Below are 134,565 nucleotides of genomic sequence, written 5' to 3'. Positions count from 1 at the left end.
CCACCCAGGTTTGTCAGGAAGAGGCCCTTGTCCCCATCAACATGGGGACAAGGTGCTTTAGGGTGGGGGGCGTAGAGTCCCCGCTGCCCCCAAAGCACCCACCCCCCCATGTTGAGGGCACGTGGCCTGGTATGGTCTAGGGGGTGTATGGGGTTCCCCCTCAAGATCCATACCAGACTCAAAGAACCTGGTATGGAGATCTGTGGGTGGACCCCATGTTGTTTTTTTTTCAATTTTGGTGTGGGGTCCCCCCTCAAGATCCACAAGTCGCATGCCAAAAGTCGGATCAGTTAAGATGATGATCCTGAGTTCCATTCAAATCAGTGCGCTGAAATGGTGCCCAAGTCGGACCGAGGTAGTGCAGGAAGCATTTTCGTACATCCGCCGTAAAGTCCGGGTAAAAGGACACCCTGGCTCCGTTGTATCTGATATCTGCCTTTTCACGGGCAAGACGTAGCACCTTCTCCCTGTCCCGGTAATGTAAAATCTTGGCGAGCATGGGCCTGGGAGCATTACCAGGCAGCGCCCTTTTAGGAACACGGTGTGCACGTTCCACCGCGTATAAAGGAGAAAAGGACTCACGCCCGGAAATCTCACATAGCCAGTGTTCAACAAAGTCCGTGGGGTCTCTGCCCTCCACCTTCTCAGTTAGCCCCACGATTCGAACATTATTTCTACGCAGGCGGTTCTCGATGTCATCCGTCTTATTCCTGTTAGCCTGAGCCTGCCTGGCTGTTTCTCTGGATTCTGTTATTAAAGTGGGCATCTGGTCCTCCAAGTCACAGATGCGACTTTCTGCAGCTGTGGTGCGTTCCCGCATTTTTTGTAAGTCCTGGCGCAAAAGGGCTACCTCCTCCGTGAGACCCCCCAGTCTGTCCTTGACAGTGTTCACTGATGCCGTGCATTGCTGTACAGCCTGAAGAATGCGACTCAAGGTGGGCTGAGTCCCCGTCAACACGTCTCCCTCCAGCCCATCACTGAACTCAGACTGCTCAGGCACCTCCAAATCCCCTGTGCCCTGCTGAACGTCCCCGAGTACCTGAGCTCCAGCCGAGGGTGCAGACCCCACATCACTAGGTCCCGGGAGGTCGCAAAGTTTCTTAGCGTACAGCAGGATGTCGCCAGCACTGTCCTTTCCCCCTGTGCGCACTGTTTTGGGTTTTGTGCCCGTGTCCTTCTGCTTTTCAGGGCCTCGAGATGATTGCTGCGGAGTTCCTATGCCGGCTCCATCCTGACCGGCCGAGCCAGGGACAGGGCCATCCTTTTGCTTGCTCCCTTGGGTCATTGCTGCGCCCGATCGGGACATGCAGAGTCCGTGTGGGTCAAGGGCAAGGGACAGGTCAGGGCAAGCAGCAGGTCAAAGGGGGTAGGTACAGCTGCTCACCGAAGTCACTTTGGTCGCCCGCCGTAGGAAAGGCCGCGGCTTCTGCTGTGAACTAGGCCGCAGTTCGGCCTAGGGATCGGGCCACAGGGATGAGTGAGAGTCCCCCCTAGACGAGCTGGAGCCCGATGATGGGCAATAGAGGCAGGATGGCAGCCGATGGTACTCCGGCGGAGCCGAGCTCTCCCCACGAACCCGGACCTCAGGCTATCCGGCTCCCATCCGGGATCAAAAGGCAGCGACAGACTCAGGGCGCTTCCCTGAGAAGGATCAGACCACAATTGCAGGTATTCCGGCCGGGAAAGGATGCATTTGCAGGGGTAATTGCGGGAGCTCCGTGAGCTAGGTCTGCTCACATGCCTGATCCGGCCACGCCCCCCCAGGAAGCATTTTCAAAGTCGTACCAACTCAAGTTGGACCAGTTAAAGAGATTTTAAAGGCGGAAGGTTTTTTTTATCAATGCATTCTATGCATTAAGATAAAAAAAACCTTGTGTGCAGCAGCCCCCCTAATAGTCACCTGAGCCTGTATTTATCCAACAATGTTGCAGGGGTGTCAGAGAGAGAGATTGGGCGGATCATGGCTTAATGTCTGAAGGGACACAGGGAGCTGTGACTCAGTTTGGGTGCCTCCATTGCAAGCTGCTTGCTGTAGGGGCACTCAATGGGAGGGAGGGGCCAGGAGAGCCCAAGAGGGACCAGAGAAGAGGAGGATCCAGGCTTCAAAACCAACTGCATAGAGCAGATAAGTATAACATGTCTGTTATTAATAAAAAAAAAAAGACGTAATAATCACTTTAAGAAGGCTCATAGGGAACCATTGATTTTGACATTTCCTGCAACCTGTGCTTTGAAAGTCGGCACGCGTTAGATCAGCGTGAACCAGTTCTTAAAGTGAAGTGTTTTTATCTTTCTAGTATGTGCTTGTTGTTTACAACGAACATTAAATGAAATGTCAAGTTAAAACGGACGCACTGTGAAGCTAAGCATCGAGGTCACAGCAATGTGTACTCACCCAAGCAGCTGCTATGTTCCTCTAAAGGTAGTTGGTCAGGGGGTGGTTCAGTTTAGTCAGACTCTTTTAGGCTACTCCCATTATTAGACGCAATCTAGGTATGCTCTCCGTGGCATGCATAGTAGAACCTATTTTTCAACTGTATCCCAGATTGGCTATTTTGTCATGCTGTTATGACTTTTTAGGTGTAAACCAGGCAAAGTACTTGTTATGGTTGTCAGTGTTTTCATATTGTCTATACACTGTTTCAATATTGATGTTCTTAGTTTGTAATAGGAGATCTGTCATTTTTCAGGTTGTCAGTAAAAATGTGCTGTCAGTAAATTTTCCATGTTTTGTCAGTAAAAAAAAGACTCCGTTAGCAACCCTGCTTCGGGACTGTGTAGAACCCACTGCACATGTGCAATGTAGTGTCCCCAGGAAGCCAATGTCCTGATGATGCCACAAGGAAGATGGTGGCGAAGGACCTCAGGTGTGGTGGCTTTTACGTGGATGACAGCAGGACCACGTCGGATTTCGGGGGTGGGCGAGTATGTAATTTCAACTCAACCCAGCATTCCAGGTAAGGATACAGACAAGATGCTTCAAGTCTCCTAGGCTACATTCATACTCTGTGAATTGGGCGACAGTGTGGACACATGCAAGAATCTCAGCAGGGACTGTCTGCACCTGCAGGCAGTCACTCACAGGTAATCGCCGCATAGCAATTACATGCGCGTGGCCACTATTAGCTATGAAAGCCGGCACCCTCTCATCGATTTTTTTAAGCTAATCACCAGAACCACCGCCCCCCATGGGGGTTCTTGCATGTACACGCCGTCGAGCCGAATTACAAGTGTGAATGTGGCCTTATATGTTTACCGGCTGATCGTGTGTATTCAGAAGAGTGGTCTTACAGTTCTCGTTGCATAAGCACAGGCAGCTGTGACATACAAAGTCTTGCAGGTACTTGTCTTTATCCAGTCTTAACGCAATAAAAAAAAAATGTGCGTAAAAGGCTGGTTTTGTAGTCATCCACTATCTGTGTTTTAGATTAAAGCGTCACTCCACTTTTGTGGAGAAAAAAAAAAACATTCCCCTCTGGGTGATCTATGTACTTTGCAAGGATTATAACAACCTTTGTTGCAAATTCTCACCAAAAACTGGATTCATGACTTACCGTAAAATCCTTTTCTCTGACGTTCTTTGACAGAAGCAGCTCCATATTCTTCTTAACCATTGGGTTATGCTGCCCCCTACAGGAGTAGGACACTAGGCAGATGAAATCTTTTCCACGCCTATGGGGCAGTCCCGGGGGGTATACACCCACTCACTCTGCTATAGGCATTCAGTTTTATTGCAAGCAGTGTCAGAAGAAAATAACCCAAACCCAACTCATATATAGAGGAGGGGCAGGTGCTGCCTCTGTCAATGAACTTCAGAGAAAAGGATTTTACGGTAAATAAAAAATCCAGTTTTCTCCATCGTTGATTGACAGATGCAGCTCCATATTCTTCTTAACCATTGGGGCGTCCCAAAGTAGTATTAACATGAGGGGTGGGAAAACAACGCAGAAAAGAACGTAATTCCCAAAGACTAAACTTAGCCAACCAGATAACATGGAGCTCAACCAGGAACAACTGGATTTCACCTAGAAACAACATATACCCTCAAAGAGAATAAATTATGTTTTAAACAGCAGCCTGCAAAACCTTGTGGCCAAAATCTACTTTGTAGAATTTTGTGAATGTGTGCACAGACGACCAAGTTACCGTCTTGCAAACTTGTATCACTGACACCTGATGGCGAAAAGCTCAAGAGGCACTCAGTGCCTAGTAGAATGTGCCTTCACAGGAAAAGGTGGAACCTGACCCTTAATTGAATAAGCCTGTACCACCGTCTGCCTGATCCATCTGGATATGGTCACAGCAGATGCAGCCAATCCTTTCCGAGGTCCGTCCGTGAGCACAAAAGCGAGTCTGATTTTCCGAAGGGACTCAGTAGCCGCCAGGTAAACCCTGATTACCCTAACTACATCCAAGGAATGCAAGGAAAATTCTTTAGGATGCTTGGGCTTAGGACATAATAAATGCAGCACAATGTCTTCATTTAAATGGAAATCCAAGACCACCTTAGGAAGAAACTACTGATTAGGCCGAAGTACCACCTTGTCTCTTTGGACCACCAGATAAGGTGAGCGGCAGCATAGCGCCGCCAATTCTGACACACTGTGTGCAGAGGTAATAGCCACTAAAAAGGCTACCTTCTGTGACAGTGTAAGCAGATAAATCTCCCTAATGTTTTCAAAAGGAGGTTTCTGAACAACTGACAGTACCAGGTTAGGATCCCATGGAGGTAATGGGGACCGTATCGAGGGAGCCATGTGGCGAACACCCTGAATAAAAGTGTGAATCAAAGAATACGTGGCTAAAGAGCTTTGAAAAAACACCACTAGAGCGGACACCTGGCCTTTGATAGTACCCAGGGCCAACCGCTGCTCAACCCCACTTTGGAGGAAAGTCCATATCCGAGCAACTGAAAATAAGCGCGGATGCACCTTAATGGATTTACCCCATGCAATGTACAATTTCCTTGTATTATGATAAATCTTCAGAGAGGTAGATTTTCTGGCTTTCAACAGTGTAGGAATCACAGAGTCAGAAAGATCCCTATCCTTCAATACCTGGCTTTCAACAGCCATGCCGTTAAGGCCAGCGACTGTAAAGCAGGATGAAAGATCGGCCCTTGAGACAGCAGATCTTCCCTGGGAGGATTTCTCCAAGGAGCATCAGCGACCAATCTCACCAGATCGGTGTACCAAGTCCAGCGAGGCCAGTCTATAACCACCAGAATTACTGGAGTCCCTTCCATCTCTATTCTGCACAGAAGCCTTGGCAGAAGCTTTAGTGGGGGAAACACATAGATCAGCCGATACTGTCCCCAAGGAGCCACTAGTGCGTCTGTGGCGTCAGCCAGATGATCCCGAGAATGGGCTACAAACCTCTGTACTGTCCTGTTGAGCCGAGAGGCCAACAGATCCACATCAGGAATCCCCCACCGGACACACAGCAGGTGAAACACCTCCAGGTGAAGGTACCATTCATCCTGATCCAACACCTGACGACTCAGGTAATCCGCCTGCCAACTCTCCACTCTGGGGATGTGCATGGCAGATAGGGCTGGAACAAGGTTTTTTGCCCATATTAGGATCTCGGCCACCTCTCGAGCCGCCAGGACACTCTTGGTGCCCCCTTGATGATTGACGCAAGTAATTGCAGTGGCATTGTATGATTGAATCCGAACCGGACACCCTGGAAGGGGATTTGTCCAGTGAATCAAGCAAAGCTTTATTGGTCTGAGATCCAGAATATTAATCCATAGTCTTGACTCCTTTAGAGTCCAGGTCCCCTGGACATACATCTTTCCAAGTACTCCCCCCCCCCCCCCCACCAGACAGGCTGGCATCCGTGGTAACCACAGTCCAATACAGGGGAAGGAATGACTTGCCCTGACGTAGAGCCAGGGAACGGAGCCACCACAGCAGAACACTTCTCGTGTTTTTAGCTCAGCAGGATCAGATTGTCCAAAGAGTTTGGATCCTTGTTCCACTTGACAAGAATTTCTCTTTGCAAAGGTCTCGCGTGGAACTGTGCGAACTGAACCGCCTCGAAGGTAGACACCAACAGTCCCACCCCTCGCATGCAAATCCGTAGAAAGGACAGTTTGCTGGATAACAGCAGGCGAATTGCCCTCTGCAATTTTTGCAGTTTGTCCAGAGGAAGAAACACTGAAGCTGAGTTCAAAGTCAGTCCCAGATAACCCAGTTTGGAGAATGGGACTAGAGCAGATTTCTGGAAATTGATGTTCCAACTGAACTCAGACTGCAGAGTCCGTACAGCGATCGTTAAGTCAGCCAGCAGGGCCGAATTGGAGTCTGCTCATATGAGGAGATTGTCCAGGTAACCCAGTACCGCAATCCCCCGCTGTCGCAGTAATGTCAATACCGAAGCCAACACTTTTGGTGAAGACCCTAGGAGCAGGCGAGACCAAAGGGTAATGCCACAAATTGATAATGCTCCTCGCCCACATCGAAGTGAAGGAAACGCTGGTGTCCAGCATAAGGTAGGCATCCTTGATATCGATAGAGGCCAAAAGGTCTCCTTGGTGTAGGGACGCCACTACTGTGCAAATTGACTCCATTCAAAACTTCTGTACCCGCACAAAGCGGTTCAGAGCCTTGAGGCCCAAGATAGGACGCACTTCCTGTCTTTCCTGGGCACAGTGAACAGGTTTGAGTAAAACCCTTGAAAGCGTTCCAGAGAGGGAAGCGGCCCAATCACCCCCTGCAACAGTAAACCTTGTACCGCTTCTCGTAGATCCCTTAACCAGTCTGGAGATAGGCGTAGATTGGGTGTGAAGAATCTGTCCGACGGTCGAGACCTGAATCAGTTCATGGACCCATTCATCTTAAAGCAAGAAGGTCCATGGTCCTGGAAAGAAACAAAGACACCCCCCCACCCCTGTTATGGGATAGGGCGCCCCTTCATGCAGAATAGGGCTTAACTGCAGAACTGGAGGGGCCTGCTCTTGGCTTACCCGACCACGTCTTCTAGGAACCCCCGGATGATCTAAAAGTCTTAGATCCTTCTCCTGCGTGCCGGAGGCCTAAAAGGGCCGCTTGTATGCTGAAAAAGATGACCCCGTCGTGATGAGGAGCCTTGCCCTGAGCAGATTAATGAAGAAGAGTACTCTTCTCACCAGTAAGACCCTTGATAACTTCATCCAAAGAATAACCAATTAAGCGATCCTCTGTAAAGGGCAGTCTCACAGAGCCTTTTTGTTAGCCTAGTCCGCAGACCAGCTTTTTTGCCACACCATGCGTCTCATGGTAACCCATACCATGGATATTCTAGCCGCAAGGGGGGTTGCATCTAAAGACGCATCACATATATATTTTAAACCTTGACCATTTTGTCCTCCAGTTCAGCAAAGTCAGGGGGAAGCTATCTCGCTTCTAAATCACTCTTCAAGTGCTTTGCCCATTCTATAATGGTCTAGGACACCAGAGCGATCGTGAAGACTGGTGTAAGTATTGAGCCCACTATCACATGTAAGTGGCGGGACAGAGTCTCATTCTTCTATCAACAGGGTCTTTAAAGACCGGAGACTCCTCCACCGGAATCACAGTGGATTTGTTCAGTCTGGAGACTAGGTGGTCCACCTTCGGTGGAACGTTCCATTTTGTGATCACAGCGTCCGCAAAGGCATAGCGTATCGTGAAACGCTTCGGCACCACTAACATGTGTTTAAGGCACCCCCACTGTTCATTGACAATTTTATCAAAAAGTTCCAGACAAGGGAAAACCATGACAGACTCAGGGTTTTGCTGGTGCCAAAAGACACCTGCGTCCCCGACGCTGTGGAATCATCTGCTACTTTTAGAGTTTCCCGCACTGACAATATAAGTGCCTCCACCAGCGCTTTTTCCTGGCCAGCTGAAAATAAGGATATATCATCCTCGCCATCCGAATCAGAGTGCCATGACGTAGACCCCTCAGGGTAATTCAAGTCCGTGGCGGCCATATCAACCTCAGAATCTGAGGATATAGATGAGGCAAGTGAGGGCATTGGGCGCTTTTTACTAATCCTCTTTTTTTGGACCATAACATTTGACACCAGTGTTTCAAAAACCGCCATTAAGGGAGACAAGGGTTGCGACCCGAAGGTCTCCGCAACACCAAAGGGGGGATCTGTAGGTGATACTTGCTCCTGGGACTCCTAGTTAACCCGGGGAAAGCGCAGTGTCACTTTAAGAATACTGCAAAAAACAGTGTCACACCGCTGCACCAGCAGACTACAAGTCCCAGCACACTAAGCTGCAATATAGCAGTGAGTGAGGGAGCGACCTACAGGGATCCTAATAGACTCACCACCACCTGATATTAGGGAAAGCAGAGCCGGTCTGAACTGATCAGAAAACAATCCTCACAGGAAGAGGAAGTACCTGAATCAGCATCAGAGGGAAAGCCTTGCCACTCACTGCTGAACAGCATTCCCCAGCTCTGAGAAAATGGCCGCCCAATGCATTTCAATGGGGAGACCACAACAAAATGGCCGCCCAATGCATTTCAATGGGAAACTACTAAAAAAAATGGCTGCCGAGCCTTGTACAGCTGAGATCTACAAGAAAATGGTGGCGTCCTTGGCACCCCATGCAGTCTACAGGATCCCCTGAGGGGCCCAGGGATCAAACAGGCATAAGATGGCCCTGGCAGGGATCCCCACCAGGATTAACCCCCCCACTCGGAGAATCATGCGATCAGCGTCATCAGGGCGCCCCCCCGAGGGGCCCCATCGCCTGCTACAGTCCCTGCACCATACCTGACTAAGCTAGGTACACCCCATGAAAGTGGGGAGGATGGCCAGCGGGGGGAGCCTTGGCTGGTTGATGAGAGATGGTCCCTGGGGACCTCACAAACAAGGGGGGGCATGGGGATTGGGGGTAACCCGAAGGTCCAACCGTCCCAGGGAGAGGCCCACGTCCACCCCGAGAGCGCAAGAGATATGGGGGGGGGGGACATTACTCACCATACCAACAATATTCAGGTGAGTGCCACTCTGGACAGACCACCTATCCACCCTGGGTGGGGGTGCTGATGGCCAAGGGATACGCTGTGACTCAAGCCAAACCAGGTCGTGTGCACCCTGGCGAGGTGTTCCACTCGCGGGCCAGCCCCCGTCCAGTGGGGCTATCTCGTGGCGAGGCCTAGCACGGAGCTGCACATGCTCGCTGGCCAGACTGGGAGACCATAAGGATCTAGAATGCCCAGTGTGGCTGTTGATTGTAGTTCTCTCGGGGAACATAACTTGCTAAAAAAAAAAATTAGACAAAAGGTTCCCTTTTTACATAAAAAAACATGCTAGGACCGAAATCCCAGCATGGAACTAGATCCTTACTCCTGACTAGGCAGATAAATATACTAGGGTATTCTAGGGACTAGGTGTATACTAGGGATAGACCGATTATCAGCAAGGCAAGGCCGATATATCGGTGGGCGAAATGCACTTTGCCCGATATATCGGTATCGGCCCTGGAACTTGCTGATATTGCAGATATTTTTGGGACGTCATTCTGCCTTCTTAGGCCGCCTCCCTCACCTTGGATAGGCTTGTCTGGAGTCGGGACTAGTCTCGCGGGAGTGTATCACAGCCATACACCCACCCACAGCAGCCTAGTGCCAGCCAGCCACCCACACCTACAGGCCCTGTATCAGCCAGCCACAGGCACTGTACCAGCAAGCCAGCCACCCACAGGCCCTGTACCAACCAGCCACGCACAGCCCCTGTGCAAGCCAGCCACCCACCACAGGGTGCCAGACAGCCACCCACCACAGGGTGCCAGACAGCCAGCCACCCACATGCCCTGTACCACCTAGCCACCCACAGGCCCTATACCAGCCAGCCATCTACAGCCCCTGTGCCAGCCACCCACCTACCACAGGGTGCCAGCCAGCCAACCACCCACCACAGGGTGCCAGCAAGCCAGCCACCCACCGCAGGGTGCCAGCCATCCAGCCAGCCACCCACCGCAGGGTGCCAGTAAGGCAGCCATTAAGCATTAAACAAAAATTAACATGTTCAGTACCAGATTTGTGTCAAAAATTGTCTTTATTTTTCAAAACTTTAAATGTACAAAATATCAGCCAATACCGATACGTTTTGACCACTGACTGTTCAGTAAACATTCCGTGTACAGAATAACTCCAGGTAGCCATATTGCATTGCATTTTTAGAAAATAAAAGTGGCTGCAGATTGAAAAGGAAAGGTCATTTTTAATAACAATATGATTTGTGTCGCAATTGTATACGCTATAATATTTTTAAAATAATGCAACCAGGTTTGAGTCCCGGTTCACACTAGGGCGACCTGTGAGGCGACCTGGTCGCCTCACAGGTCGCCTCCCATAGGGAAGCTGCGGACCCGTTCTAATAGGAGCGACACAAGTCGCTCCGACCTAGAAAAAGGGTCTGGAGCTTCTTTGGGGCGACCAGGAGGCGACCGCCATAGACTTCAATGTTATGAAGTCCGTGGCGGCCGCTCCGAGGTCGCGGCACGCTGCTCGCACCGCGACCTCGGAGGTCGCGGTGCGAAGTAGCGTCGCCCCTATGTGAACGGGGCCTTAGAGAATAAACATGAAGCTGCACACTCACTTTCACCATTAATTGTTTTTAAATGAATCAGCTGGCATTCCTCTATTTAATAAACACTTGCTGTCCAAGCCAATTCTGACACTTCTCACATACTTGTAACAATCTGCATTTTTTTATTGAAAAATACCTCAAGCATTATGTATTTTCTGAAATCAAAGGCTCTGGAGAAAAATAAAAATGGCAGAAGAGTGATTGAACGATGTATAGTATTAGTCACAATCACTTTTATATTAAAGAGCATCACTGGCTCTAAAAAAATGATACCGGGATCATAGCTGCAGCCGTGATCCTGGTAGAACTAAAATAATGTATCTCTATTTCATTGCCTGGATGCTAAAATTTGAATATTATTTTAATCGCTTGCCTTCCTGCCCAGGCCAATTTTTAGCTCTTAGCGCTGTCACACTTGGAATGACACTTGCGCAGTCATACAACACTGTAACCGTATGAAATTTTTATCATTTTTTGAGACAGAGCTTTCCTTTGGAGGTATTTATTCACCACGTTTTTTTTTTTTGCTTAACAAACGTAAAAAAAAAAGACCTAAAATTTTGAAAAAAATAAAAAAAAAATTTCATTTCTTTTTATAAAATTTTGCAAATAAGTAATTTTTCTTCTTCATTGTTGTGCGCTGATGAAGCTGCACTGATGGACACTGATGTCACCTGTCACAGAAAATACTGTTATTGGTTTTCCTTTCCTCTCACAGTGACAGCGTTGAAGAAATGGAAATGCTAATAACCGGCATTCATTTACATGGGATCAGCTGTAATAGGGCACAGCACATTTTTTTTTCCTAAATAAGTATGTGCATTTATTTGTTCTTAAAAGGTGAGTTTATCCTTTAAATTGTGTTCTCCTGTTCAGTCATCCACTTACCTTGAAAGGCATCAAAACATAAAATAACGAGGATCAGATGTCCCTTTATTCTCTCAGAATGAAGACACAATATGTTCTTATAGCATCAATAGTTTACTTTGCTGTTGGTGGATGAAAAAACATTCCATTTATCCAAGAATCAAATCCTACTATCCTTTACAGCCATAGTAGCTGGCATCTATCCTTTAAAGCGGTAGTATCCCGCTTTTTTCACTTTTACCTACAGGTAAGCCTATAATAAGGCTTACCTGTAGGTACAAATAATATCTCCTAAACCGGCACGGTTTAGGAGATATTTACAGTGCATGCAGCCGCTCGCACGAGCGGCGCATGCGCTCTGAAGGTCCGGGGGGACCTTCAATTAACTTGCTGGGAGCTTGCCGGAAAAATCACTCCCGCGCGCATGCGCGGGAGTGACGTCATCGCGGCTCCGGCCAATCAGCGCGCCGGAGCCGTCTCTTCCGGCCAATCAGCGCGCCGGAGCCGCCGAACCCGGAAGAGACGACGAGGGATCATGGCAGCGCCCGCATCCGGGGGTCCGTGTCGGGGCTTCGTTTTAAGGTAAGTTACACATAATGGGCTAGTATGCGATGCATACTAGCTCATTATGCCTTTGTCTTGCAGGTTTTTTTTTTTTATTTTATTTTTTATAGGGTTTACAACCGCTTTAATTGGCAGTAGACATGGTGCTGCCCTTGTTAGGACACCAACCACCTGATGGCTTAATTCATAGCATGCCTTGAATGTAACCGTTTTTGGAAACCATTAAATCAATGGGTTTAGTTATGTCAGAACTATTGGGGCTAAAAGGAATCATATGAGGCCCATACATATTTTACACATTGTTATATGGGCATCCTGGCAGCCATCTTTGTCATAGGGTGAATGCAAGTTCATTATCCTTGGGTAAAGATTCTTACAGAAAATTTTAGAGTCTTAGCAAATCCCTTTTCAGGCAAATAAATTAAAGGGGCCCAGACAACAAGCCATGATAAGAACTAGCCATGGTGCCAGGCTGGGTTATAATGAGATTGATGTCCTTTGTGTCTCAATTTCAGCAATGGACAAGGGATCAGAATGTTTAATTTTTTTTTTTTTTTTTTTAAAGGCTCATTTAGAAATTGCTTGATGAAACATTATTATTCATTGTAGTGATTGTATTAGCAATAATGTTATTGTATTGTTATATTATATGAAGCATATACAGTGGGTACGAAAAGTATTCAGACCCTCTTTAATTTTTCACTCTTTGTTATATTGCAACCATTTGCTAAAATCATTTAGGTTCATTCTTCTTCCTCATGAATGTACACATAGCACCCCATACTGACTGAAAAACACAGAATTGTTGACATTGTTGCAGATTTATTAAAAAAGAAAAACTGAAATATCACATGGTCCTAAGTATTCAGACCCTTTGCTGTGACACTCATATATTTAACTCAGGTGCTTTCCATTTCTTCTGATCATCCTTGAGATGGTTCTACACCTTCATTTGAGTCCAGCTGTGTTTGATTATACTGATTGGACTTGATTAGGAAAGCCACACACCTGTCTATATAAGACCTTCCAGATCACAATGCATGTCAGAGCAAATGAGAATCATGAGGTCAAAGGAACTGCCTGAAGAGCTCAGAGACAGCATTGTGGCAAGGCACAGATCTGGCCAAGGTTACAAAAAGATTTCTGCTGCACTTAAGGTTCCCAAGAGCACAGTGGCCTCCATAATCCTCAAATGGAAGACGTTTGGGACGACCAGAACCCTTCCTAGAGCTGGCCGTCCGGCCAAACTGAGCTATCGGGGGAGAAGAGCCTTGGTGAGAGAGGTAAAGAAGAACCCAAAGATCACTGTGGCTGAGCTCCAGAGATGCAGTCAGGAGAAAGTTGTAGAAAGTCAACCATCACTGCAGCCCTCCACCAGTCGGGGCTTTATGGCAGAGTGGCCCGACGGAAGCCTCTCCTCAGTGTAAGACACATGAAAGCCCGCATGGAGTTTGCTAAAAAAAAAAAAAAAACACCTGAAGGACTCCAAGATGGTGAGAAATAAGATTCTCTGGTCTGATGAGACCAAAATAGAACTTTTTGGCCTTAATTCTAAGCGGTATGTGTGGAGAAAACCAGGCACTGCTCATCACCTGTCCAATACAGTCCCAACAGTGAAGCATGGTGGTGGCAGCATCATGCTGTGGGGGTGTTCTTCAGCTGCAGGGACAGGACGACTGGTTGCAATCGAGGGAAAGATGAATGCGGCCAAGTACAGGGATATCCTGGACAAAAACCTTCTCCAGAGTGCTCTGGACCTCAGACTGGGCCGAAAGTTTACATTCCAACAAGACAATGACCCTAAGCACACAGCTAAAATAACGAAGGAGTGGCTTCACAACAACTCCGTGACTGTTCTTGAATGGCCCAGCCAGAGCCCTGACTTAAACCCAATTGAGCATCTCTGGAGAGACCTAAAAATGGCTGTCCACCAACGTTTACCATCCAACCTGACGGAACTGGAGAGGATCTGCAAGGAGGAATGGCAGAGGATCCCCAAATCCAGGTGTGAAAGACTTGTTGCATCTTTCCCAAAAAGACTCCTGGCTGTATTAGATCAAAAGGGGGCTTCTACTAAATACTGAGCAAAGGGTCTGAATACTTAGGACCATGTAATATTTCAGTTTTTCTTTTTTAATAAATCTGCAACATTCTGTGTTTTTCTGTCAGTATGGGGTGCTATGTGGGTTTGCGGGTTTATACCGGGATGATGCCTCTAGTTAGAGGCATCATCCCGGTACCGTGGTTTGAAGCCGACGGTCGGCTTTCCGTCGGTAACGACCGATGCGGCTTGGGAGCCGCTCGATCGTTACCCGGGGGGGCGGGAGGGGACGTCCCCCCCCCCTCCCGCCGCCTTCCGTGGCTTTGCCCGGGGCTCCCGTCCCACCGGGAGCCCCGAGCACCCAGCCGGCACGTCCGCCGGCTGGATGGAGTCCCGATGAATGCCGAAAACTGCATCGATCGGGGCTCCGATGACGTAACCCGGAGGCGGCGTCCATGACGTCACTTCCGGGTTACTGTGCTGCAAAAGGCGGCAAATTTAAAAAATGGCTGTATGCAAAAATGCCGTTTTCGGCGTTTTGCATACAGGGAAGTGTAGTGGAGGGGTTTGGGGTCTTTTAGACCCTCGATCCCTCCATAAAGTGTACCTGTCACACATATTGCTGTCACAAGGGATGTTTACATTGCTTGTGACAGCAATAAAAGTGATCAGATTTTTTTTTTTTAAAAAAACCTGTAATAAAGTTAAAAAAAATAAAAATAGGAAAAAAAAAAAAATTTAGCCGCCCCCGTCACCGTTCGCTTGCGCACAAAAAAAACGTATACGCAAGTCGAGCCGCGAATGAAATCGCTGTTCAAACCCCACATGTGAGGTATCGCCGCGATCGCCAGAGCGTGCGCAATAATTAAAAAAAAGAGCTACACTCTACCTCTAAACTGGTAACCGTTAAATAAATTTAAAGCGTCGCAGATTGAGAGCTCTATTGACCGTAGTTTGTCGCCATCCCACGGGGGGGCGCAATTTTAAACCGTAACATGTTGGGTATCTATTTACTCGGCGTGACATCATCTTTCACAATATACAAAAAAAAAAATGGGCTAACTTTACTGTTTAGTAATTTTTAAATGCAGTGAAATGCGATTTTTCAATTTTTTTCCAAAAAAATGGCGTTTTAAAGACCGCTGCGCAAATACCGCTTGACAAAGTTTTGCAATGACCGACATTTTATTCTCCAGAGTCTTTGCTAAAAAAATATACATAATGTTTGGGGGTTCTAAATAGTTTTCTAGGAAAAAATACTGCTTTTAACTTGTAAACAAAAAGTGTCCGAAATAGGGCTGGGGCTTAAGTGGTTAAATACATAGAATTGGGTAAATATGTATACCATATTTTTTTTTAATGCATGCAGAACTAATTGGTATCTTGAACCAAGTTACTTCACTTTCAAGGGATTTGGAGAAGGAATGTTAATTGCTGTGGTTTCATACTTTATTCAAGCAATATATAACTTTATTCAAGCAATATATATCTTAATATAATCTGACAGTAGCCGGCATGCGAGAACGCATCCTAAGAGATTTAGGGTTTTTCCAAGGCTTAGGTCAGAAGGTTATCTTTGAGAAAATAGTTGAATTGAATTTCCCAAACTTATACAGACAAACAGTGCCTCCCTGTTGATAATGGCGAGGTAGAGGTACATAGTAAATGTGGCCCCATCTGACATGTTTTCACGCGTAAAACAAAATCCATGCCCACTTTCACTGAGGATAAAAGTTTGATGAAAGTTAAGAGAGGGGGGATTGGAAAGATCAAGAAGAGAGGAAGTAGTGAGAGTAATCTAAGGGAGATTCTTACAGACTGATGGTAGACATTTGAAGCTGATGGCAGGCTATTCAAGGGAACTAAGGCACCAAGGGGACTTCTCAGACAACAGACATTGAAGTTTTGGTAAAGTATACATTTCTATAGGCAATTTGCTAGCCATATACATCTGACTGAACCGTTCGATTTTTTTTTTTTTTTTTTTATAGCATCAAGATTTGAATTTAGATCATTGTAACTGCAGTATGACCGGTCTATTTTCCAATCTTGGGAGATTATACACATATGTATAAATCTTCGAGGCTGATTTCATTTTCTAGTAAATGGTGCCGTTGTGATGTATACTCAAAATAAATTAACTTAGTAGAAGTTTATCTTCACCCCAAATACATTCTTGGCTTATAGCCAGTTGGTGCATGGTTTAACCATTTTTGTCCATGCATTTTAAATATTGAGCTGTGAACATCTGTTGTCTGAGAGAGGTCACGTGTCAAATCTGTACAATTTTGTCTCCATATTTTGGGAGTTGATAAGAAGCTATTGATTACATTGCAGAAGTTATGGGTTTTGGTTACATTGATGTACTGTAATAATATCCTTTGATTTTATTTTTTACATTACCTGTGTGATGTATATTTTTGAAATTTTGTTCTAAATTGTGTTAATTGCCATTTTTTTTTACATTATTCTGCACTGATTTTTAGTTTAGTATATATATATATATATATATATATATATATATATATATATATATATATATATATATATATATATATATATATTTTTTTTTTTTTTTGCCCAAAATTGTATTCATCTTGTCTTCAAGTTAGTGCCAATAAACGAGCTGGCGTTTGTGTTGATTTGTGGAAATAAGTTGAGAATCTCCCTAATTATAGATTCTTGCTTGTTTGCATAGACACTGTTTATCATCTGACAGTTACACTTTAGGGAGAAGATATCAGAGGTTTCCATGCGTGCATTTAAGTGTTTAAGGGGCAGAAGCTACATACAGGGCTTAGAGACAGGGCAGCACTTAGCGAAGGAAATAGCACACTTGGTCCAGCTTGGTCCAAAGAACTATTTAAACCGACAGGAAACATGGAAATCAGCTTTAATGTGGACAAATCACCAGCGCCACATGGCTTACACCGAGAGTCCTCAAAGAACTCAGCCCAGGTATAGCCAGACCATTGTTTCTAATTTTTAGGGACAGCCTACTGACTGGAATGGTACCAGCAGACAGGTGAAAACCAAATGTGGTGCCAATATCCAAAAAAGGGCCGAGACACAGTACTGTGCAAAAGTCTTAGGCAGGTGTGAAAAGATGGGATTTTTGTCTTACCGTAAAATCTATTTCTCTGATGTTCATTGATGGACACAGATCTTCTTAACCATTGGGTTATATTGCCCCCTACAGGAGTAGGACACTAGGCAGAAAAAAAAGCTTAACTAAGCTATGGGCAGTCCCAGGGGGTATACTCCTACTCTCAGCTATAGGCACTTAGTTTTGTTACAAGCAGTGTCATTAGAAATCCAACTCCACAGAGACATGGGTGTTGTGTCCATCAATGAACATCAGAGAAATGGATTTTACGGTAAGACAAAAAATCAAATTTTCTCGTTTATTGACGGACACAGCTCCTTGATCTTCATAACCATTGGGACGTCCCAAAGCAGTGTTAAACATGAGGGGTGGGAACAGCAGAAAAAAAAAATTCCCAAGGCTTACTCATAGTTAACTAGGTAACATGGAGCTCAAACAAGAACAACTGGCGCTCACCTGAAAAAAATAATTCACCCTTAAAAGAGAAAAAGGTCCTCTTAAACAGCAGCCTTGCAGCCAAAGGAAGCATCCGCAGATGCCAACACATCCACTTTATAAAATTTTGTAAAGGTGTGCACAGATGACCAGGTAGCCACCTTGCAAACCTGCATTACTGATGCCTGATAGTGGAAGGCCCAGGAGGCACTAAGTGCCCTAGTAGAGTGTGCCGTAACAGGGAAAGGAGGAACCTGACACTGGTGACCAACACATATTGGAATGTGAACTGAACCGTCCTTGATTTTGCCAGAAGATCCCCGATAGAGGGATGCCACTACCGTGCAAATGGGCTCCATTTGGAAATTCTGCACCCGCACAATGCAGTTTAGCTCCTTGAGGTCCAGAATTGGACGCACCTTGCCCTCTTTCCTGGGGACTGTAAACAGGTTTAAATAAAGCCCCTGAAAATATTCTGAAGTTGGAACTGGGACAATCACCCCTTGGCTCAGCAAGTCTTACACTGCCCCAAAGAGACTCCGTAAGCGGTCTGGGGACAGGCGCAAGTTGGAGGGAAAAAAACCTTTCAGGAGGATAGGAATGAAACTCCATTTTGTAGCCGGACCGTTTGACTTTGCGGACCCACTTGTCCTGTACCATGGAGGTCCACGGGTCCAGAAACCAGCGAAGATGCCCCCCCCCCCCCCACATACTGGTGAGGGCGCCCCTAATGCTGAGAGGGAGCCTTTTCGGCAGGTCTGGAGAAGTCCTCTCTCAGCCCTGAAGGGTTTCGATCCCTTGTCTTGAGACCCTGGGGGACAAAAAAAAAAAAAAAACTTAAAACACGAGAAGGATGCACCACGTCTACAATGGGACTCCCTGCCCTTACTAGCAAGCAGAAGAAAGGTACTCTTCCCCCGTGAGACCCTTAATTATATCATCCAGGGAAGCTCCAAACAGGCGATACCCTAGGAAGGGGAGATCAGATAAGGCCTTCTTAGAAGTCTGGTCCGCAGACCAGCATTTAACCCAAAAAACAGGCCTAAGGACCAATGCTGAAACACACCGCTTCGCAATCAGCGGAGCCGCATCCAAAGAGGCATCACAGACAAACTGAAGCTCCTAGACCAACTGGTCAGCCAGCTCTGCACATGCAGGGGGAAGCTGCTCCCCCTCCAGGTCCCGCCGTAAAAGCTTGGCCCATTCGGTCAAAGTTTTCGACACCAGGGCAAAAGTAAAAAAAAAACCTGCCTAAGTGCCAAACCAGCCACAGTGTACATATGGCGGGCCACAGCCTCCGCTTTTCTGTCAGCCGAGTCCTTAAAGGCTGGGGACTCTTCAGCTGGAATCATGGTTGCTTTGTTTAACCTAGAAACCAGAGAGTCCACCACAGGTGGGACAGTCCACTTTTTAAGCAGGGAGCCCTTATAAGGGCAAAACGCTTAGGGACCACAAGGGGGCGTGTTGGACAACCCCACTGTTTAGCAACAGTTTTGTCAAAGTAAAGGCCCGTACACACACGCAGATCGTCGTCATACAAACGTCGGCGGACGAAAGATCTGCCGATTGTATGCGTGTTAGTATGGTGCCTCCGACAGATGTCTGCACACAATCTGCGGACAAGAGTCTTTCTTGCAAACATGAAAATTTTTGTCTGCAGACACCAGAACGGACAATTGTTTGCCTGTCAGTACAGAAATCAGCCGACAGACCGCAGATTTGCAAGACTGGGCATGCTCAGAAAATAAAAAACACAGGGAAAGTTAACCATTACATGACATCACTTCTGCAGTCAGCTGAAGTCTGCGGACAAAATTCTTGTGCTGTCCTTGTGCTGTCTTTGCACTTTTCAACAGACACCGACATCCCGGGGAGAAAAGACGAACATTTGTATGACGACGATCTGCGTGTGTGTATGGGGCTTTAGGGGGAAAGGGGAACACCCTTGCTGCTCTGGAGGACTTGTGGGTGCCAAAAGAAACTGACAGCTCAGATGCGGCATTAGCCGCAGCCTCCATTTTTAAAGTCTCACGCACAGATATAATCAGTGCATCCACCAGCGCCTTTTCATGCGCTGGTGGAGCAGAGGAATCATCCTCACTATCTGAGAAACCAGGGTGTGTGGAGTGTGGACACAGACCCAACAGGGTGACTCGCGTTCGCGGAGGCCAAATCAGATTCAGGATCTGATGAGACAGATGAGGCAGGTGTGGCAAAAAAAGGGATCAGGCACCCAGGTAATCTATAATCATTGAACACAAACGAGGAAGTCTAAAAAGAACTGCTGCAAATTAGCTGCAGGTGATCCCACATCAAAAATAGGAGCAAAATATATTAGCGCAAGTTTGTATTCCCCTCAATAAGTGAATATTATCTATTCATCTAAATTGTTAATGCATCACAGTGCCTCATAAGTCTTTTACAACACTCATATCTACATAAACAGTGCAAAACAAAAAATGGCTATTTCAAAAAAAGCTAGTGCAACAAAAGCTGTGCAGTGCAATAAAAAAATGACTATAGATATATTTTTTGCTAGCCTGTTTCCCCAGGACCAAATCCATCTTGGACACCAAGGACTGCCGTCAGTGCAGTAAGGGAACGTTGGGACCCGGAGGGCTCAGCAGCCTCCGAGAGGTGATCAGGTGGGGAAATGTGCTCCAGGGACTCCATGAGTGAAGGGGGACCCACAAAAAAAAAAAAAAAGGTGAAAAAACACTGCTACGGACACCCCCACCGTGCTGTTAGCAACACAGGTCGCCAGGCACAGAGCCCCAACCGGTCCTATAGCAGAGAGGGAGGGAACCCCACCAGATTTACCACCCACCGATCAGGCACCGCAGCACCAGGCTATCCGCACACACATGCGGCGATCAGGAAGAGAAAAATCCAGGAGTCAGCAGCAGGGGATAAGGAGGGGCTCCCACCGCCCATATATGCTACAGTCATGGCCGCCGCTATTAGCAATGAGAAATCACCAGAAAATGGCTGCTAAAGGCTACACAAACATGGCCGCTGAATCTACAGCACACAGGCTACAAGCAAATGGCGGCACCAAGTGGCTCCCGGGGGCCCAGGAGGGGTCCCAAGAGCCCCAAAAACTACACCAGCAGGTAGGGGGGCCCTGGCAGGAGCCCCCACCTTGTACAGCCCCCTCCCAAAAGCCGATCGTTCAGTTACCAGCGGCGAGCCCCACCCCCATCGCCACCTCAGCACCCCAGACCGGCCTGAAAAGGTGGTATGGCCACCCTATGGGGAAGGGGGGGGGTAGGCAGATGATGGGTGAAGTGTCCGTAGGGACCACAGAGAGGGGAGGGTGGTATGGCCACCCTATGGGGAAGGGGGGTAGGCAGATGAGGGGGAGGAAGTATCCTTAGGGACCACTGCATAGGGAGGAGAACCCGGGGGTCTGACCGACCCAGGGAGGGGCCCACGTCCACCCCAAAACCCTCTAGGGGGAGAGGGGGGGACAGCTACTTACCAAACGAGGAACAGGGTGGGCACCGCTCCAGACAGGACCTCCTCTCCATCGAAATGGGGGGGTGTCGGCCAGAAGGAACAATGCGACTCGGGCCGAGACCTGGACGTGTGCAATCTTGCGAGACGTTTAACTCGCAGGCCAGCCCCTGTGCGCTGAGCTATGTCACGGCCGACCTAGCGCGGAGCTGGCCAGACTGGGGTGACTGCTGGATTTTAAAAATTGTCCAGCCTGTCGCTCAGTCAAGCAGTTGATTGTAGATTCTCACAGGAAAAATCCATTAGAAAGGAAAAAATTACCAGGACCGAAGATCCGTGCAAGGAACTAGGTCCTGACTAGGCAGGAAAAAAAAACAAAAACGGTTGAGCTCCATGTTACCTGGTTGGCTATAGTTTAGCCTTGGGGATTTTTTTTCTGCTGTTCCCACCCCACATGTTTAACACTGCTTTGGGACGTCCCAATGGTTAATATCAGGAGCTGTGTGTCAAACGATAGAGAAAATGGGATTTCTGTCTTACTGTAAAATCCATGTCTCTGATGTTCATTGAGGGACACAGCACCCACCCCTCTGTGGCGTTGGATATCTTCTGACACTTGCTTGTAACAAAAGTGAGTGCCTATAGCGGAGAGAGTGGGAGTATACCCCCTGGAACTGCTCATAGGCGTAGTCCAGCTGTTTTTCTGCCTAGTGTCCTGCTGTGGACAGTATAACCCAATGGTTAAGAAGATCAGGAGCTGTGTCCATCAAAGAACGATCGAGAAACTGTCTTTTTCCTGAAGTAGTTAAAAGTAGCGCTTGTTGTCACACGTTTGTTTCGAAGCCATACACACTAAATTTACATACATGAAAATGTGGGTGTTTACTAGCGCTGCTGACATCACTCAGGATCACATTTTCTGAAAACCTTAGATATGCAAACCAAGTACAAACAAATTTTAAGCAGCATAGGCTGCTCATGGAAATGTGAAAAACCTACTGACTCCCATGTGCTCTGATACAAGGTAAACTTTGTTTAATATTGCAGGCCAAAAGCACAACAGGACATCCTAAAAGTGTCAGTTTTGGGAAGACACATCAGCAGAGCACTTTCTTTAGAATGGAGTGAAGTTCAGAGGTTGGAGAGAGCAGTAGAGCCATGTATTACCTTTATTCTGTAACAGGCATAACTTTGTTCAGGAATTTAGTGTAAAGTGACATGGCAAACTGCAGTTTCGGAAAGTATCAACTATTATTGTGAAAACACTGCTTTAGAGTTTTTTTACTATAGTGACCAATTAGAGTGAATGGTAAATTCACCATTTGTGAATATATTGTACAGCCTTTACTACACTGTAGTAGATTACTATAAGGATAAAAATGTATGAAATAAAAAATCTGAAAAAGAGATTTATAAAAACAAAGCACATTTTTTTATTAAACAATTCACAGTGAGCTAGTTTTCTTTTACTTCATACAGTATAACTTTCCAGATACAATCAAAACAATTACAAAGCAAGTCAGAGAAATATGGTGAAGTCAGGACTGACAGTCTCTCACACTGTTGTAGAAAATAGCATTTCTTTACTTTATACATAACATTTATACTAATTAGGTTGTAGTGTTGAAAGGATCATCTGCAGGTGTTAACTTTGTTAAGGCATATTTAAACCCCCTTTGCATAAGAGGTATACAAATAGGCCTCTATAACATCTATGCACCCTCTTAACACAAATCAGGGTAATAAGGTCACGACATGACACAGACTTTATAAAATGAGGCACACTGCTGTGGAATTAAAGACCTTTCTGCATCCCTTTGTCTGATTATATGCATGCTAGTAAGAAATTACCCTGCAATCGTTTATGTTCTCACTACTTAGCAATACATAAACAGACAGAACTATTAGCTTTTTAAATACCCCAACCTTAACCAAATCTACATCCCACCCATTCTTAAAGCACTGTTATACCCCCATAGGATCAATTTCCCAATCTGCATCATACACACAAAACACACTCACCCCCTCATCCATCCCCCCCAGAACAGGTGTCCCAAATGCACACCAATGGACCACACACTCACTTCAACTCAACTACCTACCCAGTCTATGTTCTACAACCAATCGCTCAATTCCTAAGGCATTAGCCTCTTACTTGCCAACTCACAAACCACTGTGGTTCCCCTACATGTATTCTGTAATTATTATACTTCCAGAACACTCCATAATTAAACCTACACTTAGAAATACATTGAGATTACCACTATGACCTCCTCCTGAAAAATACAAATTGCCTGTGTCTGGCTTCTTTGAGTCACTGACCTGGCACAAGTATGCAGATAAGAAGAAGGTTAGAATTCCTAACTTGCACCATTTCGGTTAGTGGCTCATGAAGTATTAAAGCCAAAGGACAAGCATGATAGCCAGAGAAATATTATTTTCAGAAGGAGGTTCCTCTAGTTTATTTTCCCCTCTTTTTTTTTTTTTTTTTTTTTAATGAAAAGTGAGATTGTTGAATGAGGGAAAGGGTTATAATAGGAAAACTCATGTTTGATATAACTGATGGAAATGTAACCACTCAAAACTCACAGGCCCACAGTCCCAACACAAACACACACTACCATCCTTTCAACATTAACCATTATCAAAAAGTTAATATCTGTATATGCAGACCACACAATCTATTCCAACATCCACACACAAAAACGGAGAAAACAACTGACAAGCTTTCGGTCCTACACAACAAAAGGTTCTTCCTAATTCTCCAACACACTCACACACTTTCCAAATCACCCATTATGAAAGGAGAAAAAAAAAATAAAAAAATCACAAAAAACTAAAAGCAAAATGTAACCAGAGACTTAATAAAACTAGCTCAAATGTAATAAAAAGTAAACCAGAATACAAATACTGTATTGAAAAGACTACCAACCAGTAGGACTAGGCCTAGTGCAATAACGCGGCAACTGTAAAATTCATACAGACTGGAGGATATATGCCAAAAAAAAATATTTTTTGGATATTCTATGGGCAACTGTCCCAGTTTATATACATGAGACCCATCATTTCAAATCTTTTTCACAAAATTGATTTTTTTGAATGTATACAAAAATAGTTAAAATAAGCCCAAATGACCAGCTGAAAAATCTGAATTTGCAGATGCTAGAATGCCAGCATATTCTTGCACTGTACCTAGTGCCACTGGACAAGTGGATAGAAGTGTGTGTGTATATATATATATATATATATATATATATATATATATATATATATATACACACACACACACAAACACATACCGCACTATATCGAACAAAAAATATCCATACACACGTTTAGATATGTCAATCAAAAAAGTGTATTTCGGCTTGCTTCACACTTATGCGTTGCAGTAACGGATGGTAAAATGCCGTTTACCACAATGAACAATACAATGTGTTTAGAACAGCAACCCAACGCACAAGTAGAGCAGCCTGCAACGCACCCCTGCTGCAGAACACATAAGCCTTGCATTATGATGGGCTGCATTAAAAAATGCTGCAGGAATGTTTTTCCTTCCGTTGCCATGTGGTTGGCACATCAAAGCGAGTGCAGTAACTCACTGCAAAGGAATGTACAAGTTTAATGCAGCCCATATATTCTTTTTTTTTTTCTTCGTTCAACCAGTGGTTGCACGAAAAAAAAAAAAAAAAAAAAAGGACTTAATTACACCTTCACACATTTCAAGTGAATAGGGAATCCCGCTATGCCTTTGTATTCTGACAGCAGGGAGACTTCCCCACCATTGGTAGATCGACTTCTGTACAACCACCCTGCCTATACATAGATTGAAATTCGGCCAGTCCCTGCTGAACCGCCCAAACTGCGATCTATATATAGCCAGCTTGAAAGAACCCCTTCACAAGGTTGATTCCCACAGCCTATTTTGCCTTTTACAAATTATGGCAAAAGAAAAAAAAAACAAACAAAAATAAAAAAGTGGGTAAAGCTGCAGGAATTCATTTTGTTGACGCTTTGCTATTTGGCATGACCCATAAAAATACTTTTTATGTTTCAATGGAGATACATTTATGTACACTGAAATCCAAAAAAAAAAAATATATATATATATATTATACAGTTTTATACACACAAGTTCAAGGTGAAATGCATGGCTACAACAAACTTTTACTGTCATTTTTCTGCCTCCTTTCTTCCGATGCCTAGCTGTCCTAAAATCCTGGTGGCAGATATTTTTGCTAACTTGTGGAATTCCAATTTCAATAGATAGAAAAAAATAGAAGGAAAAAAAAAAATAAAAAAATAGAAGGAAAAAAATAAAAAAGGATAATGGGTGTAAAGCTTCTGCCAAAATGGAGTAAATAATTATGAAACCTTGTCAGAGACTAGTGTAATTGATGATCAAGAGCCAGAATTGTAAACCTTATTTAGAAACAATGCAAATAAATAACAGAATGCACAAATGATGACAGAACATTCAGGTATACAGTACGTATGCGAGTATGTATTTATACACACATACCTATATACACACACACATAAAACCACAAGCAGACTATTCAGTAGTGGGAAGCATTCTGTATTAAAAATGGAATAGTGAATAACTCAGTGCAGAGGGAATTGAACAGGTCCTTATATCCACAAATTTCAGTCTGTAGCCGATATGCTCCTTATGGAGTCAGCCCACTTGATAAGTGTATGATGGCAAAATCACTTGATGAAGGCAAAATCACTTGATAAAGGCGATATCTGGAATCTTTCCCTCAGCCTGTAAAACATCAAAATGAGAGTTAACACAGTTATATTGTCTGAGCCGGTTACAAATATCTATACAAGTTTTTACCTTTAGCCTCATAAAAATCTGTACAGCCTGTTCCCAGTCCCATCCATTGTCCTGGAGACACCTGGAAAAAGAAATATGGGTAAGAGGACTTGTACTCTAAAAAAACAAGTTTTTGATGTCTATAAATGATATCTGTTACAGTTTCCTTAGAGTAAGGAATGACCCTGTCTGCATTTTTTCGCCATCTGCATCCCATTGGGGAACTCCAAGAAACGGATTTTACAGTATGTACAAAAATCAAATTTTCTCTCATTCATTAAAGGAAATCGGATTCTGAGACAATTGGGATGCCCCCAAAAGCAGTCCAACTAAAGGGCGAGCAACAGTAACAAAATGCTAACAGGCCCACATAATACAAGTTATTTGGGGGGGCCACCTACAGCTCAAAGAGCTGTCTGAAGGACCTTGTGCCCAAAGCTAGCATCAGATTAGGTCTAAACATGGTATAACATTCGAACAGAAAACAGGCGCCTGATGCAGAAAAGCCTAGGGAGGTGTACAGATCTAGTAGAGGGATCTTTATTTGAAAACTATAAAACTACATCCTTAAGACTATATGCATGAACAACAATCTGTCTGAGCCACCAAGAAATGGTTGCCCTTTACAGGGACCATCAAGGATAACAAAAAATGTCTGTCTTTTAAATGGAAGTAGTGCCTGCAAAATTATCCACTACAGCACGAGCTACATCCATACAGTGAAAGGAAATTTTCCAATGTATTGGATCAGAATAGAGAGGCAGAAGGACAATGTCCTGAATGAGATGAAAGGCCGTAGCTACCTTTGGGGGAAGGAAGACTCCCGACCCTATTTACAAGAGAACGCTGCCAGTTCAGACATGTCACAGAGGTGATGGCAACAGGAAAAATACTTTGTCTCTTCCTTGAACACTCAGGGTGCAGAAGGCAGACCAAATGGTAGAGCCACAAAAACTTAGTGCTAAAAGGACCAACAACAAAATGAATGTAGTGTGCTGAAAAGTCTCCCTGGTGGAGGGAGGTTGACAGACCTGGGGGTTTCAATGTAAAATTCTTGGACCCAAATGAGGACATTACATTTTTCAGATCCAAGATGGGACAAATACCCCCTTTTTTGGTTTAACCACTTAAGGACCCAGCCCTTTTCTGACATTCGTTGTTTACAAGTAAAAATCAGCATTTTTTGCTAGAAAATTACTTCGAAATCCCAAACACTATTATATATATATATATATATATATATATATATATATATATAAATAAAATGGCAGTTGTTACAGTTTACTTTTTTGTCACATGCTTTTTGCGCGGTTTTTCAAACGCAATTTTTTAGGAAAAAATACACTTTAATTATTAAAAAAAAAAAAAAACAACAATATGCACCCCAATTTTTATTGTATAATATTAAAGATATTAGGTCACGTAAACAGATACCGAACATATACTTTATTTGCGTGCACTTGTGGAATGGTACTTAAAAATCTCCATACGCGACACTTTAAAACTTCTACTGGTTACCAGTTTAGAGCTACACAGGGGGTCTAGGCACTAGAATTATTGCTCTCACATGTTCGCGGAAATACCTCACGGGTGGCGCAAACACCGTTTACATACAAGAGCGTGACCTACATATGCGTTCACTACTGCGCGCAAGCACGTGGGCGCTTTACTTTTTTTTTTTCTTTTTTCAATTTTAACACTGTCCCTTAAAAAAAAAAAAAAAAAAAAATGTTGTTTTGATCACTTTTATTGCTATTGCAAGGAATATAAACATCCACATGACAGGTCCCCTTTATGGAACGATCTCAGGTCTAAAAAGATCCCAAATCTCTCCTCAACCCTTAAAAGCAAAAAAAAAAAAAAAAAAAAAAAGAAGAAACCCGTATATCTTTTGTTTAAGGAAATAAAAAAAAAAATGGGATTTCTGACTTACCGTAAAATCCATTTCTATGATGTTCCATTGATTGATACAGCTCCTGATTCTTCTTAACCATTGGGTTATACTGCCCCTACAGGAGTAGGACACTGGGCAGGAAAAAGCTCGACTACGCCTATAGGCTGTCCCAGGGGGTATACACCCACTCTCAGCTATAGGCATAAGCAGTGTCAGAAGAAATCCAACTGCAAAAAAATTGCCAAGACCAGTGATCCCAGCAAGAAACTAGGTCAACACTGAAAGCCTATAGCTGAGAGTGGGTGTATATCCCCTTGGACTGCCCATAGGCGTAGTCAAGCTTTTTCCTGCCTAGTGTCCTACTCCTGTAGGGGGCAGTGTAACCCACTGGTAAAGAAGAATCAGAAGGCTGTGTCCGTCAAACGAAAGAGAAATGTTTACATGGCCCGATAACTGGAAATTATGTCACTCCGGGCCTCCCAAGGGCATAGAGATGAGCAGTGGCCATCTTGCCATCGCTCAACTCGATAGCAAGCCACCGCCGGATGGGTCCTGGGCTCAGCTATTAGTAATGTAATCCCAGGAAGCGGAGGGGCACATCTCTCGCCACTTCTAAAAGTGATCCCGCAAATCTGCCAAAGAGACCACTTTTATCTGAAAGCCAGCCGCCTAAGGGAAAAGAAAATACTGGGGAAATGGCATTTTGATGCAGCCATAAACCCAGTATTTAACGTCAGAGTAGTGGCGTAAATTCCTAATTAGGCGGTTGGTAAGTGGTGAAGAACTGTGAAAAGGCACAGCTGGAGCCACCCACAAGGTGATAAAAAAAAAAAAAAAAGGCATGTAGTGCCGCTTGACTAGGAAGAAGAAAAAAAAAGGCTCCGCTACAGGCAGAGCAAGTGGCAACACAGCAGCCAGAGGATTTTCTATTATATTGCCACTACCGACAAGAGGTTGAAAGCCACGCGGCCACTCAATGAAATTGGAGGAATAGCGGTTCAACCTTACTCTGAACTTCCTTCCACAACTAGTGGTGTTAGGAGGAAGTGTCGATAACTTAAAAAATAATCTTATATGGGCATCTTCGCAAATGCAATATGCAGGGATATGGGAAATGGTATGGACTTAAAACACACACACCTACACAGGTTGAACTAGACGGACTGGTATCTTTATTCAATCTTACCACCTATGAAATATCAGGGTCAATCAGGCATTTACCAAAAATGAATTAAAGGGTCGAACGGTTTAAAGCATAGGTAGAGGTGACGATTGGAAATAAATGAGCACATAAAAAATGTCTGAATTTAATGACTCTTTGTTTTTTCAGCTGGGAAATGCGAGTACTTTTCCCCCCCAGTGGCATCCTTTAAGAGGTTGTCCAAATTAGCTCTAAAGAGTTGTTTACCCTCAAAAAAAGCAAATAAATTTCCTCACATTGCTGTTTCACAGTCCAACAATTTAAATAGTTCCCTGCATATTCATGGATAGGAGGCTCATTTGGGAAAAAAATTATAGGATATCAACCAGTCTGTCTACACCATAGTGAAGGGCTGTCAGCATGAACTATAAGACCTCATGTACACTGCTGCTGATAAACGGACGTTTAGGAGCAGTTAGGCGTTTTTTTCAGCAGCCCCTGAACCCTCCTCTATGTTATCTTATCTGTCCATGTACACTGAGTCGTTTACAGTCATTTAGAGGCAGTTGAGTTCAGTGTCATTTTTTGGAAAGCAATTATTTGCGTTCAGGATGTTCAGAACGTGTGTTTACTGGCGTTTCAACGCCAAACGCGGTCACCCGCATTTAGCGCTTGCGTTTTTACTGTTTAAAAAGGGGAATGATTTTTTGACCTCTAAAAAAGGGATCTGAGCGCAAACGCCCGCTAAACGCCGCTGAACGCGGCATCCAAACGCGACAACGGACGTTTTAAATGTCGTTTAGATAGCTGTTAAATTCCAGTGTTCAAAGGAGTTTTACAAACGTCCCGTGTACATTTAGCCTTAACGTTTCCCTTTAACATGAGATTTGTTCATTCCCCGGTAGATCAAAACTGCGAATATTTGACTTTCTGATAAAGGTTTCCTCAAAGAATTGATCTTGGTTGGCAAAACAGCCTGGGGGGGGGGGGGGGGGGGGTTAGTGAATAATTTACCAGGAGTATTCCAGTCTCTGTACAGTATGGCTTTGAATAAGGTTATGTACAGGAAAGGTTTTAATGGTCTTTAGCCTTCTTGGGGTTCCTAGACAAGTAACCGCACTAGTAGAAGGCACAGGCTGCTCTTCAATTTTTAAGGTGATACACACCATGACAGTAAGAATCAATATGTCTTTTTTTAAGCCTGGGAATTGTCAGCTGCCTGTGACTCCTTAGGGTACAAAACCAGCCAGCATCTGTGAGACTCCCAGATGAGCCTTTGCTACAGGAGGCTCAGAGGTTGCTACAGCTGCAGGCATGGCAGACAAGTATCCTTTAAGGGAAGGCACACTTATGGCCAACTGAGGTCAGTCTGCAATCAAAATTGCAAGTTTGCCCATGAAGCCCTGCATAACTGCAGTGAAATCCTTCCATGTGCAAAGGAGGAGGTGACACCCTATATTGATAAGAAAAAAACTCTTAAAAGAATGTAGGGGCTAAAGTAGGGGAAAACAGTCGTCCAAACTATAGGCATCAGGTCCTTGTGAAAGAATACTGGCCACCCCAGAACTGTTAGCGAACCAAATAGAGAGGGACTGCTCCTCTTGAGCTTAGGATGACATGTTGCACTGCTTAACAGTGACCACCTGAGAACACCTAGAAATTTTTTTGAGTACTCACAAACTGGCAGCTGAAAGTAGGAGAGGTTCAATGGCATAAGGTGATTAGTCACAGAAGGAGGTAGGAAAGAATAACCTAGGTGGAAACCGTGTGTCTCCTGTGACTAGCATAGGCGCAAACAGATTGCAGCGTTTGCATGCACCACTTAACTCCTCAGCATGTTACCCCTTCCATAGAGACCAACGGAAGATGGGTTTAAGTATGGAGACCAACGGTCATAACAGAGTCTGTGCTACGGCTTTGGACCTGGATAGAGCCCTGTAGCCAAATAACATAGTACACAAAAGGTATAGAATGCGTCATAAGCAGAACTCAAGGCCTGAAGGTCATGTTCCAGACAGGCCCCAATATCATCCACTCCAGCTGCAAAAGCTATTGCTAAGGATATGCCCATCAAAATAGTTGGCATAAAGAGACCAATTCATGTAGTGTGTAGATAAGGAGATTAAAGACAATCTTGACAAAAATGGTTAAAAAAGGTTAAACCTTTCTCAGAATAGAAAAGGTTACTCCTCCTAGGACACTAAGAAAGAACTAAGGCATGCCGAGAGCTGGAGGGTTTATTCTGGCTATTCACTGTTTTTGTTGCCAGTGTCCAAATCCACCAGTTGGTGGCAGTATAATCCAAATGTCTCAGAATCCTCTGTCCTTTAATAAAGGAGAAGAAAATATAAACAGGAAAGCATTGTTTACCCTGCAGAGAGAACATGGCGATTGTACAGATTCAGAAAAGCATGCAAAGAAACCGTCAACCCCTGCCTGAATTACTTACTTCTGAGACCACTCAAGGTTCATGCCAGAGTGTTGACTGAATGCCTGCACCATGTCCTGGGGTATAGGGGGTACCACAGGCACAGGGCTACTTGATGGAGTTGGAGCTGGTGTGGCAAAGGCTTTGCGAATCTCATCTGTACTTGCATTCCTTATGAATTGTTGATCATTTACCAAAAGAAGCCTAGAAGAGAAGGGTACATTTTGGTTAAAAATATACTTTACGTACGTAGGTAGTGAAAAGATGCTTGAAAGAGTAATGTCCACATAGACATACTTAAATAAGATTTTCCAGGTGCTTAGTGTGCAATTGGAGATTTCCAAGAAGGCATTAGACAGAAGACCTTGGTTAAGGTCTTCAGTTGTTGAAATTCTGCTGTGTAATACCTTCTTGATAATAAAACCTGTGATTTAGCAAAGAACACCTGAAACCTGTTTTGTGAGTTTCCATATTAGGATCTGGGAAGTCTGGGATACATACGTTTTGCCTCTGCAGTGTTCTTACACCAAAGAGCTAGCAATTTCATGCCATAAAGGCCAGTAACTACTGCCTTTTATCTATCAGCAGGGGTACCTCGCCATCCGTTTGTAGCCCTACAGCAAGCAATGCCAACAGCAGCATATCTCTTCCCTGATCATGTGTCATCCCACACCTCATGATTCTCTTAAACCCCGCTCTGCTATTCGGCATCTGTTTATCTGCACAGGGTGTGGTCAGTGGTTTGGGACTGTCAAAGTGGTGTAGCTGCTGACTTTTAATATTAGGAAACTTACCTGTCCTGGAGTCCAGCGATGTCAGCACCACAGCCGATGTTTCCATTGCTGGTAAGGGAACCCGCCAGTGAAGCCTTGCTGCTTCACGGGCGGGTCCCTACTGCGCATGCGCAATGCGCATGCCTGTTGGCTTGGCAGCGGGGGAAGGAGGAGGGGGCCAAACTTCCAAAGGGACGGCGCTGCAACGCCGTATCCCGGAAGTGGGGAAGGGTACCTGTCAAAAACAGGTAAACCCCCCCCCCCCAAAAGGTGCCAAATGTGGCACCGGAGGGGGGGAGGAAGCAAAAGAGCGGAAGTTACACTTTTGTGTGGAACTCTGCTTTAACACACGTTACAGCTGCCACTCATAGGGCAACCTAAAGAACTGCTCATTGGACTACTGTAGACTGCTTGCAGGCAAGGGGTAATAGGGAGTTGTAGTTTTGCTTATGTATACAGCAATACATGCAGAGTGCCCTGCAGGTCCCTTCCTCAGGCTACCACTGCCACTGACCCAGATACTGCATACTGTTTGCAATAAATCACAGTGTAAATATATTTTGGCCAAGACTGCTCTGACTTCAAATTGTCTGTGGCAGACTTAATTAGGGGGATCTGAATTCACTGCTATCCATTGTCGAGGGGGAGGAGAGTGCCCTCCTAGCAGCTGCAGCAAGCCCCTCACTGACAAAGCAGAAAGAGCTGTGTGTGACGTGCAGAAATCCTGTCACCCTGTTATACAGTACTTCATAACATCCTCTCTCTGGCAGAAATCACAGCCTCGTAAAAGTTGTGTTTCATACTTCAGGTGTTGACTTTTGTGAAAAGAATGCAGATAAGGTTTCCTACATATGATGATTGTTTCAAAACAATTTTATTTGATGCAACAGTAGACTAATTTGGATTAATATCTAGTATGTAACAATAGTAGAGACACTACAAAAAAATTGCCAAATTTAGAAAACTGTACTTTTGCATTAACCACTAGATGACCGCCCGCCGCAGAAGTACTGCGGCAGGCAGCCGTTCCTGGGCGAAACCCCGGACATGTACGGCGCTCGCCCTGGAGAGTGTAGGGGGCGCGCGTGCGCACGTCTCAATCTCTCCCCGCTGACAGAAAAGGACAGAGGGCTGATGTAAACACATCGTAGTTAGCAGACACAATAACTTTTGCGCAAACCAATCAAAATACGCTTATTGCGATTTTTTTTACCAAAAAGATGTAGCAGAAAACAAATTGGCCTAAAATGTTAAAAAAAAAAAATTTTAAATTTTTTTTGGGAATGTTATATAGCAGAATGTGAAAATTCTTTTTTTTTTTTTTTTCAAAATTGTTGCTCTATTTTTTGTTTATAGCACAAAAAATAAAAAAAAATAAAAAAATCGCACAGGTGATCAAATACCACCAAAAGAAAGCTCCATTTGTGGGACAAAAAGGACGTCAATTTTATTTGAGTACAGCGTCGCATGACCGCGCAATTGTCCGTTAAAGTTATGCAGTGTCGAATCGCACAACAGGGCCTAGTCATTAAGCAGGAAAATCTTTAGGTCCAGAAGTGGTTAAAGTGGATGTAAACCCGATTCATGAAATTTGACCTGGGCACATATATCTGTAGTGTTTATTATCTCTCTCCAAAGCACTAAGTTCTTTGATTTTCTGCTGCTCCGTTCTTTCATTATCAGCATGATAACTTCTGACAAGTGCTCTGACATTGGAGAATATAGCAGCTGAAAATTTGTGTCGGGGGTGGGTGCTATAAATAGATTATCAGAAAGCTTGTCTATTCACAGTACAGCTATGCAAGAATCTTCATTCTTCTGCCTATGCGGAAATGGGGGGGGGGGGGGGGGTTGCCTTTCCTCCAATCACCTGTCACACAGTCTATGCCAGGACTCCACTCCCACAGCTGAAACAGGAAGAACAGATTCTAAAACGATGTGAACTTTCTAAAGAATAAAGCAAGTGGAAGACAGCAGATATACATGTAAACCCCATGTAGGGAGATTTGTTTCATCCCTGTGTATCATCTGAGACTGTTCATTGCAGCAACCTTACAAAGAACATTAACTGTGGCAACTGGTTGAGGATACATAAAAAAACCACATGAGAAGCAAGAGCGGTTTTCACCAATGAACTACTGAAGAAAAGGATTTTTACAAATGATATAATACTGTATAGATAAGACAGGCTATTCTGTTTGTATAATGTGTTAGATATGCTGAGTCATACTCACCCCGCCGCTTCATTTCCTGGCACTGCTATGAATACCCGAGTGAAAGCACGTACAGGATCATTGGATTGCCCCTCAACTGAAGGAAAAAAAAAAAAAAGGGGGGGGGCATATTAGCATACCAACTCACTATTAGCAATCATTTTCACAGTGATCTGTATATAGAAATAGCCATTACTCTCTATGTAAATGTATCTTCTCTGCATGTCACAAAACCGTACCGTTAGGTTAAAAGAGACAGTAATAGGCATGAAGCAAGCACCAGATTCTACATAGAACAATGTCTTCATTGTCTTGGGAGAATGGGAGTGAAGAAACATTCACTAGCCGCTACTACATTTGTGTTGACTGGCCACAGGACAGGGTGCACAGGGCTGCACATACTAATCCTCTGGCTTCACCGTCTGGCTAGATAGGCAGCCCAGAATCAGGGGATTCTAATCTGTGTAAAACAACAATGTTGTAATCCAGAAAGACAGTCAGTATGAATATGTACTGTATATGGAATGTGTGGTGGGGAGGCTTGGCCAAAGCTCAGGACAACCTGGCAGTGTCAGCCCAATCCAGCTGGATAGCAGCAGGTGAGGAGATGTCATCACTGGGGTTTACCTCAAGACAGCTCTTGTAAAGCAGCTTTTGAGAGAATGGCATTGGAGAGGCGGGAGGTAAACTGAGGTTAGGCTGGTTTTAGAGACGCTAGAGGCAGTGGAGGGCTGCAGAAAGGCACGGGATGAGGAAATGTACGAGGAACCTGCAAAAGCAGCAGTAGTACGTGAAGATGCCTGGTAGGGTTCCATTTTAGTGGGCATGAACAGAAACCAGATACACAATACAAAGCACTTGTGGCTGTGTTTTTCACTAATTTTTCACTTCAATACCAAATAGATTCTGCATCACATAACACTAAAAATTGCAAATTCTTCCCACAAAAATCAAAGACTTTTGAAAGAGACCGTGAGCCACAGAAACAAAAAAGACAGCATCCTTTAGAAAGTGAGATTGTTTTAGTATGCTGATTGTAGTCATTTATGTATTAACACTCACCTTTAAACACTCCATTAACAACGAAGCAAAGTAAGGTGTTCTGCAAAAAACAATAAAATCTCAGTGAGAATAAAAAGGCAGCAAAATGGAGAACAACAGGAACATTTCACACTTGACTGGGGTTTGAGGTTTAAGTATGTAAAATTAACTGACTATAGTGTGAAAAACTACATAAATTGGCCAATCACACTACATATTTTAGGGTAAATCAAAATGAGATTTTACCAGACAAACGTGCTCAAAGATGCTAAAGAAACCCATCAAGACAAACTGTGGTATTGCTGAGGCTATTGGATGGGCAAAAGTCATGTAAAGTCTGATGGACCTAAAAACACTTGTTTATTGTGGCAACGCACGCTAAACTGTGCATGACCACAAAAAACGGCAATGCACCTGCTCTGCTTGCCAATTGTCATTATGTGGTGCCCTACTCTCCTAGAAAAAGGATCATGTATGTTTTTTCATCGTCGTAACTGTATGCTAGCCATACACACGTTGATTTTAAGTGCTTGTTTGATTTTTTTCAAAATTTTAAAAAAATCCAAATGATTGCTCCAGAATTGACTGACTGTTCCATACAGCATGCCCATGGCTTGATAATTATAAAAATATTTCAACCCAATCAAAACGCATATTCCTACTGAGGCAGCCCGTTGATTGGGCCTGACGTGTAAAAGGCGTGGAGCGGGGTCAGTCAGCGACCATCTTGATGTTGGCAGTGGAGGGGGTGAGACAGAGCTGCCTGTGTTTTATATGCGTTGTACATAGCACCGTGTGTTCATGGACATGAGTCATTTTAAGTATTGAATACAAGTTTTTACAGTAGGGAAAGCACACTATTGTTTCATGAATGAAATAACACTTCTTATGTGAGTGGAGGATCCATGGAACAGTGGGAGCCATCTGTGATGGAGTGAACTTGGAGCCATCCTGTTTGCAGCCCAGGAAGGGGGCAAAAGCGCCCATGACCCTTGACTAGCCATTAGGGTCTAGGCTGGAGGTGAGCATTTATGATTCACGGGAGGGGAATGCATGAGTAGCACTGGTGATCGGTTGTAGTAGACGTTGGTGCATGGTGATATTGGGAGGGGATACATGGTTAATTTGGTAGTACACATGGATAATTTAGCAGAAGACCTCACTACTGTGAACTTTATGTTTTGGACTTTTTTATTAAGTCATAGTGAAGGTTTCTGGGTTGCGCGGCATCTTTCATTGCATTATTTACTGGGGAGTGGAGTGAACTACTTTATGGTGCATGCAGCAACCCTATATTTAATCATCAAATATACAAATTTATATTCTCTTTATATATTTGACGATTTGTGTGGTGTAAGGGGTAATCAGGCAGTGGCTGTGCTGATTGCTAAACAGGTTTTTTAATTAAATTTTTTTTATGTCCCATGACCTAAGCTTATATTTATCAAACACAATTCTGCAAACAATTCACTAAAAGTTGATTTCAAGGAACACAAATAGTAAATTAACCAAGCGTGACCGCTGTGCTGGCTGCTAATCCCCTCCTACTGTAGCCCTTAGACGTAGAAGAGAGCGGCCGGGAGTCATGTAAATCGGCCTGAAGATATCAGAAAGAGGGGATTTACAGGCTTTGTTTCAAACAAACACTTATGCTGTGCATTATGACTGCATAAAAGAGAGGGGCGGGCAGTGACATTTTTTAACGCTTGCTGACCGCCCGCCGGCCGCATATATACTGTGGAAGGCTGGCTCGGCTGCGCAAATCGACGTATGGGTGCTGGGGGCGATCCATGGGGCACAGCTGACTGCTGTTCTCTCTGGAATTATCACAGAGCACCAGTGATCGTTCTATATAGGATCACAGGTCTCTGTGGTCATTTCACAAGTCCCTCTCCCATACAGTTAGAATCAAATCAAATTTTTTTGGGTACAGCGTTGCATGACAGTGCAATTGTCCGTTAAAATAATGCAGTGCCGAATCGCAAAAAATGACCTGGTCATTGAGGGGGCAAATCCTTCCAGTGCAGAAGTGGTTAAAGTTTACAAAACCACTAGTAGCATCAGGAGGAGGGGCGCGCAGACGGGGCGTGCGCACACACTTGTTGACAGAAAGGGGGGGGCAGCTGATGACGGCGGTAGGTAAACTGATCACGGTAATCAGGGTTCAGAAGCCATGATTATCGTGGTCAGCACACAGAGGGGGACACAGGAACTGTCAGGATCAGCCAGGTTTTTTTTACAGCTTACAGAGGAGAGGGGCAGATAAGACATCACACGCACTGTGCTGTTTAATCTGCTTCAAGGAAACAGGAGTCCTCTTTTCTTTTTTTTTTTTTTTACAACTACTTTAACTATGAATGATGGCCCAAGAATTATTGGTCTTACTCTGTGTCCAGCGATACCAAACATGTTTTTAACCACTTCAATACTGGCCACTTCACCCCCTTTCTGCTCAGTCCAATTTCCATCTCTCAGCGCTGTCACACTTTGAATTACAATTGTGTGATCCTGCAACACTGTACCCAAATTAAATTTGTATCTTTTTTTTTTTTAAACCAAGCTTTTTTTTGGTGGTATTTTATCACCTCTGTTTAATTTATTGCTAAACAAAGACGACCGAAAATTGGAAAAAAAACAAAACAAAAAAACAAACACGTTTTCCTTAGTTTGTTATACATTTTTGCAAATAAGTAACTTTACTTCTGCATTCATTTTGCAAATCACTAACTTTTCTTTTGCACTGATGGGCACTGGTGAGGCTGCACTGAATATCAGGGCAATGATGATCAGTGTAAATGTGCCCTGTCAAGATTGCAGGTTATCGGCTCTCCTTTCCTCACAGGGTGCTCAATTCACAAGTTATTTTACTCTTAAAATCTGAGATAAAATAACTCAGATTTTGTCACTCATTTTTTTTGCAATTCCCCCAAAAAAAAAACAACACACAAACACAACTAAAATAAAACAGAGTTATGTCATCAAAATGTGAGGCATTTTACTCATAAAACCGTTCAGTATTTTATCTCATGACATGCTGGGATGGATACAGGTAGGAAGGAATTATAATCCCTGTCATATTTAGTGCTAAAGAACAAAAGAAGAAGTTAAATGGTTTATACTGTAGAAATATGCCAACTCACTAGGTCTGTGCGGTCCCTGCAGCATATGTATTAATACAAAAGAAAAAAAGATGACTAGAATACCAGTCAAAGGGAAGCTGCTTTCACAGGACACACGTAGTGTGTGTGTGTGTGTGTGTGTGTGTGTGTGTGTGTGTGTGTGTGTGTGTGTGTGTGTGTGTGTGTGTGTGTGTGTATATATATATATATATATATATATATATATATATATATATATATATATATATATATATATATATATATATAAAAATTACAAGTTAACTTAAGTAAATACAAATCCTCTTTATAAAAAGGTCAAATATTAAATGAAAATAGTTTTAAAAATCACAAAAATATATTAACAGTTTCCCCCCCCCAATAAAAAAAAAAAAAAAAGGCAGCTTTGTCATTAGGGAGCGCCTTCACTTCTTTCCCAAAGCCAAAACAGTAAGAGGAAATCCCTACAAATTAAAAACTCGGAGAAAAGGATTTTATGGCAAGACAAAAATCCAATTTTCTCTATCGTTCATTGACGGACGCAGTCTCTGATCTTCATATCAGCAGGGATGTCCCAAAGCAGTGCCATAAAAATGAGGGGTGGGAACAGCAGAAAAATAATTCCCCAAGGCTAAACCATAGCCAACCAGGCAACATAGGACTCATCAGAACAAGATGAGAGCCACCTGAAAAAACATTAAACACCATCAAGGGAGACTGAAAACACCCTTAAAAAGGCAGCCTGTAAAACTTTGCCGCCAAAAGAGGCATCAGCAGATGCCAGCACATCCACCTTATAAAACTTTGTAAAAGTATGAACAGATGACCAGGGAGCCGCCTTGCAAACCTGAAGCACAGATGCCTGATGGAGAAAAGCCCAAGAAGCACCAAGCGCCCGAGTAGAATGCGCCTTAACAGGGAAAGGTTGAACCTGAACATTAATTGAATAAGCCTGCACAACTGTCTGTCTGATCCACTTGGAAATAGTCGCAGCAGACACAGGCAGCCCTTTCTTTGGGCCATCCGTGAGTACAAAGAGCGAATCTGACTTTCGAAAAAAGACTCAGTAGTCGCCAAGTACACCCTGAGTGCCCAAACCACATCCAAAGTATGTAATGCAATTTCCTTAGGATGTTTAGGCTTAGGACACAGAGGGTAACACGATGTCCTCATTTAAATGAAAACTGGAAACCACCTTTGGAAGGAAGGATGGATCCTTACGAAGTACCGCTTTATCCCTGTGAACCACCAGATAAGGAGAACGACAGGACAGCGCCGCCAGTTCTGACACCCTGCGCACAGAAGAAATAGCCCCCAAGAAGGCCACCTTCTGGGATAAGGTAAACAGCGGAATCTCCCGAACACAATCGTTTGTCTGTCGCCGGCGGCGCACCCCCCGCCCCCCACCTGCGGCCTGGTGCTCGGTCCGAGCCCACGGGAGTAGTTACAACCATCCCACAGCCCCAGTAGTGAGGGGGGAAGGTAGGTGGGGGGTGCGTGACAAGACAGAGGGGAACCCGGGGTTGTGAGGGTCCGACCGTCCGAAGGAGTGGCCCGCTTCCACCCCAAAATCCTCCAGGCGAAGGGGGGAGAACACATTTACTCATCATACCAGGAACAGGAGGGCGCTATCTGCTGACAGAACCCCTCTCCGCCGAGAAGTGGGGGGGGGGGGGGGGGCTGTCAGCCAATAAGGATATAGGAATGCTGCGACTCGGGCTTAGACTCTGGTGAGACATTTAACTCGAGGAGCCAGTCCCCGTCCAGTGGGACTATGTCGAAACCGACCAAGTGCGGGTCTGCACGCGCTCGCTGGCTGGGGTGACCACTGGATTTATATATCCAGCCCATCGTCCAGATCCGGCTTAGTTGCTTGTGGATCCCACAGAAAAAAAATCTGGAGAAAAAGTTAACTAGAAAAAAATATCTAGTAAAAAAACTTTGCCAGGACCAGACATTCCAGCAAGGAACTAGGTCCTTACTCCTGACTAGGCAGATTAAAAACTGACATCCTATAGCAGGGAGAGAGGTTATACCCCCTGGGGCTGCCCATAGGTGTAGCCAGAACTTATTTCTGCCTACTGTCCTACTCCTGTAGGGGGCAGTATAACCCTACTGATATGAAGATCAGAGACTGCGTCCGTCAATGAACGATAGAGAAAAATAGAGGGGGAGTGGAGCTGACAAGGGTGGAGTGGAGCCCCTGGCATGAAGCGTTCCCTATGTCTTTCTCCTCCCTCCCACTGGCTACGGTTCTACATCGAGCTGTCCAGGGAGCCTGCAGCAGGAACTGGCGGCTCTGGATGGGCACAGCAATGGCCCTGAGCTGGACACCACCTCGCAGGGGATCCCCCTCTGGAGGGGCTCTGAGTGCGAATCCAAGTCAGGTCAGTGGAGCCTCATTATCGCACGTTAATAAAGGAAAAAAAGTTACTTTCAAAATTTTAGAACGGGTTTATTTTATTTTTTGTTCTAAATTTTCGGTCTTTTTTCATGTATTTAGCAAAAAAATAAAAACCCCAGTGGTGTCTAAATACCATCAAAAGAAAGCTCTATTTTTGTGAAAAGAGCGATAAAAATTTGTAATGCATGGCAACACAATGGTCATTCAAAGTGTGACAGCGCTGAAGGCCAAAAATTGGCTTGAGCAGGAAGGGGTGAAAGTACCTGGTAGGCAAAAAGTTAAAAAAAAAAAAAAAAAAAGGCTAACTTTTTTTTTTAGCTCACTTTTAGATTTAAAGCAAATTAGTCAAGCCCTTCTTTTTAGTAAATCAGCCCCAATGATTGCGTTTTTTCATAATTAGGTTTTTATGCATTACGGTTGAGAAACTGGTCTAAAAAAAAAAGGTAGAGACTACTCCAAAGCGGCTATTATATTTTTACATTCCTTAAATACCTCATGCCTGGACCACTACTTAACTCATGCTTTTATTTATTTCCTTAGTGAATTTACTTTTTAGGAGTGATTTACCTCATACTTTTGGTTTGTGAGGTAAAATACTGATAGTGAAATGACGTTTTCAGCATCTCATGAGATAATTGCATAAAATGTGTCACCCGATTCAATTATCTCATGAGATATTCTTCAGTGAATTGAGCCCACAGTGACCACGGAAAAGGAAAAGAATGCTGATAACCGTCAAGATTGTTTAAACAGTTGGGCAAAAAAGTATTTAGTCAGCCACCAATTGTGCAAGTTCTCCCACTTAAAGAGGAGAGGCCTGTCATTTTCACCATAGGTATACTTTAACTATGAGAGACAAAATGAGAAAAAAAAAAAATCCAGAAAAATCACATTGTCTGATTTTTAAAGAATTTGCAAAATTTGGAAAAATAAGTATTTGGTCAATAACAAAAGTCCATCTCAATACTTTGTTATATACCCTTTGTTGGCAATGACAGAGGTCAAACGTTTTCTGTAAGTCTTCACACACTGTTGCTGGTATTTTGGCCCATTCCTCCATGCAGAGAAGTGGGAGAACTTGCACAATTGGTGGCTAACTAAATACTTTTTTGCCCAACTGTATGTGATCAGTTGTGATTGGACACAGCTAAATCACATGGTAAAGGCACTGTGATTGGACTTTTACCTTGATCTGTGATTAGCTGTGTCCAAAAGAGACAGCGGTCACAGAGTGCGCACGAAGGGGTGCGCAGGTTGTGTTCTGGGAGGACGGTCACGGACACCCTTCCAGAACATGAGAGCCAAGCTGTAGCCATCTTTCGGCTATGGCGCGGTATTGAGGCGGTTAAGCATTGTTGCTGTATGTAGGTGCATGTGTTTACGTACATACTGTAAAAATTGGGGTTTTTTATTGTTCATTTTTTTTTTTTCTTTACTTATTATTGATATTGATAGCACAACAATGGCAGGTTTTCTTTACTTATTAGTACCTCATTTGATATTGAGAGCACAACAATGGCATTTTTTCTTTAAAGTGGTTGTAAACCCTTTTTTTTTTTTAAATAACAACATGTCTATACTTACCTGCTCTGTGCAATCGTTTTGCACCGAGTAACCCCTATCTTCTTCTGGGGTGCTCTGCCAGTGCTCCAGGCTCCTCCTCTTCATCTCGTGCCCCCACGAAAAAACGCTTTGCCTGGGGGCACCTGTGTGGGCGCGCTCCCGAGTCCCACTGCTGTGTTCATTGACACAGACAGTGGGACTTGGCCCCGTCCCCTGCTTCCATGTCACTGGATTTGATTGACAGCAGAGGGAGCCAATGGCTCACACTGCTATCAATCTGTCCATCGAGGAGGGAGACAGCGGCTGGAGCCGCTGCGCTCGTGCACATCGCTGAATCGGAATTGGGCTCACGTAAGAAAAAGGGGAGGTCTGGAGGGAACTACAGCACAGAAGGTTTTTCACCGTAGTGCATAGAATGCATTAAGATGATGGGGGGGGGAAGAGGAATACTTCCAACAGGCTTAGATGGGTATGACTACTGGTCTTGCTACCCCCTCAGGACCAAGGGTACCTGAAAACATCTTTTGTTTCATAGAAGGCATTAGTCTGACCAAGGGAGTACAGGCAGGCTGTGCTCCTAAGTAGAATGCAAAGAAGCAAACTAACCACGCTGGGATGGATGTGCTTCCATGCCTAGCGTGGTCGGTTTGAAATAGGAAGGCAGGGGGACCGACAGGATCACCAGTTATTTCTCACAAAGGAAGCAATGCAAAGAGGACAGGATAAATTTTTCATACAAGTACATGGCAACACAGACATATTAGGAAAGTGATATGTTAAAGGTAACAGACTTTATATAAATAAATGCAATACATGCAAAGTACAAAAACACCTTTTGCGAAGATATACAGTACACTTTAGAAATAATGTGACTTGAGGGAATGTGGAAAACCTCAGAGCATTAGATTAGTGGAATCTTTACACTCACAGTCTCTGTAGTGACGTCCACAACAAAGGAGTTCAGATCATGCTGGGTCCGTGGCAGTTCATTCAAGAAGCTAACAACATTGAGACGTTTGTGCTTGAGAAGCTTAAATCGAAGCGCTGAGAAAGAGAAGGCAAATAAATCAGAAATGGAACACCTCATATGTAAAAAGACAAAAGTTTGCTTCCAAGCAAAAAAACACTTACTGATATCACGGGGTTCTCGTAATCTCTTTAAGTTCCTGCTGTTAGCAAAGTAATCTCCCAGACTGCTCCTGTGGCAATACATACATCATATTAAAGTTAATGAAACTTGGTATGTGTGTGTCCATTAGTTCTTCCTAGAGTTTGGAAAGAGTGCTACACACCTGGCAGGGTTCTGGCCGGATACATTTGCAATGCTAAGAGAGCAGCAAGCTTCATCATGATAAACATTTAGCAGGCCTTGGCGATCTTCACTATCATAGATGGCATAATATCTGCAGAAGTAAATAAAAACTTTACTCAAACCATAGTCCGGGGAAAAAAAGATAAATAAATACAACTGCCAATTGGACACATTTATCAATAGGGCTGGAATTATTACACATGCATTTTTGACACAAAAATATGAAGGCTAACAGAGTAGGGTGGGGTTATAGGGGAGGCACACAGAGAGCGCATCCTCCAAAGCTTTGCCAGTGTCTAATCACCTGCAGATACGAGCCTATAACCTAGGGCAGTGATGGCAAACCTTTGCACTCCAGATGTTTTGGAACTACATTTCCCATGATGCTCAACTACACTGCAGAGTGCATGATCATGGGAAATGTAGTTCCACAATAACTGGGGTGCCAAGGTTCACCATCACTGACCTAGGGTCTACAAATATACAGGCTGTGTCCTATACAATCATGATAAATAGTTTGCAATAGATTTACTTACAATTCACAACAAACAAAAAAAGTGGGCCCAGAGGAAAAAATATGGGTCTACAAGAAAACTTGGATACTGTGGATATGTAACACAAGACAAATTATGTAAAATAAGTTAATTTAGTCAAAAGACAAGATCTGTATATATCATGTTACAACATACATCATAAAAATCATTAAAGTTTATAATCCGGAAATAAAAACAAACCCCGCTTCATTGCTTTCCTTACAATAGGGGCCCAGATGATATTCGGCAGAGTCTGACATACTAAACTAAACTTGTGCCAGCGCGCACCTCCTTCCATGAATTAATGCCTATTATGACTGATATTAAAATGCCAGGTGCCTGGCTTTCGCTGGTTACAATACTTTAAATTACGGACCTACAGAAAGCATGTTGTTAGACTTCCAGTACGAAATAGAAATACATTTTTATTATTACAGGTCAAGAATTGTGAACTTTGAGGCCTCAAATGAGCTGGTTACAGATTGAGTCAAAACCCCTTCAGTTTGAAGTACACATTGCTGAAATTGTTTTATTTACATGTACTTTGAGATAAGAAGCTATGTCATCTTCCCCAAAAGGAAATTGTGTGTGATAAACTTTGAATATAATGCTCTGGAAAGGCAGGCAACTAAATTGCTTATCCCAGGTGGAACGGCCTTGGGGGGAGGGGGGGGGGGAAGGTTTACATACAACAGACCTCAAAAAGGATAAAAAGCCATTCTTCCCCTGGTCATGAAAAGAGAGAAACCAGAGGGATCATAAAACATTATGTTCTGGCCATGAGAAGTTTTATCACAAAATGGCCAAAACTCAAATTCAGGATAACACCTGTGTTCACCCATGTACTAGTAGATAAACTATTGTTTCTACCCTGAGAAGCCAAACAAACGGAAAACAGCCTGGACAAAGACTAGAATTTGTAATTCATTTACCTACACACACACACAGACGGGGGTAAAGATTGTGTCATACAGACAATTGTCCATTGAAAACTAAATGGTATCAAAGAAACATTGTCACTTAGACTGATGAGAACTGCATCCTCAAATGAATTTCATATAATCATAAGCTTATACAACATCCTTGTCCCACCATATACAAAATGGGGTTGTGGAACTTATGATGTTATGACAATCTTCTATTGAGAAATACATTATATCTATCATATAGTAGTGTCAAATGGTCAGAAATTCTCCCATATTTGATGTCCAGTCCCAAATCATGAATGTATTGTTGTTAACATAATAATCCCTTAATGGATAATATTTTGATCGGAAATAACCCGTGTAGAAAAGTTTACATATACAAGTTGTTGTGTATCAATATATATATATATATATAACTGTATATGTATCTATATAATTCTTACTGCTACTAAATGTAAAGTATATGGGTAAATCAGTCATTTCCAATCAATCTATATTATATATATATATATATATATATACACACACACCTTGTGAAAGTATTCGGCCCCCTTGAACTTTTCGACCTTTTGCCACATTTCAGGCTTCAAACAATGATACAAAACTGTAATTTTTTGTGAAGAATCAACAACAAGTGGGACACAATCATGAAGTGGAACGAAATGTATTGGATATTTCAAACTTTGTTAACAAATAAAAAACTGAAAAATTGGGCGTGCAAAATTATTCAGCCTCTTTACTTTCAGTGCAGCAAACTCTCTCCAGAAGTTCAGTGAGGATCTCTGAATGATCCAATGTTGACCTAAATGACTAACGATGATAAATAGAATCCACCTGTGTGTAATCAAGTCTCCGTATAAATGCACCTGCGCTGTGATAGTCTCAGAGGTCCGTTTAAAGCGCAGAGAGCATCATGAAGAACAAGGAACACACCAGGCAGGTCCGAGATACTGTTGTGGAGAAGTTTAAAGCCGGATTTGGATACAAAAAGATTTCCCAAGCTTTAAACATCCCAAGGAGCACCGTGCAAGTGATAATATTGAAATGGAAGGAGGAATGGGCAAAAATTTCAGTCTCTCGATGTGCAAAACTGATAGAGACATACCCCAAGCGACTTACAGCTGTTTTCGCAGCACAAGGTGGCGCTACAAAGGGGGGGCTGAATAATTTTGCACGCCCAATTTTTCCGTTTTTTATTGGTCAAAAAAGTTTGAAATATCCAATAAATTTCGTTCCACTTCATGATTGTGTCCCACTTGTTGTTGATTCTTCACAAAAAATATCTTTATGTTTGAAGCCTGAAATGTGGCAAAAGGTCGAAAAGTTCAAGGGGGCCGAATACTTTCGCAAGGCACTGTATTGTATTAGTAAGATTCTTAATTCAATGGTGTTACCAGGTCCAATCTTTACTTAGATTATATTAATATATATTAAATTAATATTAGATGGACATGTATAGAGGATGAGAGTATGGATAAATGTTTTTATGATAGTCTTAAATGGAGAAATTATACAGTTTTAATATCCCATATACTGGTTAGCCAATAGAGGTGTCGCCCAATGACCTCGTCAGTTAATGGTTAAGTTATCCCAACCAATGGGGATAAGGTTACTCCTTCTGGGTTTGACTTATGGTAATTTTACAGCCCTTTTGTTCAACACAATATAAAAAGGAACCCCAGATGTAATAGGACACACATCACGACACATCATTACACCATATACATTACACATACAACACATACGCTACTACAGCCATGCATAGACTCATCTATACAGACTCCATCTTGCTCCATAATGTATCTGAAACTGTGAAGCCAAACTAAACTCCTCCCTAACTGACCACCATCTTGGGAAGACAGCCATCTTAAGGACTCTGGTAACGACCATTCTAAGCTAGCAGCCATTTTAAATATGGTAAATATACATTGCTGTGTTATTTGATATTACTTAATATGGTTTATTTCCTTCCTTACATGTTTTATATTTCATATTTAAAAGGTAACGAGATTAAAGTCCCAGCCGTATTAACCATATGTAGATTTTTCTCTAAGAGCTGATTTTTGCTTTTTATACATTTTTATTAATATCAGATTTAACGCATATTGGCGTATTAGTCTCACGATTTGCATAGCCTATTCTCCCTTCATCTGCAGTGGAGTGACTATCGGCTGCACAATTCGCAGACAATTGTGGTCTGATTATATAGCACACTTAAATATGGTTTATACTACTACATCTGGGAAAACGTAATCTTGCTTTATTTTTACTTTCATCATTAAGCTAAATATCGCACTGCATTTATCGTTTTAAGTTTGTCTTTTATGTAAGGTGATCTCTTTGTGTCACTCAAGTCTGATCATTTATTGTGAAGACATGTCTTGTGAATAAATATTCTTATATATTCCCTACTGTAGACTGTTTCACTAAGATTGGTATATGCTTTTAAAAAGAAATTAATCAAAAAGAACTCGTTATACTCCTTCAGAATAATATTCTCGAACGTGTAAAACGCACAACAATGTAGCCAATAAGAAACCTGATTTAGGGCTCTTTCACACGGGCGGTCCGATCAGATCCGCCTGTCCGTTTTTTAGGCGGATCTGATCGGATCCTCCATGCAGCTCTATGGGGCAGCGGGTGTCAGCGGAGGTCACCTCCGCTGACACCCGCTGCCATCCGCATCCGATACTGTGCTGAAATCTGGATGGATGGATGGAAACCCTATTTTTCCATCCGTTCAGTAATCGGAGCGGATCTGATGAGAGCGGACAAGCGGTCCGCTCTCCTCCGATCCCCCATAGAGGGCAGCGGGTGCTGAGACACCTCCCTCTCCGCTCTGCAAGCGGAGACGGAGCTGTCATCCGCCCGGCTCAGCGGGGATAGCGGATCGATCCCCGCTGAGCAACACGGATCCGCCTGCGGAGGCGGACCGTGTGAAAGAAGCCTTACAATATGTGCTTACATAAGATCATGACAGCCAGGTAAGTAGCATTCTTTAGAAAGAATAGCAATAGCAGTCTGCAATTGTTTTCAGACCAAGTTACCACTAAAGTGCACCTTTAGTAGTAAATATTATAGTGTACATTTTCTTAAACTGTAAAATGTATTTCTGAAGCATTATCTTGGTAATCTATTCTAGTTCATCCATACGGTTTGTCTGCATGCCAAGAATAGCAGGGAGTGTTTGAAGCAACAAGATCAAGAGTTGTTTTACAATCAATCCTACGGTAAGGAAACATCCTAGTGATAGAAACTGATGTCGAAGTGGAACAGCAAAAAAAAAAAAAAAATGTGAACAGGCAGGTTTTTTATATATATATATATATATATATATATATATATATATATATATATATATAATGGAGAAGAGACCTGTGTCTTCTGTATTAATGCTGCCTGCCTGCCTATTTACGCTCAAGCTTAGAGTACGACTTTGGCATCTCCCAGGATGGAGTAAACTCATGTCCATGCGCAGCAGTAACATCTAGGTCTAGTCAATGAGAATGGCTGAAGATCGGTACTTGGAAAAGGCTGTCAGTAGCTGCCTTACCCAACCTAAGCTGCTTATGAATTAGTGGCACGAGTCAGAATAACTGTTCTGTAACAATTTAAAAGACTACTATGAATATATTTTAAAAATAGTTCTGGGATAGCCATATGCAAAAAGGTGATGAAAAATAAAATTCACAAAACATTAAATGCTTACAAAAAAGACTTGAGGTGTCACTAAACCCACATCATAAAAACTATATCAGTAAATGCTGCATTACCAGCTATTCATACTCACTCGGTCACGGAGATTTGTTTTCTTTATTCTGCAAAAAACCTGGTTGATCCTGCTCTATTTCCCCCTTCTGTTAATGTCCCCAATACAGCTAGGCATTTTGCAGCTGTGGTGGCGCAACTCTGCACATGCTCAGTTTTTAGTGAGTTTCTATGCTGAGCATTTCCTCCCTATCACATCGGAGCAGCCCATGTGACTATATAGTCACAAGTGGGTGTATCCACAGTGGTAAACTCCCTCCCCCCTCCATGGAGGCTTTACCGCCCTCTTATTCTAAGACACAGGCTGGAGGGGCGTGACACAGCCTGTGAATAGCAGAAATTTGCCCACACCATGTTATTGCCGAAAAATAATAAAGATTTGATTTCAAATATATATACTAGCATGACAATTTAAAACAGTTTATTAATATTATTTTTACTCTGTATTCCAAAGGCTTTTTAATTTTGAACATGTGACTAGTAGCAAAGGAAAAGAAGCTCCTCCCTGCTTATGTTTCCCTGCAAAAAGGCTAGGAAAGATCTTGGTCATGTGACAGCTGTATATCAATAAGGAAAACGGTACTTAGAGGTTTATTTTCCTTTTTTTTTCCTCCAAATTTAAATAATTACAGTGCCATCTTCCACATAAATAGAAGGAAATATGTAAATTAAACAGTGTTTAGTATCACTAAGTTTTACTTACTGTTGAAGAAATAGCAAAACTATTGCTTTAATGTTATCTGTAGACAGGTAGCTGCCCTAAATGAGTAGAAGAACATGAATAGTTAAAAAAAGAAAAGAAAAAAAAAAAAAAAACTGTCCAATGCTTAGTTAAGTCAACCGATACCTCACCTTGCATGGAGGAAGAGTGGTGGGGGTTTCTACATCAAATGCTATTGGTGGAGGAAGCTCATGTCCATCCTGTGATGATGGCAAAAGTAAAAGACACATGGTTAAATATGCTCAAAATTAAGCCTTGCACACGAAGAATAAACCTCTACGCGCTATACAAGGGTACATTGCTTTACATGCCTCCCTCAGCATAAGTAGCATGTTGCCGCCAGGCCGTGGCATAATGCCAGGGGGGACCTCCCATCCCTCCAGGTGGACATCATATAATGTCTTTCCGGTTCGGCTTGATCTGTCACCGGCTGTGTCAACGGGACACAGCCGACTGATCACTGTACCGGCCCACTGCCGGTACCATGTGACCATTGTAATCAATCACAGCAGGTCACATGACAATTGTAAACAATGGATGTCTTCCTTTCAAGCCATCCATTGTGTACAATGGTGTTGCTAGCTGTGATTGGTCAGTGATCACATGGTACAGACTGGGCCAATCACAGCCCATTTGTGCCATGTCATCAGCTGTGGTCAATCACAGCCAATCACAACAAAAACTGAATGAGATTTTTTTTTTACTTACCATAAAATCCATTTCTCTGTGTTCATTGATGGACACAGCACTCCGTAAATCATAACTAGTGGGTTATATGGCCTCCTTCAGCAGTAAAACTAGGCAGAACAAAAGACACCTGGCTACACCCCATGGGCCATCCTCAGCTGGTATATAACCCCCCTCTTTGCTCTAGGTAATCAGTTTAATAGCAAGCAGTTTTAGAAATATCAGAACTCCACAGAGGGGTGGGTGCTGTGTCCGTCAAACTCAGAGAATTGGATTTTACGGTTAAGTACAAAAAGCCCATTTTCTCTTTCGTTCATTGACGGACACAGCGCCCCATAAATCATAACTAGTTGGATGTCCAAAAGCAGTGTGAAAGGAAAATGACAGGTGGGGAAAATAACCCAAGGCTAAACATAAGAGCCCCAAATGAGGGCACAGGAGCCTTAACCAGGTCACAGCACAGGTCACATGAAAAAACACCCCTCAAGGAGGGAACAGCTCCTCTTAACAGCAGCCTACAAAACTTTGCGGCCAAAAGAAGCATCCACAGATGCTAAAGTATCTACCTTATAGAATTTTGTGATATTGAAGCCTGATGATGGAAGGCCCAAGAAGCACTCAATGCCCGAGTAGAATGCACAAAGGTGGAACCTGACCTTTAATGGAATAGGCCTGAGACACAGTCTGTCTGATCCATCTGGAGATGGTAGCCAAAGAAGCGGCCAGCCCTCTTCTTGGTCCGTCTGTAACCACAAAAAGCGAGTCTGACCTCCAAAAGTAGCTGCCAGATGCACCCAAATTGCTGAATGACATCTAAGGTATGCAAAGCAAAATTTCTTGGGATGAGCCAGCTTGGGACACAAGGAAGGCAACAAAATGTCAAATGGAAGTCAGACAACTTTGGGCAGGAATGATGGACACAGACGAAGAACCACTTTATCCCTATGGACCACTAAATAGGGACTGCGACAGAATAATGCCGCCAATTGTAATACCCTGCGGGCCAAGGTAATAGCCACCAAGAATGTCAACTTCTGGGATAACATAAGCAAGGGATCTCCCGAATATTCTCAAATTGAGGTTTCTAGAGAACCGAAAGTACTAGATTGAAATCCCATGGTGGCAAAAAAGAGACCGTACAGGCAGAGCCACATGTTGAACCCCCTGAACGAAGGTACCAACTAAAAAGAGTGTGGCTAGGGGTCGCTGAAAGAAGATAGCCAGGGCAGACCCCTGGTCTTTGATGGTACTCAAGGCCAACTTCTGATCTACGCCCTGTTGAAGAAAGGTTAAGATCCGAGCCACAGAAAAGGATCGAGGATGAGCGCCATTCAACTCACACCAAGAAATGTACGCTTTCCATGTACGATGGTATATCTTGTTGGAAGACTACTTCCTCGCTTTCTCCATAGTAGGGATCACTGATCCAGACAGCACTCTATCCCTCAGTACCTGGCTTTCAATAGCTAAGCCATTAAAACCAGCGACTGTAAAGCAGGATGGTAGATCAGCCCTTGGGACAACTGGTCTCTGAGAGGAAGCCCGCAAGGCATATTTACAGCCACCAGGATGATTTGAAGATCCTCGCTCTTGAATCCTCGCAGGAACTGCGGAAGCCGCCTTAGCCGAGGATGATACTGGCCTTACCATGGCTCTTGGACTCATCAGAGAACCCGGTGACCTCATCACGAACTTCAGCATCCTTCTGTGGAGCCGAACATGCTAAAGGAGCTGCATGTAAGATTGTGCAAACAGAACTGTCTTGAAGGTGGATACCACCAGACTCAGAATCTGTATGCAAAATAGTAGAGAGAACTATCTGTTTGACAGCAGCCGTGAACCATGGCCTGTGGTCCCTGAAGTTTGTGCAGAGGAAGGACCACCCTGATTAGAAATAGAATCAGACCTAAGTAAATCAATTCCCTGGACAGGGATAGGGAGGCCCCCAGGTAGTTCAGACATCACCTGAACCTTTGCAGGAATTAAATCCGTACAAGGAGACTCAGGACCTAAAAAAACCTGAAAAGGACAAGCTTTGTCCCCCTTTCTGGGTACCCCCAAAATAAACATTTTGCGGATCTCCTTGAAGCTCACCAAAGAAGTCCACAGGGCCAGAAACCAGCGAAGATGTCCCCCCACCCCAATAATGGGTGAGGGCAGACCTTCCTGCTGAAGGAATCTTGTCTGCTGGTTCGGGGAAGCTAGCTCTAGACTTACCCAACCAAGGTTGCTTGGAGCCTCCCGGGGAAGATTTAAAAGATCTATTTCCCTTATTCTCCATCCCAGAAGCACAAAAAATGTTCTATGGGCTGAGAAGGAGGGCCCCCTCTATACCCTTAATTATGTCATCCAGTGTAGCCCCAAGCAAGCGATCGCCTTGAAAGGCCAGATCAATGAGAGATTTCTTAGAGGCTTGGTCTGTGGACCAATTCTTAAGCCACAGCAAGCGCCTAATCACCACCGCTGAAACAGAAAGTTTGGACAGCACAGGAGCTGTATCCAAAGCTGCATCACAAATAAACTGTAGCCCATGTACCAACTGGTCCGCTTAATCAACATATGCAGTGGGGACCTGCTCACCCCCAGGCCCTGGTGCAAAAGCTTGGCCCATTCAGTTGAGGTCTGAGACGCCAGGGCTAAGGCAAAGGCTGGCCGCAATGCCGAACCAGCCATAGTAAACATGCTGCGTGCCACAGCCTCCGCTTTCTCAGCCGGGTTCTTAAAGGACGGGCATTCCTCTACTGGGATCATGGTTTCTTTATTCAACCTGAAAACAGGAAGGTCCACCACTGGTGAACTAGTCCACTTTTTTTTTTTTTTAATAAAGGGACTCGTCAAAAGGGTAATGTACAGCAAAATGTTTGGGGACCACAAAGGGTAATTTTGGTTGTTCTTATTCCTTACAGGAAAACCTGTCAAAATAAGACACATTAGGAAACACCTTTGGAGTACGATGCGACTTGTGCACACCAAATGACACAGCCACGTTCGTGGCTACATCAGCCATATCCTCTATTTTTAAAGTTGCACGCACTGCAGTAATAAGTGCGCCTACCAGCGCTTTTTTCATTCACTGCTGCGACCATGGAGGAATCATCCTCACTATCGGATGGATCAGGGGGTGTGATAACAAATCTCCCTGGACGGGCCGCGTCCATGGCGGCATCAGGCTCAGAATCAGATGAAAGCCTGAGCAGGGGAAGGCGGGGGATGCTTCCTCCTGGGCCTTTGCCCACACGCCACTTCCACCTGCGACACTAAGGACTGCAGTGCAACCATGGGAAGCTGGGGTTCCGAGGGAAAATGGCCCCTGTGACATCATCCTACTACACAAACATGGCTGCCTACCGGAGACCAGCAAGACAAAAGAGAAAATGGCCACCATCAGCTGCAAACACTGAAGCATGTTGCCAGGATCTTTCCTGCATCTTTTGCAAGGGGACCCCTCCCTGAAGGTAGGACACACTTTTAGGGGAGACTCTGCTGTGCACTCTGTACTGAGACCCCCCTGCACTATACCCACACTGCAAACAGCAGGGCATGCACCTAGGGGTCTCCTACACTGGGACCCCTCCAGAATACCAGGGCGAGACACACACTATCCCAGGACCCATATAGAGTGGGGATAGTGGGGGGGGGGGGGGGGGGGGGGAGACCCCAGGGGTCTCTGCTGCATTCTCTGTCCTGGGACCCCCACCAGTCTCTAGGTCCAGACAGGGGGGAATGGGGGAAGCCCAGCTCAGTGAGGTCCTACTATCCCTGGAAGTTACCTGAGTACACCCCAAAGAAAAGCACCAAAAAGGGGAGGGGGGGGGGACTGTACTTACCCTTCCATGGTGCGGGTAAAGCTCCAAACAGAAATCCTTGCCACCGAAGTAGGGGAGCTGTCGGCCAAGGGACCGCTGCGACTCAGACCCAAGCCCGGTCGTATGCAACCCTGCGAGACGGTAACTCGCGGGCCAGCCTCTGTCCGTGGGGCTATGTCGCGGCCGACCTTGTGCATAGCTGCGGTCTGCAAGCCCAGCAGTTGATTACAGATCTCCCGAGGGAAAACAAATTCTGATATATATGGAAGGAGAAAATTGCTAGGACAAGAGATCCCAACCAGGAGCTTAGGTCCTTACTCCTGACTAGACTGATTACATAGAGTAGAGAGGGGGGTTATATACCAGCTTAGGACGGCCCATGGGCGTAGCTAGGTGTTTTTTGTTCTGCCTAGTCCTACTCCTTGAAGAAGCAATATAACCCACTAGTTATGATTTATGGAGGGCTGTGTCCGTCGATGAACGAAAGAGAAAAATCTAAATTTCATTCATTAAAATGCTTGCAAATAAATAGCAATGAAATTCATTGCTATAGACAAACAATGTGTAAAAAAAAAAAAATGATCACTTCCCCAGAGTAGTACAGTTTTACTATCGTAACATTATATTGCCTTATATATGCCTCTTAATAAATACATTGAACTGTCTAAATTCCAAAAAGGGGTCATTTGGGGGATATCTTTGTTGTCTTTACATTTTTAGGCCTCAAGAAATGAGACTGGCATTCAGTACATGAGGATAGATCAATTTTCAGATATATACCATAGTTTGTGGGTTATATAACTTTTTTTCCTACAGACTAAATACACTTATTTGGGTTATTTTCACTTAAGAAATGTAGCAGAATAAATTTTGTCCTAAATTTTTAAAGAAAGATTATTTGCAAAATGTTAACAGAAACAAAATGGATTTTTGCCAAACTTTTCTGTCTTTCCGTTTATTTAGCAAAAAATAAAAAACCCAGTGGTGAATAAATACCACCAAAAGAAAGCTCTATCTGTGTGAACACAATTATAAAAAATGTAGTTTGGGTACTGTGCTGCATGACAGCACAATTGTCAGTCAAAGCGTGACAGTGCTGAAAGCTGAAAATAAAGTCCAGACCAATATCATTCAAGCTCTGCAGTGACCTACTAATTCTAGATACCCTTGTTGCCCAGCTAATAGACTGCCTCCTTACAGCAAGCAAGCTAGAGCCAGACCTTGCACAACCCTCTGCACTAGTTACTGAACCATGGGCTGCAAAAAAAAAAAAAAAATTTGAACATGGTGTTGTCAAAGCTTTGCAAGTGTCCAATCATCTGAAGGTACTAGCCTTTAACCCAGGGTCTACGAATATCAAGCCTGTTCCCTGTACTATACGATTACAAAAAGATGATATCCGGTCATGGAAAACCTATAACAAAACACAACACAAATAATTAGTGTCTCACCAGTCGCAGTAGTTTTGGAAAGCGTTCCCTCATAGCACTGTCATTCAGAGCGGGTAAAATCCAGACATTGACAGCCAAAGAAACAAACAAACAAAAAAAGGTTAGTAGCAGCACACAAAGACCCCCAACCCACACTTTGAGCACCATGACCAAACCACTATCATACCATACCCTAGTAGAAGGGAGACAGACACTGATCTCTGTTGTGAGAAGAGAGAAGTGCAGCCCCGCAGTCTGCCAGGACTTTGCTGATGAAGGACACTGATGAATAAAGACTTCCTATACAATATTAAATCTGTGCTTCTACACTACCTCTACCCATCTTCCAGCAAATACTCTAACTCCACAGAGCTGAATAAAAGGTTGTGGCAATATCATAGGGAATGTAAAGACAGCAGTCTTAAAAAGGTAAATTATTTTTTACGCCAGTTACATCAACCAGTGTCAATGTATATATATTTCCCTCCAATACGGTTATCTAAAGGAACATGTATGCAATATTTCTCCACAGCTGGGTCATGTAATGAGAACCATGCAGGAACATTACTAGGGGCTGGTACAAAATTAGAAAATCAAATGGATTAATGAAATTTCTGTTTTTGTGCTACAAAGGGCTTTAAATTGCTTCACGACAATACTCCTATGTACCACTGGTTCAGAGAGAACAAATTAGTGTGGCATAGTATATCTGCATACATAAATTAGGAGTAAATATAAAATAGTGTGGCATTTTCAGCTCTAGAGGCAGAAACCTCACATACAGAAATTTCCCAATGATTAATATAAACCATGTCTACTCAGCAAATGTTTACTGAATGAAATACATATACATGATTCAGGGAATTTCTTTACGAATGTAATACGTTGGAAAGATGGTAATGAGAAAAGAAAATGAGAGACAATGGAAAGATTCGATTTGTGGTATGGATGGGCAATGAGTGATTTAAATGAATGGCAGAGAGGCTTTAGGCTTTGGTAAAAAGAAAAATGGTGGATAGTGAGAAGCATAGACACAGCCTCTGGTCAACACAGGAAAATCTGATATTTTACAACCTTCAGTTAACCCAGTCTCTATCTTCTCCACGTTAGGCCCTCCTATCTCAAAAGCACAGTTGGGGTTATGTGCAGGATCACCCCTCCAAGCACAGTTGGGGTTACGTGCAGGATAACCCCTTTTACAGCAACTCCTATCCGAGGGAGCCCCATCGGCTGTGCACAAGGCACAATTGCTGGTGGTTTTTCTTTTTTCCTTATCCTTGATGATTCATGAAATGCCAAGCCCATCTCCTTGCCAAGAAGGGTACAGGTCGTTTGTGAGACTGACAAAGGGTAAAGGTGCATTCTTTGGGAGTAATGTGGCAACCAACCTCCTTCAGTGATCTTCTCGTGGCTGTTATCAGGTCTGCCTTAGGTTGTTCCCGCATGGGGAATCTTACCCGTCATAGACCAGACAACCACATTGAAAGGAGGCATCAGTGAGTTCATGAGGGCTGAATGAAGAGGCTTTCACAGAGACAAGAGTTTTGAATATGCTAATCGTATTCCTGGCTGAGATAAAGGAGGTATAACAAAGGCAGGTTATTGAACCTGAAACCTAAGGAGATGATGTGAGAGAACAATGGGAAATGGTTAACCTGTGGACTAGAAAGCACTGTGCCACATGAAGAGGGTGGAAAAAAACAAAAAAAACAAAGATGGATGTGGAAATAAAATATAGTGAGATGTGCAGCAAAGGGGAATGGAAATAGAAAAAAATGTGAAACAGGTTTTATGCGTTTGCTTGTGTGCCTGGAAAAGAAACAAAAAGTACAATGCAAAACAAAGATGAAGAGTGAGCTGAAGCCCTTTTAACTGTACATGCCACACATTTTATAAACATTGCTATAAATTATAGCTGAAGTTAATACAAGGCATGGTCTGAATTCTATAAAAATAAAAAAACACCAGTTTTGGAGAACAGGCTACAGGATGTGGTGCAAAAATAGCACTGAAATGTTACTTTCCAGTAAGTTCTTCCTGAATGGATCTCACCAGATGACACTCAGCATTAAAAAGGAGAAGTACAGCTCATCTCAATCTGCAGCACGCTTAACACAACTGCAGACAATATCAGAGCCAGGCCTCTACAAGTTATGTATTTAATACATAAGTGTATGCAAACTAGTGTTAGGGTCAAAGTAACATGAGAATGTCCCACCCAAAATTAAAAGAAAAACTACTAACTTACAGGGTCAGGTAGTTTAGTCAGGTGCAGAAACCAAAAGACAAAAAGGAGTATATAAAATTATTCTAAATGCAACATTACTACCTGGATAAAAAAGATACAGTTTAGGTATGTTAAATATCATCCCATTTTACATAGTACAGAAGTAAAATTAATTACTGCTATCCAGTACAACACAATGAGACTAATGCCCAATTTCTGCCTGTCTCTTCTTGTTCTTTTAGCCCATATATTTTCTCAGTAACCTTTTTTACAATACCCCATTACCTTATGTTCATGAACCTGTAGAACTGCCCCAGTGCTATACTTGGCACATTTTTTTTATGCGTCTTGTTAAATAAAATAATCTCATTATCCCCATTTATGAGATGGGGTAAAATAAAGTATGTTTTTAGGTAAGGGGTTTATTAGAAATATACTTTTGCTGTTTAGTTGTATTACATTTTCTATGCACGGTGAATAATCTCGAATTAAAATCTTTTTGCCAATCTATAGATGACTCAATGGGAAGAGCCCAATCAGAAAAAAGCATTGGATAACATTATATACATGGACTCCAAACTCACCGACAAGTTGAAAAACACAAATGACTTGCTCTTATCCCATAACGGTCGCCAGTTGAGTGTAAAACTCACAGCTGTAACCCCCAATTCACTTCTGTGGAGCTCAAGATTCAAGTTTTTATTGAAGAAACATTTGGAGGTCAATTTCAAAGGCTGCTTTAATGTATTAGGAAGAAAACCAAGCAGCTCAGGTAATGGTCTAGGCTTCAGCAAAACCGCTTTCAGACACATATTGTGTCAAAAGGTAAGAAACTAACAGACTGACCTGATATATGTACTCTGGTCTGGGAAACTGTCGCAGAGTGGGTTTCCATCTAACCACAGCATTTCGAGCTTCAGACCTTTAATCCTATCCAGATCCTTATCCGATCTTAGCTACACAAAAATGTAAAGTAGATATAAATTACTACAACTAAATTGTATTCATCTATGCTAAATGTAATTTGAAAGAAGTAGGGGATTAAAAATAAAAAAAATAAACAAAAAAAAAACACATACTTACCTATATGTGGATGCAGCATCTGTCCGCTTCGTTTTCTGTCTTGGGAAGAGCTTCAGCATTGATCGCGTGATCGTTGAATGCTTGGTTCTCTGTCTGGGAGTGGTGACTGTCAGTATTTTGACAGTGGGACTCTCCTCTTTCAGAATACACTGTCTAGCAGCTGCAGCCGCTGATTGACAAAAAGATTTCCAACACTCCCTTTCGACAGAAGTTGATCTAACAAATCAACTTCTGTCAAAAAGGGATGCCCACACACAAATCACAATACATCTATCCCTCCTGAACCAGATGAATTTCGATCCATCTATGGCCAGCTTTAGAGGTCAGGCATCAGTTTTGTCTGCACAGAGAAATCTAATAATTGGTTGGTAGAGAAACAACAATCGGAAGCAGACTTGTCATATACTACTCTGTAATCCTTGGATGCAAGCAGTTACTAACTTTGTGAGATTCTACTGCAGCTTTAAAACAGTTCAGACTGTATTTAGTTCAGACTGTATTTAGCTTAGCTATCAGAACTGAGATTTTATCCATATATGATTGCTTTTATCCATGTAGTCTTGCTAAGAAACTATTTTTGCATATGCATGTAATCACCCTTTAAAAAGTTAACACAAAAACAGATTTCCAGAAGTCATTGGTCTCTCTGTAAAAGCACAGTTTTGTATATTTCTTTGCATGGGTAATTATTCAGTGATTACATTGGTTTTGTGATGTGGCATGTAAACTATTTATACCTATAGTAAAACTCCAGCTTCTACTAAAGGTGTATGTACCAAAACCATATAATAGGAGGTCAAACTTAAACACTTTCAATTTGTATGCAATCAGGCAGGCCCTTACATAGTTGAAGATAAATCTAAAGGAAATTGAATAAGAAAATTGTATAATGTATGGCCAGCTTTACACATCAGTCAATATCTGCTGTGTCCAGGACCAATCTTTCTCCATCCTGCTTCTCATGTGCTGGTTTGACAGACTGGCTGCTGAAAGCCAGGTTCTGAGAGACAGAAATTAGGGATTCAGTATCCTTACCATGCACAAATATCATAAACCTACTTCTCCAGGGATTCATCATCGAACATGAAAGATGTATTTTCACTGGTGTGGTGGTCTCCCCATAAGCCTTTTCTGTGGGTAATGCCCTTTCCCTCCTTTAGCTTGGGGTAGAACATCACTTGTCCTTAATATCTTCAAAGGTCATTTGTCTGCCCTAACCTTTTTTTCAGTGTTCGCTGACTTGATATCTCGCTGATTCATGCTTTTTTCATGGGATTGCCCTTTTTGCTTCCCCCGTTAGGCATCTACTCAGTCGGTGTTATAAAGATACACATTCAGACCTATATGGAACATGTCCTTTGTGCTGCTATCCTGAAGCGTAGGCTTTCCTTGTGGTCATCCTTTGGCCAGAAATATTTGAGTTATCAGCATGGTCCTATAGACAGCACCATTTGATCTTACATAAAGACAAGGTTGTTAAAGACCAGGGAACTCCTTATATTTTGTTACTAAAGATGGTCTTTTCTTTTCACTTTAATAAGGGTATTGTGTTGCCTCCTGTTTCTGGCACTGATTCATCACAAGATCATTCTCCACTGTGTAGATGTGACCATGGGTTTCAGGGTATACTATTTCGGACACTATTTTAGGACAGCTGGTTTCTGGTTTGTTTTTCCAGAATGTCCTAAAAGAGGTTTCTTTAGCCTCTAGATCTACTGTCGCTATTTGAAAATGACAGGTCATATGCAGGCCCATGAGTTACAAGATAAGTGCCTCCTTTTTTTGCACTTAAGCCCACTCCACTAGAGTAATGAGCGTTTGTTTTTTTTGCTCTTCATCACCAACCCTAGGCGTCACTTATTTGTAAGGCTGCAACCAGGTCTTTAGCTCATGCTTTTTCTTAGTTTTACTAGATTGATCTATATGCTTCAGCAGATTATTTTATTCAAAAGGTTCTATTTAATGGCCTTTTTTTTTTTTTTTTTTGCTGGGCTGGTTCGTCTATGTTGATCGGTTGTACCTAACTCTCTGGTTTGACCGCTTTTTGATGTCCCTAGGTTGCTTCATTTTCATAGAGCTGTGTCTCTCAATGACTGATAGACGAAAAAGGGTTTTTAAACTCAACATAAAATTATTTTCGCAAAGACCATAGACACAGCTCTCTCCCCTCATATGCCTATTTGGCTCCTTGGACAGCTTGCTACAAATGGCAAGGTGCGAGGTGGCAAAGTTTAAAGCATATAGAGGGCAGGCCTCCAGTTTTATACATGCCTAGTGTCCATTTCTTCTGCCGATGGCAGTAAAATCTAGGCTGCCTAATTCATCAAACTGTGTCCCTCAATGGACTCGGAAAAAAAAAAAAAACTACAATTGCACAGTGTGGTTTTTTTTTTTTTTTTCTTAGGCGTAAGACAGAAACAAGTATGAAGATTGAGTAAGGTAAAAATGGAAGCTTGGTAAAAAAAAAAAAAAACTCACCACATTCCTAGACAAGTTCAGGATCTTCAGATTTGGGGCTTTTAGGTGAATATCTGACATGTGATCCAGTCTGTAGAGTTTGTTGTTACTGAGATCCAAAGATAAAAGCTGAAGGATGGGGGAAAAAAGTCACAATGCAAATGGGTGCAGCACACATGAACACGAGATGAATTTTAAAGCTAAAGGGCATTTTTATGCAAAAAGAACACAGGTAAACTCTAAATTAGCTTCACAAACTGTAAACTTTAAAAAATATTTATTGATCTACAGTAACACCAACTATTAGCACAGGTCCTTAAAGCAGACCTTAAGTAATTTTTTCATCTTTCCACCTATAAATCTTCTGCCCCTGTTATTTTAACTTTGGATAGTAAAACATTTTTTTTCTGCCAGTAAATACCTTACACAGCCCACTTCCTCTTTCTTGTCTGGTAATTAGCCTAGGCTAATGACATCATACAAAGCTCTCCTCTCACTTTTGTGAGAGTCTGCCCACAAGGGAGGAGGGGTGAGTCATAGGAGAGCCTATGAGAGCTGCAAAGCTAGAGGAGGCTGGATGAGGGCAGAGATAACAGGAGACTGCAGAAATCCATGAGGAGAAATGTGCAGGCAAGGTGTGTGTGTGTGTGTGTGTGTGTGTGTGTGTGTGTGGGTGTGTGTGTGGGTGTGTGTGTGTGGTGTGTGGTGTGTGGTGTGTGTGTGTGGTGTGTGTGTGTGGTGTGTGTGTGTGGTGTGTGTGGTGTGTGTGTGTGTGGTGTGTGTGTGTGTGTGTGTGTGTGGGGTGTGTGTGTGTGTGTGGTGTGTGTGTGTGGTGTGTGTGTGTGGTGTGTGTGGTGTGTGTGTGGGGTGTGTGTGTGTCCAGGAAGTGAACAGGAAGCAGCTTTGTCTGCCCACAGTTAAGATGGCTGCAGCCAGGCTTAGTGGAGGGAGATTTCTGCAGCATATTTGGCAAGTACAGAATCACAGTATATATAAAATAATATGCAAAGTGGTTTGAGGGAAGCTTCAGAGTGGTAAATGTTTTTATTACAAATCATGTGAGCAGTCTGCAGTTCCTCTTTAAGGTAACAAAAGGTTGATCAGCAAGGCTCAGTTCGAAGCTTACTTTATCTTTTATAAAACAAGTGAGAAAACCCACCTCTGGCACATTCTCTTCAATAATCTGCAGCATACTCTGCATACAGGACTTCCTGTTTAGAATGAGATCTACTTTGTTTGCCACCAGATCTAAAAGAGAAGTAAACAGCATCAGTGAAACCTTTTAACAGGGGAAAGTTTATTATAACAATGCATGTAAAATGCAGACTGTATACCTGGATCAGAACGCAATGAACTCATGTCTAGGGCTTGTTGGGCTCCATCATAACGCTTTTGCATACAGCACTGTTGGTAAACACAAAAACATTGTTCCCAAGATGCAAAGTCAATTAAACAGGAATATCAAAGGAAAAGGTAAATTAAATGAAAACGTTTGTTTTATCTCTGTCCTATGGTAGTTCCAGCAAACAGCCTACACCGAGAATAAAGCCCCATGTACAGATGTTTCAGTGTAAACTGTTTCTATCCATTTTTCAAGATCCTTACCAGCTCCTTCTCACAGTCCATAAACCTGGCCACTCTGCCCCCCCAGTCACAGTGCATCTCTCCCAAGCCACCCACCCCCACTCTTACACTTACTTAAAGCATATCGCATCCTACCCTTTCACCCCCAATCAAAGTGCCTCTTACTCAACCTCACCCCCCTGATCACAGCACATCCCACCACGTTCTTGCACAGCCAGTTCTCCCCCTATTCAGTGTGTTGTCTCCTCTGGTCCACCACAGTGTGCATCCCTGCTCACAGTACACTCTTCCCCAGGAACCTATCCACTCTACACACAGTACATTCTTCCCCAGGAACCTATCCACTCTACACACAGTACATTCTTCCCCAGGAACCCATCCACTCTACACACAGTACATTCTTCCCCAGGAACCTATCCACTCTACACACAGTACACTCTTCCCCAAGAACCTATCCACTCTACACACAGTACATTCTTCCCCAGGAACCCATCCACTCTACACACAGTACATTCTTCCCCAGGAACCTATCCACTCTACACACAGTACATTCTTCCCCAGGAACCCATCCACTCTACACACAGTACATTCTTCCCCAGGAACCTATCCACTCTACACACAGTACATTCTTCCCCAAGAACCTATCCACTCTACACACAGTACATTCTTCCCCAGGAACCTATCCACTCTACACACAGTACATTCTTCCCCAGGAACCCATCCACTCTACACACAGTACATTCTTCCCCAGGAACCTATCCACTCTACACACAGTACATTCTTCCCCAGGAACCCATCCACTCTACACACAGTACATTCTTCCCCAGGAACCTATCCACTCTACACACAGTACATTCTTCCATAGGAACCTATCCACTCTACACACAGTACATTCTTCCCCAGGAACCCATCCACTCTACACACAGTACATTCTTCCCCAGAAACCCATCCACTCTACACACAGTACATTCTTCCCCAGGAACCTATCCACTCTACACACAGTACATTCTTCCCCAGTAACCTATCCACTCTACACACAGTACATTCTTCCCCAAGAACCTATCCACTCTACACACAGTACATTCTTCCCCAGTAACCTATCCACTCTACACACAGTACATTCTTCCCCAAGAACCTATCCACTCTACACACAGTACATTCTTCCCCAGGAACCCATCCACTCTACACACAGTACATTCTTCCCCAGGAACCCATCCACTCTACACACAGTACATTCTTCCCCAGGAACCCATCCACTCTACACACAGTACATTCTTCCCCAGGAACCCATCCACTCTACACACAGTACATTCTTCCCCAGGAACCCATCCACTCTACACACAGTACATTCTTCCCCAGGAACCCATCCACTCTACACACAGTACATTCTTCCCCAGGAACCCATCCACTCTACACACAGTACATTCTTCCCCAGGAACCTATCCACTATGCTCACAGTACATTCTTCCCCAGGTACCTATCCACTTTACACACAGTACATTCTTCCCCAGGAACCTATCCACTCTACACACAGTACATTCTTCCCCAGCCAACAACATGATCATAATATACATTCCTCCCCAGCAATCTCACCTCCCACTCAAGAGCTTGTTCGCATGTGCATCAATACCCTGTGCTTAAGCAGGATTTATTCAGTGTTTTGAAAGCCTTTAAAGCCCTTCAATGCCTGCCATGAACATAACAATGGGCACCACACAGTGCAGTAGCATTATGTTGTGTTAAGCTTCAATGCCTCATAGACGTGACATGCTGCTTGATTTTTTTTATCAGCTGCCTCCAATAATTTCAATGGTAACATTGCGTAAAAGCATCTTAACCTATAGCATTAACGGCATGTTAACCGCTTCGGGATCGCCCAACACATATATACTGTCAATGAAAGCGGGAAAGGGGGAACACCATTGCCACCTTGGAGGACCTGTGGAGAAAATATGGCACAACGGTGACATTACCAAAACTGAACGTCCCTCCTAAATTGATGAAAAGACGATAAGAGAACTGATCAGGGAGGCTGCCACAAGGCCTACAGCAACATGAAGCTTCAGGAATATCTGGCAAGTACTAGCTGTGTGGTACATGTGACAATCTCCCGTATTCTTCATATGTCTGGGCTATAGGGTAGAGTGATAAGATGGAAGCTTTTTGTTAAAAACATCCAGGCCCAGCTCAATTTTGCAAAAGCACCTCTAAAGTCTCCCAAAAGCATGTGGGAAAATGTGTTAAGGTGTGATGAAACCAAACTTAAAGTTTTTGGCCATAATTCCAAAAGATAGGTTTGGTTCAAAAACAACACTGCACATCACCAAAAGAACACCATACCCACAGTGAAGCATGGTGGTGGAAGCATCATGCTTTGGGGCTGTTTTTCTTCAGCTGGAACAGGGGCCTTAGTCAAGGTAGATGGAATTATGGACAGTTTCAAATACCAGTCAATATTGGCACAAACCCTTCAGGCTTCTGCTGGAAAGCTGAACATAAAAAGGAACTTCATCTTTCAGCATGACAACGACCCAAAGCATACATCCAAATCAACAAAGGAATGGCTTCACCAGAAAAAGATTAAAGTTTTAGAATGGCCCAGCCAGAGCCCAGACCTGAATCCGATTAAAAATCTGTGGGGTGATCTGAAGAGTGCTGTGCACAGGAGATGCCCTCGCAATCTGATAGATTTGAAGTGTTTTAGCAAAGAAGATTGGGCAAATATTGCAAAGTCAAGATGTGCCATGCTGATAGACTCATACCCAAAAAGACAAAGTGCTGTAATAAAATCAAAAAGGGCTTCAACAAAGTATTGTGTGCACACTTATGCAACCATATTATTTTAGTTTTTTTTTTTTTACTTTTCTCCACCACCTAAAAGATTTCAGTTTGTTGTTCAACTGAGTGCTACAGTTTATAGAAGTCCCATTAAAGGTGGAAAAAGTTATGAAATTATTTATCTGTCTCATCTTTTGTTACATCACAGAGACCTGACATTTTAACAGGGGTGTGTAGACTTTTTATATCCACTGTGTATGTATGTATGTATGTATGTATGTATGTATGTATGTATGTATGTATGTATGTATGTATGTATATATATATATAGATTTTTTTTTTTTATATATATATTGCACTGTGTTTAGGAATACATTTAAAAACTACTTTTATGCTAAAAGGACATTTTCGTTTTATATTTCTAAGTTTACTTCTTGCAAGCAATAGGTATCAAACTCAGCATTTTGGGACAAAACATTGTATTCATAACATTTAAAATAAAAGCATTAACCAAAACTATTAAAGTCTACTTTATAAATACCTTAAAATGTGCGTTTTCCTCTACAGTCATTTGCATTTCTTTTGATTGAGCAGGCGGCGGAGTTGGTTGTGTAATTATAGTAATCTGAAGAACCGAGAGTAAAAAAGGCACACACAGATATTACAGATATTTCTAGCTTTTTCCAAAATATATGTAAACTAGTGCAAAGTATTTACCAAACATAATATGGGAGGCCTTAACAAGCGGGAAATAAATCAGTTTAGCTAAGAGTTGTATACCTTGAAGTTATCTTTGTCAGTAAAAGTTCTTGAGATCTGTTTCAGAGCTTTTGCAACAGCTGCATCTTCCACATAGAAGTGGGCCCGAGAATGGTCACAATGGTACTATGTATGAAAACACATTAGAAATAGGGAAGTGGATTTTTAGGAGAGAAAATACAATAAGTAGGCATACAAAGAATGAAATGCTTCGGTAGTGTCTGCATAATTTTATACTCACCCCTATAGGAGAAAAGGGAAGTGAACAGCCACTTTGCAAAACGCCTATCAACCAATCCTTCTCATATTTTTTACCATATGGAATCTGTTCAGAGAAAGACAAGAAACAGACAAATAAGCATTGATGTAAAGTGATCTATAGCCAAACCAACATAACTAAAGCACTTAAAAAACTGATTGGACTCTAAAGGCACACCCTTCTGGTCCACTTCCAAAGACTTTAAAATAAAATGACTCAACTTACTTGTAGCCCTTAAAAGAAAGATAGGTTGATTATAACATCTCATCCATCTATAAAAGCCAAGTTTTATGGATACCGATATCAGTGCCGATACGAAGAATTTGCGCCAGTATCAGTACTCGTGCAAATGCTCCGATACCTGAAACCGATACCGGAAGTGATGTCAGCTTGGGGGCGGACAGTTTCATCGCTTGGGGGGGGAGCAGGGGACAACCGCCAACCACATGTCCAAGGCAGCTGCGGCAGCTGGGCTTCTCCTTGAGCCCATGGCGCTTACCCGGCAGCCCATTCAAGTCACAGCCGGAGAGGAGACCCCTATCGCCACGTAATGGGATAGGTGTCACTGCAGGCGAACACACCCCGGACTGCAGAAAAAGTGAGTGCTGCTGTGTTGGTTCACCATGGGTTTGTCACATTACATAGAGCTAATTGAGATAGGAGGATGCTTTGGTCACCGTCCTTCTCTCTCTCTTACAATGTGAGTGATACTGAATTACTGAAGATAAAGAGAAGGCATCAGAGATCAGACATTACCTTCACTTTACCTTCTGTTCAGTATCACTCACATTGTAAGGGAGACAGTTCTTGGACCCAAGAAGGTGTCCTGCATTTAACCACTTCCAGTTCGCCAAACCGTTATGGGCGTCCTCGGACAGGAAGGGTGAGATCTCGGTCATTGCTGGAGCAATGACCAAGATTTCATTCTTTAGCCCCAGCGATTCTGCACTAGATAAAAGTAATTCAGGCAGCTAACAAGCTGCTGGATTACTTTTACAAGTGGCGGAAGGGGGTCCCCTCCCACAACCACTGCCTCTACTGGGCTCATCCATGCGATCGGAGAGCGTGGAAAAGATGCGACCAGTGGCATCCAAAAAAGGAACGGATGTAGTCCCTCCTCCCACTGTGTGACGTCAGAAACAGGAACCCACGAGGATTTCGTCACTTCCTGTTTCGGCTCTTTGTTTACCTGGCCGTTAGTGGCCAGTGAAGCAACCGATCAGACCGATCTGTGTATTCGGCTGCATTAGAGGCCAGAGGAGAGATTTCTCTATAAAGAGGATCTGTCACGTCTCATGCTTTTACAAGGGATGTTGTTCATCCCTTGTATTAGTAATAAAGTTACTAGCCCAGGGTGTACTCCTAACAGCATGCCTCAGTTTTGTAGCAAAGCAGTACCAAGGCTACAATCATATACATAAAACGAGTGGGACTGGTGTGTGAATTATGACGAAGCTGTCAATTCTATATCTTGGAATACAGCACAGGACGTGCAGAAAGACCATGGGTTATATGCCGCTACCTTCAGTTGATTGGACACTGGTAAAAGCTTTGCTGGAATTGTTCCCAGTGCACCCTCATATAAGCCCACAAACTCTTTGGGACTCCAGCTTTGTAGCAAATAAGCAGCTACAGAGGACAGACAGAAGAGACTGGTGTCCTGTACCCCAAAATAACTGGATTTTTTAAATAACTTACCGTAAAATCCTTTTCTCTTGAGTCCATTGACAGACTCAGCTCTTATACTTCTTATCCATTGGGTTATGCTGCCCACTGCAGGATTAGTACTAGGCAGGGAAAAAAGCAATTCACCACGCCCACAGGGCAGTCCCTGTAGGCATAACCCCACACACCCTGCTCCAGCAAAACAGTTTAGTTGCAAGCAGTAAAAGACAACACAAACACCATTCCCATATCAGAGGGGCGGGTCCTGCGTCTGTCAATGGACTCAAGAGAAAAGGCTTTTAAGGTAAGTTCTTACAAAATCCAGTTTTCTCTATCGTCTATTGACAGATGCAGCTACTTCTTATCCATTGGGACGTCCCAAAGCAGTGTAGGCATGAGGGGTGGGGAGAACGCAACCAGATAAACTTAAAAAGGCTAAACTGGGTAACAAAGCTCAACCAGGAACAACAGGAGCTCATCCATGAAAGAAAAACCCCTAAAAGAGAAATAAACGATTCTCTTATGAAACGGCAGCCTGCAAAACCTTGCGGCCAAAGGAAGCATCCGAAGATGCCAACAAATCTACCTTGTAGAATTTTGTAAACGTGTGCACAGACGACCATGTCGCTGCTCCACAAACTTGCACTACCGAGGCCTGATGCTGAAAAGCCCAAGAGGCACTTAGCACTCTAGTAGAATGTGCCTTCACAGGGAAAGGAGGAACCTGACCCTTCAGTGAATAAGCCTGAACAACAGTCTGCCTGATCCTTCTGGATATGGTCAAAGAAGACACAGCCAAACCTTTCCGAGGTCCTTCGGTAAGGACAAAGAGAGAGAGTCAGATTTCCTAAAAGACTCAGTTACTCTGTCAGATAAACCCTTATCGCCCGAACCACATCCAGAGAATGCAAGGCAATTACCTTGGGATGCTTAGGCTTAGGACACAGGGAAGGCAACACAATGTCTTCATTGAGATGAAAATCCGACACCACCTTAGAAAGAAAAGATGGATTAGGTCAAAGTACCACCATCTCTGTGAACCACCAAATAAGGCGAACGACAGGACAGAGCCACCAACTCAGACACTCTGGGCGCAGAAGTAATTGCCACCAGAAAAGCAACTATCTTGGATAAAGAAAGCTGAGACATTTCCCTAATGGTCTCAAAAGGAGGCCTTTGAAGAACAGACAAAACCATCCCACGAAGGGAACGGGGATCTCCGCGGGGGAGCCAGATGACGCACCCCCTGAATAAAAGTGTGAATCAGGGCATTAGTAGCCAACGGACGTTGGAAGTAAATGGCCAAGGCCGACACTTGGCCCTTGATAGTGCTCTTAGCCAATCGCTGCTCAACCCTTTTGTAAAAAGGCCAAAACCCTAGCTATAAAAAACAAGCGAGGGTGCAGCTGCAGCGATTGACACCATGAAATATATGATTTCCATGATGATAGATCTTCCTGGACGTCGACTTCTGGCCTTTAAAAAAGTGTAGGAATCACTGAGTCAGAAAGACCTCTATCCCTCAACACCTCGCTTTCAACAGCCATGCCGTTAAAGCCAGCATCCGTAAAGCAGGATGGAGGATAGGTCCCTGGGACAGCAGATGCTCCCGCAGAGGAAGTCTCCACGGAGGATCGATGACCATTTTTACGAGGTCTACGTACCAAGACCGACGAGGCCAGTCTGGGGCTACCAGAACGATCGGAATTCCTTCCACCGCCACCCTGCGAAGAAATCTCGGCAAGAGTTTGAGCAGAGGGAAGGCATAAATCAACTGATACTGGCTCCAAGGAGCCACTAAAGCATCTTTGGGCGGTGGCCAGAGTATCCCAAGACCTGGCCACAAACCTCTGGATTTTTCTGTTGAGACAAGACACAAACAGGTCTACCTCAGGAGTTCCCCACCAGACAAAGAGGAGATGAAACAACTCTGGATGAATGGACCATTCCCCTTGATCCAGCAGCTGACGATTCAGGTAATACGCTTGCCAATTCTCCACACCCGGAATGTGGACTGCGGAAAGAGCCGAAACATTGTCTTCCGCCCATATCAGGAGCGCAGACACCTTTTTGGCCAACAGGACACTCTTGGTGCCCCAGTGACGATTAATGTAATCCACAGCCCTGGCATTGTCCGATTGTACCCGAACCGGAGAACCGTGTAGCCAATTCGTCCAGTGGAACAGGCAAAGCTTGATCGCTCTGAGCTCAAGAATAATGATCGGCAAGGAACACTCCTCTGTTGACCCAAGTCCCCTGGGCACAGAGCTTCCCCAGCACTCCACCCCAGCCTGACAGGCTGGCATCTGTGGTGACCACCGTCCAGAATAGCAGCAGGAAGGACTCACACAAAGCTGGCGACTGGATCCACCAGGATAAAGCCAACCTCTTGAGATGGCTCTGACGTATCTTCTGGTCCAACGATTGTGGATCCCGGCTCCATTTTGCAAGAATCTCTTTTTGCAGAGGCGTCGAGCGAGACTGAGCAAATTGAACCGCCTCGAAGGTTGATACCATCAAACCCAGGGCTCTTATGCAAGTCCGTAGGGAAGACCGATCAGTTTCCATCAGCAACCTGATCGCCCCTTGCAACGTCTGAAGCTTTTCCAAGGGAAGAAAGACCTTCGTCAAGGCGGGGTCTAGAGTTGGCCCCAGATAAGTCACCCGTACGGAGGGCGTCAGAGCAGATTTTTCCAAATTGATCATCCACCCGAATGCCTGAAGGGTCTGAACTGTAATTGAGAGGTCGCCCAACAGATCCGAGTGAGAGTCTGCTCGTAATAGGAGATCATCCAGATACCCCAAGATCACAATCCCTCTCTGACGTAACAAAGCCAACACCGGGGCCAGAACCTTGGTGAAAACCCTGGAAGTGGAGGCAAGACCAAAGAGTAACGCCACAAATTGAAAATGCTCCTCTGTTACCGCAAAGCGGAGGAATCTCTGGTGTCCTTCGAAGATGGGGACGTGCAAATAAGCATCTTTGATATCGATGGAGGCCAGAAAATCCCCCTGATTTAAAGATGCCACCACTGACTGGACTCCATTCGAAACTTCTGCACCCGCTCAAAGTGGTCCAGAGCCTTCAGGTCCAGGATTGAACACACCTTTCCCTCCTTTATGGGCACAGTGAACAGGTTTGAATCAGTCCTTGAGCATGGAGATCCTCCACAGCCTCCCGGAGATCCTTCAAACGATCTGGAGACAGGCAAAGATTTGACTGAAAGAACCTGTCCGCCGTCCAGTACCCGAAATTCGATTTTGTACCTGGAACGAATCAGTTTGTGAACCCATAGGTCCTGAATGAAAGAAGTCCAGAATTCCTGAAAGAAGCGCAGACGTCCCCCACCCCAGAAACAGATGAGGGTGCCCCTTCATGCAGAACCGGACTGACTGGTCTTGGGCTAGCCCAGGGCTTCTTAGTTCCTCCAGAAGCTATGAACAGCTTACCTTTTTCTTGCGTCCGGAAGGAAGGCCCCCGTTTATTACGGGGTGCTTTACCTTTTGAGGATTGAGGAAGAAGAATACTCTTCCCACCAGTCAGACCCTTGATCAACTCGTCCAGCAAGTCGCCAAATAATCGCTCCAAACCATGCGTCTTAAGGCAATCCCCACAGCCGACACTCTGGCCACCAGGGAAGCCACATCGAAGGACGCATAACACAGGAACGCCAGGGCCTGAGCCATCTGAACCATAAGTTCCATCAGCTTCGGGGGAACTAAGTCAGGATCCAAGTTACCCTTCAGAACCTTCACCCATTCCGTAACCGTCTGATACCAAAACAGACCCAAAAAGTGGTTTCAAGATAGAACCTGCCAACACATTAAGATGGCGGAAAAGGGATTTCACCCGCCTGTCCACCGGATCTGTAGAAACCGGGGAATCTTCCACAGGCACTATAGTAGATATGTTCACCTGGAAACAGGATGATCCACCTTAGGTGGTACCGTCCAAAGTTTGGAAACTGTCTCAGCAAAGGGATAACAGCGTTTAAAGTGCTTAGGCACTACTAGCACGTGCTTGATGCGCCACCATTGGTCATTAACAATATCATGAAAATTCTCAGGACAAGGGAAAACCTTGCCCAATTTTTGGGTCTTACGGGAGCCAAAAGACACCTGTGTCCCTGCCGGCATGGGCTCATCTGCCATTTTCAAAGTTTCCCTTACTGAAACAATCAGGGCTTCCACCAAAGCGTGTTCCTGTGCTGCAGCTGAAGAGGACGGGTCCTCTTCACCATCCGATTGCGAGGACAGCGACCCCTCAGGTGGGGGGCGTCCGTGGCCACCATATCAGTCTCTGAATCAGAGGACCCCACCAATGACGGTGAAGGTAGCGGCCGTTCTCGGCTAGTAACCATTTACATTACAAAATCAATCTTGGTCACCAGGCTTTCCAGTGCTGCTGAAATCGCAGCCAGCAACTGCGATCCGGAAGGTCCAGTAGTTGCACTGAGGGTGAAATCAATGCCTGGGACTCCATATTTAACACAACAGAAAAAAGGAGTACTGTCACTTGAAAAGCGCCAATCGCGGTCCCCACTGCTGATCACCGTGGACTGTGGAGTCCCCCTTAAATATATACAGATAGAGTGCACAGGGGTATGCCCACAAAGACCCCAGTGCTTTACCACCTTCAGAGAAAACCTCCTGAAATCAGACTGTGCAGCAGGAAAGTGAGAGTTACAGGATATGACATCAGCCTGGTATGTGAAAGGCCACGCTGCCTGTGTAGCTTCCATAGGGCTACACAAAAATGGCTGCCAATGCAAATCAATGGGAAACACAGGGAAAATGGCTGCCCTATACAAGTCAATAGGAAAAATAGATTACATTGCCCACACTAAAGATTGCGGTGCCCACGGCGTACCATGAGGTCAGGGACCCCCAATATGAAGGCCGAAAGGGATCTACAACCAGACCCAGCTGAAAAAAGGTACCATTTACACCCCCTCCCCAGGACGCCAGGTGCTACAGCACACCCAGGGGGCAGGAGAGGGGGACAGAGAACAAGGCCAGATAACCTGACAGGCCAGGGGTTCTTTTAGGAAGTCCAGGTCCCATCATCCCCAGGAGAGGGCCCGCGTCTGCCCCCAAGTCCACAAAAGGGACAAGGGGAGGCTGCATTTACTCACCATGCCATGGACCGGGTGTGCTCCGCTCCGGGCAGACCTCCCACCCATAGTGGGGGTGCTGCCAGCCGAGCTGCGACTCAGGGCATTCCAGGTCGTCGCGTCCCAGCAAGACATCCACTAGCAGGCTCGTCCCCATCCAAAAAGGAGGCTCCGTCGTGGCGAGGCCTAGTGCAGGACTTTAACCTGCTCACACTCGTAGGCTAGGCTGGGAGACCTTAAGGATCTAGATTATCCAATGCGAAACCTTAGTCGGCATTGCTTGTAGCTCACCAGGAGGATCCCCCTGAACACTAACTAGCAAAGTGAGTAAAGATAAATAAAACAAAATATTCTTTAAAGAATAAAAAAAAAAACAGACTGAAGTCCCAGCAGGAAACCTACGTCCTACTCCTTCACTAGGCAGAAACAAACTGTTTTGCTGGAGCAGGGTGTGTGGGGTTATGCCTATAGGGACAGACATGTGGGTGTGGTGAACTGCTTTTTTTCCTGCCTAGTACTACTATTGCAGGGGGCAGCATTACCCAATGGATAAAAAGTATAAGAGCTGCATCTGTCAATGGACGATAGAGAAAAATGGATTTTTGTAAAATCTTACCGTAAAATCCTTTTCTCTTAGCTCATTGACAGACGTAGTCCTCGGTGATACAGCACCTTCGGGTTATGTTGCCTCCACAGGAGCAGGACTAGACAGGAAATAAAATGCTCTGGCCACACCCTAGGGGCAGTCCCCGAGGGTATATCCTCTCTCTCTCTGCCACAGCAAATCAGTTATGTCACAAAAGCAGTGTTTAGAGAATTTAACCCAACCCAACTCAAAAACAGAGGGGCGGGTACTAAGTCTGTCAATGAGCTAAGAGAAAAGGATTTTACGGTAAGATTTTACAAAAATCCATTTTTCTCTATCGCTCATTGACAGACGTAATCCTCGGTGATACAGCACCTTCGGGAAGTCCCAGAGCAGTATCACAAATGAGGGGTGGGAAAATGGAAATCAAATCCAAATCTAGAAGGCCCAACCGGTGCCAACTAGAAGTTTACAATGCTCATCCTTAATGATGAGACTCAACAAAAAATTTTTCAACAGAAAAAAACCCTCGAGGTAGACCACCGGTCTCCTCAAATAGCGGCCTGCAAAACCTTGCGGCCAAATGAGGCATCCGCCGATGCCATCACATCAATTTTATAAAATTTTGTAAAGGTATGTACCGACGACCAGGTGGCCGCCTTACATACCTGGACCACTGACGCCTGATGGCGAAAGGCCCAGGAAGTACTGAGCGCTCGAGTGGAGTGCGCCCTAACAGGGAACAGAGGACTCTGACCCTTAATAGAATAAGCCTGTACCACCGTCTGTCTAATCCATTTGGCAATAGTCGCGGCAGATGCAGGCAACCCCTTTCTGGGGCCATCCGTGATCACAAAAAGTGAATCCGTCTTACGGAACGATTCCGTAGCTTTCAGGTATACCCTGATTGCCCGAACCACATCCAAGGAATGCAACGCATGTTCCCGATGATGATTGGGCTGAGGACACAAGGAAGGTAGTACAATATCTTCATTCAGATGAAAATCTGAAACCACCTTTGGAAGAAAGGATGGCTTAGGATGAAGCACTACCTTATCCCTATGAATCACCAAGTATGGGGACTGGCATGATAAAGCAGCCAGTTCTGACACCCTGCGTGCAGAAGTGATAGCCACCAAGAAGGCCACCTTCTGGGATAATGTAAGCAAGGGAATCTCCCTGATGTTTTCAAAAGGAGGTTTCTGTAGAACCGACAAAACCAAATTAAGATCCCAGGGTGGTAAGGGCGCGCGGACTGGTGGAGCCAGGTGCCGCACCCCCTGGATGAAATTCCGCACCAAGGACTTGGTAGCTAAAGGTTTCTGAAAGAAGATTGCTAATGCTGAAACTTGACCCTTGATGGTGCTCAAGGCTAGCTTCTGCTCAACCCCTTTTTGCAAAAAGGCCAATATTCGAGTCACCGAATAGGTACGTGGAGGAAATCCTAAAGATTCGCACCACGCAATATAAGTCTTCCCTGTGTGATAATAGACCTTGCTGGAAGTCGCTTTCCTTGCTTTAATAAGGGTAGGAATGACTGAAGCTGACAACCCTCTGTCCTTCAGTACTTGGGTCTCAATGGCCAGGCCATTAAAACCAGCGACTGTAAAGCACGATGGTAGATTGGTCCTTGAGACCACAGACACTCCCTGAGACGAAGTTCCCACGGAACGTCTGCGACTAGCATGTCCAAGTCGGTCAGGCCGGCTTGACGAGGCCAGCCTAGAATTTCTAGGACCACTGGCGCTGACTGGATCTGAACCAGGCGTCCCTAGAGCTATCTGGCCCCGACCATCCGAGAAAGTCTGGTCGTTTTCTGTTCCCACACATTTATCAGATACCTGATTCCTATCAGGAACGGTGATCTTTTCTGGTTGGACCTCAGGGACCGAAGTCACCCGGCTAGAGGCTTCTTGGTCTGTCTGGTCAACCAGATCCGATTCCTGTGGGGAATAGAGACTAATCTTAGGAAAAGGTAGAGGAAAAGATCTATTCAGGGAACGGTGACTACCGCTCCCTGTAGTACTTAAATGATGGAAGGGAAGAATCGCACCGGTAGTAGTAGTCGATGCTCGATCTAATGTCCTGAATACCGGTGAAAACGTCCCCCCACCCTCAACCCGGGTGGGGGCGCACCTTCAGGCTGTGTAATCCTTTGCTTCGGGTTTGGCTGAGTCGGTCCTCTGTTTGTCCGACCAGCCTTTCTTGAACCCTCCTGGAGGAGTCTTGCCTTTCCCGCTTGTTCCAGCCGGGCGTACGAACCCTTTATGGGCGGTAAAGAAAGGTCCTCGCTTGTTGCGAGGTCCCTTAGCTTTAGCAGCCTGTGGCAAGAAAGTGCTCTTGCCCCCAGTGGCGTCCTTAATAATTTCATCTAGGGTGGCCCCAAATAGGCGATTCCCCTGAAAGGGGAGATTCGTCAAGGTCTTTTTGGAACCTAGGTCAGCTGACCAGCATTTTAACCACAGCACACGTCTGAGGATTACCGCTGACATAGATGCATGCCCTAATAGGGGGGTAGCATCCAAGGCTGCGTCACAGACAAACTGTAGCCCTTGTATAATCTGTTCCATCAAATCAGATGTTCCCTGGGGGATATCTTTTCCCCTTAGGTCTTGGCGTACCAATCTCGCCCATTCCGTTAGTGTCTGGGAAACTAGACCAATAACAATTACTGGTCTAAATGCTGACCCTATCAGGGAGAAGATAGTGCGGGACTCCGCTTCCATCTTTCGATCCACCGGATCCTTAAAGGACGAAGTGTCCTCCACTGGGATAACCGTGGCTTTATTCAGCCTGGAAATAGGTGGATCCACCACTGGTTGTACCGTCCATTTCTTAATGATGGATTCCTCAAACGGATAGCGTCTAGCAATACGCTTGGAAATAGTAAAGGTACGCTTAGAATGCTCCCATTCTCCTTTAATCTTATTACCAAAACACTTGGGTACAGGAAAAACCTTCACCGTTTTAATGGGCTTGTTAGTACCAAAGGGAATCTCTGTTTCAGTTGCCTCTGCCGGTGAAACCTCAAGTCTTAAGGTTTCCCGCACCGCCACAACTAGTGCGTCCACCAATGCTTCTTCCTGAATTATAGCGGGGGAAAGAACGTCCTCCTCACTGTCTGAGGGAGCTTTACCTGAGATAACAGCCCTTGCAGAGGGACCTGCAGCTGCAGTGACCATCTCTGAATCTGAGTCAGAGGTGTCAGATAATATAGGGGTAGGCGGGGGTCGCTTTCTTGACCCCCGTCCCCGACAGGCTGCCTCCACCCGAGCCACCAAAGACTCCAAAACTGCTGTGAATGCATCCATACTCTGTGCACCAGCGGGTCCCGTGGCCCCCTCGAGGGAAACAGGTGGGGGTATTTGTGTGGCAGGGTCCATGATTATTCCAGTAATTTCCCGGAAAATACAATTCAAATTTAAATAAAAAAACTTTTTTTTTTTTTTTTTTCAGACCCCCAGCGCCACCAAAGCCCCTCAGTGTTACCTGCTAGGGATCCCTATCGATCGAGAGAGAGAGAGAGAGATAGACCCCCAGGCTCACCACTTGATGCTCAGAGTTCACTGCAACAGGTTACAGCGCTGTCTTCACAAACAGGAAGTCTTTTGGCTGGCTGCCCAGGAAGAAAGGAGGCGGCTCCGCCCCTCTGCACGCCTTCCGGCGCCTCCCCTAGCTCCACGAGGTGTTTGGATCACCTCAAACATGGCCGCCCCCATGCTGGAGACACGAGGCTACGCCAAAATGGCGGCCTCGTGCGATCTAGCAAACAATGGCGGCGGTTAGTACCGAATAGCGGCGTGACTGCAGAGGTTCACAACACCTTCTCTACATGGGGATTTAGCCTGGTCGGCGGTACCGGCCCTGGCGGACCGCATGGCCGTCCGGAAGGTCTGCTATCGCTGGAGACTTGACTAGGACAGCAGTCTACATGTCCGTGGCTACTGACTGGTAGGATACTTATATTATCACAGTAAGATACCCATACTGCCACTAATTACAATCTTTTTAACATGTTTACAATTAGATTGTCAGCTCCCAAACCAAGCCTCCTGGCTTTTTGCACATAAAATCACACTCAAAGTAGGGGGATCTGTGCCATGTTATAGGATAGAGGGGAACTCATCCTTACCATACAGAGAGGGGCCCGCGTTCACCACAAGACCCGTCAGGGGGAAAGGGGGAACATGCTACTCACCATACCAGAACCAGGCGGGCACCAACTCCTGACAGTACCCCTCTCCACCGGGGCGGGAGGGCTGTCGACCAATACGGACGCCGTGACTCATGGTCCTTGGCGTTTCAGCGAGACGTTTAACTCGCGGGGTCAGTCCCTCCAGTGGGACTATGTCGAGGCTGACCCAGCGCGGAGCTATGGCCTGCACGCGCTCGTAGGCTGAACTGGTGTGACCACCGGATCTCAACATCCAGCCCGTCGCCCAGTTCAGCTTTCTTGCTTGAAGATCTCACAGGAACACTGGAGAAAAAAGCTGTCTAAAAAAATCTTTTTAAGAAAAAAATCTTGCCAGGACCGAAGATCCCAGCAAGGTATCTAGGTCCTTACTCCTGACTAGACAGAAAAAAACTGATTTGCTGTGGCAGAGAGAGAGAGGATATACCCTCGGGGACTGCCCCTAGGGTGTGGCCAGAGCATTTTATTTCCTGTCTAGTCCTGCTCCTGTGGAGGCAACATAACCCGAAGGTGCTGTATCACCAAGGACTACGTCTGTCAATGAGCGATAGAGAAATGGAATTTACAGGCAAGCCAAAGTTCTCATTACCTTAAATGTACAGTACAAGACAGACTAGTTATAGACAATGGAATGTACAAAGCAATCAATGAAGACTTCAACATAGTAAAGAGATCTGAATACATTTAGGTAACAACTTGAAGCACCTTGTGGCTAAAGAGCACTTCAGCAGAGGCCTGAAGATTAACCCAGTAAAACTTAAGGGGTATGAAGAGGGGAACAGGTGGTGACCATGCAAACCTGTGAAACAGATGCTTGCCGCTGAAAAGCCCAAGAACACAGACAGAGCTGGTGGAATAGGCCCCGATAGGAAAGGGAGGAAGATTTTCCTTGAGAGCATAAGCTCTAGAAATGTGCTGCTAAGCCACCTACCAATGGTGAAAGAGGAAGCAAGATGTCCCCTTCTTGGGACCTTAAAGGAGAACAAATGTGGACTGTTTTTTTGAGGAAAGAAGCAGTAGCTAAGTAACCCTAACTGTGCTGACTACATCCAGGCAGTGGAGTGAAATATCCTTGGCTTGCTTCAAGGCAGGACATGGAGAAAAGGAGGATATTATCCTTACACTGAAGTAAAAGGGACCAACCTTGAGGAGGAAGGAAGGTCTGGGTCTCAGGACCACCCTGTCTCTATGCAAGATAAGAAAAGGTTCCTTACAAGAAAAGAATGCCATCTCTGAGACCCATTTGAAGGAGGTGATGGCTACAAAAAATAGCCACCTTACTGGTAAGATCCCCAGTAGGTTATTAGGAATGGGTTCAACGAGAGGTCTTTGAAGAACCTGAAAAACTTAAAGCACCAGCTTAAGTTCCCAGGGGCACACAGAAGGTTGAAGTAGTTGTTTTATGTGTACTTTCATTTCCGATCATTCGCAGTCTTGCTTTTATGATTATTTTCGGACGAAAACTTTACTAATGAAATGAAAATGGGACGTTATGGTCAAGTACGATAAAAATCTTAAAGCCTGCACATTTAGTTTTTGTCGTTCGAAAATTTGCAATTAGCTGTCAAAAGCAGTATACTAAGGATTTTCTTTGTGTGTGTGTGTGTGTGTGTGTACGGGCCTTTGAACGAATATGCCAGTCTGGAAAGATTCCTGATTACATTATATCTTTTTACTCAAGCACGCAAACCAATTTATATACAGGGAAGTGAGAGAGGGAATTGAATAGATCGCTCACGTAGGAAACCAAATTAACGTTCTTCGCTATTACCCACAGGTTGTATGGCGAGTAATCTTCAGGAGAGGCATTTTTAAACTTCTAACCGGTTACAGATTACATCAAAATCAAAGACCACATCAAATTTCTTAAATCAATTTGAATCTATGTTAGCACTGTGTAAAGGAAGCTGGCACTCTGTGTGTTCATTTTCTATTTGTTTCAAAGGAGCCCAGTAGAACCCCACTTCTTGTCCTCTGAGTACCTTAAAGTGAACGCAACACCAAGTTCCCTATATAGAGCACTAATGGATTTGCACATGTTGATCATATGCCCCCTTCATCTCCTCTTCTAAAGAGAGAATAAATTCAGTACTTCTAATCTCCAGTTCCCCAATATCCTTTTTTTGTGAACTAGTGGGCAAAACTGAGCTGCATATCTATCACAGATTACTAATAAATCATGTTTATTTGTGAAGGTACATTTCTCTGTTTTCTTTTCTGTACAGTATACTTTACAATATAATCTTAACACAGATCAAGGGGAAAAAAAAACAAACCCCACACAAGAGAATCTGGTTCTGGGGTGGTTGCTACTGGAAGCATTTCAGACATATGTGGCAGAGAGTTCCAAGAGAGTGGGAACACGCATTTGCTGCACTTACCGTAATCTTGAACCAGCTGTCTCTGTCATTTCTAACATCAGCTCTAGCATGATGTGAATTATCCCTAGCGGGATTTCCATGTGAAGCACCCCTGTTGTCTCTTCCTGGTCTTTCATCTCGTCTCCTTCCTCCACGGCTATAAGGATTACTAGAGGTGGGAGAAGAACAAACAAACTTGGAAAAAGTAGCAAAATATAACTCTGTACTGACACTGTTGAAATCCCAGTGCCAACATTTATGTAACACTTTATATGGCACTCATTTTATGCAATAAAAATAAGGTTAAAGGATAAGTTCACCTTTTGGAACAGGTTACATGTTCCACCCGTTTTTAGGATGGAACATGTAAACATGTTTCAGCAGCTGCAGCCTCTCTCCCCTTCCCACTGTAGCGAGTGGGCCGACCATGTAATTTATTCACAGTCGTCTTTGAATGGAAAACTATAAGTCCCAACAGCCTTTGCGGTTGGCGGCTTCTAGTTTTAACTACCATGGTGCTGCTGAGCTTCCTGCCCATATGAGCAGGCAGATACATTGAGAAGTCTGCAGGAGTCCAGCATGGCACCTGCAATCTACTTATCATGAGTGCAATGCTCTCCAGGCTCCAAGTTAAAATAATACATGCAAATGTTTTTAACTGCAAAAAGATGTGTATTTATTATTTTTTTAAAGGTAAACTTGTCTTTAATTCTTATTTTTTAGTGCACGACATTAAACATTGTGTTGTGTAAAATAACTACGCTAACACTAGGATTGAAACAATTCTCAGCCCATAAAAGGAAACACATTTAATGAAGACAACCAATAATAATCGCTCTTCCCAAAAAATGCTAGTTACAGGACTATATCAACAGGGGGGCTTCAGTACAGAGAGTACAATTACCCTGTGCAAGTAAGCAAATCAGGAGATCTGACTTCATGCTGACTTTTTTGACCTGCATGAGTGTTCCAGGTCAATGACTCAAAGCACTAAAGCCACAAACTTCCAGGCTAATAGCATAGCACCAATAACTATTGAACTACTAATCCTAGCTATTAAAAGCAGGAGGTACTCACAACCGTGAACGGGCTGGATCAAGTACATCACTCATAGGCACATCTCCATCTTCATCATCTAGTCGGGTACGAGGGTTAGGTTGGTAATTACCACGATTTCGGTTTCTTGGACCTGCTTCACTATACATTTTCCCCCGGAATGGGCCACGCCCTTTCCGCTTCTTTGGGAAAAAGCCTCCACCAACTCGGTCATCATGGTCTAAAAAAAAATCAAAATCAAAATCAAAATCAATAAAAAGCAAGAAAACAAAGGAAGCACCAATTATTCAAGTAGTAAATATCCAGTTTAATTTCTATGTATTTCTGGGATAGAGATATATATATATATATATATATATATATATGTGTGTGATGCTTTGTAATTCGTGTTTACTTTCAAGAGCACACCAGTGGCCCACCTACAGGAGTAGGACACTAGGCAGAAAAAAAAAAGCTTGACTATGCCTATGGGCAATCCCAGGAGGTATACGCCTCCTCCTCTGCTATAGGTACTGAAAGATTGTATTAACATGCCTTATTATATTTCATAATATATGTCTTATGCCCACTTATCAATGGAATGTGGTCCCTTGCAATTACATAGTAACGAGCCAGACCTAACACTCATTCATACACCCTGGACAGCAGACAGCTGTATTTTGCATATAGATGGCAAGACGTTGACATGTTAAACACCTTTCCATTCATTCATTTGAACACTTGACAGTTGGATATTTTGCATAGAGATTACTGACACCACCCATAAACAATTGACAATTGCTTACATTAACACATCAGACAAGCTGATCACAGACGGATCGACTCTCCAACAAAACACAGATTCAGATACAAGACACCTCATATTGACACAGATGCATAGGGAAAACAAAAGCCTTTCATGTCTTGTTTCTGTGAGATATGTTCTATTGTTAAATTGACCGATAAATTGTAACCAGTTTAAAGCAGTTTTTCCCGCTCAAACTTGCCTTAAATATGAGCTAAACTTGCAATAAAATCAGATGTTTCTACGATAAGCTTGAGTGCTGTGTGTCGATATGTCTCCTGGCCAGAGGAGAGAGAATTCACTATATAGGGAGATTGGGACTGAAGGGCCGTATATCATCTTGTAAATTGCCTCCTGACGAGATTTGAGTTAACAGGTACTCCGTTTCATCACGAGCAGTGTCCGAAGTATTACAACTTCATAGAGGGGCGGGTGCTGTGTCCGTCAATGAACATCAGAGAAATGGATTTTACGGAAAGTCAAAAATCCCATTTTCTCTTTCGTTCTTCGACAGACAGCTCCTGAGAATCTTGACCAGTGGAACATCCTAAAGCAGTGTCAAAACATGAGAGGTGGGAACAGCAAAAAGTTTCCCAAGGCTAAACCGTAGCTCAACCAAAACAATTGGAACCGAGCTGAAAAAGAGGGAACAGACCCTTTAAACAGCAGCCTGCAAAACCTTGCAGCAAAAAAAGGCACCCACAGATGCCAGCACATCAGCTTTATAAAACTTTGTGAAAGTGTGCACCGACAACCAGGTGGCTGCCTTGCACATCTGCATCATGGACGTCTAGTGACGGAAGGCCCAAGAAGCACTGAGCACCCCTGTAGAGAGTGTGCCTTCACAGGGAAAGGAGGAACCTGACCCTTAATCGAATAGGTCTGAGTCACCGTCTGTCTGATCCATCTAGAAATGGTCACAGACAAAGCGGACAGTCCTTTTCGAGGCCCATCCCCGAGTACAAATAGTGAGTCTGACTTCCTAAAAGACTCTGTAGCTGCCCGGTACCCGAATTGCTCGAACCAAATCAAGGGCATGCACAGCAATTTCCTTAGGATGTTTCGGCCTGGGACACAGGGAAAGCAACACAATGTCCTCATTCTAATTGAAATCAGAGAACCAAGAACAGATCCCAAGGAAGTAGTGGAGACCGCAATGGTGGAGCCAAATGTCGAACGCCCTGAATACAAAAAAAAAAAAAGGGTACACACCAGGGAGTGCGTGGCCGAGGCTAAAACCTGGCTCTTGATGGTAATCAAAGCCAATTTCTGCTCTACCCCCCGTTGAAGAAAGGTCAAGACCCAAGCCACTGTGAAAGAGCGAGGGTGAACACAAAGTGACTCACACTACAAAATGTATGTTTTCCATGTACAATGGTAGATCTTCCTAGCTTTCAACAGTGCTGGAATCACAGACCCAGACAAACCTCTATCCTTCAGCACCTGGCTTTCAAACAGCCAAGCCGTCAAAGCCAGCGACTAATGCAGGATGGAAGATCGGTCTTGTGGACAACAGATCTATCCTGAGAGGCATCCAAGGGACGTCAGCGACCAGCCGCACCAAGTCAGCGTACTAAGACCAGCGAGGCCTGTCTGGGGCCACTAGAATGACAGGAATCCCTTCTGCATCGAGCCTGCGCAAGAGTCTCGGCAGAAGCTTGAGAGGAAGGAAGGTGTAAATCAGACGATACTGGCCCCAGGGGGCCACGAGCGCATCTATGGTGTCTGCCACAAATATTTGCACCTTCCTGTTGAGCCGAGACACCAACAGATCTACCTCGGGGATGCCTCCCCACAGGCACAGCTGATGAAAGACCTCCAGATGAAGGGACCACTCTCCCTTGGTCCAACACCTGTCAACTGGGATCATCCGCCTGCCAATTTTCCACCCCTGGAATGTGTACTGTTGGGAGGGCCGGAAGGAAGCATTCTGCCCATCGGAGAATGCCCGCTACCTCCAGAGCTACCAACACACTTCTTGTTCCACCCTGGTGATTGACATAAGCCACGGTCGTGGCTTTGTCCGATTGGATTTGCACTGGACACCCCTAAAGGCGATCCGTCCAGTGATTCAGGTACAGTCCGATTGCCGAGTTCAAGAACATTGATCGGGAGTCTGGATTCTTCCAGTGTCCAAACACCCTGAGCGGAGCTCTGGCCCAGGACACCGCCCCACCCGGACAGACTGGTATCGTGGTGACCACTGTCCAATATAAGGCGAGAAAGGCTTTGCCCTGACGAAGAGCTAGAGAGCAAAGCCACCAGACCAGAGACCCTTTTGTTTCCTGGCTCAGCTGGATGTGATGTTCCAGAGACTTCAGACACTTGTCCCATTTGGCCAAGATCTCCCTTTGCAGGAACCTCGTATGCAACTGTGCAAATGGGACCGCCTCGAAGGAAATAGAAACCATCAGGGCCAGCACACGCATGCAATTCCGGAGGGACGACCACCTGATGGACAGCAGGAGATGAATTGAAGCCTGCAGTTTCCTGGATTTTTTCCAGAGGAAGAAACACTGGCTAAAGCCAAGTAAAGAGTCAGACCCAGACAGTCCAGCTTCATGAAAGGAACCAGAGCAGACTTCTGATAATTCAGAAGCCAGCCGAACTCCCTCAGAATCCGTATAGCAATTTCCACTTTGTCCACCAGAGCAGTAGGGGACTCTGCTCATAGGAGAAGGTCGTCCAGGTATCCCAGCACTGCAATCCCTCGCTGACATAATGCCAGCACCGGGAGCAACATTTTTGTGAAGACCTGAGGAGCGGAGGGGAGACCAAAGACGTTTTAGCGGTCTGGCCTGCAGACCAACACTTTAGCCACAGAACACACCTAAAGACCACAGCCGAAACAGACAGTTTAGAAATCAGGGGAGCCGCATTCAAAGAGGCATCACACAAACTGCAGCCCCTGGACCAATTGGTCTACCAGCGCAGAAAAGGTAGGGGGGAGCTGCTCACCCTTCAGGTCACAGCAAAAAAGTTTACACCACTCGACCAGAGATTGTGACACCAGGGCAATGGTGAAGACCGGCCTAAGTCCCAAGCCAGCCACAGTGAACATATTGCAGGCCACAGCCTCTACTTTCATGTCAGCCAGATCCTTTAATGCTGGTGATTCTTTTACCAGAATTAGGGTTGCCTTATTCAACCTGGAAACCGGGGGATCCACCACCGGTGGAACAGTCAACTATTTAAAGGAGGGACTTTTCAAAAGGGGTACCTCATTGCAAATCGCTTAGGGACCACAAAGGGACCTACAATACTAAAACTACAAAGAATCAATATTACAAAGAATCAATATTGTCAACCAGAGCTGCACCATTAATCATTAAAAATTCTTGTTTCTCCCCCCCCTCCCCCACGATCTTAAAAACTTAATTTCCTCAATCCAAACAGGGCAGAGCTGTTCTCTGCTTACTCACAGCTGTCAAAAAGAAAAACAAAAACAAAAAAGAGCCTCCTGCAAAGGTTTAATAACATTGCTAAGGCTGGGCGATAACTATAAACACAATGTTTTACATTGTATAATTTCTTTTAGATCAAAGAAATTAACTTACATCTGTAAATGAGGTCAGTTTAACCACTTAAAGACTAAAGCCTTTTTCGGACGTTTTTGCTTACAAGGTAAAATCTGTATTTTTTGCTAGAAAATTACTTAGAACCCGCAAACATATAGAATTGGATTTTTGTCTTACCGTAAAATCCTTTTCTCTGATGTTCATTGACAGACGCAGCTCCAGAATCTTCTTAACCATTGGGTTATGCTGCCCCCTACAGGAGTAGGACACTGGGCAGGAAAAAGCTTTACCACGCCTATGGGGCAGTCCCAGGGGATATACTCCCACACTCTGCTATAGGCATTCAGTTTTGTTGCAAGCAGTGTCAGAAGAATACCCAACTCAATAGAGGGGTGGGTGCCGTGTCCGTCAATGAACATCAGAGAAAAGGATTTTACGGTAAGACAAAAATCCAATATTCTCTTTCGTTCATTAAAAGAACCAGCTCCAGAATCTTCTTAACCATTGGGACATCCCAAAACGTGTTAAACATGAGGGGTGGGAAAAAACAACAGAAAAAAAAAGTTACCAAAAGGCTAAACCTAGCCAACCAAGTAACGTGGAGCTCAACCAGGAACAACTGGAGCTCACCTGAAAACAATACACACTTTAAAGAGGGCCAGGTCCTCTCAAACAGCGGCCTGCAAAACCTTGTGGCCAAAAGCAGCATCTGCAGATGCCAGTACATCGACTTTATAAAATTTTGTGAAAGTGCACAGACGACCAGGTGGCCTCCCTGCAAACTTGTATCGCGGACGCCTGATGGCAGAAAGCCCAAGAGGCAATAAGTGCCCGTGTAAAAAGTACCTCAACAGAGAATGGAGGAACCTGGCCCTTGATGGAATAGGCCTGCACCACCACCTGTCTTATCCATCTGGATATGGTCGTGGCAGACGCGACAAATTCCTGCAAGGTCCATCCGTAAGGACAAACAGTAAGGCCGATTTCCTAAAACTACTTGGTTGCCGCAAGGTACACTCTGAGTGCCTGACCCACATCCAGAGAGTGCAAGGCAAACCCCTTAGGATGTTTAGACTTGGGACACAGGGAAGGCAACACAATGTCTTCATTCAGATGGAAACCAGAAACAACCTTAGGAAGGAAAGACTGACAAGGGCGAAGCCCACTTTATCTCTATGAGCAACCAGGTAAGGTGGACAAGACAACGCCTCCAGCTCCAATATCCCACATGCAGAAGTAATAGCCACCAAGAGGGCTACCTTCTGTATGTAAGCAGAGGAAGCGAATGTTTTTACAAAAGTGGTTACTGGAGAAATGACAGCACCAAACTGAGATCCCACAGAAGGCAACAGAGACCGAACTGGGGGAGCCAAGTGGCAAACCCCCTAAATAAAAGGTGCGAACTAAAGAATGCAAAGCCAAAAGGATGGTAAAAGAAGACTGCCAAAGCCGAATACCTGGCCCTGGATGGAACCCAAGGCCAGGCGCTGCTCAACACCTCGGTTGGAGGAATGCCAAAAACCAAGCCACCGAAAGAGAACGTGGATGACCCCCCCAAGAGACTCACCACGCAATGTACGTCCTCCAGGCGCACCTAGAGGTAGATTTTCTAGCTTTTAACAGTGTGGGAATCACAGATTCAGACAACCCCCTATCCTTCAGCACCTGGGATTTCAACAGCCATTATAGCCAGCGACTGTAAAGCAGAATAGAAGACTGGCCCTCTTCTCTGAGAGGAAGTCTACAAGGGGCATCGGCGACTGTCCGTACCAGATTGGCGTACCAAGACCGGTGGGACCAGTCTGGAGCCAGTAGGATGACTGTATCCCTTCTAACTCGATCCTTCGCAGAAGACTCGGCAGAAGTTTTAGTGGGGGAAAGGTGTATATCAGATGATACTGGCCCCAAGGAGCTACCAGTAAGTCTTTGGCGTCAACCAGAGGATCCCGAGACCTTGCCTCAATTCTATGTACCTTTCTGTTGAGATGAGAGGCCAACCGGTCCACCTCTGAAGTTCCCCACCAGAGACACAGCTGAACCTTAGAATGCCAGCTACCTGCCGAGCCACCAGAACACTTCTCGTGCCCCCTTGGCGATTGGCATACGCCACAACAGTGGCATTGTCCCATTGAATCCTTACCAGGCACCCCTAAAGCCGGATTGCCCAATGAGCCAGACAAATCTTATCGCCCGAAGTTACAGTATATCAATTGGTAGTCTTGACTCCAGAGTCCAGACCCCTTGAGCACAACCGTGCCCAAAACGCCTCCACACCTGGACAGGCTGGCAACCGTTGTGACCACCGTTCAGTACAGGGGAACAAAGAATTTGCCTAGTCTGAATGCCAGAGAGCGGAGCCACCATATCAGGGACCCTCTTGTATCCTGGCTCAACAGGATCAGATTGGCTAGAGACTGGATTCTTGTACCACTTGGCAAGAATCTCTCTATGCAGGTGTCGAGTGGAACTGTGCAAACAGTACCGCCTCTAAGGTAGGCACCATCAGGCACAGTGCAATGCAAGTCCTGAAAGATGACCGACTGCTGGACAACAGGAGCCAAATCGCATCCTGCAGCTTTTGGAGATTTTTTTCCCCTGGAAGAAACACCCTGACTAAAGCAGAGTCCAGAGTCAGACCCAGATAGTCGAACTTGGTGGACGAAACCAGAGCAGATTTTTGGAAGTGCAATTTCCAACCGAACTCCTGCAGAATCTGTACAGTAATTTGCAGGTTGTCCTTTAGAGCAGTCTGAGACTCTGCTTGCAGAAGAAGAGAGTCTCCAGGTACCCAGTACCACAATCCCCCACTGCCGCTACAATGCCAACACTTTTGTGAATACACGAGGAGCTGAGGCGAGACCAAAAGGTAATCTTATTAAATTATAATGCAAAGCAAATGCTGATGACCAACATATATTAGAATATAAAAGGTAAGCGTCCTTTGATGTGGGGATGCCACTACCACACTTCTGTACTCGCACGCACAAGGCGGTCCAGGATTGGACGTACCTTGCCTTCCTTCCTGGGAACTTTAAACAGGTTTGACAAGAAACCTTGAAAAACGTTCCGATTTTGGAACAGGAACAATCATCCCTTGTAGTAGAAAGTCTTGCACCGCTCCGGAAGAGAACCCGCAGGTGGTCTGGGGACAAATGCAGGTCGGAAGAAAAGAACCTCACTGGAGGAAAAGGCCAAAACTCGATCTTGTAGCCGGACCAAACCAGCTCGTGAACCCTCCTGTCCTAAATCAGGGAGGTACATGGCTCTGGAAAGACGTCCCCCCACTTCAGGTAGAAGAGGGCTTCTCTGCCGGTCTGGAAGAACCCGCTCTCAGCTTACCAGACCAGGTCCTCTTGGAACCTCCAGAGGAGGTCATGACAGACTTAGATCCTTTGTCCTGAGATCCTGAGAGATGAAAAGGCTGCATATGAGCCGAGAAAAAAAAAAAAGGGCCCACGTCTGCAACGAGGCTTCTTGCCCCTGGCAGCCTGTGGAAAAAGAGTACTCTTCCCCCCCCCCTGCAAGACCCTTAATTAGATCATCTATATCATGCGCCGAAGGACCACTGCTGTCACGGACAGCCTAGAAACTAAGGGAGCCGCATCCAGAGAGGCATCACAGAAAAACTGCAACCCCTGAACCAACAGGTCCGCCAGCTCCGCAAGGGCAGGGGGAAGCTGTTCCCCCTCCAGATACTGGTGCAAAAGCTTTCCTACTCCATTAAAGTCTGGGATGCCAATGCACCGGCCTAAGGACCAAACAGGTCACAGTAAACATGTGGCGGACCAAAGTCTTGGCTCTCCTGTCAAAGGGGTCTTTAAAAGCCGGAAACTCCTCCACCGTATTAGAGTGGATTTATTTAGCCTGGAACCTGAGAATCCACCACAGGTGGGACTGTCCACTTTAACAGGGACTCTTCAAATGGGTACTGTCTAGCGAATCACTTAGGCACCAACCTATTGCGTTTTGCTCACTGACTCGAGACAATTTTGTCAAAATAGGCAGGAAAAGAGAATACCTTTTCCGCTTTTTGGGGGCTGTGGGTACCAAAGGGGACCTGCGACTCCGACAACAGCAACTGCATCCTCCACTCAGGCTGAGACCAGGTCTTATGCGCCCTTGCGAGATGTTTAACTCGCATGCCAGCCCCCGTCCAGTGGGGCTATGTTGTGGCCGACCTAGCGCAGAGCTGAAGGCCTGCGCATGCTCACTGCCTGAACTGGGGAGACCTTAAGGATCTAGAATATCCAGTCTGTTGCCCAATCCAGCTGTTGATTGTAGTTCTCACAGGAACAGAAAATAAGAGGAAAATAAATTCTAGGATCAGAGATCCTAGCACAGAACTAGGTCCTTACTCCTGACTAGGCAGAAAAAAAAACAATGCCTATAGCAGAGTGTGGGAGTATATCCCCTGGGGCTGCCCCATAGGCATGGTAAAGCTTTTTCCTGCCTAATGTCCTACTCCTGTAGGAAGCAGCATAACCCAAGTGTTAAGAAGATTCTGGAGCAGTGTCAGTCAATGAACGAAAGAGAAATATACATACATACATACATACATATATATATATATGTACACACACACACACACACACACATACACATTTATTTTAGCAGAGCCTTGAGAATAAAATGGCAATCGTTGCAATATTTTACGTCACACTGTATTTGCGCAGCAGTCTTTTAAACACAATTTTTTTGAGAAAAAATAAAAGGTTATGAATTTAAAAAAAAACTAAACGATAAAGTTAGCCCAATTTTTTTGTATAAATGTGAAAGAAGAGGTTACGCCGAGAATCCTGATCTTTATTCTAATTCTAAAAAAGAAAAAAAAAAAAAAAAAACAATTTGCACTACTGTCAACAGATGACATTTAGGGGAGGCGTCCGACGCCCAATACCAACATTTAGATAAGTCTTTTGTTTACTTTTATGCTCCATTTTGGACTGCTCACTTTAGCCACGACCCAGATCCACTCCAAGCTACTTTTCCTGTTTCAGATAGCCGTTGCCATTAGAATCACGTCTTACTAATTACCATCTTAATGGTGCTTTTAAATTAAACATCAACATTATTGAGTTTCCACGCACTGCACAGTGATTACCAGACACACAACAACTCTTCCAGGGAAATGCTACAAAACACAGTCTGAAGCACTGCTGACAATACAGGCTACTGAGAATTTAAAAAAAAAAAAAAAAAAAAAAAGTTGCTTTCCTTATAATAGCATAATACCACAAGTTCCAAATAAATTCTTTGCTTGACATGCTGGTGAAGAATATCCGACTACAAGAACACACTGGGCATAAAGATTGCACAAGTCTAAATTCACTGCTGACAGCCAAATAGGCAAGGTGTACATCACTTACCTAAATTTCCTATCATGAGAGGAGACCCCGATGCTCACAAGTCAGCCATAGTCCTAATCAAGAGCGGTCTGCTCCAACTGGACTCCTAACTGCAATTCCCTGCCATCAGCCCAATCTAATTTACCCAGTGTGGCCAAGTGCTGTCAGCCCATTTTAGTTTATCTAACCACATCGGTTTCTTGCTGCATGCTCAATGAAGGGAATCACCGTACCCCCAACCCCCCCCCCCCTCAAGATTTTCCTTTGGGGATATCCCTTCTAGGGTATTCTGAGAAAGAAAACATTCAACCCGGTTCCTTGTTACACTTTTATGCACGTTCAGGTAAACGTCACCTTCTACTCTTTTCTAACCTCTTTATTCACTGTCCCCAGCCCTACCGGGGGTACACCCCACCCAGGATTTTCAAGAGGCTTATTAAGCAGCCCAAAACATTTTCCACATAGATGGCCCATATAAACATTTATCCCTTAGGGCTTGTTTACATTAGCCTTGATTAGTAACACACATTAAAGTCAGGTGAGAGAAGAAAAAGTGCCTCTAAGTGCAAACTGCAGTTTACAGGTTTATTGGGTGCAATAAAATAGAAGGTACAACTCACATGGAGTGAAGTAAAACAAGCTAACCGGGAAGGGGAGTCCAGAACGTCAGCGCTGGATTTCCACGATTTGGACCACCAGGATCTGCTGCTGCATGGAGGAGGCCAAGAAGAAGTTCTTAGGTGGAGGGCAGAGCAGAGGGGATGAAGCTGGAACGCGGTGTGGACCACATCGCATGCAGATGACGTCACCGGAGGGGGTGGGATCACATCGTAGGTCAGAGTCTGTGCGATGCCGATACTGGGCATGCGCACTCTTTCGTCAGGCAGGAGAGTGAAACAGGGGGAGCTGTATTTATGGAGAGGCACCGGGGCTAGCAGCGTTCTAGTGCCTGCCATGTGTGGTGGAGGCCCCTAAGCTAGCAGGGTCCTAGTGCCTACCATGTATAGTGAAATATAGAACCAGATATTATACCAGCTTCATCCCCTTTGCTGGGCCTTCTACCTGAGGACTTCTGCTTGGCCTCCTCCATGCAGCAGCGGATTCTGGCGACCCACATCATTGAAATTCAGTGCTGACATCCCAGACTGCCCTTCCTTATGAGCTTGTTTTACTTCATTCCATGAGTTACCCCTTGTATTTAATTGCACCTAATAAACCTGTAAACTGTCTGCACTTAGATGCACTTTTTCTTCACTCTTCTGCCTGCCATTTAGAGCCTGCTTCTGCAAACAAGCCTGCCCTAGTGCTTGGACACCATGTCTCAGGATCCCCCCCCCATTCTTGTTTGAGGACTTCCTCCTGTCCTATGAACTTTTTACTAATATGGACTTCTTATTAACTTCTTATACAGAGACAGCCCTGCTAAGACAGTGCCTGGTTACCTGTTGGCGCCTTCTATCCTTGTCGTGTTTACACACATCACACATTAAAGTTCCTATGAATTTAACAAGCATTTTGTATGTTTATTATGCTTTTTGAAGATTTAAAGTGTTTATAAAGCCTATTTTTTTTATTTACCTTAACCAATTTACCGCTGCTCACTAGAGCTCTACTGCGGCAAAGTGGCTCTTGTAGGTCTGACGACGTAGACCTACGTCGCCGCCGGAGGCTCGCTCCCACTGTATTCAGTTCCCTGATCATCGGGGAATAGAGTCTGGAGATCCGCCTGCTTGTGTAAACAAAGCGGGTGGATCTCCTAAGTGACAGGCAGGGTCAGATTGCAGGGTTCAGCATAGTTGAACCTGCGATCTGTCCCTGTGTCACTCAGTCACCTCCCCCCACACACGTCAGTAAGCACCAAGCATACATTAACCCCTCCCTCTCCAATAAAATTAACCCCTTCCCTGCCAGTGTCATTTTTACAGTAACAGTGCATATTTATAGCACCGATTACTGTAGTAATGTCACTAGTAACCCCAAAAGTGTCAAATGTCAGTCAAGGGTCCGATCTGTCCCCCGCAATGTCACAGTCCCGCAAAAAAAAAAAAAAAAAAAAATTGCAGATCACCGCCATTACTCTTTTAAAAAAAAAAAAAAAAAAAAAAAAACACACACCAAAAAACGACAGAAATCTTTCCCTTAGTTAGTAAACGCAATAACTTTTGTGCAAACTAATCAAAATACGCTTTTTGGGATTTTTTTTTTTACTAAACCTATGTAGCATAAAACAAATTGGCCTAAAATGTTAAAAAATTTTGAATTTTACATTTTTTTGGGGGGAATTTCATATAAAAAAATGTGAAAAACTATTGTTATTTTTTCAAAATTGTCGCTCTTTTTTTGTTTATAGCGCCAAAAGTAAAAATCGCACAGGTGATCAAATACCACCAAAAGAAAGCTCTGTTTGTGGGAAAAAAAGGATGTAAATTTCTTTTGGGTACAGCGTTGCATGACCACGCAATTGTCAGTTAAAGTTTCACAGTGCCGAATCGCAAAAAGTGGCCCAGACGTAAGACAGCAAAATCCTCCGGTGGTAAAGTGGTTAATGCATTCCTGCAGTTACAGCAACAGTTTTTCTTCTTTGGGGCTAAAGGCTTTACATTAATAAATAAAAGCTAATCATTGTATGCACTGCTGTCAATAGTAAACAGCTTGTCTCAACACTCTTAGCCCCCGTTCACATAGAGGCGACCTGTGAGGCGACCTGGTCGCCTCACAGGTCGCCTTCCATAAGGAAGCTGCGGACCCCTTCTAATAGGAGCGACACAAGTCGCTCCGACTTAGAAAAAGGGTCCGGAGCTTCTTTGGGGCGACCAGGAGGCGACCGCCATAGACTTCAATGTTATGAAGTCCGTGGCGGCCGCTCCGAGGTCGCCACCCGAAGTCGGATCGCCCCTATGTGAACGGGGGCTTAGGATAAGTTCACCTTTTTCAAAAATAACTGCATATTTATTTTTTTGCAATTAAAAACCAAACATGTAAAAGCATTGCACGACCAGCAGATCAGGGGTGCAAGGTCAAGCTCCTGCAGACTGTCCATGTAGCTGCCTGTCCATACCTCTGATATGGTCAGCGGTTAATTCAGTCCAAGAACCTCAATGGACTACAAGAACGCTCACCAGCGCCCTCGCAGTTCACTAAGAACTACAATCCGTCAGCAACCAAGGCAGAACTCTGCTTGCACGGCCAGGCTCTTTTCAAATTGTGACAGAGGATGAGGGGTGAAGATCCCCCGGGGAGGATAGATGGAACATGTAACATGTTCAAAAAGGTGAGTGGAACTTGTAACATGTTATACCAAAGTATACCATGTATGATTTTTTAAACGTTTACAAGCATCAAGCATTTGTGGTAATTTCTTTAAGAAATTATTTGAAATGTGCTCCATGTATTGCCAGTTTTAGCCATCTTGGAAATAAGAATTCATGCTTATATTCTATCATAGTACTAAGGCACAGACGTGAGAATCTATTTACCACTTGCTGCCAAAGTCAATTCTGACAATTCTCACATACATGTAAAACTGCATTTTTTTTTTTAAACTAGATAATTACCTGGAACCCCCAAACATATATTTTCTGAAAGCAAAGGCCCTGGAAAAAAAATGGTTGTTGCAATTTATTGTGTCACATGATATTTGCACAGCAGTTTATCAAAGGAAGATTTTTAGGAAAACATACACTAAATTTTAGTGCACACAAGCACAATACCCAATGTTTTGGTTAAATACTAAAGAGGATGTTATGCCAAGTAAACAAATGCGTCGCGCTTAAAAAATTCATGCGGATGTGGAATGGCGACAAACTATGGTATCCAAAAATCTCCATACGTGACATTTTTAAAAGCATTCACAGGTTACCAGTTTAGAGTTAAACTGGAGGCAATATTGTTCTTGCTCTGACGTTTGCAGAAATATCTTACATGTGTCGTCTGATCACTGTTTACATAGGTGTGCGAGACCTAGGTATGCATTTGCTTGTGCGCACAGGGGTGCTTTAAATGTGTTTTAATTTCATTCTTTTATTTTTGTTTTTTTTCAACGGTTTCTTTAATTTCAATTTTAGCACTATCACAAGGGATGAACAACAATTACTTGCGATAGCTTGGGAAGTTTACAGGTACCATTTACTGTGAGATCTGTGGTCTATTACACCTCGGAGCTCTCCTCTGCCCTCAAAAGCATCTGATCGAATCAAGATCAGTTCAATCAGATACTTTAAAAGCCATTAAAGGCTTGTGAACAACTAACAAACCAGAAGTGACCAAATCCTTGTCGCTCCTGGTTTCATACACCATGGAGACGATGAAGTTCCTTCACCTCTATGGTGTGCTGATCTGACAGGTCACATCAGTCCTGGGCTACCCGGTGGAATGGGAGAGCCCAGAAAAGGCAGCAGGCCTCGGGCGGCCCCCTGTAAAAGTGATCTGATGACTTGACGAGGTTGTAAACCCCCGGACGGAGAAAAAAAAAAAACCTATAAGATAAAGACATAATGAGCTAATATCTAGCTCATTATGAAATACTTGTCCTAGAAAAAAGCCCTTCCAGTGGCGCCTGCTCACCACTGAGACAGCTGACACCTTCCTCAGGGTTTTTTTACAGGTTCGCGGATTCCGGCACTCTGAGTGGCCGGAGCAGAGATTAAATCACTTCCACACATGCAAGCGAGAGCCACTTCTTTGCGGTATGGGCTCTGAAGGACCGCCACGGTAAGCTGGACCTTCATGCGCCAATGACGTCATCGGCTCCATGCACTCAGAATACCTCCTAAACTGTGCAAGTTTAGGCGATATTAACAGTACCTACAGGTAAGCCTTATTATATGCTTACCTGTGGAGGTACAAGTGGTGTAACAAAGTTAACAACCATTTTAAAAACGCTGGCTCAAAAAAAAAAAAAAAAAAAGGAGATACCCAGACCATGGCTGCAGCTGGTAACATGAGCTGGTGGAGCCACAGAAACCAGAGGACATACAGGTAGAGTAAAACACTGGATTGTGAGCATAATACCGTCCACAAACATGCTTGTATGTAAACCAAAGCACTCTTATATCAAAGTGAATTTCCCCATAAGAAATAATGGAAACTCAAATGATTCGCTCCGCAACTGTTCATTTCTAAATCCTTCAGTTTATAGTCCATATAAAAAGATTATAGCAATGGTTTAGGTTGTTGAACCATAAAATGTCCATCCAAATGGCAGCCTTTACAAGGGGATTTGGAAGCAAAATTCGGCAGGAGTTAGAGTATAAAAGAGAAGCGAGGCGCTTCTAAGTGTAGCAAAATGGTTACATTTAATTAAGGTTCAACATTTAGCAACGCACATAGCTGATGATTAAGGCTACATTCACACCTGAGCGTAGCGTTTTCGCGCGTTTTTTACCGCGATTTACAGGTGTTTTTAGATTGAATAGAAACCAATGGAAAACGCCTGTAATCTGCCCAAAAAGAAGCTCATGTACTTTTTTGAGCGTTGGGCGTTTTGCTTACAGCGTCAAAACGCTCAGATGTGAACAGGAGCCATTGAAATGAATAGGATTTGTCTTGTTGGGCGTTTTGAGAGCTGATCCTAGAGCAGAAAAACTCCCCAAAAACGCCTAGATGTGAACGGAGCCTAAGAGGCACATCTACATTATCTCACAAAAGTGAGTACACCTCTAACATTTTTGTAAATATTTTATTATATCTTTTCATGTGACAACACTGAAGAAATTACACTTTGCTACAATGTAAAGTAGTAAGTGTACGGCTTGAATAACAGTGTCAATTTGCTGTCCCCTCAAAATAACTAGACAAAGCCAAAAATGTCTAAACCGCTTGCAACAAAAGTGAGTACACTCAAATTAAAAATGTCCAAATTGGGCCCAATTAGCCATTTTCCCTCCCTGATGACATGTGACTCGTTAGTGTTACAAGGTCTCAGGTGTGAATGGGAAGCAGGTATGTTAAATTTGGCCTTATCGCTCTCACTCTCTCATACTGGTCACTGGAAGATCAACATGGCACCTCATGGCAAAGAACATGCGTTCTGCAGGCTGTCAGTGCTCAGACCATACGCAGCACACTGCATCAAGTTGGTCTGCATGGCTGTTGTCCCAGAAGGAAGCCTCTTCTAAAGATGATGCACAAAAAGCCTGCAGTTTGCTGAAGACAAGCAGACTAAGGACATGGATTATTGGAGCCATGTCCTGTGGTCTGATGAAACCAAGATAAACGTATTTGGTTTAGATGGTGTCAAGCGTGTGTGGCAGCAACCAGGTGAGGAGTACAAAGACAAGTGTGTCTTGCCTACAGTCAAGCATGGTGGTGAGAGTGTCATGGTCTGCGGCTGCATGAGTGCTGCCGTCACTGGGGAGCTACAGTTCATTGAGGGATCCATGAATGCCAACATGTACTGTGACATACTAAAGAAGAGCCTGATCCCCTCCCTTAGGGAACTGGGCCGCAGGGCAGTATTCCAACATAATGACCCCAAACACACCTTCAAGATGACAACTGCCTTCCTAAAGAAGCTGAGGGTAAAGGTGATGGACTGGCCAAGCATATCTCCAGATCTAAACCATATTGAGCATTTGTGGGGCATCCGCAAAACAGAAGGCGGAGGAGCGCAAGGTCTCCAACATCCACCAGCCCCGTGAGGTCCTCATGCAGGTGTGGAAGAGGACTCCAGTGGCAACCTGTGAAGCTCTGGTGAACTCCATGCCCAAGAGGGTTAAGGCAGTGCTGGAAAATAAGGGTGGCCCCACAAACTATTGACATTTTGGACATTTAACTTAGGGGTGTACTCACTTTCGTTGCCAGTGGTTTAGACATTAATGGCTGTGTGTTGAGTTATTTTGAAGGGACAGCAAATTTACACTGTTATACAAGCTGTACACTCACTACTTTACATTGTAGCAAAGTAATTTCTTCAGTGTTGTCACATGAAAACATATAATAAAATATTTACAAAAATGTGAGTAGTTTACTCACTTTTGTGAGATACTAAGTATGCAGGCTTCCAGGGTAAAGCTCTCCACATAGACCATCCTCCGCACCACAGGCTCTCACTGCTGTCAAGTCTGCAGTTGTGACCGGAAAGACTACCCTGCAATAGTGGGATCTGACAGCGAGGCTTGAAGCACTCGTGGAGCGCAGTGTGGAAGGGATGACGTTGATGGTGTGCAGAGGACAATCTAGGTGGACAGCTTTACCCCGGATGCCTGCATACTTAGATGTGCCTCGTTCTGGGCTAACTTCATACAACGTCTGCCCATTCAAGCAGGGCATGCGCTCGATAGGGTGCGACAGTGTAGCCCTGCACTGTCTGTGGCATGTCCCCGAGACACAGTTCCTCACCTGTTGGCATTCATGGATCCCTCAATGAACTGTAGCTCCCCAGTGCCGGCAGCAGTGCCGGGGGTACACAGCCAATGAGCGTGGCTGTTTACCACGTGATCGGCTGTGATCCATTCACAGCTGATCACATAGCTCTGCCCCCTGTGTAGGCTGCGCATGTGCGCGATTGGGAGCGCACTGGGCAGTCATGCCGGTGGCAGTGTGTTCCCAGGAACACAGCTCGTCACCGACAGTGGTAAACAGCCATGGTCATTGTGATCCATTCACAGCCGATCACAAATGTAAACAGAGCGGAACTGGCTGTTACCAGCTATTCTTGCCTCACACACTGTTTCCAGTGTGAGGAGAGAAGAGCCAGGAGCAGCGACTTACCGATCTGTGTATCAGTCAGTGTACTGCACAAGCACATAAAGAGAACCTGTCCCGATACAGCCTTCAGCCCCCCCCAATTGCACCTGTCACCCAACAGTGCCCATAAATTTCACCCATCAGAGACTGCCATCAGTACAGTCATCGCCCATCAGTGACTGTCGCCCGTCATCGGTCAACCATTGCACAGTCTTGCACAAAGTACCCGTCGCACAGCCCATCAAACTACCGTCACACGGCCACCATCATGTCCAAAAAAAGTATACAGCAGTTAGGCGTTTCAGATCCTCTCCATGACTGATGAGAGCAGCGGGGTGTTCTCATAAGATTCCAATTCAGAATTTGAACCAATTTAAAGCAGTGGATCGGCGACGGAATAAGAGCAAGAATGGGTCCCTCCTAAAAGGGCATGGCGCTTTGGAAACCAGGCAGTCACCAGCAATAGACCCCAGGATCAGATGCCCAGGCCCAGTTCCAGCACTCCTACCAGCGATAGACCCCAGGATCAAATGCCCAGGCCCAGTACCAACACTGCCACCAGCGATACACCCCAGGATCAAATGCCCAGGCCCGACACAAGCGCTGCAGTATCACCCCCAAGTACTAGCGCAGGAATTTCAATTCCCTTAACTACCAGCACTTGAGTGTCACATCCCCCAAGAGTCAGGGCGACTACATACCTCCCAGATGCTCTTGCCAATCCAACATGGCTGCCTTCCAACTCCGTATCAGCAAGCATTCCTCCTTTCACCGCACAGCCAGGTGTGCAGGCCAATCCAGAGAATTTCTCAGAAATTGATTTTCTTTATTTTTGCCCAACACTTTGCTGAAATTTATTGTGGACCAGACCAATCTCTATTCCCAGCAGTATATTGCAAACAACCCCCAATGCTGTCCATTTTAGTGGAGAGATTTGACTTTGGAGGAGTTCAAGTTGTTTATGGGCCTCACAAAAAAAAAAAAATGAAGGACATGCCTATTGATCCACCAACCCCATCCACCACGTCTGGCGCCAGAAAAACTATGGCTATGCTAGTAGTATGCTTAAAGTTATAAATGCTGCTGATAGACTGCAAAATATGGCAATAAGTGAAAACAGAAAAAAATAAGCGCAAAAAACATCTAGTGAGTACTTTGAAAATATTAAACATCAAAAATCAAATAATATTAGTGATTATAATAAAGTGTGATGTGCTTAATATATTGCTACTAAATCCTCATTCTATCTCTAGCATACATCAAAAAAATAAATATTAATATTCAAAATATTTGTGCAATCTGTGCAAAAAAAACTATGTAAACCATCAAAAATTCATATATGTGCTGGAAGTAGCACACAGGGTGCTTCTTGGCACACATCGTTTTCGGAAGATTGGCTGATACAGATATTTATTTTTCTGCACAAATTTGCACTTTATTTAACCTTTTTTTGGGACTTTCTTAATCATATCTGTGTTATTTGTCCATGAATTTATATTTGACTATTTTTTGCGTATATGAATTGTTGACAGTCGGCCACATATATGAATTTTTGATGGTTCACACAGTTTTTTTGCACAGATTGCACAAATATTTTGAATATTATTTATTTATTTTTTGAGGTATATTAGAGATAGAATGAGGATTTAGTAGCAATATAGCACATCGCACTTTATTATAAATCACTAATATTTGAGTAATTTAATATTTTCAAAGTACTCACTAGATAGAAGTTTTTGCGCTGATTTTTTCCATCCACCACATGCCCATTTATTCTGCCGTAATGTCCAGGTCCCGATATGAGATGATTATGCTCTTCCTTCACTTCAGCATGAACACCCAGTGTCCTCCCCGAAACCATCCAAAATATGTAAAATTCGCCCATACATTTGTTTCCCCAAAGATTTGCAGAACTTTATGTTCCTGATCAGGACATATGTCTGGATGAGTCCCTGGTACACTTTACAGGCCGGCTAGGAATAAAACCGTATATTCCTAGCAAAAAGGCCAAATACAAGGTAAAAATGTAAAAGATATGTGAAAGAGCCACAGGATATATGTATACTACTATACCAGCCTGCCCCAGAAAGAACAGGAAATGCTTTCCACAGTCTTTGGTCAACAAAAAAAAATGCGAAGGGGAAAAAGCAACTTTGAGAAGCAACAAAGTGCTGGCCTTGAGGTGGAAAGATAGCAGAAATGTATATATGATGTCTCCCATCCATAATGGCACCACAGTTGAAGTTAAAAAAAAAAAAAAAAAAGACAAGGTCCCATTCAAAAGCCAAACATGCGTCCAAGAATATAATCTTTACATTGGAGGGGTGTGGATTTCAATGACCAAATGCTTCAGCCCTATTTGGCAACAAGGAGGTCCCGTTTCTGGTACAATAAAGCAGCAATTTATTTAATTAATTTGGCCATTTATAATGCATATATTATCTACACCAAATCCACGGAATGCCCCACCCCCTTCCTAATTTTTTTTTTAAAGAAATGGTCATGTCCCTCATCAACAAAGACCCCCCCCCCCCCCCAGAAGACCTTCGCTCTGATGCTGTTAGCCGACTTCATGAGCGCCACTTCCCGGAAAACATTCCACCATCTAAAGCAGGCCGAAGACGCCAAAAAAGATGTTGCATATGCAGCAAAAAAGGATCTCATAGAGATACCAGCTACTATTGTCCCCAGTGTCCCTCCCAATCCGGCCTGTGCACTGGAGAACACTTCCGACTTTATCACACATCCCTAAAATATTAGCCCACATTTTTATTCATTTCCCCATTTTCATCATCTGTGCTGACCATTTTTCATGTTTTCTCAAATAACCATGCCACTGCCTTCCACGTAAACTGACCCTGGCCTGTTTTATCAACTACGCTTCTGTTTAGCGCTTGAACTGCTTGCATGTGAACTGACCCAGGCCTTCTGAATCTACTATGTTTCTGCCTACCGCTTGGACTGATCTGCTGCCCTGCTACTGTAGTACACAGGGGTCGCAAATATGTGAGGGGCTGCAGAATTGTTTTTACGGATGGAGAAAAAAAATTTTTTTTGTTCTCTCCGGGTTTCCTAATTTCCGGATAAGGTCCTGGAGTCCGAAGGCTTCAAAGAGATTTGGGTGGGAGAAGCATTGACCCCTGTGCCCAGGCCTTACCTGACCGATGCCAAAACGTTCTGCCCAACGTAGAATGCCGGCCACTTCTCTGGCTGCTAGGGCACTTTTGGTGCCCCCTTGATGATGGACATATGCCACGGCTGTGACAATGTTAGACTGAATCCTTACCGGGCACCCCTGCAGATGATCGTCCACTGGGACATGCAAAGCCCGATCACCCGAATCTCCAGGATATTGATCGGCAGACTGGACTCCTCCCGAGTCCAAACCCCTTGAGCCAAATCTGTGCCCAAGACACCTCCCCACCTGACTCGACTAGCACAGTCCAGTAAAGGGGAAGAAAAGGCTTTCCTTGTTGCCGGGGAATGAAACATCTGTTACATTATACAAAAAAATTGGGTTACATTTACGGTTTCGTTTTTTTTTAATTCATTAGTGTGATTTTTCCCCAAAAACTGCATTTTAAAGACTTCTGTGCAAATACAGTGTGGCATAAAAGATTGCAACAATCGCCATTTTAATTCTCTAGGGTCTGTTAAAAAAAAAAAAAAAAAACATGTTTTGGGATTCTAAATTATGCTTAGGTATCCCAAACCATGCGTTTCGGGGGAACCCCCACTGACTTGCAAAAATATTGTCTAAATAGGCAGGAAAGGGGAACACCTTAGTCACCTTGGATGGGTTGCGGGTACCAAATTGCACCGGCGCTGCTTACCCAGCATTTGTTGTGTTTCCAATTTTAAAGCTTACCGCACTGATACAATCAGTGCCTCCACAAGCGCCTTTTTAGGTGCGGTTGTAATGGAAGAGGACTCATCCTCACTTTCAGAGTACTCAGGGTGCGTGGACGCAGACCGAGCGGGTCGACTCGCATCCGAGGCGGCCAAATCAACCTCAAAATCTGAGGAGGCAGAGGATACAGGGGCACCTTTTGCTAGGCCTCTTTTGAAGAGCCATATCAACTTTGGAAACCAGTGACTGTAGGACCGCTGCCAGGGCGGACAGACCCAGAGGTCCCGCGACTTCTGAGATTGGGTCAGGTGGTGACACACATTCCAGGGACTCCTTGGTTAACCCAGGGACCGCCAGCAAATTCTAAAAAAAAAAAAAAAAAAAAAAAAAAAAAAAAACACTGTAAAATACCCTCCATTGCAGCAGCAGTGGCACCACAGGTCCCAGCGCACCAAGCACTGCTATAGCACAGAGACAGAGATTGCACACCCCCAGGGACTCAGCCCCACCGACTGAGGAGCGCCAAATTGCATGCCGTGCGGCGATCAGAAAGGAAAAAGAAACGCAGGCACCATCACTAAAGGCCCACCGCCGAACAGCGATCCACAGATCTACAAGAAAATGGCCGCCGCATTGACTTTGATGGGAAACTACAAAGACATGGCCACCGCACTACACAAACATGGCCGCTAGGCTCATCAGCAGCCATCCACAAGAAACTGCCGGTGGCCACGCGACTCCCGGGACCCCCAACGGCCCCTCAGTTACATGTAGTCAGTCAGGGGGGGGGGGGGCGAACACATGAGTGTAATAACTTTTAATAAATTACCTTTGTTTTAAATGGTATCACGCTATTTGCCCTGTGTTCCCTTTTTACATCTATGTGGCTCCCATGTGTCTTCCTGAGAATACATTTTGAAGGTCTTCTCTGATGATCTGCACCTGATGGGTTTAACCACATTATGCTCATTTGGCTTTTCCATTAGTTTGGAAGCCAACATCATCTGGTAAGAAGCCATTTGTCTCTTTGCTTCACTGGGGGCTTCTATTTGTTTTCTCTGCCGTGAGAGGAGCGCCGTCTCCACCTGCATGCTGGGACTTGTGGTTCTTCTAAACAGCACAAAGTTTTACCATTGGATTTTCTCATATTCATGGATTTTTCATATGGACTTCTCACTTTCAAAAATGTTTCTGGATTTATGTGCACCCAGATTTAAGAATTTTCTTTGATACTCATTACTATTTATCGCTATACGTTTTTTAATATTACCTTTATGAACATTTTCTATAGGTTTGCGTGATCCGCTTGTTTTTTATCTATTTACATATTTTTGATTCACCATTTCATCAGTAATAGCGCAGAATTTTATGAATGTAAACATATTGTTACACTTATGGCGCTTTTCCACTGCATGGTACGGCTCGGTATGGCTCGCTTTGGTGCTTTTCCTTGCATGGTACATGTTTGAACAGTTCCGTACGGTTTGGTACAGCGTCGCTTTTCCACTGCATGGTACGGCTTGGTATGGCTTGCTTTGGTGTTTTTCCATTGCATGGTACCGCATCGTACGTGTTTGAAGAGTTCGGTACGGTTTGGTACAGCGGCACTTTTCCACTGCATGGTACGGCTCGGTATGGCTCGCTTTGGTGTTTTTCCATTGCATGGTACCGCATGGTACGTGTTTGAAAAGTTCACTACAGTTTGGTACAGCGGCGCTTTTCCACTGCATGGTACGGCTCAGTATGGCTCGCTTTGGTGCTTTTCCATTGCATGGTACCGCATGGTACGTGTTTGAACAGTTCGGTACGGTTTGGTACAGCGGCGCTTTTCCACTACATGGTACGGCTCGCTTAAACAGTACCACCTCGGTTGGGGTTCCAAGCAGGCCGTACCTATACCATATCCCACAATCCTTCGCATGCAGCCTTGATTGTTTGTCACTACTAGCCACTGATTGGTCAGAGAATCGTTGTAATCCCACCCACTTACTACTTTAGTGGAAGAGCAAACCGAGCCGAGTAGAGCCTATACAGTGCTGAAACATGCCGACTGGTACCACGCAGTGGAAAAACAAACCGAGCCGAGCTGGGCCAAGCAGTGCCGAGTGGAGCCGAGCCGGTACTCGCAGTGGAAAAGCACCATTAGAGACCCCTCCCTTCTCTTTTATACTCAGCTACTTGTATATCAAGACATCGCTTGTTTATCAAGTCAAAATTATATATATATATATATATATATATATATATATATATATATAGCTTGTCTTGCAAAACACTCTCAATCCAAGGTTTTACTGTAAGCCCATTAGCCAAAAGTGGCTAAATTGTTATGGGTAACAAAGAAAGGAAATAAAAACATATTTGCTCTGGCAAACACTTTTTGCCTATATCACCATGACTATATTGTGATCAATATTATATAAACAAGCCTCAGCTTGCCTTTGGTTACTTTATCATATTTCTATGACACTGAAAAGCTAAAAATGATTAAGGCTTTTGAGATTAAGCCAGGTGGAACACACAGGAGACTACCTGAGCCACTAAATCGGTTGCCAAAACAACTACAGTACAAATCATGTGTTTCCTCTGAGACAACTCATGGGTTGTCTGCAACCTATGGAAATCACCTAGGAATAATATAAAAAAGGGAAAACTGAAAATAGCAAAATAACTGTAGGTCTTAAACTCATGATCTTTTCTCTTTAAAGTGATTGTAAAGTCAGAAGGTATTTTTTTATCTTAATGCATTCTATACATGAAGATAAAAAGCCTTCTGTGTGCAGCAGCCCCCCCTAATACTTACCTGAGCCCATCTCAATCCAGCAATATTGCAGGAGTGTCTCGGCTGCCCAGGACTCTCCCTACTCATTGGCTAAGGCAGCAGCGCCGCACCATTTGCCCCCTGCTGCTGTCAAAGTCAGTGAGCTAATGAGGAGAGAGGGGGGGCGAGTCGCAGCAGTCTGAATGGGCACAGAGAGCTGTGACTCGTCTTGGGTGCCCCCTTAGCAAGCGGTTTGGTGTGGGGGCACTCAAAAGGAAGGGGGAGGCCCAGTGAGACGAAAAGGGACCCGAGAAAAAAAACCTAAGTTTTTAGTATCACTTTAATTCAAAGAAGCTTCAGCATATTGCCATTAACAGACTTGTATTACTTTTTTTACAAAATGTTTATTTCTCTATTCAGCTATACAGTCTACAGTTTTCTGATGACAGAACCCGGGACTATAAGTGACAATACATACCTGGTTTATGAATCACTTGATTTAGTATTATTTAAATAGCGGCATGATTGTTACAAAGGTGTGGACCAGGCAGAACCAGCCAGAGGCTGGAGTGCACTGGACTGACTCAGCAGCTAAGGTTTATCTGTATAAGTAGGCTGTGTTATATAAAGGGCTTTATGGAAATATAAAAGACAGCAGCTTATACACACGAGGAATGGCATGCTGCCATTGTTTAAGCACATGATCCAACTAATGACACGTTCTTGTAACAGAGGCAACGGTAGTATCGCCAGCAATGACATGTAACTAATTATCAGATCTGAAATGCTTTTACAGCTAACACACTAATACTCCATTTGCTTTTCATGCTTAACCACTTGCGGACCGCCACAGTACATATACTGCGGCGGTCAGCCCCTCACAGGCAAAGTGACGTAGGGGTACGTCACTAGCCTGTGAGGCTCTGGGGAGCAAGCGCGCCGCCGGTCGCGGGCTCCCGCTCGGTCACGAGCCCCCCCCCCCCGGACCCGTGTGCCCGGCGGACCCGATGTCCGCCGGGCACTCGCGATCGTCCGTTACACCGGGAGAAAGGCAGGCGGCTAATGTAAACAAAGCCGCCTGTCATTCTCCTCTGTGTAAAAATTGTGATCATACGGTTCTGCTATGTAGGACCGTTGATCACTGTTCTTACAGCTCATGCCACAGCCAATCACAGTTAGAAACACGCCCCTAGGGACACACTTAACCCCTCCCTCTCAAAAAAAAGTTAACCCCTTCACTGCCAGTGTTATTTTTACAGTAACAGTGCATATGTATAGCACTGATTACTGTAGTAATGTCACTGGTAACCCCAAAAGTGTCAAAAATGTCAGTCAAGGGTCCGATCTGTCCGCCGCAATGTCGCAGTCCCGCAAAAAAAAAAAAAAAAAACGCAGATCGCCGCCATTACACATTAAAAAAAAAAAAAAAAAAAGAAAAATCTTTCCCTTAGTTAGTAAACGCAATAACTTTTGCGCAAACCAATCAAAATACGCTTTTTGCGATTTTTTTAACCAAAAATATGTAGCAGAAAACAAAATTGGCCTAAAATGTTAAATTTTGATTTTTACATTTTTTTTTTGGGGGGGGGGGATTTCATATAAAAAAAATGTGAGAAATATTGTTATTTTTGCAAAATTGACGCTCTTTTTTTATTTATAGCGCATGATCAAAAAAAAAAAAATAAAAAATCACACAGGTGATCAAATACCACCAAAAGAAAGCGGTTTTTGGGAAAAAAAGGACATCAAATTCGTTTAGGTACAGCGTCGCACGACCGCGCAATTGTCCGTTAAAGTCACGCGTTGCCAAATTGCAAAATAGGCCCTGGTCAGGAAGGGGGTTAAGTGGTTAATGCCAATGTACCATAAAAGAGAGGAAAAAAAAAAAAAACCCACACACCCACGACCCTCCTTTGGGAACAAAAATGGATGTAATGCTGTGCGTTTTCCTGTACTGCACAGTGCACTGGAGTGCCATTCACAATGAAGGTCACTGCACCACAGTATACAGGAAAGGTGAGGGTACAACACACAATACCAGAATGCACATATTACCATGCTCCCCATGATATCTGTAGCCAAAAAATTAAATTTGTTTCTTCAGCCCAGAAGACTTGGTTTTAAATTGACTTTAAATTGTGGAGGTGATTATTTCAAACATTGACTTTTGTGGTCAGATAGCAGCAAGCTTTTCTGCTGGTGACTCTTCATGATAATTTGAATATAGCGTCTGAAATTGCCAACAAATGGAAGAATAAAAATATATTTGTATCTGCTACATTTTATGTTTTGCATTTTTCCTGAACTGCGAAATTCAGTGGTGCATTCAAAATTGAATGTGTCCATTTCAAAGCAAGTGTGTTAATTGCAGAGAAAGTGTTGGACGTGCAAGATTAACCCCTATATGTTGTGTGCATTGGTGCACCCCAACACATCTGTATTTCAGTGGGCTGTAACCCATTACTGTGTATGCGCTGCACTGTGTTGCTAAAAACAAAGCACATCCAGGTTTTTTGCTCATTCTGGTGTGTTGACAACCCAATGAGCACTAAAACGTGAATCCTGACTTAACCCCCTGGAGCCTAAGGGCTCTTTCATACGGAGCGGACCGCATTGCGATTCGCTCCGGCACTTTTTTTTTTTTTTTTTCACGGAGTGGATGACACTTGTGTCATCCGCTCCGTATGTCCGCATATCATCCCATCCGTTTGCGGATGATATACGGACATAATGTATGTCTATGGGCATTGCGGATGTCAGCGGATGACACCTATGACATCCGACTTTGCATCCGTTCAGTTTTTTTAAACGGAACAAAAATAGGGTGGTGTTCCGTTCCTAAAAACTGAAAGGATGAAAATTGGATGACCATCCGCTGATATCCGCAATGCCATTGACATACATTATGTCCGTATATCATCCACAAAAAAAATAGGATGATTTGCGGACATGCGGAACGCCCGTGTGAAAGAGCCCTTAGCCTTTTTCTGACATACAGCATCTCAATAAAGTGAGTACACTGCTCACATTTTTGTAAATATTTTATTCTATCTTTTTATGTGACAAAACTAAAGAAATGACACTTTGCTGCAATGTAAAGTAGTGAGTGTACAGCTTGTATAACAGTGTAATAACTCAACACACAGCCATTAATGTCTAAACCGCTGGCAACAACAAGAGTACACCCTTAAGTGAAAATGTCCAAATTGGGCCCAATTCGCCATTTTCCCTCCCCGATGTCATGTGGCTCGTTAGTGTTACAAGGTCTCAAGTGTGAATGGGGAGCAGATGTGTTAAATTTGGTGTTATCGCTCTCACTCTGTCATACTGGTCACTGGAAGTTCAACATGGCACCTAATGGCAAAGAACTCTCTGAGGATCTGAAAAAAAAAAAAATTGTTGCTCTACATAAAGATGCCTAGGCTATAAGAAGATTGCCAAGACCCTGAAACTGAGCTGCAGCACGGTGGCCAAGACCATACAGTGGTTTAACAGGACAGGTTCCACTCAGAACTGGCCTCGCCATGGTCGACCAAAGAAGTTGAGAGCATGTGCTCAGCGTCATATCCAGAGTTTGTCTTTAGGAAATAGACGTTTGAGTGCTGACAGCATTGCTGCAGAGGTTGAAGGGGTGAGGGGGTCAGCCTGTCAGTGCTCAGACTGTACGTTGCACACTGCCGTCCCAGAAGGAAGCCTCTTATAAAGATGATGCACAAGAAAGCCAATAAACAGTTTGCTGAAGACAAGCAGACTAAGGACATGGATTACTGGAACCATGTCCTGTGGTCTGATGAGACCAAAATAAACTTATTTGGTTCAGATGGTGTCAAGCGTGTTGGGCAGCAATCAGGTGAGGAGTACAAAGACAAGTGTGTCTTGCCTGCAGTCAAGCATGGTGGTGGGAGTGTCATGGTCTGGGGCTGCAAGTGTGCTGCCGGCACTGTGGACCTGCAGTTTTTTGAGGGAACCATGAATGCCAACATGTACTGTGACATACTAAAGCAGAGCATGATCCCCTCCCTTCGGAGACTGGGCCGCAGGGCAGTATTCCAACATGATAACTATCCCAAACACACCTCCAAGATGACCACTGCCTTGCTAAAGAAGCTGAGGGTAAAGTTGATGTACTGCCCAAGCATGTCTCCAGACCTAAACCCTATTGAGCATCTGTGGGGCATCCTCAAATAGAAGGTGGAGGAGCACAAGGTCTCTAACATCCACCAGCTCCGTGATGTCGTCATGGAGGAGTGGAAGAGGACTCCAGTGGCAACCTGTGAAGCTCTGGTGAATGAACTCCCTGCCCAAGAGGGTTAGGGCAGTGCTGTAAAATAATGGTGGCCATGCAAAATATTGACACTTTGGCCCAATTTGGACATTTCCACTTAGGGGGTGTGCTCATTTTTGTTGCCAGCAGTTTAGACATTAATGGCTGTGTGTTGAGTTATTTTGAGGGGACAGCAAATTTACACTGTAAGAGTCAGTTCACACTATGGCGACACGACTCTCTACTACTTCGGGGGCGACTTCTTAAGTCCTGTGCACCGCGACTTGCACGGACTTCATATAATTGAAGTCTATGAAAGTCGCTCCGAGGTCACCCCCAAGTAGTACAGGACCCTTTTTCTAAGTCAGAGCGACTTGTGTCGCTCCTATTAGAACCGGTCCTGTAGCAGTCAATGGACCGCGAGGGACCACGACTTGTCAGGCTGACAAGTCGCGGCAGTGTGAATCGAGTCTTAGGCCCCATTCACACTAGTGCGACTTGTCCCGCGATTTTGGACCGCAAAGGTCGTTTTACATTATTTTCAATGAGCCCCATTCATATCAGTGCGTTTTGAAGTCGCACTGACTTCAAAGTAGTTCCTGCACTACTTTGCCACGATTTTAATGCATTTTGAGGCATATAGCCTTGCCCATGCTTTCAAAATCGCGGCAAAAATCGTGCCGCGAAATCGCGGCAAAATTGCGTTGCAATAGTGTGAAAGGGGCCTTATACAAGCTGTACACTCTTTACATTGTAGCAAAGTGTCATTTCTTCAGTGTTCTCACATGAAAAGATAAAATAAAATATTTACAAAAATGTGAGGGGGTGTACTTTTTTTTGGTGAGATACTGCATGTTGCTTACAAGGTAAAAATCTGTATTTTTTGCTATAAAATTACTTAGAACCCCCAATCATTTTATATATTTGTGTATATTTTTTGTAGGTTTTTTTTTAATTTATAGTTTTTTGTTATTACATACACTTGACCTAACCTCATGAATAAAATTGTTGGCTCCATTCAGTGTCCATAGACCATAGTTGCCTATAAAGAGGCTCTGCTGCACTCCAGGAGCCCAGAGCAGTTTTATACCAACACCGAACTTACAGTAAGTCAAGCAAAGCCACAGCAAACGCACTGAACCATCGCATTCTACAGTGCAATGTGCGTACTTCCAAAATGGTTTCTTAGACACCTGCATTGCAATTAGTAATGCTGCCCCTCTTTTGAATTACATAGCTGGCAACACTGGAGAGACCCTGCAACGCTGCAAAGGCATTTCAAGGCAATGAATAAGGGGTCTCCTCTTATCAAAGAAGCTAGTTTAATTTATTTTATTTAGAACATTGCTCTAAGGCATATCTAAACCTTAGTTATACCACTCCCCTAGCTGGTTCAAAAAGTTAACCTCTTTCCGTCCGCATATATACATCCTCTGATAATTGTGTTAATCTTGGTCATCACTGCAGCGATAATTGAGATATCATTCTTTAGAGCCGATGATTCCCTACAAAGTAAAACTGATACAAGTGGCTATACAGCAGCTTGATCACTTCTACAGGTGGCACAAGAGGGTCACCTTTCAACCCCCCAATGCTTTTACCAGGCTCTTTTGCCCCACCGTGAAGCCCAATGATGATGCAATCGGTCGCATCAGATTCCCTAGACTGAGTGAGAGGAACTTCCATTATTCTTCCCACTCTGAAAAACAGAAGGGACAAGGATTTCGTTCTTGATTTGATCAGATGCTTCGAAGAGCAGAGTAGAAATCTGGGGTCTAATATACACCATATCTCTCCATAACAAGGACCTGTCATAGCCCATGATATCACAGGAGATGCTGTTCACCCCTTGTAATAGCAAAAAAGTTCAATAAAAAAGAAAAAATTCAAAGTAGTGTCAACATTTTATAGTGCCCCATCCCACATTCTTTTTCGGCATGTTATGAAAAATTGACAATTTTTAGTTATAAATTTAATTGGCGCAGTTACTCTTCATGGGATTAAAGAACAGCAAGGGAGGGAAAAATAAAAGATTATAGTTCAGCTTTAACCTCTCCAAAAATGTAACAAAATTTAATTTCCGCTCCCATTAAGACCATGTTTTTGGGAACACCCAACCCCTCCGCCACCTGATGTCAACCCAGCCAAACATGAACGTGAGCCAAGTCTCTCTCGTTCGTCATTGTTTCAGATACAGCAGCAGGAGCCATTTGCTCCCAGCGAGCCAGTGAGTGGGGCCAAGCCCCAAACCCCCCCCGTGTGTCACACGGACACAGAGTGAGACTCCTGAGCAAGTGCACACAAGTGCCCCAAATAGCTAGTGGCACTCGGCAGGGGGTGGAGCCCAGAGTAGGAGGATCGGGGCTACTCTGTGCAAAACTATTGCACAGAGCAGCCGAGTATGACATGTTAATAAAATAAAAAATAATCACTTTAAATCTTTGTTTAGACTAGGGGTGCAGAAACAAAGCTAGTACACACTAGAGCTACACGATATGAATCATGGAAAAACTGGATTAGGATTGTGAGGGTGGGTGAATCGAGATCGGGATTTTTTTAACGATTAATCGTGAAGCTCTAGTACACACTATCAGATGACCTGGACAAAATTTGCTAACTGGGTGACCCTCTCTGCTACCCCCGCCAATCATCTGAGCCAGGCAGACAACTGTTAGCCAAGCAGTGACTGCAACCAATAAGATGCAGGCACTGTTCAGGTTTACTGATATGTGCCAGCTGCAGCTGTCAGGATAAAAACAGCCACAGCTGTACATTTTTCTTTCATCTGCACCTCCTTTCAAAGGCAGTACTGCCTCTTCTACGTATAATAATATACTCTTCTACTTCCTCACTCCAAGCAAAAAAAAAAAAAAAAAACTAACAGTATGTTCTTCTAATCCACACTATCAGATCCCCCCCATAATGAAGGCAGAAATCCTCAACCTAGTTCCCCATCCAGGTTCCTCACTACTGCCGGTACCAATGTGCAGGACTGCTGATCCAGAGCTGCGATGGTGCTCTAAGACCACCGTTCCACTGCAATGACATTGTCCCCTTCTCTCTCCGGAGAGGACCCTGTAGGCGGCCATCCATATGAAGTGTCCATGTCTCACAGATAGTGACATGGACACCCTAAAGAGGACCATTCCAGGAAGCACACAGAAGACTCGGGCTTGCAATGTCATATGATAGCAGTAAATTAAGAATGGGCTTTCAGTTTTTTTTTGTTTTTTGTTTTTTACACTAACGGGATCATTTACAAGGTGGCAGTCAGTACCCAGAAGCAGTACTTTAAAGGAGAAGTTTGCAGCAAAAAAAAACGTTAGGAGGTACATCAATTTGATTTCTCAGGAGCCTACAGAGCATTGCACCCTTGATCAGTGGATCGCAGGTGCAATGTCATGCTCCCGCACTCTTGCTACTGCTCTGGGCCCGTAACTCTGTACATTTCAGAGCTGTAGAAAGAGTGAATGGACTACATAACAGGCAACATGTTACTAAAGCTGACCCTATGTTCTAAAAAACCTGGCTGATCCTGCCTGTTCCTGTGTCCCCCTTGGTGTGCTGACCACAATAATTATGGCTGCTGATCAATAATTACCTGGGATCATGTTTTGTGCCTCAGTCATCCCGCTGCTCTCATCTCTCCTCCTCCATCCCTGCCTGTCAGCTCCGGAGTCTTTGTGTGATCTATTTCCTCCTCGCCCCTATAGCTGTAACATTACTACTGAGAAATCCTGTAATCCCCTCTCTTACAGGATTATATAATGTGCAGTATCTGTGTTTTTTAAAATTATTCTGCAAAACACCTTATTTACAGTGCCACAGGGCATCAAGTGACCTCCCACCGTTATCCTCCTCTCTCCCCTGCTGACGCCAGCGGGGAATCTCGGCCCCTCCCACTGTAGTGCTCGGTGGGAGGGAGGAGAGCACCAGGCAGGTTGTGGGAGCTCCCAGCAGCGCTATAAAATAAGCTATTTTGCGGAATAATTTAAAAAAAAAAAAAAAAAACAGTTACTGTACATTATATCTTCAGCGCATCTCATGTTCTCATCTTCCCTTTTTGGGTGGAGATCCGCCTCTACAAACTCTGCAGTGCCTAAAATAGGCAGAGCAGTGATATCACTGGGTTTTAAACAGCATAGGAACTTATTTTTAAAGTGTAAGTTCACCTTTACAGAAAATCAGTAAGGTGAACTTAGAATGAACGCCCCCTTGTACCGGAGTTCTGTGATTCCCCCGCATCACCAGTCCGGTGATCTCAAATCTCCTATCCATATCTCTCAGTGTGTACAAATAGGAGGCATTCTAATACATGCAACGGTGCTGACCAATCAGAATCCGCCTAGCCCATTCCGTCAGCGCTGGAGGAGAAAAAGCCAGGAGGATTTCAAATACCCAGATCGGTAAAACTAGCGTTGCCACCTCATCCCTTCAAACCAGGACACACATTAATTACACAGGTTCTGTGGCTGATTAAGGTGGTAATTAAACTCACTTAGTGCCTTATATGTATTATATTAGCCTCAGAACCTGTGTAATTCATATGTGTCCTGGTTTAAAGGGATGAGGAGGCAACCCTAGGTGAAGCGCGTCCCGATGTCTGACAGCGGGGGTATGTGGTCCAGTGTAAGTTCACCTTAGGCCCCTTTCATACATACGGTCTGTTCAGATCCGCCTGTCCGTTTTTCAGGCGGATCTGAACGGATGCCCCATGCATCTCTATGGGGCAGCGGAGATATGTCAAATTCGGACGGAAACCCTATTTTCCATCCGTCTGGCGATTCAGACAGGCGGTTCGTTCTCATCCGATTCCCCCATAGAGGACAGCGGGGATCTGACACCTTTGTCTCCACACACAGAGCGGAGACTGAGCTGTCATCCGCCTGCTCAGCGGGGATCGACCCCCGCTGAGAAAAATGGAGTCCGTCAGCGGAACAGACTGTGCCAAAGGGGCCTTACAGATTACCCTTAAAGAGGAAGTAAACCCTCCTCTGACACTTTTACCTATAGGTAAGCCTATATTAAGGCTTACCTATAGGTACTGTAAATATCTCCTAAACATGCACCGTTTAGGAGATATTTACTTTACATGCAGCCAGTGACGTCACTGGCGCATGCGCTCTGAAGGAACGGCCGCTGTGCCGTTTTTCAGAGCCCCGTGCCGTGACTGTGCGCGGGAGTGACGTCACCGAGGCTCCGGCCAATCAGATGGCCGGATGCCGCGATCCCGGAAGACGGTGACTAGACATGTTGCCCGTCATACAGGTGAGCGGGCGGAACGGCGGGGGCTCGTTCTAAGGTAAGTATTGCATAATAAGCTAGTATGCGATGCATACTAGCTCATTATGGGTTTCTCTTTCAGGTTGCAGAAAAAAAAAAAGTTTTGAGGTTTTTACAACCTCTTTAAAGCGGAGTTCCAGCCATTTACTCACCTGTCCAATGGTCCAGCGATGCGGCCGCCGGAAGCCTCGATTCTCTCCCTCGGCATCACTGCTGTGGGCACCCGGCTGTTACAGTTTGCGGCTTCACAGCTGGGTACCCACTGCGCATGCGCGAGTCGCGCTGCGCACCGTGATTGGCCGGCAATCTTCTGGGACCTCTGACGTGTCCCAGAAGATTGCAGGGAGGGAGGGGGGAGAGGAGAACTTCCGCTCAGGGCGCCGCGGCGCTCCGAGCGGAAGTGGGAGCGGGTACCTGTCAAAACTAGGTACCCGCTCCCCCCCCCCCCCCCAAAAAATTACATGCCAAATGTGGCATGTCGGGGGATCAGGACTCCCTAAAGCGGAAGTTCCACTTTTGGGTGGAACTCCGCTTTAAGTGGGTCCAAGTCAGCAACTACATATTTGTAACTGATTTTTATTTATTTATTTTTTAGAAACAACCAGAGTTCCTCTTGAAAACATTTTTGTTTTTGGGTTTATTACAGCTTTAGAGCAGAACGAATCCCTCCTATCCTTACAGCCAAGAAAGAGGCCATCTTGGTTCCTTTCTATTGGATCTGCAGTTGCCATGTGATGAGACATAAGGAGACCAGTAACAGTTCTTATCAGGACATCATTGGATTGGGATTTTTTTTTTTGGGGGGGGGGGGGGGGACAACTAAATCATTGGGTTTCCTATCCTTCCAAGTAATAAAAACATGGAGGCGGGCTACGGGTTGTCTCATGTCTGGAAAGCAGGAAGAAGTGGCGAGCTTTCTATCACCTATGGCGGTGTGTCCACACTACAAGTCCCAGAGGCCTCCAGCCCCACATACCGCCCCGCCCTACACACACATAATGGACTACAAAGCGTCCGGTGAGCTGAGGTCACTGACTCTAATCACCTCTGAGCTCGGTCGCCGGTAAATCGCACTAATCAAATCACTCACCGATATAATTCCGGCCACCTTCCGCCATCTTTACCTCGATGGAATACGGTCACTACGTCACTTCCTGAAAGAAGAACCCGCCCAAACCTTTCCACAAATCACCGAGGCAACCAGCCGGGCTTCCCGCCAGCAATGACGCACGGCCGAGAACACAAGGCCGAACACTAGAGGAGAAGACACGTTCACTGCATGTCCGCAAAGGAGTGCCTGTGTTCAGTATGTCCTTCCCAGCGCTGAGAGTACGGGGATTTCTGAGGACTTTCCTTATTATAGGAGATTTTTCAATAGGCTGACTAGTGTGGTCTCCTAAATACGGGCACATTGATGTCATTATTTTTATTGTGTGAAAGTCTTTTCAGGCACTCCTGTATGTTTAACAGGGCTCTGTGCTTTTGTTGTAGTTTAAGCCCACTTTACAGTACCTTGGAAAAAGTATTTACACTATTGATCGACCGATATTGTTTTTTTTACCGCTGATACTGATATTTTGGTCATCGGTATCGGCCAATACTGTCAGACATTAAAAATATATATATATATATATATATATATATATTTTTTTTTAATGTCTACAGGTACTGTGGTTGAGGGATCTGGGGGTCTAAAAGACCCCAAACCCCTCCTCTGCCCTCAAACGCATTCAAAACGCCAAGTTTGGCTGTTTTGAATGCTGTAAGTTTTTTGAATTCGGCGCCGCCAGTACCCAGAAGTGATGTCATGTTCTGGGTACTCGGCGGTGCCAAATTCAAAGAAATGGAGTCTCGGTCAGACGGCGGTGCAGATGGAGACCCGGTCAGATGGCGGCAGTGGAGGTATAATGCCCGGGTCTCCAGGTGGGACGGGAGACCCGGGCGAGCCGCGGAAGGAGGCGGAACGTCCGCTCCCGCTTTTTGGAATGACAGCCGAGCTGCTTCTCAGCCGCATCGGTTGTCATTACAAGGCAGCCGACCGTCGGCTATGGACACCGGTACCAGGGTGATGCCTCTAGCTGCAGGCATCACTCCGGTACAAGCACTTTCCCAAAATATCGGTAAATCAAAAGGCTGATTCCGATATATCGGGCAAAGTGCATATCGGCCCTCGATATATCGGCTTTGCCAATAATCGGTCGATCACTAATTCACACCGCTTGAAATTTTCCACATTTTGTCATGTTACAGCCAAAAAAGTAAATGTATTTTATTGGGATTTTATGTGATAGACCAACACAAAGTGGCACATAATTGTGAAGTAAAGGAAAATGATAAATTATTTTTAATTTTTTTTTTTACAAATATGTGAAAAGTGTGGCTTGCATTTGTATTCAGCCCCCTTTCCTCTGATGCCTTAACTAAAATATAGTGGTACCAATTGCCTTCAGAAGTCACCTAATTTGTTAATAGAGTCCACCTGTGTGTACTGTAACCACTTCTGGACCTGAGGGGATTTGCCCCCTTAATGACCAGGCCATATTTTGCGATTCAGCACTGCGTTACTTTTTACGGACAATTTTGCGGTCGTGCGATGCTGTACCTAAACAAAATTGATGTCCTTTTTTTTCCCACAAATAGAGCTTTCTTTGTGTGGTATTTAATCACCTCTGCTATTTTTTGCGCTATAAACAAAAAAAGCGACAATTCTGAAAAAAAAAAAACAATATTTTTTACATTCTGCCATATAACGTTTTAGGCCAATTTGTTTTCTGCTATATATTTTTGGTAAAAAAAAAAAAACGCAATAAGCGTATGAAAGTTATCACGTCTACTAACTATTGGAAAGATTTTTGATTTTTATTTTTTATTTTTTTTACTAGTAATGGGGGCGATCTGCGATTTTTTTTTTTTTTTGTGGGACAGCGACATTGCAGCGGACAGATCGGACCCCTAACTGACATTTTTGACACTTTCGGCCAGACCAGTGACATTACTACATTACTACAGTAATGCTAAAAATATGCACTGTTACTGTAATAATGAGGGGTTAACATTGTGGGTGATCAAGGGGTTAAATGTGAGGCTAGGGGAGTGATTCTAACTGTGGGGGGCGTGGCTTGTGAAATGACTATAGAGACCTCCGATCCTATATAGAAGGATCACAGGGGCTCTATGATCATTCCAGTGAGAACGGCCGGCTGTGTTTACAACAGCTGCCCATCCTTCTCTCTCAGCGGGGAACGATCACGGGTGTCAGGCGGCAATGGGAGCTGCCTGCCCCTGTATCGGCTTCCCCGCTGACGAGCGGGGGCAGTAGCACGCCACCAGCTGCGCGCACTCGCCTACTAGCTCCCTGCGTGCGACCAACGTATACCTACAGTGGTTCGCGCAGGAACGGCTGCCTGTCCGCCCCAGTATAATTGTGTCAGGCGGTCATAAAGTGGTTAATCTCAGTATAAATACAGCTGTTCTGTGGAGCCCTCAAAGGTTTGTTAGAGAACCTTAGTGAACAAACAGCATCATGAAGGCCAAGGAGCACACCCGACAGGTCAGGGATAAAGTTGTGGAGAAGTTTTAAATTAGGGTTAGGGTATAAAAAAAAAAAAATATCCCAAGCTTTGAACATCTCACGAGCAGTGTTCAATTCATCCTCCAAAAATGGAAAGAGTATGGCACAACTGCAAACCTACCAAGACATGGCCGTCCACCTAAGCTGACAGGCTGGGCAAAGCGAGCATTTTTTAGAGAAGCAGCCAAGAAGCCCATGTTAACTCTGAAGGAGCTGCAGAGATCCACAGCTCAGGTGAGAGAATCTGTCCACAGGACAACTATTGGTCGTGCACTCCACAAATCTGGCCTTTATGGAAGAGTGGTAAGAAGAAATTGTGGTAAGAAATTAAATTGAAAGCCTTAAGTAGTCCCGTTTGCAGTTTGCGATAAGCCATTTGGGGGACACACTAAACCTGTGGAAGAAGGTGCTCTGGTCCGATTAGACCAAAATTGAACTTTTTGGCCTAAAAGAAAAATGCTATGTGTGGCGGAAAACTAACACTGCACATTACCCTGAACACACCATCCCCACTGTGAAACATGGTGGTGGCAGCATCATGTTGTGGGGATGCTTTTCTTCAGCAGGGACAGGGAAGCTGATCAGAGTTGATGGGAAGATGGATGGAGCCAAATACAGGGCAATCTTAGAAGAAAACCTGTTAAGGCCCGTACACACGTACCGATCGTCGGCATACAAACGTCGGCGGACGAAAGATCTGCCGATTGTACGCGTGTTAGCATGGTGCCTCCGACAGATGTCTGCGCACAATCCGCGGACAAAAGTCTTTCTTGCAAACATGAAAATTTTTGTCTGCGGACACCAGAACGGACGATTGTTCGCCTGTCAGTACACAATTCGGCCGACACACAGCTACAAATCCCAACACGCATGATCAAACCAAATGAGTTCCCGGAAGAATTTTCTCTAGTAAACTCAACATTTTATTCAGAAAGAACTTTCGGCTCGCGGAAGTCCAAGAAATAGGTGAAATGCGGAGCACATGCTCATCTTGATAAATGTGAGAAGAAGGAAGATGCTGCTCATAATGCCATACTTTTCTAATAAAAAGGCATGTGTTCTGTTATGATGAAGATAATGTTTGTCTATTCTATCTGTTCTATCAAATTTTATAATTAAATAATTTGAACTCTTCACCATTATTTTTGTATTTTCACACCAAAGATCTAACTATTGATATGACCCTTTATTCTTGTATGAATTAATGTCTAAAACATATTTTTCAGGTTATGCACAATATTAAACATGTTAACAAATTCAGATAGGCCATTTTTTATTTTCATTTTCTTTATTTTTTGTATCTCAGCAAAAAAAAACCAAAGAAAACATCAATACTTTCCGTATAACTAAACATAAAAAAGTTCCATTTGGACAAAATTAAACTAGAAACTGGCAAACAGGGGTAAAATAAATAATAGGGGGTTACAAAAATTAAAGTTGCTGGTAACTGAAATCAGGTTGCCATGAGGGCAGGTTTGGATCCTGCTGGCCATATTGCCACTGGCCATGTGGCATTTGGCGAGGTGGTGGGTGTTGTGGAGGTGGAGGTGGAGGTGGAGGGCACGGGTGCTCCTGGCATGCATGGCTGTGCTCATTAAGGATCCCGTTTTCAGCCTTTTGCAGCACATCGAGGATAATTTTTCTGGCATACTGACACTGCCTGAGGTCCACCTTATCCAAAATTTTTGCCGTCATGTTGCCGAAGGACTCATTGGCCTCCGGTTTCCGACGTAGGGCTATGGTGGCCTCCTGGATAAATTCATCGGTTATGTCATCCACGTGCTTCCTCTTTTGCCTCCGTTTGGCAGGAGGAGGTGGTGGTGGAAAGAGTTCCACAGGCTCCGCAGGCTCCCCAGGCTCCTGGCTGCAACCTGGCTCCTCCTCAGTGACACTTCCCTGTTGATGAAATGAACAATTGATTAGAATGTTATAGTGTATATAAAAAGTCATGTTTGTTATATTATTGTGAACAAATAGCAGACTTTACATACAGTGGCGTATCTAGGGTCTCCAGTGCCCTTGTTGAGGAGCTGTATTTGGCAACAACCCCCCCCCCCCCCCAAGATCAATGTAAAACTGTAACCCACCCCCCAAAAAAGAAATTAAAGGGCATTAAAAGTTTCTAATTTGCCCCTTGTTTGCCCAGTGTAGAGCTCTCTAGTGGGCAATCATTGTCTCAGGTGTGAAAAAGAAAGAGAGGGTTGAGAGCTAGAGAGAGGGAGAGAAAGAGGGGGTGTGAGAGAGAGAGGAGGGGGTTGCAGAGAGAGAGGGGCCTGAACTTGCAGAGGGCTTGATGTAGGGCATTGAGGGTGAAGCAGTGCAGGGAAACAGGAATAAGGAAGCCACCTGCCTTGCTGACCCGGAGTGAGAGACCAGAGACATGGAAGCAAGGATGGATGTATCATTTGCAGGAGCTGTTAGTTTTGTATTAAAAAAGGTTGAGCCAGAGGAATGCTGAGGCTACAGCAGTGTTTGTTAGGACCAGAGGTGTGCTGGGGATGCAGCAGTGTTTGTAAGACCAGAGGTGTGCTGGGGATGCAGTGAGAGGCAGTCTCAGTCTCCTGGTCTTTTGGCTCAGCTGCTCTCAATGTTTTACACCTGCATGAAGCAGCTCTCAATGTTTTACACCTGCATGAATCCGCCTGCAAACTGGGGGTTCTAGGGTGTGCAGGCTGAGTGGATTGTTAAAATAAACAATAAAACAATGCCAATGTTTTTGTGACCCACCCCCCTTGGCCTGCGCCCCTGGCGGTTGCCTGTCATGCCAACCCCTTGCTATGCCCGTTTACATAAAGGGTCAATTATGGTTTAGCTTATAATTTTGTTACATGATTACATTTTAGCAGACAATATATTGTGAAATGCCATACCTGAGTAAAACTCTCCTCCAGGAAATCCTCATCCTGGCTTGGATCAACCGACACTGAGCCCTCTGCCGAAGTAGAAGGCAGTGTTGAAATTGACGGCCTGGATTCCATGGTGTCTGCCAGGAATCGCATGTTATCATAGTACCACAGCCGTGGTACATATACATTCCGTGCACCTGCTCCAGACTGGGTGGACTCCTCTATTTTTTTTAACTCCCGCCTGTAGGCAGTGCGAATACTGTTTATTTTTTTGCGTATATAATTAAAATTTGCCCCAGGACAGACGGGCTTGTAGAAGGCCACCAAATGTTCCATGGCCTGTTTTTTGAGTTTTTTATTTTTATAATCTGCGGACTTCACTTGCCACAAACACGGCAGTTGCCTGAACTCATCAATAAAACTTATTAGAAAGTTGTGGCTGGTGTAATTGTCCACCATATTGCAGGACAGTATATGCCTGCAAGACACAAAACAACACAAAACATATTAAAATAGCATGTATTTTGGCACATAATAAAGATATTCCTAATAAAAGCTGTATAGGGCCCAAAACACACACTTTCTATTAAAAGAGTCGTACCTTTGTTTGTGGGGAAAAGTCGTGATTCGCCGCTCGATCGTGCTCCAACTCTCGATATGTCCGCTAGCGAATCGTCGGCCGAACGATCTGGCGTCCTTTAAATACAGCGCAGGCGTCAACTCCTCCTCCAGTGGCGGGCTTGTGCAGGGGTGTGTACGTGCCGAAGATCAGGCCTACATGCGGCACTCACACCTGAAGCAGTGGAACAATCGTTTTTTAATTACGAACCATGTCTCAACAATCTGGGAGCTCAATTAGTGTGGGCCGAAGTGATTGGGCCACCCGAAAATCAAGGGCTACACCCATGACAAAGCCAGAAATGGTGGAGATGGTCTCCATTTTAGAAAAAATGGACTATGATGGCAAGTTGGCAAATTACGATCGGCCCAATGCCAGGAAAGATGGCATCATGGATAAGGTGGTGGCCTGTTTGGTAAAAAAATTTGGTGTGGAGCGATCGAAAGATCAGATTCGTAAACGGTGGTCTGACCTGAAACACCGTGAGCAGGATCAGCTTTCCCAAATCCATAGGATTTTGAAAAAAAGTAAGTTTTTTTTTTTTTTTTTTTTTTTTAATCATGCAATATGTTTTTTATAATTTTGTGTATGTTGTATTAACATGTCTAGATTATAATGTCTATGTAAAAAGTTAGATTACTCATTTTAGTTGTCATGTCGTGATTTGATCGATCTATTGTTGATGTTTTAGTATATGACATTAAAAGTCAGGAAGCCATAGTTAAAAATATATGTATTGTGTTGCAACGAACGTTCTTTCCTGCACGAATCTTCTCAGCAAACATTCCTATTAATCACAGATTATTATTCAAACCTTTAAATAGGAGAAAAACGTAAACTCCGTGCCAAACAATGGGAAAGGAGGAGGAGAGGTTTGGCAGCTCCATCGGCAGTTGTGGAAGAAGAGGAGGACATGGGCCCAGATGGTGGCACAGATTCGACTAAAGGTAATTGGTTCCTATGCACTGTCAAACATTAATGTACCATATTTTTCGTAGATAACCATGTACATGTCTTCATATTTGTTACTAAAAGAGCTATCAAGCAGGGCACCATGTCCTAACAAATGTACCTCTTGTGACTTTTATGATATGGCCAATGTTTTGTATTATGTAGATGAAGACATTATGCCTGAGGTGATTCTGGTGGAGCCAACAAGTGACCAGACACCAGAGCAACAAGAAGGTTGGTAGTCACAGATTTTTGTGTAGTGGGATCATAGAAATATGTGTATTTGCAATGAATGTTTAACCTTATATTCTTGTATTCCCTTACAAATTTACATTGCAGATGTTGCATCATGCCAGGATGTGGCATCCCCAGCCAGCTCAGAAACAAGATCTCCTGGCAACGTGCCAAGCAGCGTGGAAGCCACTTCCCCAAATCTTGAGGATCCCGGACCAAGTGTCCAAGAGCCAATTGTGTGCCCACGTAGGTTTTTTCAGAATGATTTTTATCAGTGTTATTTTTAGCCTCCAATTGTCAACACTAGTTCCCTATGGGAGCCTCTTTATTTGAATGGAAGTCGCACCGTAAGTCGGATCAGGATGCTCTGACTTGCGGGGCCACTTGCGTTGTGAAGATTTTTGAGGGGGAACTACACCAAAAAATTGAAGAACCCACCGTGGGTGTCCCCCCCAAGTTCACAACCCGGCCTTTTGTGTGTGGTATTGAGTTTGAGGGTATGCCCACAACAAAAAAACAGCGTGGGTTACCCCCAAAACCCCTACCAGACCCTTATACAAGCATGCAGCTTGTCAGGCCAGGAAAGAGAACGAGCAACCGGAACAAACACCCCCTGGACCACAGCAGGACACATGCCCTCAACATGGGGGGGTTTTGTTGCTTTGGGCCAGGGGGCCTCTGCACCTCACACCCAAAAGCACCTTACTCCCATGTAGAGGAGGACAAGAGCCTCATCCCCACAACCCTGTCTGGTGGTTTTGTGGGGTCATGCGGCCAGGGGATTCCTAGGACTTTGGAAGCAACCTTCAACAAAGGTTGGCCCCCAGATCCCGGACACCAATCACTGTGTGAATGGGTATGGGGTACATAGTACCCCTACACATTAACCACATAAATGGAAGTGTATGTGAATAACGACAGGAGACGTTTATGAAATGTTCTTAAATATCTTCATCCGGTCTTCTCCACTCTGCTCTTTGGATCTTCTCCTCTCCACTCTTCTGCTGTCCAATCTTCTGCTCTTATGTTGTCTGCTCTTTTGCCCTAGGCTCTTCTTCTTCCTCCTGTCCTCCTCCAATGCTGTTGCCGTGCATTTTGGCCGTCTCTGTTCTCTGTAGCTTAATATATATACATTACGACCATGCCCTCACAATGACGTCATCATGCGTTCACACCCCTAATGAATATATAGTAAGCTCAGGAGACCGGCAGAATCATCAGCAACAGGATCAGAGGAGGACAGGAGGAAGAAGAAGAGCCTAGGGTAAAAGAGCATAAGAACAGGGTAGGTATTAACTCGAGAGTAATTCAAAATAACCTGGACACCAAATGTTTCTCTATTATGACCTCATGTAGGTGATTCACATTGACTCAGTTGTATATTTTTTTACAGATCATGATTTACCTACTTGCACTTTAGCAAAACTAACACGTGAGGCACTGCAATGTTGCTCAGACCTCGAGCAAATCAAGGAAACAGCAACGGCATTGCAATCAAAAATGCGAGATTTTGTCGACATGATTGCCAAATTTTAAAAAGTTTTAAAGACATTTTTTATGTTTTTATTGGTTCCTTTTCTTACAAAAGTTTTGTAATATTTTATGATATTTTGATGGCACTCAGTTGTTAAGAGTGTACCCACGTTTTCCTATGTAAGGGGTTCTGGGGGGTCGGAATGCTTTTGTATGAGTTTAAGGGGCTATACGCCCCCCTTGTTTCATTGTGTTATTGTCCTGTTATTCCATGAGATATGAATGAGCCGAAAGCTCTGTTTTCTACCTTTCCATTGTTATTGTTTACTGTGTTTATCTGGTGACTTGTAAAGTGCCTTATTGTTCTATTTGTTTCAATAAACGAATTTAAAAAAAAAAAAAAAAAAAAGAGTGTACCCACGTTTGGGAAAAAAAATTGAAAACACACTAACCCTAACCCTAACCCTAACCCTAACCCTGTGAATGTTTTAAAAAAAAAATTTTGTACATTCAACAATGTGTGTTCCATTCTTTATTTGACTTTCCTTGGGGGGTCGAGATCTAAAGCTGTGTAAAGAAGCATTACATGTATGATGGCTGTCCTATTCCCATATTTACATGTTAATGACAGCATTTTGGACACTGCCATATGCGAGTTGCTGGAGGTGGCAATGAAATGTTAAAGATCCCAACCGTTTATACGCATATCACAATGCGATCTGACATTTCATACAGGATTGGATCGTACAAGTGTGAACGACTGTGCAATCCTATCCTGATGCAGCTGAATAAATGCATCATGTGCGAGTGTAGTGCGAATTGAGACATACACTTTGTATGGCTACATTCACACTGAACACGCACACAAGTCGCACATGACCCTTTATTTCTGATGTATCAGGATTGGATGGCACAGTTCTTCAGACTTGTGTAATACAATCCTGTGGAAAAAGTAAGTGTCGGGTCACCCTTATGCGATGCAGGAAGGATGCAAAGTCGCAGACTTCCCACATTGCATAAGTTTGACTCAACACTCAAGGTACTAGCAGTCCTAGTATTCAATATGGCATTGATATTGGCAGTAGAAATCAGTGTAGGGAGATCAGTGTAATCTATAGTGTATTGCTTTTTCGTTGCTCTAGTTCACTTTCCATTACTTATATATATATAACACTTTGAGATGAACAATGATCAAGTTTCACATAACACTGACATATCCTAACATTGGTGGGCAGTGAGAAGGATGTAATAAATGAACACAACATAACAGGTGTAGGTACGTTGTTAATACCCTAATGTATTATATTAAATATATAGTATGGGCAACTTCTGGACAAGAACCACCAATGTAAGGTGACATTAGATGAACCTTGGGTGTGACCTAGTTCTCAATGTGACAGGGTTTGTGTACATTTTGTGGGGTGCAGAAGGCCCTTGTATTTACACCACTGGCTCAAAAATAACACATGGCCATCATCACTTTGGATCAGCTGGTGAGAGACTACAGTCAAGAAACACACTGATGAATGTATTAACCCTTCCAAAGTCACACATATATAACACATGATTAACCCTAATAATTGTGTTTGGCATATGTGCCCAAATGATTAGAATCCACAATACAGAATCATTGCAATTTTTTTTTAATGTGTTGAAAAATAAGATATCTCTGACATTTATCTTGTGTGTCCAATCTTTAACAAGATTAATGGGTGTGTGACAGTGATTGCTGCCAGGACACAGCTCCTCTCCCCACGAAATAGTCCAGATATTCCTGGCGGATCTGACGGGCCCTGTGTGATGCCAATGCTGACCGTCCAACTTCCATTGACGTCATGGACTCCACTTGGTTAGAAGGTTGGGCCTCTCCACTTGTACCTGGCATAGCAGGGTCAGTATCCAGTTGCTGCAATACATAATTTTGTGCATTCCTGCGTAGGAAGTTGTGCAAAATGCAGCAACACAAGACCACATTATCCACTTTGTACAGTGCCAGGTTTATGGACGTCAGGAATATCCGGAACCGGTTGGCCATTATCCCGAAGGCATTCTCCACAACTCTGCGAGCTCTGGACAACCGGTAGTTGTAAATCCTTTGGTCGGGGGTGAGGTTCCTCTGAGGGTAGGGCTTCATGAGATGCTCCCCAAGCGCAAAAGCCTCATCTGCGATAAACACAAAGCTCATACCCTCAACAGTTTGCTCCCTGGATGGCAGGTTCAGAGTGCCGTTCTTTAGACGACGAGCGAACTCCGTCTGATCAATAACTCCCCCATCCGAATTGCGGCCATTTTTGCCAATATCCAAATAAATAAACTCATAGTTTGCATTAACTATGGCTAGCATGACTATACTAAAAAAACCTTTATAATTATAATAAAATGTGCCGGAATTCGGAGGGGGGACAATGCGGACGTGCTTCCCATCAATAGCACCCCCACAATTGGGAAAATTCCACTTCTCCAGAAATTGATCAGAAATCTCCAGCCATTGCTCTGCGTTTGAAGGAAACTGTGGGGAAAAAAAAAAAACAAAAATTAGTGCTTGAGCACATCACATTATTAATTACACACACAGTTGTCTGTTAAATGCTTATGCAACTTGCTAAAAAAATAAACAACAGGAAGGCAAAGGTTTGGATATGGGGATGTAACATCTACATACATTTATTTTCAACCTCCTATTGTTCTTATATTGTAAAGGGCCATACACACTAGAAGATTCTCTGAAGACTTTTTCGTGCAGATTTACCTTTTCTATGTAGTGCAAGGGCCTACCAGATTGCATAGGATTTGAAAGTGTTTGTTGGACCTCATATTATTTGGTTTTGGTAAATCGGAAGGATAAATTGTTCTGACAATCTTCTAGTGTGTATGGCCCATTATACTCACCAGCTAGAGCTGAGATTTACAAACTACGGCCATCCAGCTGTTGCAGAACTACACATCCCATGAGGCCTTGTAATTCTCTGACATTCACAGACATGACTAGGCATGATGGAAATTGAAGTTCGTGAACAACTGGTGGGCCATAGTTTGAAGACCTCTGAACTTGAGCTTTGGTATATGCTGACTTGGAGATTTAGCATGTGGGTGGGGGATGGGTAAGTAAAACTGGGCATTTATACATCAATAAGGGCTTGTGGTCAGTGAAGGTTTTAACATCATTACATAAACATACACAATCCTAGGTGGGAATGGATGGACTGATGTATTTTAGATAAATCATTAACTAGGTACTAAAACATTGGCCAAGGAATAATTGTTTGAGGGAAAGCAATAAAATTAGATAAATTCGACATACTGTTAACAGGCAATGCGTTTAGGGACACATAGGAGAGAATGGTGGGGTTGTTAGTGGGTAATTTTACAAATGGTTAAAGATAATCTACATCTTTACTACTATGTGCATGCGGACAGAGGGTAGTTTACAAATAATGGCCTGTGTCAATTGCTGTACATCCAAAAACATCATAATTCGGGTGAAACTAGTAATACATGTAATGTAATGTAAAAAATCAAACATACCTTGATATAGTCCTTCTGCAAGACCTTGATGATGGCAGAGCAGGTCTCAGGGATGATGATACCAAGAGCTTGGGGGGAGATGCCTGTGGTGAACTTCAGATCCTGCAGGCTTCTCCCTGTTGCAAGATACCTCAACGTCGCAATTAACCTTTGCTCAGGAGTAATTGCAAGCCGCATACAAGTATCCTGCTTCAGAATATAGGGGGACACCAGGGCAAGAAGACGGTAAAAGATGGGATCCGTCATCCTCAAATAATTCCTGAAGTCATCAGGATTATTTTCCTGGAGCTCCCTCAGCAAGGACATATGAGAAAATTGATCACGGTTAAGCAACCAATTTTTCGTCCAGGAGGTCCGCTTCTTCTTCCTATTGCTCGTACGTCGTCTCAGAGCCAAAACTCCAACACTAACGACAGCAACGGACGAATTCACGGTCGCCATAATAAATTCTCGAACGATGTCTCGGAAAATAGCGAAATGTCGTCAACCAAACAAATGCTACCGAAATCAGCGCGAGATGCCCAGAAGGGTCACGGCCAAACACTCACTTCCTCTTTTGTAGCGGCGAACGTGCGTGGAACGTAGTGACGTCATTTTCTGTCGGCAGACAAATGTCCTGGGCAAGTTTTGAGCACTTTTCAACAGACAAACAACAAACACACCAGCCGCGAACATTTGTAGGACGTTCTGTCGGCCGACGATCGGTACGTGTGTACGGGGCTTTAGAGTCTGCAAAATACTTGAGACTGGGGCGGAGGTTCACCTTCCAGCAGGACAACAAACCTAAACATATGCCAGAGCTACAATGGAATGGTTTAGATCAAAGCATATTCATGTGCTAGACTGGCCCAGTCAAAGTCCCAACCTAAATCCAATTGAGAATCTGTGGCAAGACTGAAAAATTGCTGTTCAGACGCTCTCCATCCAATCTGACAGAGCTTGAGCTATTTTGCAAAGAAGAATGGGCAAAAATGTCACTCTCTAGATGTGCAAAGCTGGTAGAGACATACAAATAAATAAAATCCCAATAAAATAGATTAAAGTTCTTGGTTGTAATATAACAAAATGTGGAATTTTAAGGGATATAAAATACTTTTTCAAGGCACTGTACATTAAGTGCAGCTTTGAAATCGTGCCATTTCACCTGAAAATTTCCAAGCTACATCTCAATGTGAATTTAAAGACATCGGGTGCGACTTTGAAGACGGCGTTGCATCAATTTGAACACTGCCATTGCCGACAATAGGATGCAACTTGCCATGCGATTTCATCTGTCAGATCGCTCTAATGTGAACGGGGGCTTAAAGTGATTGTAAACGATCACCCTGTAAAATAACCCATTTAGTTTGAAATCAAAGGCAGATATTTGTGTATAGATATAGAAAACCATTATAAATAAATTTTTTATCAATTATCACATTCCCTCTGTTCTCAGCTGCATAAAAGCTGGGGGGGGGGGGGGGGGCAAGAACACAATGATCTTTACAGTGAATGGCTGTTTAGTGGGGGTGGGGAGTGTGTCCACACTTTCCAACTTTTTGAGATGGCAACGAGAGACATTTTTTAACAAAAGTTTATAGTCATAGGACACACCCCCTGCCACGCTCCTTTTAAGAAAAAAAAAGAATGTTCAGCTAACTAAAATTTACAAGTGTGCTTTTTTTTTTTTTTTTTTACCACTACTATTCCTTTATATTGGCTTTTGATATGTGCAGATGCAGCCATTTAGAAATTAGATAAAGGGTTTAGTTCTGGGAAACGCTTTTTAAAAGACATATAGTGCATTTTAACTACAACTATATAAATCAGACCAAAATGAGGAGGAAAGAGGGACAGATGGATTTTGTTACAAATCAGGAACAGTCCCTTGAAATCAGGGACAGTTGGGATATATGCAAGTGTGATCATTGGAGAAAAGCAGGCTGAGCTCATAGCATAGCTAGAGAACTGACCACGGTGTGCTCTCCTGCTTAGTTTGGTCAGTTTTTAACAGGAAAGCACAGAGCCACTGCTAAGTCAGTACAGCCAGCCCTCCTGTACGTGGTCCAAGCCCCATTAGTTTTAAAGGAGGGCCTGATCACCCACTGAGTAGGAGGACCGGCTGTACTGTTTTTTTGCTGACACCGATCCTCCTCTGGCTCCCCCCGGATTGGTTCTAGTACAAGCACTGCTTCCATCTGCTGTCCAGGCCCCCCTGTGTACCTCTTTCTCTTGCAGCGCTACCGGCTTCCCTCTACTCCTCTCCCACCGGCAGCGACTGCAGGCACACAGATGGATGTTTCAGGATATAGAGCGGGGGAAGGGGCTGATAAATATGTAAATTTCTGGACCCTTCCTTTCCTAAATGAACAAAGTGAGTGATCAGTACTAACCCATCCTGTGTATATTCATCACTGAAGCATAGTAAACTGTATTTACTATGGTTCAGTCTGTTAATGAGCAGGAAGCCTCCGAGCGCTTCCTATTCTTTCATCTGTGCAGCTGATTTTGTAGAGAGAGGGACTGATAAATCTATGTCCTCATTCACTTTGGGCCTGGGGGGGCGCCCTATCAGGTAGGCTGTATGGGGCTCCGTGATTTCTAACAGCAGCCCTGGGAAAGCAGAGGGACTGGCAGGAACACCAGGGATTTCACACAAAGGAAGCAATACAAAGAGAACAGGAGAATTCCTCATACAAGTACATGGCATAGCAGGCACATATCAGGAATTTGAAATACTGGGATAACAAACAGTTTAAGCAGAAGAAAAGGCATCACAAGGAAGCTTGTATCTAAACCAGTGTTTCTCAACCTTTTTCCAGTCAGGGCGCCCTTGCAAAGTATTATGAGTCTGGAGGCACCCCAGTCTAAAGCTTGGTTCACATTACTGCACGTCACAGGAATGCAAGCAAAATTGTACGCGTTCCTGATTCGCAAACACATTGCTCTTTAGCAGACACGCAGGGGGGTAATGGTAACCCCAAGAATTGGTGAACGAAAAAAAGATAAGGGAATTTTTCACTGTGTTTCTGTGGGGCAGCCCACTGAAATTAATTTGCTGCCCCATATGCAGCACACAGTTGCAAAGATGTGAAGTAAAGGCTTGTTCACGTGAGGTTGAGGGGCAGAAAATCCACACGCTTTCTTTACTACCCCAATTGCTCCTCCTTTAGCTGCAAAAGAAGCAGGTGGGGGTGTAAACTTGTTGTGGCTGGAAGCAGGGCTGCTGTTAGAAATCGCGGGGCCCTGTACAGACTACCTGGCAGGGCCCCCCCAAGAAAATATTAAAGATATATTTAGCTAAAATTACAACAAAATCACTATTAGCAGACACAATTATAACATAACTCGCATAATTCCTGCTAAATCTAAAAAAAAAAACTATGTTAAATAAAAAAGATGAGATGAGAAAAATATACAGGCTGGGCAGTTGGAGCTCAGTGATCAGAGAGACAGAGAGAGAAACAAAGTTACAATTTACAAATAAACTCCTGAGCAGAGATAAGTGCTGGGGGGGGGGGGCACACAAGGGAGGGGGATTAGTGAGGGACGACTGTCTCTTTCTCAACAGATAAAAGCTGATAGCAGGGAGAGGGACAGATCAGATTCAGTTGCTGGAGGAAGATTTCTGTATTTGTTGTCCATCACTAATCCCCCTCTCTGTGTGGGCCCCCCCTGTGTGCTCGGGCCCCCTACAAGAGGGCTGGTGGTCCCCCCCTATCAGCTGCCCTGGCTGGAAGTATATCCCCATGTGAATGCGGTTGTGCTGCAACCACCCCGCAACTATGTGCATTGCATACAGTTGCAGCATAGTGATAGTACAGATAGTGAGAAGGTAACATATTGCCTTTTCACTGCCTGTCAAATGCCTCTGGAAAGCGTCCTGAGCATAGATTGCTTTCCAGGGGAACAGCATTTTCTAGTATTATGAAAAAGCCGTTAAAAAAAAAAAAACATATATACAGTACACAGTATCCAGTGAGCGGCAGTTGTGTGGACGAAAATGCCTTGTTGATGTCAGAGGAGAATGGGCAGACTGGTTCGAGATGATAGACAACAGTAACTCAAATAACCACTCGTTACAACCATGGTATGCAGAATACCATCTTTGAACACACAATACATCAAACCTTGAAACAGATGAGCTACAGCAGCAGAAGACCACACCGGGTGCCACTACTGTCAGCTAAGAACAGGAAACTGAGGCTACAATTTGCACAGGCTTGCCAAAATTGGACAATAGAAGATTGGAAAAAACGTTGCCTGGTCTGATGGATGTAGATTTCATCTGCAACATTCAGATGGTAGGGTCAGAATTTGGCATAAACAACGTGAAAGCATGGATCCATCCTGCCTTGTATCAACGGTTCAGACTGGTGGTGGTGGTGTAATGGTGTGGGGGATATTTTCTTGGCACACTTTGGGCCCCTCAGTACCAAGTGAGCATCGTTTAAATGCCACAGCCTACCTGAGTATTAGCTCTGAAGAAGAGGGGGTCACCCTCGAAACGTGTCCGCTTCATTTGGAGATTTACATCCCACAACTGTCTCCAATCAGTAGAGTATGCTGCATGGACAATTGGTGGACTTGTATATATGTATATAAATATATACATTTTTAATCACGCTTGAACGAGTCATCTCGTTTGTGAGTATGTTGTACAAAAATTTATTTTTTTAATAAATTGTTGCAAAGGTAAAAGCCCTCTGTATTTTTATCGTTTTTAGAGTCTACCTGAGTATTATTACTGACCATTTTTATCCCTTTATGACTACAGTGTACCCATCTTCTGATGGTTCCTTCCAGCAGGATAATGCACCATGTCACAAAGCTCATATCATCTCAAACTTGTTTCTTGAACATGACAATGAGGTCACTGTACTCCAATGGCCTCCACACTCACCAGATCTCAATTCAATAGAGCACCTTTGGGATGTGTTGGAATAGGAGATTTGCATCATGGATGTGCAGCCGACAATTCTGCAGCAACTGCGTGATGCTATCATGTTAATCTGGACCAAAATCTCTTAGGAATGTTTCCAACACCTTGTTGAATCTATGCCACGAAGAAATAAGGCAATTTTTGAAGGCAACAGGGGGTCCAACCCAGTACTAGCAAGGTATACCTAAGAAAGTGGCCAGTGAGTGTATATTTAAAACACACATACATACAGATAGCCTTTTTAAAAATCAGCAGTACTGTACATTAACTCTCCCTGACTGGTACTGCACTGTAAGGGGAGGCAGAGAGTACAGCACATACTGTGCAAGACACCTCTCCCTTGCTTTAACTTTCATAGGTCTAAACACTGTCCCTGGTTTTCTCTTCGCTTTGAAGGGCTGATCCTGGGCGGGTGCACCATAAGCTGGGGCAGAGGGGGGCGCCCAGGGCCAGCCCTACCATGGGTCCCCCTATGCCCATTGTGCTGCCTCGGAGGGGAAGGGGGGGGGGGCGAGCGCCACCAGATTACACAGAGCAGGGATCTCTCGCTTACCCAGCGGCTGCTGGCATATGAAGTCCCGCCTCCTGAACTGGCTCCTATGATATACAGCACACTGGTGACATCTATCATAGGAGCCCGTCCAAGAGCCGGGACCTCATTACAGCGGCTGCGCAAAGTAAGCAGGAGATCCCTGCTCTGTGTAGTCGGGCGGCTCTCCTCTCTCATTGATGGGCACTGATCAGGCTGCATTGATGGGCACTGATGAGGCTGAGCTGATGGGAACTGATCAGGCTGCATTGATGGACACTGGTGAGGCTGCCTTGATGGGCACTGATCAGGCTGCATTAATGGACACTGGTGAGGTTGCACTGATGGGCACTGATCAGGCTGCACTGGTGAGGCTGAGCTGATGGGCACTGGTGAGGCTGCATTGATGGGAACTGATCAGGCTGTATTGATGGACACTGGTGAGGCTGCATTGATAGGCACTGATCAGGCTGCATTAATGGACACTGGTGAGGTTGCGCTGATGGGCACAGATCAGGCTGCACTGATGTGCACTGGTGAGGCTGCATTGATGGGCACTGATGAGGCTGAGCTGATGGGCACTGGTGAGGCTGCATTAATGGGCACTGATCAGGCTGCATTGATGGACACTGGTGAGGCTGCATTGATGGGCATTGATGAGG

At 44.3% G+C, this 134,565-nt stretch overlaps 1 protein-coding gene across 1 annotated transcript; it reads right to left on the bottom strand.

Moving 5' to 3' along the window:
- Positions 1 to 25,762: 25,762 nt before the first annotated feature.
- On the bottom strand, positions 25,763 to 116,402 carry NXF1 (nuclear RNA export factor 1). The gene is made up of 21 exons (XM_082271079.1): positions 116,325 to 116,402; positions 81,765 to 81,963; positions 80,709 to 80,856; positions 66,753 to 66,836; positions 66,533 to 66,637; positions 66,294 to 66,377; positions 62,725 to 62,794; positions 62,550 to 62,638; positions 61,412 to 61,519; positions 58,697 to 58,806; positions 55,645 to 55,681; positions 49,832 to 49,900; positions 49,683 to 49,738; positions 43,733 to 43,843; positions 43,572 to 43,639; positions 43,369 to 43,484; positions 35,379 to 35,418; positions 34,338 to 34,413; positions 31,352 to 31,534; positions 25,889 to 25,949; positions 25,763 to 25,813 (listed from the first exon to the last, which is right to left on the bottom strand). The coding sequence occupies exons 1-21, from the start codon at positions 116,350 to 116,352 to the stop codon at positions 25,775 to 25,777; spliced, it is 1,881 nt and encodes a 626-aa protein (XP_082127205.1). The 5' UTR covers positions 116,353 to 116,402; the 3' UTR covers positions 25,763 to 25,774.
- Positions 116,403 to 134,565: the final 18,163 nt, after the last annotated feature.

Source organism: Pelophylax lessonae (assembly GCF_965119305.1).
Source record: "Pelophylax lessonae genome assembly, chromosome: 10".
NCBI classification, from domain to species: domain Eukaryota; kingdom Metazoa; phylum Chordata; class Amphibia; order Anura; family Ranidae; genus Pelophylax; species Pelophylax lessonae.
Note: the sequence above shows the minus strand (reverse complement) of the source record. Positions and strands in the feature narration are given on the sequence as shown.

Bases quoted from the DNA above. Each gene is read 5' to 3' on its own strand.
- NXF1 (XM_082271079.1), bottom strand. From the start codon at position 116,352: ATGGCGGAAGGTGGCCGGAATTATATCG. The intron at 66,837-80,708 runs GTAAGTGCAGCA...TTCTCTGAACAG, and splicing joins ACAGCTGGTTCAAGATTACG to ATTCCATATGGTAAAAAATA. The intron at 34,414-35,378 runs GTGAGTGTTAAT...TTTTTCCTTCAG, and splicing joins TGTTAATGGAGTGTTTAAAG to TTGAGGGGCAATCCAATGAT.